We start from the raw sequence: 144,179 nt of genomic DNA on the forward strand, positions 1-144,179 counted from the left end.
TTCCTCCACCTATGTTAGTGTATTAGAGGCATGTTTAGACAAAGCAAATATGTAAATCCTTTTAGTCAGGCATAAGCTTCACCTTTATCAGTAGATTTTATTTTGAGACTTAACCATCACTTTACTTTCTATTTTTGGTTTACTTACCTTATGTATGCTTGATATGATAAGATGGCTTGGTTGGGGTTTCTTCAAGAATCCTAATCGCCTTGTCACGACTAGGTCCTAGTCCAAGTCATGATAACACTAGTATATTTGGATCGGGTACCATACTGGTATATTTGGATTGGGTACCATATTGGTACACTAACAATGAGAATGAGTAACACAAATGTATACTAACAATAGAAACAAATACCACACCTGCACATTAAAAATAGGAATAGGTACCATGCCGGTACACTAACAATGGGAATAGGTACCATGATAGTACACTAAATATGAGAATAAGTACCACATTGGTACAATAATAATGTTAAGTACACAAAAAATGGGAATGGGGAACACACTGATACAATAAAAGATTGAGTGTGGATTTCATGAGAGGACCAAGTATGTGTTTATATTTCCATGAAAGGACCATGTATGTGCATTTATGATCATACGAAACATGTTTCATGCATTGGTTGATTCCAAGTATTGATTTATTTAATTATATTGTGACTGGAGTTTATATATAAGTAGTAGTATTGATAGTTAGGATGGTTTTAGGATAATAATTTAGGCTTGTATAACCCTTAGACTTTGAATTGGCCATTTCCGGGTGATTTAGCTTAGTTTTTAGCCGATTAGGCTTAGCTTAAATTGATCCTTAGATTTGATTGACGTGTTTAGATCCTTAGAATTCTTTTAGGTGATACAAAACTTAATTTTATGCGCGTTTGAGTGCTTTGTAATGTTTGGATGCCTTTGTGCTTACTTCCCGCGTTTTACCCTGTTATTTTGTTTGGTTTGTCTTGAGGCTTGGACTTGGACATTCTGGAGTTACAGGTTAGTATTACTGCTCCCTGACGGGTGTTTACCCAGATGTTGTTAGTTTAACTTGGTTTCTTTGGGATTAGTTGACAGTGTTTTGGTGTGTATTCATGTGCATGATTTCAATAATCAGCATTTTATTATTGGAAGCAAGAGAAATGATGGTTTTGAATCATTTAAAAGGGTTTTGTCATTGTTTCTACTTATTTGGGTTCCGACGGAGCGAGTACTTGTTTTGAACTTGAATGAACTTATTTTTCAAGAAAAATCATTTAATACAGGTTAGTATTACTGCTCCCTGACGGGTGTTTACCCAGATGTTGTTAGTTTAACTTGGTTTCTTTGGGATTAGTTGACAGTGTTCTGGTGTGTATTCATGTGTATGATTTCAATAATCAGCATTTCATTATTGGAAGCAAGAGAAATGATGGTTTTGAATCATTTAAAAGGGTTTTGTCATTGTTTCTACTTATTTGGGTTCCGACGGAGCGAGTACTTGTTTTGAACTTGAATGAACTTATTTTTCAAGAAAAATATACCATATTTAAGTTTATGTGTCTTAAAAAGATATTTTTGCTTACTCCTATTGGTTTCATGTTCGAGGCCCAAGTTCGGGCACATCATTGAATTTATAAGATTATGGATAAAATAAAAATACTTTTCTAATTAACTCGTGGAGACACTATGGAATGACTACCTTCATTATAAGCTCGAGGAGTTACTTTGGGGCATCCCACATACTGAATTTTGGGTTATGTTTTCACTTGTATCTCATCTACCAATGAGTCTATCACGACCCAACCCCGTAGGCTATGACTGGTGTCCAATATGGACAGTCACGTGTACCCCTGTTAACTATAAGTAATCCACGCTTAATATATAACTTAAGAAGATAGAACGTTATCTCAAACGGTCACATGTTCACATACTGGCACAACCTACCTCCTAAGGGGTCACAACTTCTTATTAATAGGTAACATAGTACATAAGCCAATGAGGCTTTCATAGCATGTGGGGTCACCCTATTATATACATATAAGCGAGTCGACAAGGCTGCCACTACGAAAGGAAACGTCCCAAAACATGTCATATGGACACAACTGAACACATATACATACAACCTACACATATGTCTACAGACCTGTAAGAGTGACAATGGTATCATATGGCGGGACAGGGCCCCCGTCGTACCCTTGAATAAATGGATATATACATTAGAAGATCAGTACCAAAAAACTAGGCTCCGACACAATGGAGCTCTTCCCAAAATTGTTGAGTGGAAATCCTAAGCTGGCGTATCTCCAAAATGCGTGTTTGTACCTGCAGACATAAAACACAACCTCCCAAAAAGAGAGGGTTAGCACGGAATACGTACTGAGTATATAAAACATATAATACCATAAGGTGATTACAGCTGAAATAGGGATGCAGGAGACAAGTATGACAATTAACAAATCACTATACCTGCATCTTATGAAATGAAGTCATGTATATCATCATCACATACCGTACTCGGCTCATTGTGGGGATCGGTGTTACAAATATATCATTATATCATCATATACATATATATACCATACCCGGCCTATTATGGGACTTAATGAAGATGTAGTGTACACTTATACCATACCCGGCCCATTATGGGACTCGATGCCATAATCCTGCCGGTGCATTATCATATCATCATATACATATATCATACTGTACCCGACCCATTATGGAACTCGGTGAAGATATAGTTGTGCACGATAACATACCCGGCTCATTATAGGACTCGGTGAAAGATCTATTAACAGTATGAATGAGCAGAGTTGTGAGTAACCATATGCAAATTAAATCATCATCTGAGACTCAATAGAATAGTCAAGTGAACCATCACCTGAAGATCAGGATAGTAATCGTCTCAAGTACCATTTACATGTCATTAGGGATCATATCAAATGGAGCCTTAGGAATCATAGAGATATATCAAGACAATGCTAAACAACTAATGGAATCAGAGACATTTGTCATCTTAAAGTCCTTAGGAATAGGAGTTTATACATCCAATTACTATTCAACATATAGAAGGATCGAGGGCAATAGCTCAACTACTTAAGAGTTTTAACATTCAGAAGAGAATAAGAGTCATGAGTCATACTCGGAGCTTATGAATGGAGTTATCCCCAAAGCTCATAGCACATATCACTTATATCTAAGACATGCCAAAGAAAAGAAGGAATAGGCTTTACATACCTTTTATGGATCAACCGTAACCAAGCTTGCTTCATTACCCGTTGAACCTATTTAACACGAAAGTAATACTATTATTAATACACTACAACTTTCTAACTTATAAATCTACAACCAACTACCCATAGGAATCATTTCCTTGTTCATACTTCTCGACTAGTATATTGATTAGTTAAGAAGTTAACGGAAATTGGATAGCATTTCCCCTATAACTCGCCCTATCTGAATTTCTAATTACCCTCCGATTAGCAAAGCCATACCAAAAACAACAACCACCATCCATATACAATAAAACTACTTCAACATTATTCAATACAAGTTCCAAACAGCCCACCCAAAACCACAACATCAAAATATGGTTTTCAATCTTTATTTTATAAAATCACAACCACATAAAAAGGATCATAACGTGGCTACGAACAGCAGCACTTATACTCATTTATAACCACATTTCTATCCCTTCAACATATATAAATTACATTCAAATACAATACCATAGTAACGACAACACTAACCAAACTTTAATCCAACTAGAACAGCCTCAATTTTGTCCATTTACAATGTCAACAATAACTACATAATTTTCTTACATACAACCTTATTTAATACAAGTAATCTTTCCATTACAACATCATCAACTCCAATTTGAAAGAAAGGAATCCTACCTTACCAACTTGGCTCCGCAACTCGAGTAAAATTGATGGACATCTCATTGACCTTTCTTGCTGCCCCAATAATTAATTTACATTGTTAAACACCTTCACTTGATCAAAGAATACCTTAGATAATTAATTTATGGAGCAAAATTTGAGGCCTTACATTGTAGTAGCTTGGCCATAGCTCTCTCTCCCTTTCTCTTTATTTTTCTCTAAATTTTTCTAAGTGTAAAAGATGCAAATGAATTCCTTAGTCATCAAACTAGGTATATATACCCCTCCTTTGAGAGTGACACATGTCATCCCCTAAGGGTGACATGTGTCCATCCCCTAGGCGTCCATCTCACCCTATGCACCCACCTAGGTGCTGCCATGTGGCGTGGTGGGGTCCACCTTAGTAGGTGCATCATCTACTCACTCCAAGTAGGTACATCACCTCCTTACACCAAGTAGGTGCATCACCTACTTACTCCTTTTTTGTGAGTTCGTAATCTCATCTCACTTTAATAACCTATATAATCCTTGCTACTTAAGCTCGACATGTACTCAAGTAGCTTAATTATGTAAGACATCCAAGTCGGTAGCTTACACAAGTAGGTTGATTATCACGACTCATTATTTGTCCCCCAACTCCTTCCAAATCCCTCTAAACCTATTTCCAACCATCACTACTCACACCAAACTTCATGGATAACATGGATCACATGGCAACCTTTTATAAAAACAATGTGCCGATGTATGAGAATGTGGGGTATAACAGAGTATGAGGTATTATTTCAGGTGGCTCAATGGTCCTTTTGGGGCTTCTACTTTTAAACATTTAGCCACACTGCATTACAATATCTTGTCCTATTAAATAGTTGTGATTTTCATGTATTTGGGTGCTACTTTGTTAGTGTAATACCTCCTCTATCCTCGGTATTGTTTTCTATTCGTTGAATTATTATAGTTTAGTTGTAGCACTATCATATGCTTTTAACTACATATATGATTTTTTAAGCTCAGTCGGCCTATAATGCCTACTGAATACCCCGTGTTTAGGTTTTTTACATATTTTTATGATATAACTAGTATCATGAGCCACCCTTAGTGAGCGTTGAATTTCTTATGGCTGTCATATAATTACATCATAATGAGTGATGCACCATGGATTTATGACACTTTTAATACTTAAAGCTTGACAAATTGCATGTCTTTTAAGTAATTGTTAGTAGATTTGATGTTATTTGCATTTGTTTTACAAGAAACTAAGTAGGAGTATTAATTGAGGAAGCACAACATTGATTGCAGGAGTTTTTGGAGTTTACGAGGCAATCCTATGAGTCATAGTAATTTTTAATAGTCGTAGGCATCAGTTGTCAAAATGGCTGTGAAAAGTTGAAGTAGAGTTGAAGTTATGAGTCAAGTTTATGACTCATCCAAATGACTACGAGTCATAAAGTCTATCTGTAGAAAAGGCTTCTGTAGTTGAAAGTTAGGACCTGATCTACGAATGAATATTACAAGTCATAGAAGTTGTCCGTGAAGAAAAAGATTTCATCGATGTAAAGTGATGGGTTACGAGTTGGGTCTATGACTCATCAACCTAAAGACGATTCGTAGAAATGAGTCGTAGAACCCAACCAACATAAAGTTTTCTATTTCTTCCAAGTTCATATTTAGTTAGGATTTATTGTCTATAAATACATTCCTTAGGATTATTTTTACATTATGCACGTTTTTGGGTTAGAGAATTAAGCTAGAACTAGTTTTAGACTTTTATTCTTAAATTCCAGGTTTTGTTATCAATGATTACGTTTTGATTTTATTTGAAGATTTTAGATTCTCACATTCATCATTGTAAGTGCATGATTTATTTTAAACCAAAAATTATTGATTGTGATAATGTAGTTATGAGTAGCTAATTCTACAACTAGAATTGTGGAAACCATAAAGAATTAATGATGTATACTGAATAAAAAGTAATTCCTAGATAGTGTGCATGCATGTATTTTTTTCCCTTCGTGTTGATTTCTTTTTAACGGTGGCCAATATTAGAACACGCCTTATTCTTACTTGTTAGATCAAGGAGGTAATAGATGGGAAAAGCGATTAAAACAACGAGATTTGGGGCTAATCATCCTCATATATTTATCTTGAACGGATCAAGGGATAGATAAATCTGGGATCACTGGTAAGGGTTAGTAAAGCATACACTCGTAGATGAATCAAGTTGCATAGTGAAATTCACTTATTTGCTGGATCAAGGACTTAGGTGAACTTCACTTACTGATTCTACATGTAACACACTAGAAAAGCATTACTAATAAAAAAGGTTTACATAGTTAAGAATTCATGGGAAAGAAGTACACCCTAGTTTCGTTTCATATTGACTTAAAACCACATGAAAATGATGTTTTGTTACTTGATAATTACTAATTGATTTGTTAATTACTTTTACTTCAAAACCCCCCTTTTTTATTCGTAGAAATAATTTGATTTCCAATACAACTAATAAATGGTTAACCTAAGTCTAAACCATATTCCTCATGAGATCAACCCTAACCTCTGTTAGGTTCTATATTTGATCAACAACTGATTTGTACTTCTTTATAGAGATGTAATTTGGGTGTATCAAGTTTTGGCCTTGTTGTCGGGGAGTAAGGCTTTTAGATTAGATTAATTTTTATTATTTAATTTGTATTCATTATTTCTTTATTTTAATTTATTTTCTTTTTTTTATGCTAAAACAGATTTGGATTCCTACTGCATGCCAAAAATGAGAATTCAAGACATTCCCTTGAGCTCCTCTAATTCCGAAATTGAAAGAGAACTACATAGGATAGCAAACAACTACCTTAACAATGATGGAAACAAAATTGGTGATGACGCAGAATGTCTTTGAGGAAACAAGAGAATATTCTGCAATATCAATCATAGAATGTTCTCAACAATCAACTAGCAGTGGGAGCACGTCCTCCACCCAGAAAATAACCTAAATTTAGTGTATGGAATAATTGTGGAGTCAACCATAATGCCATCAGGACTACTGGTGCCATCGTGTTACCTCTATTGTTGTTGGAACTACGTTTAGCATTATAAGCGAACTGATTCAAATGCTTCATAGTCGAGGATTGTTTGCTGGACTTGCATCTGAGGATCCTCATACCCATCTTAATAATGTGGTGTACCTTTACAAAAGCAGTGTTGGCTACCCAGAGATAACCGTAGATGTCATTGAAATGCGTGTTTTTCCATTATCACTTACAGGCAAAGGTATAATTTGGTTGTCTGAGCTTTCATACAACTCCATCATAACTTGGGATGAATTACAAGAGGTGTTCGTCCAAAAGTATTTTCAATTGTCAAAGAAGCTAAAACGGAGAGATCGAATCAACAATTTCCTATGGATGCCTGGATAGTCAATTAATGGAGCATGGGAAAGATTTATAAGGTATCTATGAAGTGTGCCAAATCATAAAATTGCTAATGAATCACTTTTGAGATATTCTACCATGCAGTTGATGACAATCAAAAAGCTATTACAGAAACCATTACTAAAGGAGAATTCATGACCAACAGTTTTAATAGGCTGTGGAGAAACTCAATCGCATTGGAAAGACTAACCGAGCTTGGAGCACTAGGGATACCAAAACTTTAAAAAGCACTTTTATTGTTGGTACACATCAAGGCTCCAAGATACTAAATAAAGAGGTACTACAAGAGATCGCTCAATTAAGAACTGAATTCAAACTAGCATTCAAGAACTCTGGACTAGAAAATATTAATGCAATTGACAATCAAGGTAGGACGCCATGTCATGATGATTATGAATATAAGGAAGATGCATACTATGTGAATGATCAAGCGGGGGGTTTTCGGACAAGAGTGATTAATACATCCCACCTGGAAATCGAGATGGGGGATATGAACATGCAAGAATCAAATACATGATGACAAAGATAATAAAAAGTATGACACAACAAAGGATAACCTTAAGGAGATACGCAATGATGTTTCAGGAATGAACCAAGAAGTTGAGTCACATTCTACATCCATAAAGCTTATTGAGAAACAATTAGGGCATATTTCATCGTCTTTGAATCCACGCTAAAAAGGAACTCTCCCAAGTAATACAATTCAAAATTCAAATAATGACGGGCAATACATAGCTGTGACCACCCGAAGTGATGCTCAAATGGTGAATCCACCAATGCCTGAACTTTAGGATGTTAGTGAGTATGATACAGAAAGCAAAACTGAAAAAGAAGTAGTAGGTGAAAAGATAAGCACTAAACACCCTAAAAAATGACATGTAAATCATCATGAGAAAGCTAGCAAATAGAAAGGAGCAACTCCAATTCCAATGCCATGACCCCCTCCACCTTTTTCATAAAGATTGAGAAGAAGGCCGAAGACATGACGTTTCTAAAGTTTATTTTCATGTTGAAACAAATTTCTTTGAATGTTCCTTTTATGGAGGCGTTAGAGAAAATGACTCTATATGTGAAGTTTATGAAGGATCTTGTCACAAAGAAGAGAACAATGAGTTTTGAACTGGCTGATATCTTGCATCATCATAGTGCAATAGCCTCTCGCTCACTTGTGTAGAAAAAAGAGGACCCTCGAGCATTCACCATACCATGTACCATAGGGGCATTCAACTTTTCCAAGGCATTGTGCGACTTAGGTTCTAGCATAAATTTAATGTCCTTAGTAGTGTTTCAACAATTAGGCTTAAGAGACCCCAAATCGATGTCAATGCGGTGCTTGATGGTAGATTGTGTTGTGAAGAAGCCTATGGGCATTATTTATGATGTTCTAGTGAAGGTAGAATTATTCATATTCCCTGCAGACTTCATCATTTGTGACTGTGAGGTATAGTTTGATGTTCCTATTAGTCTACATAGACCATTCTTGGCAGTTGGACGTGCTTTAGTAGAAATGGAAACTGGTCAAATGATGTTTTAATTAAATAATAAACAAGTGGTTTTCGATGTATATGGAGTAATGAAGCACCACAATGAGCTATGAGTAGTGTCTGTGATTGATGTTATTGACATTATGTAACTAGAAATACCTATTAAGGAGAGACTGGTGTTGAAGCTCTAGTTGCGGTTATCATGAACTTTGATGGAGATCACATTAGGGAGTATGACGAGGTGTTTTGTGCACTCAATATCCTTGGGATTTTCAATCACGCACTAAAGAGACATCACTTAGACTTAAAGAATAGAGGAACCCCCTGCAAAATCATCCATCAAGGAACCTCTAACTTTGTAACTGAAAGCGTTGCCATCTCACTTGCAATATGCCTTCTTGGGGCCCATCAACACGCTGCCAGTCATAATAGCTGCCAATCTTCACTAAAAGTAATTGGAAGCTCTAACATCCCTTTTGAGGCATTTCAAACGAGCAATAAGATAGTCTATAGCTGACATTATAGGCATTCAATCGGGCATATGCACTCACAAAATCAAACTCATGCCAGACTTCAAATCAAGCATTTAAAACCAAAGGTGCCTCAACCCATATATGCAAGAGATAGTTAAAAAGGATATTATTAAGTGGTTAGATGTCGGAGTTATGTACCCGATCACCGATAGTAATTGGTAAGCCTTATCAATGTGTGTTGAAAAAGGGTGGTATTATTGTGGTACCAAATGCAAAGAATGGTCTCATTCCAATGAGGTTTGTCACTGGTTGGAGGGTGTTCATGGATTATCTCAAGTTAAACTCATGGACAGAAAAAAATCACTTTCCAATGTCTTTAATGGATCTGATGGTGGACTATCTCACTAGAAAAGAATGGTACTGTTGTCTTGATGTTTATTCGGTTTACAAGAAGATTTCTATAGCACCAGAAGACCAAGAAAAGATAACCTTCATATGTCTATATGAGCCATCAGCCTTCAAAAGAATATCATTCGAATTGTGTAATGCACCAGTAACCTTTCAACATAGTATGATGTCTATCTTTTCAGATATGTTTGAGGATATAATTGATGTTTTCATGGATGATTTTTCCATGGTTGGTGACTTATTCGGTGATTTCTTGATTCATCTCCAAAATGCACTCCAAAGGTGTGAAGAGTGCAAACTTATGCTCAATTGGGAGAAGTGTCACTTCATAATAAAAGAGGGCATATTATTGGGTCATAAGATCTCGATAAAAGGAATAGAAGTGAATCAAGAAAATATTGAGGTTATCAAAAAGTTTCCCCCTCCCAAACTTCAAAGGCTTTAGAATTTATTTGGGACATGCCAGATTTTATCACCGTTTCATCAAAGACTTATCCAAAATAGCACATCCATTATACAAACTACTTGAGAAGGAGATGAAATTTGTTTTCAATAAGGCATGTCTAAAAGCATTTGAGGAGTTCAAACAAAGTCTTGTATCAACTCCATCATCATTACACCAGATTGGGAGCAACCATTTGAGGTCATGTGTGATGTGAGTGGAGTAACACTTGGCGTAGTATTATTACAAAGGTGCGAGAAGATAATATCCAACATATTATGCTAGCTAAGCCTTTAATATTGCCCAAAGAAACTACATTGTGACTAAACAAGAGTTGCTTGTTGTAGTATTTCCTTTCAAAAAGTTTAGATCCTACTTTCTCAGCTGGAAAGTCATAGTACATGGAGATCATACAGCATTGAGATACCTCATAGCAAATAAGTACGCTAAGTTGAGACTGATTTGTTGGTTATTATTCTTGCTAAAGTTTGATTTTGAAGTTTAAGACCAAAAAAGGACTGAAAACCAGGTTGCTGATCATCTTTACAGACTTGAAGATGAGGTATAAGACCCAGGAAGTCGAAAGTTGGAAGGAGGAATTTCTAAAAATATTGACTGGGTTTAAGATTACGACTCAGTCTATGATTGGTAGAGGTTCCTATGACTCATAGAAATGAGTTGTAGATGGAGCCCTTGAACTTGTCTCAGAACAAATCTTAAATGACATACTATGACTCAACATCACCAGTTGTAGGAATGTTTATAATTCATCATACCCAGTCGTAACAAAATTTTAAAGGCCCTTAAACTTTTAGGTTTTCAGGAATGCTTGACGAGTCATGATGAAGCCTCATAATCATGATAATGAGTCATAATCATGACTCGTAGGTTCAACTTCAGAAGATCCCAAATCCCAGAAAATCAGGACCTGCAAGATGGATCGAGTCTATGATTCGTAGACTAGTTGAAGAGTTGTAACAATGACTTATAGAAGAAATATTTAAACACTCAAGTATCAAGGTTTTTCATACCCTACAAGATGAGGCAAGTCTACAACTCATATACTTGGAGATGAGTCATTGGGAAAACCTCATAGTACCAAAATCCAAAATTAGTTAAGTACAATCTTTTCTTTTTCCAAAGTTTGGCTTGATGTATCTAGACACAATTATGGCTACGTTCAAGCCTATAACTACCCATCCCTTTGAAATTCCCTCTATTCTAAATCATTTTTCAAAAATTCTATTAAAGCAAGATCACAAATCCTCTCAAGCTCTCCTTCAAATTTAAAGCTAGGATTTCAAGTTCATCGAGGTTCTTCTTTAATTTTGGATTGATTACTTCAAGGTGTGTGGGATTGATCCATGGATTCCTTTCACCCAAGGAGTCCCAAGGGTTTTTGAAAGTTTTCTTCAATTTTCAAATTGACTACTAACCTAGTTTGATAAATTGTATTGGGATGTTTCAATATCATTTTTAGTTATTATCAATACTTATTCTAAGCATGTTTCTATATTAATTGCATGATTTTAAGTTGAATTATAAAGTCCCATGCATAAAGTTATTTTCAATCATGATTATGAACTTCAAAGATAATTTTATATGAGATGATTATGAATTCAATGATTTCCAAAAGAAAGTTGAATGAATGAAGTTGAGATTATAATTTAATGATGAAAGAATTTTCTCACCCCATGCGACATAGAAGTTTTGTATACTTGTTCTTCTTCAATTTAGCTATGTATGATACGCAGCGTAGTTGAATAGGACTAGCGTAGGTTACTTTCTTTTTTCTCATGGAAGGGGAGAGTCTTCCTCATTTATGCTTTCTTAGTCGACTTGTACCGGGAGGAGTCCTCCCATAGGTTTATTGCTTTCTAGTTTCTAGATAGTCCTTTTTTGTATTATTTGGGGATAAGTCAGCTGACCTTAGTAGATTAGCCGACTTATGAACCAACCTAGGAACGGAGGTAAGGTTTATGTCCCACTCCTTGTATTTTTCTATTTGTTATTTATGATAAGGCTTGGGGGTGATGCTCAACCCCTGACTGTGCACGAGAGGTGGGAGCCTCGTGTAGGGTCTGTTCCCTTAAAAAAAATTAATGATGAAAGTTACAATGATGATGAATTATAGTACAAGATAGCTATTATGGTATGATAAGTACAATTCTCACACAATAATATTTAAGATGGTGATAAGGACAATCTTCACTGAAGTTATGAATTCCTACGAATCACTAAAGTTAATTTGGTACTATTATTATGCTTTATAAAAATGGATTGATAGGTAGTTACTATCTTCTCCTATAATATTGATGATTATGTTTTAATGAATTCTATTGGGATACTGACTTAGCACCGAGAGGACTTCTACTTGGGGTTCAATTCGGTAACGCAATTAGTTAACCAAGGGAATCCTAATAGCAACCTAAAGTCTCAAACTAGCCCACATAGGTTGCGTTTATGGTCTAGCTAGTGGATCCACATATAGCAGTTGAGTTAAAGTTATTTCTCAAGGAGTATGCTTTGGCAAGTAACCTCTGTCTTCTCGATGTGGAAGTTACATTGGATTTCATGTTATAGCTCGCATGGTCTTTAGATATCGGTTAATGGTCTTATCCCACACAAGTTGAATGCTAAGATATGAGATTTACTATAAAGTTTTATGATGCATTAACCATAAGTTTTCATATGCTTTCAAATTCTTTTAAGCCTTACTCATGTTCATTACAATTGGTCATGCATCCTATGTCATATTGCTCATGTCCTATTACTTTTTCATACATAACTCACATACTTATTACCTTCTATATACTAATGCATATTTTGCCAACATTATCTCATAATATAGGGACTGGCGATACATATTCGTGGCTAGAGTCGATTTAGCATTCAAGAGTTAGTGAGTCCTTATTCATCAAGGACTTGACTTTTTTTTCATGTTTTTTACTTGCCTTTTTCCCTTATGATTTGGGTGATCTAGGAGCTTGATGATATTGATTGAGTATTTCCATCTCTTAGACTTTCATTTGTGAGTTGTTTCTTCTGCTTACCTTGTCATATTTCTTTACCTTATTTATGCAATGTATGCTAAGATGGATTGGTTGGAATCCTTTGAGTTTCCTATCACTGTGTCATATCTAGGCCCTAGGCTTGGGCCCTGACAAAGTTCATATCAGAGCACAAGGTTTAGAAGTATCCTATGGAGTCTAACATGTCATGTTGAGTAGAATCTTGTTCATCAGTATGAAGCGTGCCACATCTATGAATAGGAGACTATGAAGCATCTTAGGAAAATCTCACTTCTTTCATAATCTATGTCATATGGTAGGGTGGTACTCTAAGTCTTTTCCTCTGACGCTTGTTCTTTGCAATTTTCAGAAAATGCCTCCACAAATATACCCCACTCAAAGGAATGTGGTTGAAGAGGAGAAACAAACTATGAATGATCCCTTGAATGACCAAGTCTCCAATGTCGAGTTTTGGGTGGCCTTTTAAGTACTTGCTCAAGCTATTATGGCTTAGGCCAATTGTCAGGTGGTTGATTCCTTAAACTCAAATATAGGTACGGTGGTGACAAGAGTTCGTGACTTTATGAGGATGAATCCTCCTGAGTTTTGGGGTCCAAGGTGGAAGCGGATCCACAAGAGTTTATTGATAGTATTCACAAGATTGTGGAGATTATGAGGGTGAGGGAGTATGATGTCCCCAAAATGGTATTTCAAACAAGGTATGGCTATTATGAGTTCTTAGTTATTTCATTTAGTTTGACCAATGCCCTCCGCCCCCCCGCCCTCCGACATTCATGGACTTGATGAATAGGGTGTTCAAGCAATATTTGGACCTGTTTTTAATTGTGTTCATTGATGACATTTTGGTTTACTCTTAGAATGAGGAGGAGCATAATAATCATTTGAGGATTGTTTTGCAAACTCAAAGGGATAAGAAATTATTTGCTAAGTTCAATAAATATGAGTTTTGGTTAAGGGAGGTTTCTTTCCTTGGCCACATTGTATCCGGTGAAGGTATTATGGTTGATCCTAAAAAACCGAGGTGGTTAAGAATTTGCCTAGACCATTGTCTCCTTCGGATATTAGAAGTTTCTTAGGCTTGGCTGGATATGATAGAAGATTTGTAGAAGGTTTTTCATCCATTTCATCACCTTTGACCAAGTTGACTCAAAACAAAGTGAAGTTCCAATGGTCGGAAGTTTGTGAGAAGGGTTTCCAAGAGTTGAAAGATCACCTTACTACCGCTCTTATTTTGACATCGCCGGAAGGGTCCGATGGTTTTGTTGTGTATTGAAATTCTTCAAAGGTTAGTCTTGGTTTTGTCTTGATGCAACATGGCAAGGTGATAGCCTATGCTTCTAGGAAACTTAAGGTGCATGAAAATAGTTATCCAACTCATGACTTCGAGCAAGTGAAGGTTGTCTTTGCCTTGAAGATTTGGAGACACTGTCTTTATTGTGTCTGTGTAGATTTGTTTATTAACCATAAGAGTTTACAACACGTGTTTATGCAAAAGTAATTGAACCTTCGGCAAAGGATATGGCTTGAGTAAAAAGTCCTATTCGTATGTTAGGAAAAGAGAGCTTGAATTTGAGTTGGATGATTGTCTCTATTTGAAGGTTTCACCCATGAAGGGTGTAATACATTTCGGTAAGAAGGGGAAATTGAGCCCAAGGTATGTTGACCTTATAAGATACCGAGATGTATTGGCAAGGTTGCTTATGAGTTAGATTTGCCATTCGAATTAGTTATGGTTCACCCGGTGTTTTATGTATCTATGTTAAGAAACTTTGTGGGTGATTTGCGTTCCATTTTACCATTGGAAGATGTGAGGGTCGAAGAGAATTTGACTTCTGAGGAGGTTTCGATGGAAATCTTAGACCGACAAGTAAAGAAGCTAAGAAACAAATAAGTTGTGTCCATCAAAGTGTTATGGAGGAATCAATGAGTAGAGAGTGCTACTTAGGAAGCAGAGGCAGATATGATGAAACGATATCTGTACCTCTTTCCCTCTACTCAAGCCTAATGTAGTAAGTTATTCTTATTCAAGTCAATTCAACTCCTACGTATTCAGTTTCTCCTATGTCATTCATATGCATGCATGTTCATGGAAGCTGATTTTAAGTCATGATTTATGTTAAATTTGAAATTTTCATGTTCTATGCATTTTACGGTGTCATTATATTTATGTAGGGTTGCTAGTTCTCTTTCTGTGTCTTTCCTATGTTAAGTTAATCTCATTCGAGGACGAATACCAAGGGGGAGATATTGTAAGACCCAAAAAGTCAAAAAGTTGGAACCAAGGAGGAATTCCTAAAAATGTTGACTGGATTCAAGATTATGACTTACTCTACGATTCGAAAAGGTTCTTATAACTCATAGAAATAAGTCGTCAAGGGATACCTTGAACTTATCTCAGAAAAAACCTTAGATGACACCCTACCACTCAATAGGACGAGTTAGGGAGTATCTACAATTCTTCATACCCAGTCATAACAAAACGTTAGAGTCCCTTAAACTTGCAGGTTTTCAGGGCTATAGGACGAGTCAAGTTGAAAAATTATAATCAAGATGACGAGTCGTAACCACGAATCATAAATTCAACTTCAGAAGCTCCCAAATCCTAAGAAATCAGGCCCTGTATGATCTCGAGTCTGCAACTCATAGACTAGTTGATGAGTCATAAGAATGACTCATAGAAGCAATCTTCAGAGACTCAAGTCTTAGGTTTTTTCATACCGTGCAAGACGAGTCAATACTATGACTCATAGATTTGAAGATGAGTCATAGTAACCAACTCGTAGGTCCAAAATCCAAAATTAATAAAGGGCAATCTTGTCTTTTCCCAAAGTTCGATTTGATTTATCTAGACACAATTATGCGTTAATGATAAAAGCTACAATATTGATAAATTATGATCTACAATTGTTATTATGGTGTGGTAAGTACAATTTTCATACAATCATGTTTAAGATGGTGATAAGGAAAATCCTCACCGAAGTTATGGATTCATATGAATCACTACAGTTAATGAGCTACCCTTATTATGCTTTATAAAGATGGATTGATATGTAGTTACTTTCTTTTCCTATAATGTTTATGATCATGTTTTAATAAATTCTGTTGGGATATTGACTTAGCACCGAGAAGGAATTTTAGGTGGGGTTTGATCCGGTAACGCAATTAGTTACCCAAGAGAATCCTAGTAGCAACCTAAATTCCAAAACTACATTGCCCACATAGGTTTCCTTTATGGCCTAGCTAGTGGATCCACATATAGCTATTGAGTTAAAGTTGTTTCTCATAGAGTCTACCTTGAAAGTAGCCTCTCTCTTCTCGTTGTGGAAGTCACATCAAATTCCCTATTATAGCTCGCATAGTCTTAAGATATCGATTAAAGGTCTTATCCTGTACAAGTTGAAAGCTAAGACATGAGATTTACTATGAAGTTTTATGATGCATTGACCATAAGTTTTCATATGCTTTCAAATAATTTTAATCCTCTTATGTTCATTATGATTGTTCATGCATCCTATGTCATATTTTTCATGTCCTATTACTTGTTCATGCGTAACTTATATAGTTAGAACCTTCTATGTACTAATGCACATTTTATCTACATTGTCTCATAATTTAGGGACTGACAATACTCACGCTCCTCATATTCATGGCTAGAGCCCGTGTAGTTTTCAAGAGTTGGTGATTCCTCATTCATCGAGGACATGACTTTTTTTATGTTGTTTATTGGACTTTTTCCCTTATGATTCGGGTGAGCTACATCTTTTCCTAAGCCCCCATTATGCATAGACTTAGAGGCATGTTTAGATGTTAAATTTAATGTAGTCTATTTTTTACATTAATTGAGTATTTCTATCTCTTAGACTTACACTTGTAAGTTGTTACTTCCTCTTACCTTATAATGTTTATTTACCTTACGTATGTGATGTATGATAAGATGGCTTGGCTGGGCTCCTTCGAGTTCCCGATCCCCGCATTATGTCTAGTACCTAGGCTTGGGTGGTAACAAAGTTGGTATTAGAGCGCAAGGTTTAGGAGTGTACTAGGGAGTCTAACATGCTGCGTTGAGTAGATTATTGTTCATCGGTGTGAAGTGCACCACATGTATGAATAGGAGGCTATGAAGCTTCTCAAGAAAATCTTGCTTCTTTTATAATCTATGTAGTGCGTTAGGGTGGTACTCTAAGTATTTCTCTCTAATGCTTGTTCTTTGCAATTTTTCAGAAAATGCCTCAATGAAGATACCCCGCTCAAAGGAATATGATTGAAAAGGAGTGTTTCTTGATTATTTTTTTCCATTAGAATTAAGGAAGGCTAAGGTACAAGAATTCATCAACCTTAAGCAAGTTGGTATGAAGGTGAGGGAGTATGCCCTCAAGTTCACTCAATTATCAAAATATACACCATTCATGGTTGTCGAACCAAGAGCTCGTAATGAGCAAGTTTATGTCAGATGTGTCGGATGTGGTTTCTAAGGAGTGTAAGACGGCTATGTTAATTTGGAAAATGGAAATCTCTAGACTTATGACCTGTGTGGAGAAAATAGAGGGTGAAAATCTTCAGGGGAGAAGTGCTAGGGAGTCTAAGAAGGCAAGGACTGAGTGGTGATTCTTTTCATGCTAGGTCCGGAAGTGTTAGGCATCCTTATTTTCGCAAAACGTATTCCGGATAAGGATCTTCAAATGCTACTAATCCAATGTTTGACAAGCATAAGTTACCCAACCCTAAACCTCAAGGAGGTGCCCCAATTTTCTAAGTGACCCCCACATGCAAAAAGTGTGGAAAGAGTCACAAGGGAGAGTGTCTAGCTAGTTTAAATGTGTGCTATCAATGTGGCAAGTAAGGTCATCATTCTAAGAAGTGTAAGGTTAAAGATGGTCATCCTCAAGAAAACATTTATATTGGACAAGGTGCTTAAGTACAACCAAAAAATTGTCAACACAACAATTGGTTTTATGCTCTTCATACTCGGTAAGGGGTGGAGGAGACTCTCGATTTTCTTCCCGTTATGTTATGGGTTTTTTACTATGATATTTATGCCTTACTTGATCCGGGTGCAAATTTGTCTTTTATTACTCCTTATGTGGCCATGAGATTTGATGTTAGCCCCAAAAAATTATTAGAGCCTTTTTTTATTTATACTCTCGTAGGTGAGTCAGTTGTGGATAAAAGAGTCTATAGAAGTTGTCCGGTTATGGTTTCCCATAAAATTACTCTGTATGATCTAGTTGAACTTGAGATGATAGATTTTGATGTTATCCTTGGTATGGATTAGTTGTATGCATGTTATGCTTCTATTGATTATAGAACCCAGTGGTTAAGTTCCAATTTTCTAATGAGTTGAGCCTAGAATGGAAGGGTAGTAATTTCATTTTTAAAGGTCAATTAACTTTGTGCCATGGAGATCAAAAATAATTTTCAAGGGTTGTATCAACCATCTTGTGGGGGTTAGGGATGCTAATTTCAAAGCCCCTACTCGATAGTTGGTCCCCATTATTAATAAGTTTCCTGATGATCTACCCAGCGTTCCTCCTGGAAGGGAAACTGACTTCGGTATAGACTTTCTTCCAGGTACTCAACCAATTTCTATTCCTCCTTTCCGAATGCCTCCAGAGGAACTAAAAAAGTTAAAGGATCAATTAAAAGACTTATTAGACAAAGGTTTTATTAGACCAAGTATATCCCCATGGGATGCTCCCATCTTGTTTGTTAGAAAGAAAGATGGTTCGCTATGTATGTGTATTGACTACCAGTAATTGAATAAAGTAACCATCAAGAATAAATATTCAATTCCGAGGATAGATGATTTGTTTAACCAATCGCAAGGGGTAAGTTATTTCTCTAAGATTGATCTCCATTCTGGTTAGCACCAAAATAACATTTCAAACAAGGTATGGCCATTATGAGTTCTTAGTTATGATATTTGGTTTGACCACTGCCCCCGTGGTATTCATGGACTTGATGAATAGGGTGTTCAAGCAATATTTGACATGTTTGTAATTGTGTTCATATATGATATTTTGGTTTACTCTAGGAATGAGGAGGAGCATGCTAATCATTTGAGGATTGTATTGCGAACTCAAAGGGTTAAGAAATTATTTGCTAAGTTCAATAAATATGAGTTTTGGTTAAGGTAGGTTTCTTTCCTTGGTCACATTGTGTCCGGTGAAGGTATTATGGTTGATCCTAAGGAAACTGAGGCTGTTAAGAATTGGCTTAGACCATTTTTTCTTTTGGATATTAGAAGTTTCTTGGACCTAGTTGGATATTATATAAGGTTTGTAGAAGTGTTTTCATTGATCTCATCACCTTTGACCAAGTTGACTAAAAATAAAGTGTATTGTACCACCCAAGCAAAGCTAATGTGGTTGCCTATGTACTAAGTAGAATAATCATGAATAGTGTAGCACATGATGAAGAACGTAAGAAAGAATTAATCAAGGATGTTCATGGATTGGCACATTTAGGTGTATGTTTGGTTGATTCTAATGATGGACGTATTCTTGTGCATAATGGCTCGGAATCATCTATGGTAGCATATGTTAATGCTAAGTAATATCATGAACCGATATTGGTAGAATTGAAGAAGTCAGTTGCCAAAAAGCGAGTGAGGATTTCTCCCAAGGGCGAGATGGTGTACTTCATTATCAAGGCCGGTTATGTGTGCCTAATGTTGATGGTTTAAGAGAGTTGATATTGAATGAGGCTCATAGATCTAGGTATTCAATTCACCTGGGATCCACATGGATGTATCGTGATTTGAAGTATATTGGTGGAATAGTATGAAGAAAGACATAGCGGAATTCATGGCTAAGTTCCAAATTGCCAATAAGTTAAAGTTGAGCATCAAAAATTAGGAGGTTTAGCTCAATATATTGAAATTCTTACTTGGAAGTGGGAAGATGTGAACATGGACTTTGTAACGAATTTTCCTCGTATAAGAAGAAATATGATTCCATTTGGGTTGTTGTAGATCAAATGACTAAGTCAGCTCATTTTCTACCAGTTAAGACTTCTTATTATGCCGAAAACTATTCTAAGTTGTATGTTCATGAGTTGGTAAGACTTCACGGTGTTTCCTTCTCCATTATATCAGATTGAGTTACTCAATTCACTTTGAACTTTTGGAAGTCATTTCAAAAGGGTCTTAGTACAAAGGTTAAGTTAAGTGTCGCTTTCCATCCTCAAATCGATGGTCAAGCTGAAAGAACAATCCAAACTTTAGAGGATATGTTGAGGGCATGTGTTATTGATTTTAAAGAAAGTTGGGATGACCATTTACCATTGATTGAGTTTGCCTACAGTAATAGTTATCACTCTAGCATCTTAATGGACCTTATAAGATATCGAGATGTATTGGTAAGGTGGCTTATGAGTTAGATTTTCTATTTGAATTAGATATGGTTCACCCGATGTTTCATATATCTATGTTGAGAAATTTTGTGGTGATCTGAATTCCATTTTACCATTGGAAGATGTGAGTTTCAAAGAGAATTTGACTTTTGAGAAAGTTTTAATGGAAATCTTAGACCGGCAAGTAAAGAAGGTAAGAAACAAAGAAGCTGTGTCCGTCAAAGTGTTGTGGAGGAATCAACGAGTAGAGAGTGCTACTTGGGAAAAGGAGGCAGATATGATGAAATGATACCCGTACCTCTTTCCCTCTACTCAATCCTAATGTAGTAAGTTATTCTTATTCAAGTCAATTCAACTCCTACGTATTCAGTTTCTCCTATGTCATTCATATGCATGCATGTTCATGGAAGTTGATTTTAAGTCATTATTTATGTTAAATTTGAAATTTTCATGTTTTATGCATTTTACGGTGTCATTATACTTATGTAGGGTTGCTAGTTTTATTTCTGTGTCTTTTGCTATGTTAAGTTAATCTCATTCGAGGACGAATACCAAGGGGGAGTTATTGTAATACCCAAAAGTTGAAAAGTTGGAACCAAGGAGGAATTTCTAAAAGTATTGATTAGATTCAAGATTATGACTCACTATACGATTCATAGAGGTTCCTATGACTCATAGATATAAGTCATAGAGGGATCCCTTGAACTTGTCTCAGAACAAACCTTAGATCACACTCTACAACTCAATCAGATGAGTCATAGGAGTGTCTACGATTGGTCATACCCAATCATAAAAAACTTCAGAGGCCCTTAAACTTGCAGGTTTTAAGAACTACAGGACTAGTCAATATTACGACTCATAATCATGATGACGAGTCATAACCACGACTCATAGGTGCAACTTCAGAAGCTCCCAAATCCCTGCAAAATTAGGACCTGCAGGATAGATTAAGTCTATAAATCGTATAATAGTTGACGAGTCATAATAACAGCTCATAGAAGCAATCTTTTGAGACTTAAGTCTCAAGGTTTTTCATACCCTGCAAGACATGTCAAGACTACAACTCATAGACATGGACATGAGACATAGGGACCAACTCGTAGTCCAAAATTTGGAATTAATGAAAGAAAATCTTATCTTTTCCTAAAGTTCAATTTGATGTATCTAGACACAATTATGACTAAGTTCAAGCCTATAACTACCCATCTCTTTAAAATTTCCTCTATTCTAATTCTTTCTTCAAAAATTCTCCTTAGGCAAGATCATAGATCCTCTCAAGCTCTCCTTCAAATTTCAAGCTAGGGATTCAAGTTCATCAAATTTCTTCTTCAATTTTGGGTTGATTTCTTCAAGGTTTGTGGGGATTGATCTATGGGTTCCTTTCACCCAAGGATTTCCAAGGTTTTTTCAAAGGTATTTTCGATTTTCAGATTGACTATTAACTCTAGTTTGATGAATTGTATTAGACTGTTTCAATTTCTTTTTTAGTTGTTATCAATGATTATTCTAAGAATGTTTCTACATGAATTACATTATTTCAAGTTGAATTATAAAGTTCCATGCATAAAGTTATTTTTAATCATGATTATGAAGTTCAAAGATGATTTTATATGAGTTTAATTATGAGTTCAATAATTTCCAAAATAAAGTTGTATGAATAAAGTTCAGATTATGATTTAATGATGAAAGATACAATTATGATCAATTATGATCCAAGATAGTTATTATGGTTTGATAAGTACAATTCTCATACAACCATGTTTAATATGGTGATAACCACAATCCTCACCGAAGTTATTAATTCCTACGAATCACTACAGTTAATGAGCTACTCTTATTATGCTTTATAAAGATGGATTGATATGTAGTTACTATCTTTTCATATAATGTTTGTGATCATGTTTTAATGAATTCAGTTGGGATATTGACTTAGCACCGAGAGGACTTCTAAGTGAGGTTCAATTTGGTAAGGCAGTTAGTTACCCAAGGGAATCCTAGTAGCAACCTAAAGTCCCAAACTACATTTCCCATGTAGGTTACCTTTAAGTCCTAGCTAGAGGATCCACTTATAGCTACTGAGTTATAGTTGTTTCGTATGGAGTCTACCTTGGAAACTATCCTCTTTCTTCGCAATGTGGGAGTTAAATCAAATTTTATGTTATAGCTCACATGGTTTAAGATATTGGTGAAAGGTCTTACCCCACACAAGTTGAACTCTAAGATATGAAATTTACTATGAAGTTTTATGATGCATTGACCATAAATTTTCATATGGTTTCAAATGTTTTTAAGCCTTACTCATGATAATTATGATTGTTCAAGCATCCTACATATTGATCATGTCCTATTACTTGTTCTTTAATAACTCCCAAACTTAATACATTCTATTTATTAACACATATTTTGCCTGCATTGTCTCATAATTTAGGGAAGGGTGATACTCACGCTTTTCATATTCGTGGCTGGAGCTGGTTTAGTTTACAAGAGTTGGTGAGTCCTCATTCATCGAGGACATAAATTTTTTCATGTTGTTTACCTGACTTTTTCCCTTATGATTCGGGTGAGCTAGGAGCTTGTCCTAAGCCCCTATCAAGCATAGAATTAGAGGCATGTTTAGATGTTAAAGTTGATGTAGTCCATTTTGGACATTCATTAAGCATTTCTATCTATTATACTTACACTTGGGAGTTATTTCTTCTTCTAACCTTATCATGTTTTTTTACCTTATGTATGTGATGTATGCTAAGATGGCTTAGTTGGAATCCTTTGGGTTCCCGATCGCTGTATCACATCTAGGCCTTATGCATGGGTCATGATAAGAGGCAATGTTAAAGTTGGAAGATGGAGTTGAGATAGATGACACCTTTATGGATGAAAAAGTATTGACATCATCATACAACTTAATTTCATAGTTTTTCGATGTTGCTAACTACTTAGTAAGTGACATGGTGCCATCTGAATTGAATGTTCACCAACGCCGTGGGTTCATGTTTGATGTAAAGAAGTTCTTTTAGGAAGAACCATAATTGTTCCATATTTGTGCTGATGGGATTTTTCATTGTTGCATACCCAAAGTCGTTATGATGAATATTTTGAAGTCATGTCATTTGCCGCTAGTTGGAGGTCATCATAGTGGTATTTGGATAACCTACAAAATTCTGCAATGTGGGTACTACTAGCCAACAATTAATCAAGACGTTCATGTTTTGGCCAAGTCTTGTGATCGTTGTCAAAGAGAAGGAGGAATTTTAAGGAAACATGAATTCCCACTCACTCCTATTCTAGTCATTGAATTGTTCGACGTATGGGAAATCAACTTCATAGGTCCTTTTGGGAGTTCAAGTGGAATAAAGTACATTCTTGTTGCGGTTGACTATGTATCTAAATAAGTAGAAGCCATCGTGCTTACCACAATTAAGCAAGGAGTGTCACCACCTTCCTCAAGTGGAATATCTTCTCTAGATTTGGTACACCAAGGGAAATAATCATCGATGGAGGTTACCATTTTTTCAATCGATTATTCAAAGCATTACTTGAGAAGTATGGGGTTCGACATAGTATAGAAACTCCTTATCATCCACAAACTAGTGGACAAGTCAAGGTCTTCAACAACAAAATAAAACAAATACTTGCAAAGACGGTAAATGCAAATAGAAAGGATTGGTCAAAGAAGCTTGATGATACTCTATGGGTTTCTCGCACTGCATTCAAGACTCTCATGGGTATGTCACCTTATCAACCTATCTTTGGGAAATCTTTTCATCTGCCAGTAGAGCTAGAACACAAATCCATGTGGACGTTGAAGAATTTGAATATGGATTGAGATGCCGAATCAAAGCAAAGGATAAATCAAATAAATGAGCTTGATGAGTTCCGCCTAAATGCGTATGAGAGCGCAACATTTTACAAAGAGTGAATGAATAAGTACCACAACCAAAAGATTGAAAAGTGAATAGTTGCACCAGGAGATATAGTCCTTCTTTTCAATTCAAGGATGCATTTATTTTCTGGAAAAATCAAGTCAAAGTGGTTAGGACCACTCCAAGTGAATCAAATTTTTCTGCATGGTGCAGTCGAGCTAGAAAAGAAGGATTGAACAAAGTTCAAAGTTAATAGTCAAAGGATCAAAGCATATATGGGCACAGAGGATGAGACCAAAACTGTGGAGGCTTGGAAGGTTGGTGAAGTCAGAGTAACTAGGCGAATCTACGTCGTGCAGCGACTTTAAATCTAGCCCTACTTGGGAGCAACCCGTGCTCTTTTTTTTGCTTGGTTTATTTTGTTTTGTCTATTTTTGTGTTCACTTGTTAGAATTTTGGATAGCATAGACTTAGTTAGGGTCCGTGTCAAATTAGAGTCAGAAAAACATGAGTACGTACCGATGTCAAAATGCAAATACTGGAAATTTAAAGGATCAGAGAAGTATACGAGTCATTTTTATGGGTCGTAGAAAAGTCTAAGGCTCATAAACCCAACTTGTCGAATTCAAAATATCATATATGTAGCAGCTTTAAGTCTACGAGTGTACTCTATGACTCGTATCCTACACTCGTAGACTCAGGTATGTTATCTTTCATTAGTCTTAGTGTTAAAATTGATTTATGGCGCCAGTTTTTGACTCATAATACCTATTACAATTATAACTGGCCATCTTACCAGACCCGACCCACGACAAAAATAAATAAAAGGATTGAAATTAAAATGTTCACTTCTATTCCTTCTCTCAAACGATGCTTTCTCCTCCAAACCCAAATGACCCCTGCTCTTCCTACAACACTTATCCTCTAAATAACATATTTATCTTGATCAAACGTCCTAAATCACCCAATTTATATGCAAAATTCATGAAGCACTCACAATGAAAGCTAGGGTTACCATAGTTCTCCCTCAAACTCACGCACTACGACAAGGTCTTTGTCCCTATTTTTCAATAGAAGTTATGATGTCTAAAGACCATTACTTGAATGTCTAAATGCTATCACTTGAACGACTTGGGAAATTAGGTAATTTGTTTTAAAAAATGAAATTTATGAACTTAGTTGTGAATTTGGGGAAACTGGAATATGCATAATTTAGGGTTAAAATCAATGAATTTATGTATTGGAGAGATATTGAGCTAAGTATATGTTAGATTTATGATGGAAATCAATGAACTTGAAGTTTTTCCAATCGGGGGCTTTCTACGAGTCATAGGTCATTATACGATTCATAGTTACCCCTCATAAACGCGACCTCAAGACCAATGATTAAACCCTCACAAGCAACAAACATTAAGAGTCTAATTATGAGTCGTAGAATATTATATGGCTCATCATTTGGACTCATCATAATCAAAGGTAGTTTCCAGTGACTACAGGTTTTGGGCACTTAACTTGTATGAGTACATACTATAAGTCATAGACCTTTCTATGGATTATAGGGTTTACTCGTACAAGTCAAGTACCCAAAATAGGGGTATAAAATCAAAGTCTACGAATGACCTTACGATCCATAAAAACTTCTACAAATTGTAAGGTGAACTCGTAGACTAGATTTAGAGACTAAAAATTGCAGGCCTGATTCTACGAGTTGGTTCTACAAGTCCTAGACTCTTTTACCACCCGTAGACACCTTCTTGTAGAATCAACAATATTAGAGTTCCAGTTAAATTTTTTCTCAGTTCTTTTTGCTATGTATTTGTGCTAACTCCTACTCTGCAGGTGCAATGCCTTTCAAATAAAACCTGAAGAAGAGTGATGGAAATAAAAAAGAGTTCAAAGAAGGAAGTCATGGAAATTTTGAAACAACTAATACAGGATGAACCAACAAACGCCAAGATCAATGGGTTCGAGGAGGAATACTCCATTTACTCTAAGACACCGCTTGTTCGATGGCCCAATCTAACCGCTTCAAACAAATCATCCCAGTTCTAGAACAAAGTGAAGGATCTTCTTCTCGTCATACAGCAGCACTATACCCATCCCCCAAGTATGACGAGGGGGATTCAGCTGAGGCAGAGGAGAGAGATGATGAGTCAGTAGCTCAATCCGCCACCAAGTCAGTGTTCGAAGGAAAATCAATGCTCGAGCAACCTTTCATACTATTTTATATTCGTAGGGAACCAAAAAGATGGTGTGTCGAAGGGATGTTCAATTTTTACTGGAGGCACAAAAGAAAAACGACCACCAAAACTTAAGACTGCCTATTACTGAGAAGTTGCGAGTCATCACAATCGACCTTGAAGTGGTCCCAGAGATTAGTGATCTATTTTGACGCCATAGATGTGAGTGGATGGCAGAGAATCTGGGCAGCTACAGTAATTCTATGGTATAAGAATTCTATGCATCTTATGCGGCAACCATCAAGAAGATGGATTTGTCAAAGGAAAAGGAGTTGGAGAAGTCTGTCCTTGACCACACTAGTCCAGGATGTCTCAGTTGATTTGTTCGAGGAGATGGTCCGATAGGTTATCTACGGCCCAAATTTGCCACAGGCAGCCTCAACGGCTGAGTTTGATCACAAGATGAAAGTAGTTCAGGAAAGAAATGGTACGAAGGATCTAGTGCAACATAGAGAACTACTGAGATGGGTTACCAGTTACATCGATAAGTAGGGTATAACTATGGATTGGGCATCTCACCCGACTCCAATCAAAAGAGTTTTTCTAAATTTTGCGTCCATATTTTGGTGGGCTATCATCCAACACCAACATTTCTCTACTAATATTGATAATCACTTGAATCCAGATTAAGCCATGATAGTTGCTAATTTGATGGCTGTATATGAGGTAGACTTCATCAAGATCATCATCGCTAAGATACATGAGCGGGCCATTCAGAGTAATACCATAATTCCCTTCCCTTGCCCTTTTTTTGCGTTGTTCCATAATGCCACAGTCCCATTGATTGCAAGGGTCGACCTACTAATCAGAGTAAATAGGACACAAGATATCGGGCTCATTTAGGATGATACAAATACTATCATCCAGCAATGTGCTCTACATCTAAAGGTGAGGTTACTCGACTTTGAGAATATCCAGCAGCCTGCCTAATCTGATCTAGCAATTTTTTTGGATAATGATGCACCCTTCATAGAGCCATCTGAGGTTTCCCCGACTACCTCTGAAGTCTCATCTACTATCACGTCGCGTGCACAGCCCACAGGTTTGGTCACCATCTTGTCCAAAGCATTACAGACCTTGATGCATCGATAAGCTCAGACAGAGGCCCAACTTGGACACTTGATTCAGCATCTCAATCCATGGGTCTATAAAGCTATCACTAAATTGGAGGAGTGCACAGTGGAAAAGTTAGAGGCTGCCTTGGCAGATCAAGAGCATCAAATTCATGCATGCATTGATGCCTTTAATCTTAGAATGACTGAGAGGCTATAGTCTTTGTCAAGTGGTAATATCATTTTCATTCGGACAAAGATTGGAATACTACATCAAGGTCACATCCCTTGCTACATCAGCTCCTATACCATTTACTATGCCGATTGTCCAGAAATTGAGCTTGTTTGATTTATTTGAGGATGATGATTCTGAGGTATCAATAGATAAAAGACCTTGCACTAATGATGACACTTCAAACATTACTGAGGTTCAGAGGCAGAGAAAGAAGGAGCGTCATTATCTAGAGGCAGCCACATTAGTATCTAGATAGCCTGAGGAGCTGTGATGAGAGGAGGAGAGGCAGTGTGCTATTGGAGCTTCGAGCTCGAGAGTTGCCACTTATGGTGGCTTGCAGACAGCTATAGAGCCATATGCTACCATATTGGGATCCACACTGATGGATCCGGATGCCACCAATAGACTTCAGCACTTATGCGCCACAGGTTCTTTTCCTCTCCCCTATATATTTTACTTATTATTGTATTTTCATTAAGCACAATGCAAGGTTTTTTGAGTAGGTGTGGGGTGGTTATTACTATACGAGTATATAGGCAAAGTTTGAATACCCTAGACACTCAATTAAATCCTTGGGGTATTTTTGTTGGTTTTTGTTTTACCCATAGGAACCTTTTTTATTTATGTTGAACCAGCATGTTTAGGATGTGAAATATGAGATAAGAGTAGGGATATATAGCATGATGGCTAGAAGGTTTAAAATGGAAAAATATACCCCTCCAAAATTTAATTAAAGTATTATGACTATTTCTTTGATATATTAGACTGAAACATGAATTAGAGATAGATGATTGATAATTGTCATAACCCAAGCCTAGGGCCTAGACGTGACACGGCGAATAAGACACCCAAGAGTACCTCACCCAAGCCTCTTATCATTCATTTAACTTTTCATAGGTAATGACATTCAAAAAAAGAGAAAATAAAAGGGATAATGGGATTAAGGAAAATGACATAGAATAAGAGTCATAAACAATATAAAACATCGTCTATTTGTCCAACAATACCTCTACATCTATAGACTTAGCGGGGGATAAGATATGCCCCTAGCTCACCCTTAAATAATACAAAATAAAAGTCATAGAAAAATATCTAGAATTCTCAACATGTAATAAGCTAGAAAAACAAAGGACTATTGGTCCCAAAACATAGTAACTCATCCAAAAGTAACCTTCAACGATCTTTACTATCCACATGGAGGAGAATGAGGAGGAATGTCGGTCCCTACATGGTGATATCATGTAGGCAAAAGAGTATGCATTAGTACTTTGAATGCACTAAGTATGTGTGAATACATTATAATGAAAAACATTTAAGCCATTTATAAGTAAAGTACATAAGTGAGTGTATGCAAGAATAATCAAGTAATGAGCATTTAAAACATTCATTTATGGAAAGATGACCATAACCGACATTTAAGACCATGCGAGCTATTACATAGAATTCAACATAACCCCATACATTGTCACGGAGAGACTACTAGCCGAGTAGAACTCCGTCAACTTCATTCATTTCTTTAACTTTAACGTTAAGGGATTTTTGTGGATCCACTAGTCTAAGCCTACAAGAGCTCCTATGTTGGCATATAGTTAACGAGATAAGGGGTTGCTACTAGGATTTCCTTGCCAAATCCCACCCCAATTCCCCATTCTGTGCTAAGACAATCCCACAGAATCATTCATATAACATAAGAACTTAATCATTTACATAGCTTTAGATCATCAAACCATCATTCGGCAGAATATCTCATTAAATTCTTTCATTTGATTCACACAAGTGAGAATTGGCCTTTCACAAATAGAATCCATCATCTCATCATTCATTCATTTTATACGACTCTCTTTGCTCATAAACATTTTCTTTCATAAACATTCATTTTGGATTCAAAGCTTTCAATTCAACTTCATTGTAACATATGAAACTGGGTAGGTTCTATTCAATCAACTTTTATATCATTCAAAATCATGATATCATGCATGAGAGTAATGTAATGCATTGATTAGAACATCTTTAAAGAAACCCACCAATATACTTTAAAACACATTTTCATGCTTGCATATAAGGACCTTTGATAAATCAATCATTTTATGAAATTAAAAGTCAATATAAGCAAATATAGGTAAATAAGATTCAAATAGAGAATAATCTATGCATTTAGAATCATGATATAAAAACCCTTAAGATTTCATTGTCACGACCCAACCCCGTAGGCTGCGACTGGGGTCCGACCTGGACCCTCTTATGTGTATTTATCAGCTACACTTAAGTTGAACCATGTGTGATGTGATACTATACACAAAAACTTCAATAGTTTAAAAGTTTTTCATGTACCTATAGCCTCTTTCATTCATATTGTATCATGAAAGGGCACGCACCGACAAGGCTGCCATAACATAAAAACATTTACAAGATGCCGTATAGGCACCATCGAAACAAACTTATAAACAACCCACATCCATATGTCTACAAACCTCTAGGAATAGTAACAGCAACATATGGCGGGATAGGGCCCCCGCCGTACCCCTAAATGTACAAATATATATACATTAAGTGACCAGTATCACAAATTTAGGCTCCAAAACAGTGAAGCACTTCCGACATAGCTGAGAGGAACTTCTAAGATGATGGATCTCCAGAATGAACATCTGTACCTGCGGGCATGAAATGCAACCCCTCGGGGAATGGGGGGTCAGTAAGATATATGTACTGAGTATATAAAGCATAACACATCATAACTGAGACCATAACTAAAATAGGGATTCAGGGGATAAGTATAACAACTTAACGAATTATTGTACCTACACCTTAGGACACGTAAATCATACACATCATCATATGTTGTGCCCGACCCTCTAGTGAACTTGGTGTCATAATCACTTTCTCATATTCATATGTCATCGTATCATCATGTATTTCATTTCATCATATCATCGTACACGGTATCATATCATCGTATATGGTATAATCTTATCATGTAAGTCATCATATTACATCTGGTTCACTACGGGGCTCGGGGTCGCAAATGTATCACTCTAATCTCATATGCTTGCGTACATAAAGTATCCATCCCCTTTAGTGAGGGACTCGGTGAATGGAGTGGTGTATGTCTATAGCGTACCATCATAATATACATACTGTATCCGGCCCTCTAAGGAGGGACTCGGTGTTCCTTCCTTATTTTGCCACATATACCATCATATTACAACCGGCTCAGGACTCGGTGAATAATCGTATTGTCATAACATATAACATATATCACACCTCACGTACGGAATCGTCTCCTCGTGCGTGGAACTATATAAATCCGTCCCGCGACGTGGTGAAAGAAATAGTAAAACTGTGCACGATAACTAATCCCAGCCCATCGTGGGATGCGGTGAAAGATGGGTTACAGTATGCATGAGTAGAGTAGTGGGAAACCATATGCAACTAAGTCATTATCTGAGACTCGATGAAATAGTCAAGTGAACCATCACCTGAAGACTAGGGGAGTAATTATCCGAGGTACCTCTTTAGATATCATTAGGGCTTACATCAGTTGGGGCTTCAGGGATCACAGACATGCATCAAGATAATGCCACACAATTTATGCAATCAGAAATATAGTCTATGCAATCAGAAACATAATTTATCTTGTTAAAGACTCAACTTATGCAATCAGACGCATTTATTATTTCAGAGTCTTTAAAAAGAAGAGTTGGTACCTCCATTTACTGTTCATTATATAGAAGGCTCGAGAATAGTAATTTGGTTACTTTTAGACTCTGAATGTTCAGAAGTGACTACAAGTCATGAGTTACACTCAGAGCTCATAACTGGAATTACCTCTAAACCCATATCATATATCATTTTACTTAAAATTAAGCCATTCCAAAGGAAAGAAGAGATAGGATTTACATGTACTTGTTTTCATCATATAGAAGACTTAAAGGCAATGACTCAATTATTGTAGGAGTTCTAATATCAAGAAGTAAACGAGAGTCTCGACTCATACTCAGGTCTTTACGAATGGATTGAATCCCAAATGTCATATACATATCATTTATAGCTTACATCTAAGACATGCCAAAAGAATAGAAGAATAGCTCTACATACTTATTCCAAAAATGGGCCAAAAGAAAGTTTCACATACCTTGTCTGAATTATTCCTTATCCTGCTTGCCTCACCGTCCTTTGAACCTATTCAATATGAAAGTAATATGAATATCAACTCCTTTTACTTTCCATCACCCTAGGTTACACCTTAGTATTAATGGAATCTATTTCCTTAGTCGTTTCCCTGACTAGTTCTGTTATTCGCTAAGGCGTCGACGAAAATTAGGCAGCACCTCCCCTATAATGTGCCCTATCCAAATTTTCAATTAGGTCCCTAATACTTGCAGCCAACCAACAACAACAATGTGCAGAAATTCACACCAACAATATCCAACATAAACTCCAAACGACTTATTCAAAAATGCGATATCACAATAGGACGTCTAGCCTTTATTTTGTAATGCCTTTCATTATACGCAACGAGGGCTCGTGTGGCTGAAACCAGCAGCATCCACATCCCTTTTAGAACGAATTTAGTCCCTGCAACAATACATTACACCCCTGCAGCAACAACTCACTCAAAACTTTCAAAATGTGAATTCTGGCCAGCTTACTGTTTTACCTTGTCGCTTCGTTTCGAAGGGGTAATAGAGGGAAACAGGATTTATGTCCTTCATGAAAGTTATATACATGTGTATTAGGGTCGCATACAATTTATAATCACCCCTACATCAATTTTGTACAAAATTATATGCCCAAAACACCAACAGCAATCCGTGTAAGATTTCCAAAACCAAAATCTGGGCAGTACCTCCTCTATACTTCATCACCCTTTTTTGAGAAGCTAAAAGTAAAAATGGATTTGAAAGTATAAATGAAAGTTATATACCTATGAAATACCTTTCCAAAACATATTGAATCACCCGAAACGAAGCTATACACAAGTCGTTATACCAATATTACTAACAACTATCCCCTCCAAAAATGGGTTTGTTAACTAGTTTTTAACATTTTCCCTCTTTGTTCTTTCAACTTCCTCTCAAGTTCCAAGCTTAAGAATTAATTTTGTAGACATCGTAAAATACATATATACACCTCCACATGCTTAGGGAACTCCATAGATAATTAATTCATGGAAGAAAAGTGAAGAACTTACCTTAATTCTTCTTGAACCATGGTTGCTGTAGTACTCTCTTCCTCTCACGTTTTCTCTCTATGTTTAGCTGATATTTTTGGACTCCAAATGACTTAAGAGTCATTAACACATATATATATGGTTCCTTAGGAAGTGACACGTGTCATCCCCTAAGGGTGACACATGTCAAGCCCTTATTGGGCCACGAATCCACCCTTAGCCTTTAAGGCTACCACGTGTCCTTGGTAGGGCCCACCCCCAAGTAGGTGGGTCACCTACTTGACCCCAAGAAGGTGGGTAACCTGCTTCCACATGGCACTTCCATAGGCTTCCATGTGGCACCTCCTTTTGCTGCCACGTGTCGCCTTTTCCTCTCCCCCATGGGTTCATAATCTCGTCTTGTCTTAAGAGCCGATGTAATCCGCACTACGTAATCTTGATATATCCTTAAGCAACTTAAGTGTATAAGACTCTTAACTTAGTGGCTTACGTAGGTAAATCTAGTTCTATGACTCATTACTTGGTCTCCAATTCCTTTCGGATTCTTATGACTCCATTTCCAACCTTCCTTCTCATGAGGTATCGCAATGTTCTTTCCTTAGAGTTGTTTGATAGTGTCGTAGCTTATCCGGCTTACATGATAGTGTCTAAGGAACTTAAAAAGACATTCCGAGCTCGAGAGTGCGGGGTGTAACATTCATCATTTGAAATTAAATTTTTAAGTTTAAAAAATACTTGGGCTTCATGGGTGGAAGAACACATGAATGAGACCCGCATACCTTGGGAAAGAAATCCCAATGCAATATTAAAAGTGGAGACTTGAAGTTGTAAGGAACCCTAGTTTTTCTTGGTGAAGAAAAAGACCTTGAGAGGAGCTTGAGAGGTTAGGGTTTTGATCCTTTGTGTTTGAATGAGAATAATGAGTTTGGGAGGGATTACGATCATTTAGATAGGGTGAATTCAGTCCCAAAAACAACTTCACTTTGTTATTAAAATACAGGGAAAGTCCAAAATACCCCTTTTAAAACTAGCCAAACTTGGTTTCACGAAGACCCATCTCGGTTCGTGGTGCTCATCACGGCCCATGGTGGTATCCCATGTTAATTTACTTAGGAGAATTGTTTAAGGGGTTTGCAGGGAAAGTCTTTGATCTTCCTCCATGAAGACCTTCACGATCTGTGGAGGGAATCACAGTCTGTAAACCGTAGTCATGGTATAGGCTCTACAAGAGGCCTGTAGGAGTGACCACCACGGAACACACAATAGTCTGTGAAGAGCTACATGGCCCGTGGTTTTCAATCGTGGTCCTTGCCTTGGAAAGATTTTTGAGGCCTTAAGGGAGGGGTCACTACGGAGGGCACTACGGTCCGTGGTGCTCACCATGATCCATGGTCCTTCATCATGGTCCCTTCCCTGGAGGGTTGGGTTTTTGAACCACCCTACAGAGGCTCACCACGAAGTGTGGTGTGGACCATGGCACCTAATAGCCTTTTGTGGTCATCAGATGGTGCCAGTTTTCTATATTTCTCTAGGATTTCATCCTTTTTTCCTCGTTCTAGGACCTTCCAACTTCTGAGGTCTTACAATATCTCCCCTTTGGGAACTTTTGTCCTAGAATGAGAAACATTAGCGTAGAAAAGGACACGACCTAAGGACTAGAAACCCTACATGAATACAATGACACCTGAAATGCATAGAACATGAGATCTTTAAACTTAACATAAAATATGACTTTAAAATTTCAACTTCATAAACATGCATGCATATAAAAACTCAGGAAAATCTGAAATGGAGGAGTCTTAAACATTTGAGAATGAATAACTTAGTACCTTAGGTTTGAGTAGAATGAAAGAGATGAGGGTATAGCTACATCATATCCACTTCTGTTTCGCATGTAGCGCTTTCAACTTATTGATTACTCCGAAGGACCTTGAAGGATGCAACTTCTTTGTTCCTCAATCTTTTAACTTGCCGGTCCAAAATTTCAATTGGGACCTCTTCATAGGCCATATTTTCTTAAATATTCACCACTTTCAATGGGACAATGGAACTAGGATCACCCACACGTTTTCTTAACATAGACACATGGAACACCGATTGAACCATGGCCATTTCCAATGACAACTCCAACTCATAAGCAACCTTGCCAACACGTCTCAAGATTATATAAGTCCCTACATACCTAGGGCTCAATTTCCCTTTTTTACCAAATCGAACTACACCCTTCATGGGAGAAATCTTCTAGTATACCCAATCATCCACATTAAACCTCAAGATCCCTTCTCCTAGTATCGGAAAAGGACTTTTGATGACGTTGAGCCATCATCAATATTTCTCTAATGACTCTCACCTTTTCAAAAGCATCAAGCAGTAAATTGGGACCCAATAAGGTCATCTCACCCACTTTGAACCAACCAATTATAGACCTACATCGTCTCCCATACAAGGCATTAAACAGTGCCATCTCAATACTTGAGTGGTAGCTATTATTATAGGAAAACTCATTAAGTGGTATATGATCATCCCAACTTCCCTTGAACTCCAACACACAATCCCTTTACATATCCTCTAGTATTTGAATTGTCCATTCAGCTTACCCATCGGTTTGAGGGTGGAATGCAGTGCTTAGCTTCACTTTGGTGCCCAGACCCCTTTGAAATGACCTCCAAAAGTGAGAAGTGAATTGGGTACCACCATCCGAAATAATTGACAAGAGTACACCATGCAACCTTACCAATTCCCAAATATACAACTTTGCATAATCCTCGGCACTATAAGAAGTCTTGCTTGTAGAAAGTGAGACGACTTTTTCATTCTATTAACAATCACCAAAATCGATTCATGATGTTTACAAGTACGAGGGAAATCCACTAAAACGTCCATGTTCACATTTTTCCACTTCCAACTGGGAATTTAAATGTCTTGTGCTAGGCCACCCGGCCTTTGGCATTTGGCCTTAACTTGTTGGCAATTTGGGAATTCGGCCACAAACCTTGGTATGTCCTTTTTATGACACCCCATAAATAAAGCTCTTTTAAGTCTCATTACATTTTAGTCGAACCGGGATGAATAGAATATGAAGAATTATGAGAATCCTTCAAGACCAAACCCCTTAGGCCATCCACATCCGGAACATATAGTCGACCTTGGTAGTGATATACCACATCTCCTCCTTGTGAAAAGACTTCTACTTTTTTATCGTTCACTAACTTCTTTAACTCGACAAATGTTGGGTTAAGGTCTTATTTTGACTTAACATCCACCATCAAAGATGATTCAGACCCGTTATGAATTAACATACCAGCATCATCGCAACCTCTCAACTCTACCCCTAATTTAGCCAACTGGTAAACATCCTTCACTAATTCCCTCTTTCCTTCATCTATATGAGCCACACTCCCCATAATACTCTACTAAGTTCATCAGCAATAACATTGGCCTTATCTGGATGGTAATGCACACTCATGTCATAGTCCTAGAGGAGTTCAACCCACCTCTTTTTGCCTTAGATTGATATCCTTTTGAGTAAATACATATTGGAGACTTTTGTGATCAGTGAACACATTCACCTGTACCCCATAGAGGTAATACCGCCAAATCTTTAGATCAAATACAATGGAAACTAACTCAAGCTCATGGGTAGGGTAGTTACGTTCATGCACATTCAATTGCCTAGAAGAATAGGCTATAACCTTGCCATTTTGCATCATGACACAACCCAAATCAATCTTTGAAGCATCACAATAAACCACAAACCCTTCTAATATTTTCGATAAAGTTAATATAGGACCGGAGGTAAGTCGATCTTTCAAAGTTTTGAAACTCTTCTCACACTTATCCGTCCATAGAAACTTTGCCATTTTTTGAGTCAATTTTGTCATAGGAGATAAGATATAAGAAAACTCTTCAACGAACCTTCTATAGTACCCAGCCAGCCCCAAAGGTTCCTAATGTTCGAAGGAGACAATGGTCTAGGCCAATTTCTCACCACCTTCATTTTCTTAGGATCAACCATGATTCCATCCCCAGACACTATGTAACCATGAAACTCTACCTCTTTCACCCAAAATTCACATTTGCTAAATTTGGAAAACAATTGTCCATTCCTCAAGGTTTAAAGCATAACTCTTAAGTGATCCTTATGTTCTTCCTCACTTCGAGAGTAAATCAAAATATCCTCAATGAAGACCACCACAAAAGTATCAAGGTAAGTTTTGAACACCCTATTCATTAGGTCCATAAACATCGCTAGCACATTCGTCAACCCAAATGACATTACTACAAACTCAAAGTGACCATACCTTATTCAAAATGACATCTTGGGAATGTCACACTCCCTCACCCTTAGTTAATGATAGTTGGACCGAAGATCGACCTTGGAGAAATGACTTGCACCTTGCAATTGGTCAAATAAATCATATATCCTAGGAATTGGATATTTGTTCTTAATTGTCACCTTGTTCAATTGACGGTAGTGTATGCACATCCAAAGTGACTATTTCTTCTTCCTTACAAACAACACGTGAGTACCCCATGGTGAAATACTTGGTCTTATAAACCTTTTTTCTAACAAGTCTTTTAATTTTTCCTTTAACTCCTTCAATACCACCGGGGTTATTTGGTAGGGAGGAATAAGGATAGGTTGGGTATAGGGAGGAGATCAATACCAAAATCAACTTTCCTTTCGGGAGGCATACCAAGAAAGTCATTGGGAAAGATATCGGAAAACTCATTAACCATAGGGACTGACTCAAGAGAATCTCTTTTGGAGTCGGCATCCCTAACCCTCATAATGTGCTAGATGCAACTCTTACAATCAACTTTCGTACCTTAAGATAAGAAATAAACATACCCTTTACTACTGAATCATAAACCTTCCATTAAAGAATAGGCTCATTTGGGAATTCAAACTTGACTCTACGAGTTTTATAATCTATAGAAGCATAAGATGCATGCAACCAATCCATCCCAAGAATGACATCAAAATCTTCCATGTCAAGTTCAATGAGATCACGAGGAATGACTTTATGCAAGATGAACAAAGAACAATCCATATAGACCTTTCTAGCAATAATCAACTCACCAATGGGGGTAGACACCAAATAAGGCTCTATTAACATTTCAGGTAACACATCAAACCTATTTGCAAGGAATAGAGTAACAAATGACAAATTGTCACTCGGACATAATAACGCATACACATCAAAAGCAAAGACCTTTAACATACCGGTAATAACATTTGGTGTTTCCTCAACCTCTTATCTCGCATGCAAGGCATAAAAGTGGTTGGTGCATTGGCCATTTCCTTAATCTTGTTGATCATGAGAAATTTAGATTTGAGGCCTACCACCACAACCCTTACAATCCCTAACATATCGACCCAGTTTACCATACTTGAAGTATGTATTGGAGCCGGCTAAGCATTCCCCTTTGTGACTTCTTCCACACTTCTTACAAGCAGGGAAAGTTTGAGTACCAACATTCTCTCTTGGAACCATTGGGTTAGCACCCTTGTCCTTGTTGAACCTTGGAGGAGGAGAATTAGTGGAGCCTTGCCCCATGAATCATTGCCCACCTTGGCCCTTTCCACTATCACTATAACTAGACCATTAAAGATTGAACCCTCCACCATAAACTATCCTTCTGAACCCTCTTGACCTCTCCCTCAACTTTTCTTCCTCAATTTGCTCTACATATCTCATGAGTCAGGAGATGTCCATCTCCTTAACCACCATGGGCATCTTGTACTCTTTGGATACAAAGCTAGAAATACTAGAGATAATCTTACTCATCCTTGCCCTTGGGATGGAGACCATGAAATGAGCATAATTAGACAATTTGGTGAATTTGAGGGCATACTACCTCATACTCATACTTCTTTGGCAAAGATTGATGAACTCTTAAATCTTTGCCTCCCTTAGCTCCAAGGAAAAGAAGTAGTCTAGGAAGGCACCTTTGAACTCTTCCTATCCTATGGGTTCCATATCTCCACCCCTCTCCACAACTAATTACTTATGCCAAACCCTTTCCATGCCTTTGAGTTGATAGGCCACTAGCTCGGACTTATCATTTTGAGGTACACCCATGATAGCCATAATTTGATACTTTGGAACCATCAAACTCGAGTGAATTCATCATTTTTAAGTTTTGAATCTTAGAAGCCAGAGTAAGCACTTAGTAGGAGGAGGAGGAACAATACCTTAGTTGGTCTGGTTGGATACGGCTTGGGCCAACAAGGAGATAATATTACAAAATTTTGCAGGTGTCACTCCTTTCTCATAATGTGGGGCTTTGGGAGCCAGAGGAGCTTGGTCCTCATCATGAACCCTGGCTCTAGGTGGAGGTGCTCTTCCTCGACACAGGATCTAGAAGGCATAAAAAGATTTGTTATTTAGAGGAAGTCTTAAGACACTCTAGGGCATGCCATAAATTTTGAAAGAAGTTAAAACTTTTCTAAACATCCCACAGTCTCCTATTCATAGTTGTGGTATGTTTCACAACCATGAACAAGACCCGATTCAATATGATATACTGGATTCCAAGAACCATTCAAAACCTCGAGCTCTAATACCATATCTTTCATGACTCAAGCCTAGGGCCGAGATATGACATGGCAAATGAGGCATCCATAGGTACCTCACCCAAGTCTCTTAGCATTCATTTAGCTTTTCATAGGTAATGACATTTAATAACAAGCGGAAATAGAAGGGATAATGGGACTAAGTGAAATGACATAGAATAAGAGTCATAAACAATATAAAACATCATCTATTTTTCCAACAATACCTCTGCATCTTTAGACTTGGTGGGGGCTAGGACATGTCCCTAGCTCACCCTCAACTAATACAAAATAAAAGTCATAGAAAAATGTCTAGAAGACTCAACATGTAATAAGATAGAATGACAAATGACTATTGTTCTCAAAACATAGGAACTCACCCAAAACTAGCCTTCAATGATCTCTACTAGCCATGTGGAGGACAATGAAGAGGAATGCCAGTCCCTACATAGTGATATCATATAGGCAATAGAGTATTCGTTATTACTTCGAATGTACTACATATGTGAGCAATACATTATAATGAAAATCATTAAGGCATTTATAAGCAAAGTAGAGAAGTGAGTGTATGCATGAGTAATCAAGTAATGAGCATTTGAAACATTCATTTGTGGGAAGATGATTGTAACCAATATTTAAGACCATGCGGGCTATTACATGGAATCCAATATAACCCCCTATATTGGCACGGGAGACTACTTGCCGGGTAGAACTCCATCAATTTTATTCATTTCTTTAACTATAACTTTAAGGGCTTTTGTGGATCCACTAGCCTAAGCTTACAATGGCTCCTATGTAAGCACAGAGTTAATTAGACAACAGGTTGCTACTAGGATTCCTTACTGAATCTCTTCTTAATGCCCGATTCGATGCTAAGTCAATCACACCAAATAGTTCATATACCATAAGAACATAATTATTTGCATATCTTTATATCATCAAAACATCATCTGATAGAATAGCTCATTAAAACCTCTCATTTGATTCACATAAGTGAGAATTGGTCTTTCACAAGTAGAATCCATCATTTCATCACTCTTTCATTTCGTAAGACTCCCTTTGATTATAAATATTTGCTTTTGTAAACTTTTATTTTATAGTCAAAGATTTTTAATACAACTTCATTGTAACTTAGTGAAACTAGGTGGGTTCTATTCAATCAACTTTCAAATCATTCAAAACCATGATAGCATACATGAGAGTAATGTAATGCATCAATTAAAACATCTTTAAAGCAACCCATCAATACACTTTAGAACTCACTTTCATGCCTGCCTATAAGGACCTTTGATAATCAACCATTACATGAAATTAAGAGTTAATATAAATCAATATGGGTAAATAAGCTTCAAATAGAAAATGATTTATGCATTTGGAATCATAAAAAATACCCATATGATTTCATCATTTTAAATTGAATTGCTAAGTTTATAAAATACTTGGGCTCCATGGGTGGAAAAACCCATGAATGAGACCTACATACCTTGGGGAATAAATTCTAATGCAAGCTTGAAAATGGAGATTTGAAGTTGTAAGGAACCTTAGTTTTTCTTGATATAGAAGAACTTGAGAAGAGCTTGAGAGGTTAGGGTTTTGAGTCTTTGAGTTTGAATGAGAATAATGAGTTTGGGAGGGCTTAATATCATTTAGATAGGGTGAATTGAGTCCCAAAAATGACCTCACTTTGCTATTAAAACACAGAGAAAGGCCAAAATACCCATTTTCAAACTGGCCGGATTGGGCTTCATGGAGGACCCATCACGGCCTGTGGTGATCATATGGCCCATGGTGGTGTCCTGTGATAATTGACTTAGAAACATTTTATGGGTGTTTGTAGGAAAAATCTCTGAACTTTCTCCGTGGAGACCTTCACAATCCGTGGAGGGCATCACAATTCGTGAACCGTAGTTGTGGTGCAGTCCCTACAATAGGCCTGCAGGATTGATCACCACGAAATACCCCACGGTCCGTCAAGAGCTACACGGCCCGTGGTGGTCAATCATGGTCCTTGCCTTGGAAAGTTTTCTAAGGTCTTAGGGGAGGGGTCACCATGGAGGGCACTACGGTCTGTGGTACTCACCACAGTCTATAGTCCATCATCATGGTCCCTTCCTTACAAGGTTAGGTTTTTGAACCATAACCATGGTAACTCACCACGAGGCGTAGTGCAGACCACAACCCGTGATGGCTTTTCGTGGTCATCACCTAGTGACAGTTTTCTGCATTTCTCTGGGATATCACCTTTGTTCCTCGTTTTAAGATCTTCCTACTTTTTGGGTATTACATGTCAAGTGTATGTGAGGTATTTATATGTTCTAACCATTTGTTTCAATCTATAACTTTTCCCGTTGGTAGTACTACTATAATTGAACTGTTTATTAAGAAAGGATCATAGGCCATTATTGAATTAGTTTATTATCCCTAAAATAACCAACCAAAGATTGTTTTACCCTTTTGAACCAAATTTGAACCTCTTAAAATACCTTTTTGATTCAATAACACATACTTCACATGTCCCTATCCCTAATTGTAATCCTTTGTTTTAGTCTTGGTCCCTCCTAAGATAATGTGCACCTCAACTCAAGTTAAAAGCCTAAGTTGAGGGTGGCTACCATGAGAGAAAAGCGAGAAGAGAAGGGGTATGAGAAAAGAGAAGCAAGAGAATAAAAGTTGTGAAAAGACATATGCGATAAAGAAGAGCGGAAAAGGGGTGAGTGGCCAAGATGAAAAAATAAATTACCAAGCATTAGCAATGAAAAGCATGAATCATAAGAAAAGTGCTGAGAAAGAAATAAACAAAAGTCGCACCCAAAGCGAAAGCAAAGAATAAGAGTGAAACAAGTTGTGGGTTGTAAGATCTTGAATCAAGGTTAAAGTAGTATTTGAGAAGGGTCAAAAGTCACTAAAATCCAAATACACCACACCTTTCCCCTACCCTACGTTACAAGCAAAAAATGTCCTATCCTAATTCAACTGTTAAAGAGACTAAGTATTGAAAGTAAGGGCAAGCCTATGGTATTGTGCATGAAGGTCTGAATTTCTTTTGTCGGTGTGAGTGTTTTCCACATCCCTGAGTTTTAAAGAAATATCTATAATATGTGTGAAAAAGAGACTCTTCTTCAGTGAGGGCACAAGTGACATTGTCGAAAAAAACATGAAAATATTAAATATTATTTTTGCATGTAAATTTGTCTATTAGTATTGAAATGTCTTATTTTGATCCATATGAGTTAGTTTGATTTAAAATATTTTTTGCAAGGATATCATGAATGAAAACTGGAAGGGGTCGATAGTAAATAGCCTTGTGATTGTTATAGATTCTTGGTCTTGTATTGCGTTGTATCGTTTTAGTATAATAGTGTCGCTTGAGGAAAAGTAAATGTTTTATGTTGAGGGTGTTGATGTACCATAGATTTATGGTACTTTAATACTTAAAGCTTGAGAAATTGCATGTATTTTAAGAAATTGTTAGTAGATTTGATGTTATTTGTGTTTGTTTTGCAGGAAACTAAGTCGGAGTATTAATTGAGGAAGCACAACACTGATTGCTGGAGTTTTTTGAGTTTACGAGACAATCCTACGAGTTGTAGTAACTTTTATGAGTCATAGGAATAAGTCATCAAAATGGCAGTGAAAAGTTAAAGCAGAGTTGAAGTTACGAGTCAAGTTTATGACTCGTCCAAATCACTACGAATCGTAAAGTCTATCCATAGAAGAGGCTACAGTAGTTGAAATCCAGGACTTGATCTATGAATGAAGATTATGAGTCGTAGAATTCATCCATGAAGAAGAAGAGTTCATCGGTGCAAGGTGTTGGGTTATGAGTTGGGTCTACGAATCGCCAACCTAAACATGATTCTTAAAAACGAGTCGCAGAACCCAACCGACTTAAAAATTTTCCTATTTCTTCCAAGTTCATATTTAATTAGAACTAGCTATCTATAAATACATTCCTTAGGATAACTTTTATATTATGCACGTTTTTGGGTTTGAGAATTATGTTTGAACTACTTTTGGGCTTTTATTCTTGAATTCTGGGTTTTGTTATCAATGATTACATTTGGATTTTATTTGTAGATTTGGATTGTCATATTCATCATTGTAAGTGTATGATTTCTTTTAAACCAAATATTATAAATTGTGATTATGAATAGCTAATTCCACAACTAGGATTGTGAGAACCATGAAGAATTAATGACGTAGACTAAATAAAAAGTAATTCTTGGATAGTGTGCATGCATGTATTGTCTTTCCCTTTGCTTTGATTGCTTTTCAACGGTGGCCAATGTTAGAACTCGCCTACATCCACTTGAATAAAAATTATTATGTGTGAGTGCCTGTGGATGATCCTTTTGTGATGAGGGGCACATGTTCAATAAGAGTGTCGTGACTTATATGATGTATTGAACTAGTAATATGCATGAGCTTTCTTATTTTGGGAGTCAGTTCTTGAAGTTAGAATGTTTTGAATAAATCATTTGTGTGGTACTAGTTGGATAACATGCTTGTAAGTGATTTGCCCCTTCATGCTATTTGTGGTAGCATAGCTTGTAATACCTTGCGTTGTACAGTTCGTGATGTGTCTTTTGGTATTGACTTGTTGATTTGTCTGAGGAAAAACAAGGCTTTAAGTGTGGGGTAGTGATCATGGGAGTATTTATACACCTATTTATCATTTTCAACCCATAATTTTAGTTATATTTGAGAGCAAAGTCCTTGTCATTGATTAATTTTTGATGTATTTATGTAATTTGGGCTAACAAATATGATTAGAGGTTTTGTAGGACGAAATCTGAGCAAAATGAGCTAAAAAGGAAAAGAACGGAAATCGGGCTCAAGAAAGACGCAAGAGACAAGCAAAAAAGCTAAAGCCAAGTGAAAGAGGGAATATAGAAGAAGGTCTGCAGCGTCATGGACCTGGGAAATTAAAATTGACTTTGAAAATTCCTTAAAGAGTGGAGTCTGTGTTAAGGTCGTATCGCGGAGAAGGTCAGAGTTTTTTAGACCTCAAGCGAGGAAGCAGGTCTGCATCGTGACCTGGCACTTTAAATTTGATCGCATTATTTTTTTAGACTCTATAAATAGCTCAGTTGTATTAATTAAATATTATTCAGTCTTTTATTTTGGGGAGAAAATGAATGAGAGAGAGAATAACAACTGATAGGGTTATTAATTCTCTACTCTTTCATTTCATTAATTGCTTGAATGTTTATAAATAAATTTGGCATGTTGACTTAATAATGAGTAGCTAATTTTCCCTTTTCTAGAGTTGTGGCTACAAGTAATGGTATAAGATTATATTGCTTTAGCTGAAGATGGGTTATTGTCTATGATTATTCTTACATTCTAGCTTTTACTATTGTAATGTCTGGCTAACGTTAGGATAAATTTGTTGTACACCTTGAACTCGGGAGATGAATAGGAGGATAGAACAAGGAATGTAGGAAATGTGTTTATTCTAGGGTAAAGAATAATTTGTATATAGGATACTTGTGACATATACCTGTATATCACGTGTGGTTGATAAACAAGATGATAGCTTAATGCTCCATGGTTGGTTCATATCAATCCCCACTCAATGATGTAGTTAGACTATCAACTATGGTAGGTGATTAGAGGTCGGGAGACCATGATTGTATAATTAACCTTGTAAATCAGTAACCTAATGGTTTGTTGGAAACCAAAGTGAAAAATCTTATGCCTGAACTTATTTTATGCTACAGCCCTGGAATCTTCCTCAATCTGAATATTTTCTAGTGAAATTTAATTGTCTTCTAGTATTTCGGAATAGTCTTAATTTTATAAGCATTACGTTTAACAGACCAATTTTTCAACTCTCTTGCACTAGTATATTTATTTAATTGTATTTAAAATTGATTAGTTGTCAAAGTAAGGTCCTTTGGGTTCAATAATCCGGCTCAAAAGAGTCACTGTAATTTGATTGACCATGTACACGTGCGTGTGTTGTAAGGAAAAACAAGTTTTGATTATGATGTTTAAATATTTTCAAGGTTTTACTCATGTTTTAAGATATTGGTCATGCATCTCATGTTCATATTGATTATGTCCTATTTTCATTGTTCATGCATACTTCTCACATACTTATTGCATTTCATGTACTAACGCATACTTTTTCCTATATTGTATCAAAATGTAAGTTCTGACAATCATGTTCATCCTCCCGTTCGTGGCTAGAGCTTATTACCATTTTCACTTGTGGTGAGTCCTCATGATTCGAGGACGTGACAGTTTACTTTTCTTTATGTTCTTATGACTTTTCATCGTTTATATTGGGTGAGCTAAGAGCTTGTCTTATGCCCCATTTAGTCTAGTAGAGACATGTTGGATGTCATTGAGTCTATGTTGTCTTTTCATTTTGAGTTGAGACTTATTCTCCTTTATTGAGACTTTTCATGCTCAGACTTTATTTCCGCATCTGTGTCTTAGTTTTATTGCTTTAAACACCTTATGTATGGTCATGTATGATATGTTAAGAGGCTTGGTTGGGGTCCTTCAAGATTCTAATCGTCGTGTCACACCTAGGGTCTAGCTTGGATAGTGACAAACATAAAACACATAAGCTGCATAATTTAAAATTTAAGACAACCTAAAATATCTCAACAACTCAAACAACCTAATTAAAATTCAAAATTCAAATTTATCTTAAACTAAATAACTTATTTTGCAAAAAACTACTGCAGTAACTAGAAGCAAATTCAATAAATCAAAATCGATTAGGTGCTCCTACGATAGCATAAATTGGGTCGTGACAATTTTGGGGTGGAAGCTACATTGAAAATACAACTCACATTGTTCTATTTGACAGGAATAAGAATTGATGTGAAGGTATTTGTTAGAAATGTGATAACCTTCAGAGGAACAAGTCCGACTTAGCAGCCTATCCAGATATGTTACAGACTCTTCCAATTCATGAGGTGGTGTAGTCTCAAATTAGTGTGGATTTCATTGATGGTTTTCCAAAAGCCAGTGTCTATGAAGTGATCTTGGTAGTGGTATATAGGTTGAGCAAGTATGCTCAATTTATACCTCTCAAAGATCCTTATGATGCCCAATCTAATCCTGGAATATTAATGGATAATGTTGTGAGGTTACATGAACTTTCTGATGTCATTACTAGTGACAAGGATGTTGTGTTCTTAAATATTTTTGGTAAGAATCGTTTCCTCTCCAAGGGGTCCAATTAAACACTTCATTAGCATAACTGAAGTGTTGAACAAGTACTTGGATACTTATAACTTGAGGTGTTTCTATAATGAGGATACTACCAATTGATTTTCTTGTTTAACCATGACTTAGTATTGGTACAACACTGTTTACTATTCTACTATTCAAACCACTCACTATGAAGCTCTGTATGAAAGACCACCCCCTTTACACTTGCCTTTTCTACCAGCGGATTCTGTTTCAGCTGAGGTAGCACTGCTAAACAGGAAAATGAAGTTGCAATTACTTAGATCTTATTTGTTTGCACTTAATGAAGCTCCGAGTCTTAATTATTTAAATTCAGCCCATTAAGTCCATTTGTTTCTTTTTAAAAAAAGCTTCTTAATGGATCTGAAAAGATCTGAATGAATCGGATATGTAGAAGAGTCTTAACAACATTCAAATTTATTTAAGCTATATTCTATGAAAAAAATATTGCGCAACTCTTGCCTCTCTCTCTATAGAAATCTCTCCCTCTCTTTACTCAATCAAATATCAATTTTTTTCTTTTGAACTGATAAATTTTCATAATATTTACAAGTATTTTTAATAGTATGTTTATTTATATATTAATTTGGGGGTGTATTGATTTGTCAAGAACTCTTCTTTCCATAATTTCTTTTGGGTGTATTTATGTTTATCAAAACCTTAAGGTTTTTGAGTGAAAAAATATTGGTCAAGATTAAAAACAACTATGCATATACTTGAGGTCTCTTATTAAAATTATATTTTAGGCCACTAATTTTATCGAGTCTCTTTGATCACAAACATCAATTGCGAGAATAAACTAGATATGTTGTTGTTGTTGAAAAAAAGTGATATCATGACATATTATTACTAGATTAGTTTTTACTTCTATAAATATAATCTCCCTTCTTTTTTGATTGTTCTTTCTTTTGATTGTCTTTGTTTAGTTACTTTTTGTTGCATTTGTTCATAAATTATATTTACTATATCTTATTATTTCACTATGGAATAATCTAGTGAAAATTCAAGAGTGATATGGAAAAATATGAAGGTAGATAAGACTTTCTTAGAAAAATTGTATTCAAGAAATATCCTTGATTAAGAGACTTGGAAGTAGTTTGAAGCTAGACTCATGGAATAAGTTTAAAATAGCTTTGAAAATATTGGCCAAGATTAAAACTAAGTAAATATACAATTATATATACACTTGAGGTCTGTTATTAATTTTTTTTGTTTTAGGCCACTAATTTATTGAGACTCTTCAATCATCAAACATTGTTTGTAAGATTATAATAGATATATTGTTGTTATTGTATTTTCATCTCCTGATACATGTGAGTAAAAGTGTCAAAGAAAGAAGTGATATAGAGCCCGTTTGGATTGGCTTTAAGTTGGTCAAAACCAACTTAAAGCCCCTTTTAACTTTTGGATGTGTTTGTCTAATGCTGACTTTAAGCCATAAAGTTCTTAAAGTCAGTCAAAAATGAAAAGTTAGGATTCCTAAAAAAAAATTCCAAAGTGCTTAAAGTTATTTTCTTTGACTATGGAAATTACTTTTATATCCTTTGTATTTTAACTAAATTCCAAACTACCTTTTTTATTCTTTTAACCCTAAAATTCACATCATAAGCACTTTTATCCAAACACTCAACTGTTTATTTATAAAAATAGCTTTCAGCACTTCAAAGTTCTAAAAACACTTCATACATAAAAGTTACTTTTTTTAAGCCAATCCAAACGTGTTCATAGTGTTTAATCAAATATAAACATTTAAAAAATTATTTTCTATCAAAAAATAATATTATTATTTTTAAAATGAGATTTTTGTAATATTTTATTGATAGAGTGTTTAATTTCTTATGCACATTCAAATATTGAAAAAAAAAATCTTAATCATTTAGTATTTAGATTACAGACCACATCTTAATATTCATATGTGTATTCAAATCTGAATCTTAATAAACAACTTAATATTCAGATGATTATTTAGATTCAGACGTTTTAATTTTAATAAAAACAAATGAGGCCTTAAGCACCATCTAATGAGGGCACAACTAAGAATGAAACAACATGTAGACTCTCATAGGAGTGACAAGGTATTTTAATGTTGGTGCATGGGCGGCTGTATGGCTTGGCTAATGAGGTCATTGCCTTAGGCCCCAAAAAATTTGGAGGCCCTAATTTATTTTAAATTTTATTATTATTATTATTATTATTATTATTAAATTTATTATGTATTAGAATATGTATATAAATAAAATTGTTACAATATAATTTTTATTATTTATTTGAGGTTATTTTGTATCAATAAGATCATAAATTATAATAATTTTTTTCTCTCATTAATTAGTATATTTTTTTCACCCTTCAAATTTTTTTATAGGAATTAAGCTATATACATTGATAATATAATGAATTTCTTTTTCAATCTTCTCTAAAATTGCATGAACACAAAAGCATTCATGCATCGGTCTCCTTTATGTTTAATTCAACATATTATATTAATTTTTTATAATTTATTTAAATATTTACTAATGAGTGCTACTTAATAGAATAAACTACAATCATCATTTAAACTGATTAAAAATTTGATCGAAGGTGTATATATTTTTGGCACTATCCATGGTCAAAACTTCAACTATTAAGTTGTGTACGCTCTTTTCTTTTTCTTGTTTGTGATGATAGTCAAATTAAAATTTTAATTTGAGTTTCGGCCCTCAACATCGATAATCCACCACCTTATTATTTATGCTCTTCTTCCAAGTCTCTTTTTTGTTTTTGGAAATTCCTTATTCTTTGTCTTAAATGATTAATCTATTGTTTAGACGATAATTTTTCTTTCTTAGTTTATAAATTTTATAAAAACTTAAAGGTCTCTTAATATGATTTTGCCTTAGGGCCACAAAATCCGTTGAGCCGCTCCTGTGTTGGTGATTAGGTCTATTTCAAAATGCAACCTTACAGGCATCACAATGTTTCTGCTCTACACTTCCACAAGCTTGCGGCAAGGTATTATTGTCCATTCCAAGTGACAAAGAGTTGGCCCAGTGGCTTATGCATTGTTGGGTCTATTTCAAAATTCAAACTTATCGGCATCACAATATTTCTGCTCAACACTTCCACAAGCTTGCTGCAAGGTATTATTGTCCATTCCAAGTGACAAAGAGTTGGCCCAGTAGCTTATGCATTGTTGTTTCCAGCATCAATGAAAATATATCTGTTGTCTATGTATCCTTACTGAAAAAGTGTTATGAAGTTCTTGATCACATCTCTTATCCTCTTCTCACTGATATTGCTCATCCTCATTGCCTTAGTCTTAAAGTTGTCTTACAAAAGAGAATTGTGTAAAGGGTCAACAAGGCAGTAGCACAAGTTTTGATCAGATGGAAGGGGTTGCCTGCCGATGATGCAACTTGGGAGTTTTACAATGCTCTGAAGATCAGGTTTCCACACTTCGATCATTGAGGTCAAGAATCTATTTGAGGAAGGAAGTATTGTTACACATATCAAAGCTAAGATCTAGTTCAGAAAATTAGTTAGTTCACATCAATATTCTGTTAGTTAATTGTAACTATAAATTAATTAGTTTGTTGGGATTTCAACATTTGTAGCAGTTTATAGATTTTCCATTTCAATTGATTCAATTGTTACCAGCAATACAGCATTTCTATATGTAATCTTTACATATCAATATACAAGGCATTACATTTTTTTTCCTCAATCTCTACTCGTCTTCCCTACTTTTATTCTTCTATTCTTGAGTTTTTGTTCAATAGTTCATCACCTCAATCCTGGAATCACTATTAATTCCTGAAATTGAGCTAACACAGAGGAGTTTGGGAGAGAAAAATAGAAAGGCTGAGGGTTCAAACCTTTAAAATTTGAAGTCAAAGAAGGATTTATTAGGTTCAAACCTTTACAAATTGAAAATCAAATATCAATTCATGGGGTTTAAATATATGCTGGAGTTTCAAACAAAGAAAAAATTAAGATTTTGAAACCCTTAATAAGTTTAAAACCAAAGAACGATTCATGGAGCTCAAACCTTTATAAGTTCTTGCGTGTTTTTATGTTGAGGTATTTTTGTTCAAATTTTATTTTTGCATTTAAGTGTGCCTATTTTCCTATTACTTTTTTATATGGGAGCTAAAAACTAATGGGAAAAGGCATAGATTTCTCCCTAGACTTATTCCGAAAAGTCAGCTACACGCTTAAATTATCACGGCGACCTATTACACACTTTTACTACTTAAAAATGGATTTATTTACCCCTTAAAACTGACGTGCCAAAAAAATATAAAATAAAATAAAATTACGGGCGTCTGATAAAAACTAAAGTAGAAAAAAAATCAAAATCACCCCACCACATGTCCTTCACACCCCACCCTCTTCTTCTTCACAACCCATCCATTATCCTCTTCTTCATTTTTTAATTTTCATCACAATTCTTTATTTTTCATCACATCCCCAAAATGTGAGACAACGAAACATCGAAAAACTTCCCTCCGGCCATCGCCAGTGAATCTTCAAGTGTCTTTGAAACATAAAGACGTGTATTTAAACCGAATGCAAGCTTTGATTTCCTCCATTTACTCCCCATTTTGCATCTTAATTTTTTTCAAAAACCATAAAAACGAATAAATCTAGCTAAAATTCATAAAGAATTGAACTCTAATTCAATGGGTTGATGAGAAAATCTAGATTCTTTTGTAAAAAATAAAATCTGATGCTTTAGATTTGAATTTTTGATAATGGTGGTGGTGAAATTTGATGGTGAGTGACAAAGAAGAAGAAGAAGAAGAAGAAGAAAAAAAAGAAGAAGAGGGGGGAGGAGGAGTTGGAGGAGGAGGAGGAGGAAGAGGGTGGGGGAGGTTATTCAATGAGAAAGAGGTAAAAAAAAATTAAAAAGAGGAGATATTATTAAAAATAAAGTTTTAATATTTATTTGTGGTGTTGTGAAATACACTCACTTTGCCACATAAGTTTTTATGGTGGAATTAATTACAATTTAAAATAGTTTAGGAGGATGATAGAACCCCCGTGTAATTGGAGTGTGTAGTTGAAATTTCGGATATAGATTAAAGGGGGTTTTAGACTATTTTCTCGCCTTGAAAACCATCCCACCAATATTTACGTTTTCTATCTGTCACAGTTGAAGAGAGGTTATGAGAATGAGTACTTACTATTCAGAATAGCTAAAGTGAATCGGAGCTGTATATCCTACCAAAAAAACCTCAATTATCCTCCTGTAACTCAATACTAACATTATAAATTAATAATTAAGAATATACAGACTTACAAGTTACAACAACAATAAAATTTAGAGAGGATATTCCAATCTCATCCCCTGGAGCAAAATCCTATTCTGTTGATCTCACGGAGGGCAATAACATCAGTCGTAGGGAACAACAAATGTAAAAGAGGGACTGAAGAGGATGTGTTAATTGCCTTGATTTTGTCCAAAGCTCTTTTAACTTGGAATGGTGATGGCACATTGTACCATTGTACATACCAAGAAAGAAGATTTGAGGCGCTTCTCCCATAATCTTCAGTTGGCCATCTTCCATATTTCATGTACTTAGAAAAATCCTTCTGAAATTCCAGAGATGAACTAAGAATCTCCTCCACACGCTTCTGGACTGAACCAAGAAAAGTCGATTGTATGATTCCCTCCTTTGAACTAGTTGATCTTTTACTTAGCAAACTATTATTGTAGGCCAGTGCTATCTGTATCCGAAGAATGGAATATAATAATCCATTAAAGATGGATATCAGGCACAGTAATTACAGGTAATATGCAGCTTAGCAGGAAAGGCATAGTGAGTAATTATTGTCAGCTTCAGAAAAGCACATGTGCAATCAGGAAACCAGTACTAGGGTCGACATCAACAAGCATTTATTTTTAAGGATGTTTTCAAATAGATTTGTGATCTATCAGAGTCCGGTGTTCGTTCTTTGAAGAAGGGAAAATTTAACAAGGCTAGTAACTATCACCAGATAATTAAGCAATATATTGATTGACCAAGGTATGCTAAGGGTACGATCTATACATGCCACAATAAAATCCTCTCTGATTGACTTGTGTTAGATAAGTTTTACAGTATTTCACAAGGACGGAATGATAAACTTGAAAAATGTATTAGGTTGTCATGACCAAGGGTGAATCTAAACTTGCCACAACATGATCATCCATCCTTTTAAGAAAGAACATAATCATCCACCGTCTTGACTTTTCTATGTTAGATAAATTATATTTCATAAAGAGGAAATAATAAAGTTAAAGACAGTACTAGGGCTTTATTTTTAATTTTATCTTTTGATGACCATGATGTTCGAGCCAGGTTCCGCGCACCACGACTAATTCCACGGAATACTTGTCACCTCCCACTAGCAACAGGCAACTTTATCCACCAACACTAGGACAGATGGAAAGAATCACCTTGTGTTTTTGTCTCCGTTGCGATTCGAACCTGAGACTTCATGGCTCACAACCACTCCATTGACCACTAGGCCACAGTGCAATGGTATTATGACTTTATGATGTTAGAAATGTTAATCATTCATCAATGGTAATCATGTTTTGGAACCAAATCTAAGCCCATAATCTGCAACTCCCAAATATATGAACTTCACACAACAAACAATTTGTCCTCCTAATCTATACAAAAGCATACAATTCCACACGTAACACTTGCATAGAAATCTCAACGATCTTCCATTATTATACTTTCATGTGCTTAGCAAATGGAAAAAGAATTGACTCATACAACATGTTGAACGTAAATAAAGGAATCTCTCTGATGCTGATCATATTAAATTTTCGATAAACCATAGTTAGCTCCCCTCCAGTTCAACAATATCAGACACACTAACCTCTAGTTTAAAAATTACAGTGACCTCCCTACTTGATTTGTGTTGTGGAGAGTGGTGACTTCTGATCGCTTGTTTCAAAGAGCATTTGGATGGTCTACAGCAGACGTGTATACAAAGAAAGCATGCACCAACGCACTACACAGACAGTCCAAACAATTCGAGTCTAAAACAAAAGCACAAGGAGAAGAAACCCTTCACTTAATTTTGAATGATCTAAACTCGGAAAAATATGAAGATAGCAAGCCCACACACTAAGCAGGTAGTTAAAAAGAAATTTTGAATCTAAAACAAGATGAATTTTTTTAAAATAAAATAAAATGATAGATTCAGCCAACAAGTTAGGTACAAAACAAAAAGATACCTTCAGACTTGAGATGAAGAGCGTGTCCTGTAAATTGCCGGAACTACTAGTAACCCGATCAACCATGGAACCAATAGTTGTGTACAATGACAGGTAAACCTGCAGATTTTTCAAATGTTAAATGACTACCTCCAAATACTAACACAAGCTTCTGAACAAGGAAAACAAGTAACACAACCTTCATAGGAAGCAACTATAAAAACTCGTAAGTTTTAAACGTCAATTACGACTAATCACGACCCTAACAGCTTGATTAAGGTATCCCCAAGGTGTAAACTGTAACAACCCTCATGACCGTTTTGTGTGTTCAGTTGGTTTCCCCTGTTTTGACCATTCCCGTAAGCTGGCTTCTTGATGTCTTTTGTGACTTGCGGGGATGGGTGACACGATTCCCGAGGTGATCGGATGAGTTCCGGAGAAGGTTTTCAGTTTTTGAAAGTTCGGTTTTCGGAAAGTTAGACCAACATCTATGTATCAGGTTACCTACGTCGAATTAGAATTCTAACAGTTTTGTTGGATCCGAAAGGGTGCTTTTTGAGTTCGCAGGTTGAATTACGCAGTTTTCGAGAACATTTTGGGTCCTTGGCTTGAAATTGAGCTTTTCAAAGCCTAGAATTGATCATAATCAACATCTGATCAAGACGACCTCAAAAAGGTGATTTGATGATTTCTATAGGTCCGAAATGTGTTTTATTATCGTTTGCATAATTGGTTTGTGTTCAAGGGGTTCCCAACTAGTTCGAGGGTCGATTTCAAGTTTGAGAGTGTTGTACCTACGGACTCCTTCAAAACCGGTGAAAGCGCTTTGGCGAAGGATTTTCAGCATCAATGATCTTGAGTGGAGTCAAAGGAGGTCACACTGCGGAGATCTTTTGCACCTACGAGGTTGTGTCCGCAAGTGTTCGCTCCTAAATGGCTGTGAAGCGGTGGTTCTCAGCATTTGCGGGGACTGAGGATCTTTAGTGATCCCGCTTCTATGATGGATTTTTCCGCAAAAGCGGCATCGCACCGGCGAAAAATTTGGTCGCACCTTCGAAGTCATCGGGCAGAATGCCTTTTGTATCCCCATTTCCGATTTTCAAGGTTTTACTTTCGCTTTTGGAGGCTAGTGAGATCGAATTGGGGAGAGCTTTTAAGCTATTTCGAGATTCCTTCACGGGTGTAAGATTCTAATCTCCCTTTTGGTATTTCCCCATTGATTTGTCGTTTATTTCGTCGATTTACCGCATATGAGAAATGAAATTTGGAAAATTTTCTCCTAATTAAAAAAGTGTATTTTGGTAATTGGAGGTCCGATTCAAACCCCATTTTCGACAAACTCTCATATCTGAGTTCCTTTTAGTTTTATGGGTGAGATGATTTCGAAGAAATGGAGTTGACTTTTTGACCCCATTTTGACCTGGATTTTGATAAGTATCAATGGACTCGTATTCACCTGTAGATCATGTTTTTGATAGTTTTGGAGCTTTCAGAGATGGTTCGAGAAGGGAAAGCGATCGTGTGGGGTTCCTAGCGCGTTTGCTTGGCCTTCGAGGTAGGTCATCCACTGCTAGTAACGTTAAAGGTCCTCTCAACTTTATTTCTTACAAAAACCAAATGAAAAGAAAAAATGTAGACCTATTGATTTAGATTCTACCAAGAAGATTTTAAGGGAGTGTGTTGTATCTGCTTTTGGGTGGATATATGATGTAAGGCTCCCTTTCAAGTGTGTCAATTACACCGCTAATTTTGGTGAATTCATGGAGATGGTAGACAAATATGGCCCAAGAATGAAGTCTCCCACATATCACTAAGTAAGAGTTCCTTTTCTAAAAAGGAGGTGGAGAAGACAAACAAGATTGTTGAGGATCATAAGGTTCAATGGAAAACTTATGGATGTTCTTCTATGATGGATAAAGGGACAACAAAAAGGAAAAATGTTCAGTAATGTTTTGGTGAATTCTCCAAAGAGTAGTGTATTTCTTGAATCTTATGATGGTAGTGACTCTTCTGTCGATTCTAATAAAATGTTTTACTTGTTTGAGAAGACTGCCTTGAAATTAGAAAGGAAAACATTGAACAAGTTGAGATTGATAACGCATCTAAGAATAAGAAAGCGAGTGACATGTTGAAAGGAGTGTGCCCCCACATTATCTGGACTCCTTGTGATGCTCACTGTATCAACTTATGTTTGGTGACATTTTTAGGAAAACGGATGTGGGGCATATTTACACTCCTTTTAGCCATTCTTTTCCATGTTTATGCCATGTTTTGAGGATAATCTAGCTTAGTACTCTTGATAGATACCTATATCCATGCTTTGAAACTTATGTAAGGTGTTTTGTGCATTGTAGGTGAAAAATAGCTAAAATTTGACTAGATATGGAACGAAATAGCAGGATTTTATCGAGGCAAAGCTCAAGGGCTCGCAACACAAGGTCCAAGGCGAAGAGGGAGTGATTTTCACCCCTTCTGAAGTTTCATACCCTATAATAGGTCCCCACAATGCAAGCAAAAAGAGTTTTCTGCGCGAGGTCCAAAGTGAAGACCATTGCCTAGCACCGCAAGGTGCCAAAGCCAACGGAAAATTCCCCTTTTCCAAGTCCGACTTAGAGGGCCCTTCTAAGTGTTTTTAAATATTATAAATATCTATCCCTAGTCGTTTTTAGAGGAGGACGGATATTTAGAAGCATAGAGGAAGAACAAAGTCACAATTCTCGTAGGGTTACTTTAACTCTTTACTTAACTTTATTTCTTGTTGCTACACAAATTATAGCTTTTGTAATCGTATTATGAGTGGCTAAAAGCGCTTTATCTAGGGTTATGGCCATAGTATGAACATCATAGTTTATATAGAAAGTAACCATAACGTTTTTTTAGAGACAATGGACTCTAGTCCCATAACCAAGCAAAACAGAAGTTGCGGGTAAACCCTCGGTTTGCCCTCAACTATATATGTTGATAGGGAGTAACTTCTTTGCTAGCTACCAGCTAAAGGTTATACTATCTACATATCCTGAAAGAAGGCCAAATAGTGTCTTATCTGACATTCCCTCTCTAAGGAATTTTGGAATTTTCTTCTTTATCTCTCTCTCCTTGTTGATTTTATACTTACTATTCTATGGTTACTTCGATATCTCCATCCACAATGCCACCACTCCTGACTTATTATCATTGCCTGCATCCAACATCAAGCCTGACCCTGCACCTACTTAGGACTTGACTCCTCCTAGCCAACCAATTGCTTCAAAAAGGTATACAATTCACACCTTTTTAAGTTATCATTGTTTTTCATCACCCCATTATCCTTTGTATCATCTTTGTCCTTTATTTCCATCCATAAGTCTACAGGTGAAGCACTTTCTCATCCCAGATGGCGACATACTACGATTGACGAGATGTCTTCTTTACATACGAGTGGTTCTTAAGAGCTTAAATCTAGTATTGGTTAGTGTTGGGATTATGCACTCAAAGTTGGTCCAGACGTTCAAGTTGATAGGCTTAAGGCTCACCTTGTTGCCAAAGGTACACTTAGATATTGAGCTTAATTATTATGATACGTTTTTTTCCTATGACTAAAATATCATTTGTTCGCATTTTTCTATCTTTGGGCTATGGTTGTTGTTCGCCATTGGCCTCTTCAACAGTTAGACATTAAGAATATATCTCCACGATGACCTTGAGGTCAAAGTCTATCTGAACCAACCGCTTAGCTTTGTTTTCTGGGGGGAGAGAGGATGGGGGAGTCTAGTAACCTTGTATGTCAATTTTTGTCGGTCACTATATGGTCTGAAGCAGTCTTGAGTCTCCTCGAGCCTGGTTTGGAAGTTCAGCACAGTAATTCAAGACTTTGGCATGTCTTGTAGTGAAGTTGATCACTCTTTGTTTAATTAGCATTCTACTCCAAATCTGTGTATTTATTTGGTGATTTATGTTGACGATATTGTTATCATCGATAATGATCAAAATGGTATCACTTATTTACGTAATATCTCTTTCGGCATTTCCAAACTAAAGCCTTCAACAAATTTTAGTATTTTCTAGGTATTGAGGTTGCTCAGTCCAGATCAAGTATTGTTTTACGAAAGTATGCCTCATACATTCTTGAAGAGATGGGAACGATGGTATGTAGACTCATTGACAATTCTACGGATCTGAATGCTAAACTCTTGCAAGAATGAGGGGATCCACTCAATGATCTTAGAAGATAAAAGAGATTAGATGGTAAGTTGAATTATCTCGCATTGACTGGAGCATACATTTTTTTTATAAAGGTAAAGTTGACTAGAGCAAACATCTCATTTTATGTGAATGTTGTAAGTTGTCATTGGGATGCAGTTGTCTGCATTTTGCGGTACATAAAATCAGCTCCAGGCAAAGAACTACTCTTTGAGGATGGAGGCAGGCCATGTACACATTGCGCAGATAGTTGGATATGTAAACACAAATTGTGGTTGCTTGCTCGAGTGTAGTAGCAAAATATTGAACAATGGTTGTAGAAACTTATGAACTAGTTTAGACCAAATAGTTGCCCAGAATGATATTTCATGAGAAGACTAAGCACATCACTTATGCATATTATGCCATCTATGACTTAAGCCTTTTATAATTATACAATAACTTATGCATGATTTTCCTTAAGCCTCATCCCAACCTTTTGATGTGAGCCAATGACAATGAATATGATTGTACTCACACTCGAGGGTGATTTCATTGTTTTCTATTAGATATAGTTGCACAAAAAGTTGGTGACACAAGCTCTAAGTTGCTCGGGTATGGGTGTGCGATACGGGTGTGGATCTAGAAGTCAAATCCTTCATGATTTAACTTTCAAGATTCTGGGGTACGAATCTAGGTATGAAAATAAAGGTGCGGATTCAGCTAAAAATAATTCAAATATCTAAAAATAGAATTTTATGTTTAAATTATGAGACAATATGTGGAAAACTTACGAGGTATCCCGAGGAGAAAATATTGATCAAGAAAAGAATCCAAGAAGGAGATAAACGGAAATAGGAATACTATAAACAAGTTATTCTATTTTCTTCAAATTTCACCGTAGCTTTTGTTTTGATTATAGAAAGTTAGAAACCATAGGCATTTGTCTCAAATTTCTCCATCAATTTTGGTCGAAGTACCGAAAATTTATTGACCAAATAAGGTACGGATCCCACATCAATGTCGTGTTGACACGGGTGCAGCACCAAAAGTGAAGAGTCTGAACAACTTAACACAAACTAGGCATCTCCATCCATCTCAGTTTTTGGTGAGGTCCATTACTCTTTAGTTTGGCTAGTGTTTCATGATCTTCCTTTGCATAGCTGGGATGTGCCCCATGCATAGTATTTTTTTTGTACATCATAGAGGTTCCATGACATTATTGTGATTTGTGAGTGGTCTAGACATGTTACGAGTCCCTTATGACATTTTCATTTTGTAAATTTTCAAATATTCTATGACTTGCGAGCCATATGTTAGGATTTTCAAGATTATGATGAGGCCAATGAGCCTTATGTTATAGTTCCAAATTTATTAAACTTTACATGTCGTGATGCATGCATTGCTATGAAAACGGTAATATGTCCAGATGGTTTTCTCCATGGAAAGTTTAAGGGATCAGGTGTCAATCACACACGCAGCTAGAACTGGGGTGTAACAACTACTTCAATATTCAGTAGATAACATTCTTTCTGAAAAGGATAGAACAAATGTTCAAAGTAACATTTTCCATGGTAACTACACAACTGCATGGCTCAAAGACGTAGCATTTAGTGTCCATCATTTAAGATTTTTTTTTATGAATTATCAAGGTAAAAAACATTTGCATGATGAATCATCACCTGCAATAGGGCTGGCCTGTCCTTGCTTACACACTCAAATAACACTTGTAAGCAAAATTCTTGGAAGTCAATGTCAGATCTGCAAAAGTGCCATAAAGGCTTTACTATCAACTCATCATTACAATCAGCAGACAAGGATTTCAACAGGACGATAGACAATCTTGTTACAATCACATTTTGGAGGCTAGTCTTTCATTATCTGTCAAGCAAGTTTGATAGGACTTCACATAATTTTGCTACATTCGCATCATCAAAAACTAATCTTTCACACAATCTTGCTATATCATTCAGTTAGTAACTTGCAAAATGAATTCGTAAGTACATGTAAATAGTCCCTGCTTTTCAAATAGAACGTTATGATCCGAAAGGGAAACATTAGCTTGTGATACCGAGTTTTGAGGTTAAGAAATCGATTGCTCTAAGAGAATAATATTATCGTAAGCTCTTCCACTTAACTTGGACATTAATTTGGCACAGTACAACCCAAAATCAAAGTCGTGTGAAATGGAATTTTGGAAAAAATGAACAATTTGTAGAAAGAAAATCAGATGGAAAAGTAGAAAACAGACAGTAGTAGCAATGAATAGCAACTTACATTTGAACAAAAGAAAATCATAATTCACTGAGATAAATAAAACAATTTACATGGAATATGCAGATGTATGAAGTTTAGACTACAGCTGTTCCTTTTCCACATCCACACTAACAGAAGGAAACCCAAACATCAGGAATAAGTGAGGATATAGGTCAGAACAAAATTACTCAGCTATATCATAACATTTTAGAAATGGTCATGGCGTATTTGCAACTAGCTAAAAACACATCCTCGTTTATCAAGTCACAGACGATTAGTACAAAAAAACAAATATGACAGTGAATTTGTTTTTAAAATGCCATATTACAGCTTCGGATATACATGCATTGTCTTCATTCATCCAAAAAAAGACAAAAAAGGACAACTAAAAGGACCATTATATCAGTAAATAAGGAAAACAAAAAGATGCAGTGCCTGAGAAACAATAACAAAAGCAAAATATCAATGTTGTTGGCCGATGACACAACCAGGTAATTAAAGCTCCCAGCTCAGCATTTCAGGAGTTAGAAGTAGGGGGTGTTCACGTGAAACTGAAAAATCTAACCGACAATCAAATCAAACTAAAAGAAAAAACCAATACATTCTTGGTTTGATTTGGATTTGATTTTACTTTTAATACTCGACAAATACTGGTTTGGTTTTGGTTTTAAACAAAAAATAACCGGAAAAAGCCGAACCAAACCGACTTTATAAATACCTATTTAAAAATTATAAATTACACATATATACATATATTTTTGTATAAAAATTATAAAATTTTATGCTAAGTCTTAGTCTTTTGCATTTTTGTTCTATAGTCTAGTTCTTTACCTTTACCATTTATGATAATTTGGTTTCTTTGCCTTTACATTCTAGTTTGATTTAGTCTTTATTTTGATAAATCCAAGAATTTGTTTCATCTTAAAAGTAAATTGTCTTTAATTGTTCATCATTGTTTAATTCTATTATCATCAAAATATCTAGGTTGTGACAGCTTTTCTTTAAGAATAATTGGCAAAGTAGTGTTATATTGGACTGTAGTAATTGGAATATTTTCTTTCAAACAAAGAATGAACAAAGAGAATGAAGGGTGTTCGTTAACGTATGTCACAAATTTATTAAAAAAGATTTTTAAAAAACAAAAAAAAAATGACAAAAACCAAACCTATGGAAAATAGACTTGGTTTCAGTACTTGAAAAGGAAGGGACGCGAGGCGAGGCGTAAGCCTAAAGACACGGAGCGTAAGTCCCATGGATGTATATCCCATGCATCTTCAAATTTATAATTTTATTACTATGAAAATAAGCCAAGGTAAAACTTTCAATAATTCTACAAATAAATTTAGATAAAACACCAATAATATAGAAAAAAAATTATAATCATCCATTTGCACATCTACTAGTCCTTCCCACACTTAACTATTATTTGCACTTATTACTGTTTATATATTTCAAATAAGGAGAAGGATAAAAAGTGTAAAAGTTATGACAAAAAAATGGATAAAGTTGTCTTAGGGACATAGTGCTGTGAAATCTCTATCCTATCAATTTCAGGCAAGATTATCTAAAAAACAATTATGGCAGTGTCATTTTTTGTATAAGAATTCCTTTATTTATATATATATTTTTTTAAAATCACTACAACCTCAAAAACATGATAACATAAAATATAAATATGATTACACCACTAATAAAAACTATGATTTATAGAAAAAATAAAAAACAAAATTAACATTCGGGCGTATGTTTTTGCGCAGGGACTTATGCTTCTTTGCCTAGAGCTTACGCCCCAAATTCTAGGCCATACACCCTAAGGATCTACGCCTATAATTTGCACCCCAAGCTTGGTACGCCTTTCCCCGAGACTGCCCCGTACACTCCTTTGAAAAGACTGGTTGGTTTTGGTTCTAATATATGAAAAATCGACTTATTTGGTTTGGTTTTTTTTTAGGAGAAAATCGACTCAAACCGAACCATGAACACCCTCAGTTAGAGATTAAGAAGCATCTTTTCCAGTATTCATGTTGTAAAGAAGAACCCATATTTCTGTCCCAAGTCCAGCCTCCAAAAATTAGCCTTTTCGCTCGTATCCTGCTTTACAACAGTCAAAATATACAAACTAGTTTGCTAGTTTAGACTAAATATCCAGCTGCAACACTTCAACAGCCAGACTGGATCAGGATTAATAACTGTTCATGGGAATGACACAGAACAACAATTACTTCAATCACAGGTTTCTAGATTTATTTTGAAACCAAGTCATCTTGGAAAAATTCTTTTTCCCCCCTACTTTAATTTTAAGTAGCTTTCTTGGTTTATTAAACATTACATTCTGTTAGATTCAGATCGATTTTTAATGTCATGCGTAATGATATTTATTCAGTTTCTTTTTGTGAGATCATCTGTATGACGAGGTCACACAAAAAGTGTCAGAATTAGGAACTAAGAAAAAGGAAATAAAGAACACAACGAGTACATACTGAGTCAGGAAAATAACTTCTAGAATATTGACTTGAGAATCAGTAATGAATATATGGGCACTTGCCTGCTATTCCAGTTAAGGTCACAGCAGAGCTGGGCAAACGAAATTAAGCTTGGGTTAGACGAGAAAGTACTGATCAACTGATCTACCATGTCACCATCTTGACAATCTCTACTCGCAGCTGAAGCTCTCAAACGTGTCAAACCAAACACCTATATAAAAGAAAACATAATTTGATGTAACAATTAGACTAGACAAAGAAGAGTAGATTTTTTGTAAATGAGAACTAACCTTGTGCATTGCTCGTGACAGCAGTGACTGACACCCTGCAGGATCATCCACATAGGAACATGCTCCAACCTTTCTCTTGACATAGAGAATACCAGAACTAAGCGCATCGCCCTTGTCCCCTGAGCTCCACGGTTTTTCTGTAAAAAAGTTGCAGATAATATTGAACAAAAAAAGATTTTAGCCTCAATGTCCAACTAGATGAAGCGAAAACCAATGTCAACTTTACCCTCAGGAATGTGATTGATGACTTGAGACCAGTATCGAGGGCCGCAGACTCGAACGTCCTTCAACTATAATGCCAAAAGGGAAAAACATGGCTTGACCTAATGTTTCATGTGTCCAATAATCTTAAAATTACTGCATAATTTGCTTGTACAGAGGACCAGAACTTACAACAGCACGTTCTGGAAGAATGCACGGGGAAACCTCATAAAAACTCGTTTCTGCATAGTGTTCTGTCTCTCGAACAGTAACTTCTAATGGACAATAGGCAGGTAAACCACTGTCCACATCAACTGTCTGAACCCAGCGAGCTTCTGTTGCAAGAACATACAAATGCCGAAAAGCCTGTACTATGCAAATTTAAATTACAAAAGTATTTGCTGATAAATCAACGAAAATGGAATGTAAAAAAAAACAAATACAAATTAAAATGATAGTATAAGATGTTTACACAGAATATTAACCAAAATTGAAGACATCTTATGAGATCATAGAAAGAAAAATTAATAAGTTGCAAAGAGAGATTCCACAAAAGGGGAAAAGGAAATAGTCAATAACCGGACAATTTGAAACAGGGAAACCAATATGTTGAATAATTTCAATTTCTGCATAATTAGTATCAATCAAATCCAGAAAGGTGAGTTTTGAGATGAGTGACTTCAAATCAGTGCCAATCCACTCAATACTATGTGCAAGTATTGCCAGTGTCTAGTTGTTCCATGGCATTTCTCGGATTTGAATCACCACCTCTCAACAGACCTTAAGTCACATCACACATGTCTTAGCGGGTAGCAACATATACCCTCTCCTTTGCATCACATGATAGCTGAATATGTCAAACAAGAAACAACTCCTTCCACAGAAGGTGCATTCATATGCACTCTTCAGAACAATGTTCACATAGCCTAGTAACTCATTTGTCCCCCTTAAATAAGTCCTTTTTATTTAAGGTGATATTCTCAGGCACTTGTCAAAAAGAGGAATTATCAGTTTGCCTTTCTTTTTTCCCTCATTTAAATAGCTCTGGTGAGGTCAATGATTGTCTCTCTCGTTTCGACTGTTCGTCCTCTGTAAAATTTACAACATTCCTAATAGTTACTCCTACATTTGGCAGATCTACAGAAATCTCATAAGAAAAGTTGTCTAGCAAGTGTCAAATACTGGACTACTTCCAGTGTTAAGTGACGTCCAGTATTCCAAGTATCTACTCAGTAACCATAATCCCCCTAAAAGTCCATACAGGAAAAAATAAAAGGAAAAGAGTGGCTTTGAAATCCTTGAGAACTCATCTTCTTTCCATAATTTCCAGTCAATCGTTCAAAACCCAGAGGCAGAGCAACTAAGAAGGTCCTTAAACTTCAAAAAACCAAGGACAAAAGGTCATCATAATTTGAAATTGGAGAACTATTGTTGCCCACATGCTCTCTTTGTTTTATGAGAATGAAATTAAAGAAAATTAAAACATAAACTCTACAGTATTCTTTTGGATTAATATCAGGTTTTTCACTTTCTTTCCTTATACTTGATTCATGTTTGTGGCAAGGAATAAATATTAACTGTACTTTTATTCTTCTTCTTCTTGCGAAATTTGAACTGATCTGTTCAGAACTTTCGGGCGTGCGGATCTCCAGTGAGGCCCAAGTCGCGCCTAGGCATAGGCTCAACAGGTTGGAGCATCCTCCCTATGGAACTATGCCCCCACATGCACGCAAGGGCGATTGTCCATTGCCTTGCCTCAGAACGCGCTTCGAAACACACATCCCCAACACCTTTAAAAACACCCCTCCAAACCTGAGTCATATTTTCCTCTACTAAAGTATTTCACTTCTGCATTCATTTACCTGAAGGTGGCACCGATTGTCATTAGGTCCAGTCGGCAATCGCGGATATAGTGTTATTAGTAAAGCAGCAATAGAACTTTTGCTAGTTGAAAAAGTCTGCATTCCACCCCCAATAAACAAGAAACCAATGGCTAAGCTTACCTGAAACAGTTTTCAGAACACTGCATTAGAAAAATGGTCATCGAAGAAACAAAAAGTTAAATCCACAATATCTTCTGCATCTTAATGCAAACAATTTGAACAAATAAGTACATACAGAAGATTCATCAATGTCCTATTATCAGATGCTTGCGAATCTATAATGAAAATGTCCAAACAATTATTTATTCTTGTTGAAAGCAAATGGTTTATGGTTAGAGCTGTCAATACGGGTTGATGGGCCTTAAAACAGCTAGCACAATCCATCTCTATGCGTGCTTCAGGCCAGGCCGGGCCAACGGTTCACTTTTTTAAAAATATTTTTCATGATTACTAGTGATTCTGGCTTCATACTGATAAAGGCGAGTTGTGGCCTGCAATCCGAACTGAGGACGGGTTTTTGGGCTGTCCACCCAACGCTTTGCAAGCAAATGGTTTTTGAAAAGCGTTAGCAATTGTGGTCATCTCATTGGAGCGGAAAACGAATCAACATCTCGATGTGATACAGCCCAATTTTTTTTAATTTAAATTCTAATCTAAAAATGCTAACATTATATATTTATCATACTCCCTCCGTTTCAAAAAGAATGGCCTCCTTTCCTTTTTAATTTGTTTCAAAAAGAATGACTCCTTTCCTTTTTTGGTAAAACTTTAATTTCAACTTTCCACGTGGCATGCTTAAGGCCACAAGATTAAAGGATATTTTGGTACATTTGACATAACTTTAATTTAGGACCATAAGATGGAAAAGTCTTTTTGGTTTTCTTAAACTCCATGTCAAGTCAAACTAGGTCATTCTTTTTTAAACGGAGGGAGTACAATATTACATGGTGTTGCTATCCAAGTCTCAAACTAAAAATTAAATTATCCTAATAATACTTATTAAGTTTGAATTATCCAATATTTTCAATTGTTAGTAATGTCCATTACATATGAATGAACTATCCAATATTTTCAATTGTTAATAATGTCCATTACATATGAAATTTCCGTATTGGCTTGTCGATTCAATAGAAATTTAGTTGTATATGATGTCTCTTATTGTTTTATAGGTCTTAGTACAAGCAATGTAGTCAAAGGTGTGCTTAAGCCCTGAAGCGAGGCTCAAAACGTGTTGAGCGCTTCGCCTCGCTTTATGCGCGCTTCAGTGCCATCATCAAGGTTCTAAGGCCAACTTTTCCTTGCCAATGAGCCTCTTCTTAAGAAGTGACACTAAACAATTGATATTTCACTTTATCATAATTTGTTTTCAATTTCTTTGGTCATATATTTGTCATTCATGTTTATAATTAGTCTTGGACAAAACATATATATTTGTATTTTTTCTCCCTTTGCGCCTTTTTTCATTAAAGCCCACGCTTTATTTGCGCTTTGTGCTTGAAGCCCTAATGGACCTTAAAGTTTTTTTGCGCTTTTCGCCTTTGATAATACTGAGTACAAGTTTGATGATTTATAATGGCTTCAAGTAAACATCTGATTGTAGCTTTAGATATGAAATATAATATAATTTTGTAGTTGCATTTTACTTCTTTGATCTTTACACTTTACAATATGAATATATGATGGGTTCTATAAACTATAAGTTTGACTCATTTTTGTGATTGTTAGTAGTCTACATCATTTTTATTTATCTATTTTAAATTAAATATTTTTTATTTGGCCCACGGGCTGGCCCAACCAAACCTTGCTCAAGCCTCATGGGCAGACGGACTTACTTGGCCTGGCTAAAAAGCCTCATTCTTAAATGGACTATAAAATTTGTAGCCAATCATGTCAAAAAAGGGGCTGGATTGGGCCGACCCAGTGGGCTAAGCCCATATTGACAGCTCCATTTATGATATCTCTCCTTTTCTTTTCAAGAAAAATTTGACGAGTAATCCACATTATTTTGTTGGTGGATCACAGACATTTCTCTGATCTACAGTGGAACTTAGTTAGCAACCAGTGGAATAAACAGGTGATGCAAGAACTCGTTGTAAAATGACAATACACTTACAGCCATCTGATTACCAAAGCTCAAGTGCCCATCTGCTGAATTTCGACCACGCAAATACTTTAACAACTTGAATGTTTGTAGGTGTCCAGACCCTGCCATGACCTGCACAAGTAGAATTTCTTAATGAAGCCTAACTATAAATTTAAGCAATTTGCACTTGTGCAGATATATACCTACCACACATAGAGAGAGAACAATTAGGTGAAGACATGTCTCCAATGAACCACGATCAATATATCTAGACAGTCCTTTTGGAAATGGCACACTTGAGACAGATACAGGTTTTATCTGCAGGATTAGAGGTAAACTTGTTACAGCATTATAAATATGAATTGGCACAATAACGTAAAGAACAGACCTCATTAAGGAAGTATAGTGCATATTTGTAGAGCAGCTCTTGTAAATTGCCATCTCTACTACCAGCATATCTTAACCCTGCCAAAATTATAGTTGGCAAATCAAGAATAACAAAAAATACAACATTCAACAGATCTGATGATAAATCAAATTCTATTCACCTTAGGCCTAGGAGTATATTAGTGTAATAAACATAAAAAGCTCTCTAAAAGACAAATGAGTCTGTAAGAATATGTCTGGAATCCGATGCATTTCATATAGCATGAATTAAGCATATTTTGATATCAAAACTGCCAACAGAAAATCATGATAAATGAGAAGATGGTGTAAAGCTCGAAACAATAATTGTCAGTGTACTGCCAGCATTTGGCATGTCCAAGCAGATCTAGCGCCAAAAAACCTCATACTTAGTAGGCATTTGGACATGTGATTTCATCTTGTGATTTCATCTTGTGATTTGAAAAAAGGATATGAAATCAGCGTTTGGACATGAGATGAAATCTCAAATTCTCCAAAAAGCTTGATTTGGGAATTTCATATCATGATTACACATTTTTCAAATACAAGAATTGACACACAAGTTTATATTTTGTAAAAGAAAACCACCATTTTATATCTACAATTTTTGTGAGAATACCAAAAGAGTGATGAAATATTCACGGAATACTTATCGATGCATCTGATTAACCAAAACTGCATGGTCAACGTGAGGAGATTGTCTGTACTATGTGGAAGGACTATATTAAAGAGTAGTACACTACAACCCATGTTCAATTTTACTTCTTAATCAATAAATGTTTTATTTTTTTAGAATAGTTTTGTGACAGTGTATGATACTTTTGTTATGAACTTTTGTTTATTTGGAAAGATTGTATAAAAAATTGAGCAATTTTGATAGTTTTCACAACTCATGGGGTTTTTATGTTTATGAGCAAAAAATACAACTTAAAAATCCAAATTGCATGTTCAAACAAAACTTCAACTTCATCTCATATGATTTCACATCATGATTTCACACCATGATTTCATCTCACATGGCCAAATGGGGCCTTAGTATCTCGTTCTCATCTCAATCTATTAAAGGACTTGTAGAATACTAATGAATCTTTCTGAGGATAGTGCTAAAGGCAACTCAAAAGGAAGACAATGACGGAGGTAAACCTTGCGAAGACTTCAAAAGCTAGATCATGAAGTGAAGATCGTTGAAAACCATTTAAGGAAGCAAACAATTGAATCCTATACCAATGTGAGCTCTAAAACACACACACACACTCCGCACTCTCACACCTAGCACTAGACATCTAGACAATGTTCTAATACCATTGGGCAAACCAAAAATTAGGATGGCTTTGACTCTAATACCATGTGAAGAAATGGACCTTGAACCTAACTCAAGAAAAAGAAACCACCCAACAAAATAAGTTGGTAGCACAAGAAGCTAGAACACAGAGGCAGAATCAAACAACTAAAGAAAAGAGTTTATGAATCGAAGTAGTGCAAGGAGAGAGAAGTAGCCTGAGGAAACTTATTAGGATAAAAAAAATCGAAAAAATGACTCTTATTCTTTCTCATTTTTTACAAAATCTTAGAGGATCCTCTCTATCTAATGAATTGGGAGTCTGTTTAAACTTGGCTACCCTGCCCTGCACGTACCCCCAAGTATATGCTTCAACAGGAATCACACAATGATAGATTAAAAATCTCTGGTAAAATATTTCAAGTCAGAATATTCATTTACTCAAAATTGATTGGCTTTTGTTTCTACTTTCCATAAGCAAGAACTAGCTTTTTTGAATTGTTCAATAGCCCAAGACCACGTAGTTCACTAAACGAACAACGCAACATTATTTAGTTTTATAGTTCAAAGTATTTCAGGAACGCAACACTTAACATATCTTCGTTTACTTTCAATTTCCATTAGCTGTCCAAGCTTCTATAGTTGGTGTGTATTGAAAAAATATTGTATTGCAAAAGAGCTTTTGACCATATCCACCAACTTCTGAAAGATCCATGCTACTATAAAAGTTATGTCTCCAACTTTCAAGAATATTCATCTCTGCCTGCTTTAGTTCATGGAGTTTAAGAGTTAAATTGTTTAAACAGATTATATTGAACTTGGTATAGAATCTCAAAAATAACAGTTATGAAAATTTAGAATGTCGGGCAAAAATATGTGTGGCAGGAAAGAGATAAAATAATAATCCCTCCATCCCATCTTCTTTCTTAATAATCAAGAAATCCTCAAAGACCAGTGGAGCACAACTCGATGGATAATGGACCCACCCCTCTCCACTTAAATATCAAAACTTTTATCTGTAACACAATTCGAACCTATGACATTCGCAAACCCACACATCACATGTTGCATGCCCTCTGTCCCATTTTAATTGACATCCTTTCTTTTTTAATTTGTCCCAACAAGAATGACACCTTCCCTTTTTTGGAAACTATTTAATTTTCATATCCCCATTTCATATTTAAGGACACGACTCATTGGAACCCTTACCACCAGTCAATTAAAATGGCATAACATGTGAGCTCTCATCACCACTTGTTTAAATGGATACTTTTGGTACTTTGCGTACATCAGGCTTACATGTCAAAAATCTTCTTTAATTTCTTAAGTTTGTGCCCGGACAAGCACCTTCACACAAAATGGGACAGAGGGAGTAACTTGAAACGTGAACAAGTGGTTTAGTTAAAATTTTGCATCAAATTATGTGATATTGAACTCCATCATATTATATATGCACATTATATTATTAGTCTAAATAGTTTGAATACGAAAATCAATCCTTTTTGGACGAATCAAAAAGGAAAGGGTTTAATCTCCAACCCTTGGATAAGTCATAAATATGGTCTGTTTTGCATGTCATAAAGAAAAAATGATAAATGAGTTGTGAGCAAGTTCAAAAGAAGGGAACTGCAGATCCAGTCACCACAGCGCGGTAAGATTAACACGCCATCGAAGAGGCTGCTTTGATGAAGAAAAAGAAGAGCTACCACGTTGCAAAAGCTCTAGAATTATGTGATAAGCTTCAGAATCAGAAGCAGAAAATTTAAGGTTTCCAAGAAACACAAGACTTGGAGTACTGATAGTTCTCTAAGTAGTTAAAAATAGTGCAGATCAGCCTACCCAAACAGTTTCTGTTAAAATCTAGTGCAGATGTTAAGCTGGAGGTCCATTTCTTAACACAATCCAAATTGGGACCAAGCTATTTTCCACTCATCAATTATTAACATTATTTTTGACATCTCTAAAACCTGATCTCCCCTCCCAAATCAAACTCAATGCAACCTTCCTTAGCAGTGATTTATATGAACTCTCACTCATATTACTCGACGCATGTTAATAGGAAAGGTGATGAAGAGCTATTTTTGGCTCGCATATTATGATTGCAATGGTAGAAGACAGTATTAAATCCATAATTGGTACTGCATTTGAATTTTCAGATACTACTGACTCCATTGTTGGTAATGCATTTAAATTCACAATTCAAAACCATTTAAAGCATATTGTTATGTATATAAGTTAGTGAAACTGTTAATATCAAAATTTCATTTCTGACATAAAATGGAAGAAAGTATTACATAGCAACTTAACTAGAAGCTAGAGTCAACAGACAAGAGGCAATAGCTGTCTTTTAGAACTTAGGCTTACCAAGAGAAATGCAGGCTCCAACAACTATGTGAACATACGCCTGAACAAATGCATCAGCATTTATCTCATCTGTGTCACTCATGGTATCACCAAGGCCTTTAACACCATTTTGAATTACCTTCGGAATTTGAGATTGAATCCATTCTTCAGATGCATGAACTCTAGAGGAAATTAAACCATAGTTAGACCTGAGAAGTAACTTAATAAATGTTATTGCTGATTGGAAAGTGTTGGGAGCATGTTTTACCTGCTCCACATTATCAAATTCCGAGCAATGACACGGAGCATTATAAAATCAGGTCGAACATAATGTAAATCAAAATGTGTCTGCGGGACAGATAACCTAGAATAGACCAACTCTGACTCTGTCTGCAATGGATTAAGAGCAAAATTAATGATTAGAAGAAACTTGTCTGGGAGGTTATCTCTAAAGAAAAAGTAATATTATGTCTAAAATTACCTTCAAAAACATAAGAGCAAGGGCAATGGTGGCTCCAGGTGCAGTAACATCAACATTGACTGCAGTGCCGTCCATTAGCTGCAAGAGAAATGGTACAGTTTCGTATGATTGATACCTATCTATAAGTCTGATTGATACCTATAGTCAGATAAGAAAAGCAGTAATATAATATCTGTGGAGCGACAAGACGGCCTGACCTGTCCTGCACTCCGATTAAGTTCATCAATAGATGGAACAAAAAGATGGAACATCTCCTGAAGATCAGTTTGAAGAATTTATTCAAAGAAAATGAGAACATCACTTTAGTCATAAACCATAAGTTTGGAATCTTATCGCATAAAACAGGAGACAGAATCTGCAAGCATATACCATTTGAGGCTCCTTGCCGCCAATATACAGGAATAACCGATCAACCAAAGCATCCACGAAGCCAGGAGCATCTTCTCCACGACCTTCAGTTTTTTAAAAAATAAATACTTGGAAACAGACATTAGCCATAATAATGCATGTGAACTTTCAATCATACCCAAGGCAACCAATCCCAGTGAAAACCCAGCTGCAACTGCATATCCCTCCCTTTCAAGTACATTATCTCCTCCACTTCTACGACCTATTTCACCCTGCAAACTGGTTATCAGTGATTGAATTCATGAAACCATGCATAAAACATGGATCAACACTAAATTACAATTTTGGTCAAACACGAAACCATCGGTTTTTTCATGCAAGCATGATCAGTATGGAGTACGTACTAGTTCTAGCAAATGGATGAGTCGGACCGGATATGGACAAGTTGAAAACGTGTTAGGCAAAAAAATGTATAAATCTTCCGACACACCCATATTTGGTAGGGTTCAAATTTGGGTTGAATAGACGGACAATATGGGAACTTCTATCCATGTTTTACAAGATCAAAATTTTGAGTGCATCACTTTCAAAAACAAATGCCGAATATAAAAATATTTGAGCGTAATAACATGGATAATTTTTCCAGAAGCAATAATCTAGAATTTACAACTATTTTCTCAGTCCAATGAAACAAAATCAACTTATTAAAGGTTATATCATGCACTTTTGGATTGATCTCAAAAATTGAAATGTTGATTTTTTTCATTTAAAAATTAAAAAAAAACATATGTTTAGAAGCTATTAAAAAATCTTAGAATGCACTTCTAAATTTAAAAAGATAAATGGTTTTCTAGAGTAGGACCTATCTGTTTCTCAGCCATTCCCTTTGGTTCTTCATGTAACCATTTCTCAGCTTCCCTTACACTTTAGAAAAGTAAAAAAAGACAAAAGAGGAAAGAACACATGAAGGCAGCATCTACAAGGGTGTACAGTGGACTATATGGATAACAAAATGCAGCTCACTCTAGCAGCTTGCCGGTATCTCTCACAGTCTTCTCCACATCTTTAGTCCTCGTGATCCATATTTGATCAGCCAGTTATCAATTTTATAGAGAAGGTAATATGATTGATCCATATTTGATCTGCGCTTTAAAAAATCAGTTACCCAACCCATTTTAACTGGTCATATTGCACGGAGACTCTTATCCATTTTGCTAGCAATAGTATGGACTATCTATAATCAGACGGAAACCCTTATCAATTTTTCTAGTGTTAATTATGTAGTGTATTTCACTTCATACTTCAAAATGACAGATTACACCTAAAATATCTACACAAAAGGTCAAGATCATATCTGCCTTTTTCCTACAATACCTACAATATTTGACTATATCTTACACATTTACCTACATACAATATTTGACTATTATCTTACACACAATCTAATAGTTGAAATACTCTTTGACAATATTTAAGACTCCCCCTCAAGCTGGAGGGTACATGTCATATGCTTCAAGGTTGCTGCAAAAGTATTCAATCTGAGTTCCTCTAAGGGACTTATTAAGAATATCTGCCAATTGGTCGTTTGAACCGACAAAGCTGGTGGTAATGCATCCAGATTCAATCTTCTGCCTAATAAAATGATAATCCACCTCTATATGTTTCGTTCTTTCATTAAAAACTGGATTTGAGGCAATAGGAGGGAAGCCTAATTGTCACATATAAGCTTCATCTGTTTGAATTCAACAAATTTCAACTCTTGAAGAAGCTGTATCAACCAAATAAGCTCACATGTAGCAAGAGCCAGAGCTCGATATTCTGCTTCTGCACTAGATCTGGCAACAACATCTTGCTTTTTACTTTTCCAAGAGATTAAATTGCCTCCAATCTTGACACAGTACCCGGAAGTAGAGCATCTATCTGTTGGAGAACCTGCCCAATCCGCATCAGAATATCCAACGATGTCAGCGTGACCTTTGTCTTCATATAACAATCCTTATCCTGGAGCTCATTTGAGGATGCGAATTACTACATCCCAATGATCTTTACATGGAGCTTGGAGAAACTGAATAACCACACTTACTGCAAATGAAATATCGGGGCGTGTAATAGTGAGATAATTCAATTTACCGACCAATCTTCAATATCTACCAAGATCCTCCAATGGCTCCCCCTGTCTAGGAACGAGTTTGATGTTTGGATCAATAGGAGTGTCAATAGGTTTGCAATTTAACATGCATGTCTCCTCTAAAATGTCCAACAAATATTTTCTTTGTGAGATAGCAAGAAGTTTCTTGGATTGTGTATCTCAATTCCTAAAAATACTTTAACTTCCCCAAATCTTTGGTTTGAAAGTGACTGAACAAATGCCCCTTTAGATTAGATATTCCTTCCGGATCATTTCCAATTATGACAATGTCATCAACATAAACAACCAGATAAATGTTCTTTCCCGTACCATTACGTGATAGAAAACAAATTGATCTGCTTTACTTCTAGACATCCCAAATTGTTGGACAACAGAGCTAAATCTGCAAAACAAGGATCTTGGAGATTGCTTGAGGACATATAGAGAACGTTTGAGACGGCATACTAAGTCTGACTTCCCCTGAGTAACAAATCCAGGAGGTTGATCCATAAAAACTTCTTCAGCAAGTTCGCCATACAAAAAGGCATTCTTAATATCTAGTTGATGAAGTGGCCAATGATGCATTGCTGCCAAGGAGATAAGAAGTCGGACAAATGCAATTTTGGCAACTGGAGAGAACGTGTCACCATAGTCAAGACTATAAATCTGGGTGTACCCTTTGGCAACAAGGCGAGCTTTCAGTCAATCAATTGTTCAATTTGAACCCACCTTTACTGTATAGATCCATCAACTTCCAACAGTAGATTTCCCCTTCGGTAACTGGACCAATTCCCAAGTGTTGTTGGTCTATAAGGCATTCATCTCTTTTATCATGGCATCTCTCCACCCTGGACGTTCCAATGCTTCACCAACAGTCTTTGGTATAGGTACATTAGATAAAGTTGATACAAAGGTATAATATAACGGGGACACCCGATGATAACTTAAGCAATTATATCTCTCTAGTTTTTGATTTTGAATAGTACGTATACCTTTGCGTATGGCAATTGGTGGGGTTGTACTGGAGCAGGTGACGAAGGAGCAAGAGATGAGTCATCAAGAGCTACCAATGTATCTGGACTAGGAGTAGTAGTATCATTGTTATTATTAAGAGGACGAGCACGTGGGGTGTATACAGAATTAGAGGATGAGTGATTTGAAGACGATCTGGAAGACTGGCAGAATTTGAGGAATTAAATTTCTGCTTGTAGTGCTTGGTGTAAAATAGAGAGATGTTTCAAAAAAAGTTACATCTGCAGTGATAAAATATTTATTTGTTTTTGGACCCTAGCACTTGTAACCTTTTTGGTGATGGGAGTATCCTAGAAAGACACACTTAATTGATTTTGGTTGGAGTTTGTCATTTCTAGTACTTTGATCATGGACAAAGCAAGTACATCCAAACACTCCCAAAGGGAGATGATAGGGATTTCAACTTGGAAGGAGAATTGAGTGAGGACTTTGATGTTTTAAAACAGTGAATGGCATTCTATTTATCAAATAACAAGCAGTAAGAACGGCATTCCCCCAAAAACGAAGAGGAACGTGATAGTGTATAAGTAAAGTACGAACAGTTTCGATGAGAAGCTTATTTTTACGTTCGGCAACTCCATTTTGTTGTGGAGTATATGCACAAGAAGTCTGATGAGTTATTCCTGAGACGACATGAAATTGGCAAAGGAAGATGATAAGTTCTCCTTGGCATTATCACTGTGTAATACCTTTATTGAAACACCAAATTGATTGTTTATCTCAGCACAAAATTTTTGAAAAATGGAGAATACTTCAGAATGATTTTTCATTAAAATACTCATGTGCAAAGGGGAAAAATCATCAATGAAGGTAACAAAATACTTAAATCCTAAACTTGAAACAACACGACTAGGGCCCCATACATCATAGTGAACAATGTCAAACATGTATGTGGCCCTGTTATTGACTCTTTTGGGAAATAAAGTGCGACTATGTTTCCCAAGTTGACAAGACTCACATTTAAAAGAAGACAAAGTGGAAAGACTAGGAATTAATTTCTGAAGCTTAGCAAGACTCGGGTGACCAAGACGGTTGTGGAGATATGAATATGCATGGTTACAGACAGAACTGTCCTTAATACACCAAACTAAAAAGTGGATAAGAAATAATCTCATTCTTATACACACTACCAAATGATCCCTTAACTTAATGTAAGAACAACTAAGTAGATACAAATAAATCTGCTATTTCCCTACACCAACTCCCAGAGGAACATTATTTTAGATGAATAGTCCCACTACTTCAGTTAGCTTTCAGTAGCCACCACTCCTAACTATGATTGAGAACAACAAAAGTAAAAAATATTCGAACAAGGGGAACACTTCTACATATCCTGACATATTGAAGCCAACTACCCGATAATACATAAGACACTACTCAACACTTGTCAACAGATGATCCAAGAAAACTGCAGAAGAGTATAAACCTCCAAGATTTAGAGAAAGTACCAGAAGAATTTGCATTGTTTGGGGATGTGCCGATCCCTCATATAGAAGCCCAACAGAAAGGAGAGCTGCTGACTGAAAAGTAATCCAATAGCAAGAACAATCATTTTTCAAGACAACGATACTTCATTAATGAGGCAGCTATTTACCAAAAGAAACAGTAAAGAAAACATCACTCTAACCCAAGTACATGGAGGAGGGAAACACGGACCTTTAATTCTTCTAACGGACAAATAGTTAAAAAAAAAATTACAACAGAAACATATCGGAGTAAAAATCATAGAAGATTTGAACATATCTTCAGCCCCAAATTTGCTAGCAGGCATGTTGATATTGCAAGAAAATTTACAGGGGTCAAAGAAGAAAGAATTCTAGATGAAAATGAAACAATTAAGCGGTAAGGATCAGTGCAGCACTTCGTCAAAAAAGTCTAGTATTGATTAGATTGGTTATAGGAGATTTTTATTCTAATTAATTTGTCGTAATTACTGTAATTGATTTCCTTTCATAGATTAGGTAAAGGATATTTTGTACAAATACCCTTGTTCATGGGATGTAAATACATCTTGAAATAGAAATAAATCTTTCTTTCTCAAATTCTACACCAGCATTGAAGTCTTAATAGAACGTAAAAAAATAAACAATATGAACTGATAAACCCATAGAGAAGACCAATTTTCTAGGAGAATTTTAACCTTTTTACAGTTTTACAATGTATATTGCAATTACCTGCAACAGGGTTGGCAATTCCAATTCCGGGAAGGAAGACGGATGACGGGATGGTATATGAACATAGAGAGACTGCACGGAGATCACAATAAATTATAGATTCATTAGAACGAAAAGGAAAAAAGCACATCTAGTTACAAATCAATAGTCTGCAACTAGAATAGATTACTAAGTCAATAATGCAGATAATGAACCCAACAAGAAAGTAAAACAATCTGGCAGCAGACAGTTATATGCTGTGAAGAACAAGAAATGAAGTGCAAGGAAGCTTGTTCAGAATATCTCACAAATAATAAGGCCAGGGAAAAGCAACCTGAAAGTTAATAGGGGCTTTAAGATCTGCTGATAAAATCAAGAACTTCATGCAGGACTTCTGTTAACTTCATTAGCATAGGTACTTCCATGAGACTTTTATCAGCTACAACCGTCCATTTATCCCCTCCCCCCACAAACCAAACCAAAATGATTAAAAAATAGCAAACAGAGATGCATACCTATGTTGACAATTCCCAAATAGTACTATGGTGCAGTTTACAAGAACACTACATTTAACTATATAATAAGTGGGAGTCTTTTGGACGACCAAGGGTAATATCGTCTTTTTGGTCCATTCATCAAGCCCACGATCACCACTGCTTCCACTTCATTTTTTGTTGCAGCCTTCTCATTGCTTCTTCATTCATTTACTCTGGTGTTCTCCGCTTATTCAATTTCTGTTCTCTATCCGCTTCTCTATACACTGGGTTTGTTTTTGCTTACTTCTGTATTTCCCTACATTGTTGCACGGAGGAAATTTTTTTACCTTTTAGTGAACTCTAGGGGTGGGCATTCGGTTCTTAAGTTCGATTCTTTAGAACTTTGGTTCGGTTCTTCACTTGTACATACCAAGCCCAAATTAGTTTTTTTTTTGGGTTAAAGTGATTAAATGATATTAGAAAAGCATCAAGAAGATGCAAAGTTACAAAAGAACAAAAGAAGCTGCTCCAAACAGAATTACATGAAGCATGCTTGGCAAAAGACCTGTAAAATCAGCCAAAAGAAATCCCTACATCTCGATCGTACTAGAGATAGGGAACTAACAAAATCCAAAAAGTTATCCACACTGTTTATGGGGGCAAGAAAGTGCCAACATTATAAACTAACTAAACATCTAGCCTTGAGAGTACAAATAGAGGCTGAGATTCCATCAAAACATCTGTTGTTTTTCTCCTTCCAGAGGCTCCAAAAATAACTGTAGGGATCATTCTCCAGATCCTTTTAATGGATTTGTCAACTCTCCACAATACCAATCTAGCAAAAGCATCTTTGATGTTAAAGGGAATTACCCATTGAAGGCCAAGCATAGAGTAGAAAAATGCCAAAGGTCAAGCTGCTGCAGGGCAATGCAGAAAAAGGTAATTTACACTTTGAGTAGTCTCCTTGCACATGACACATCTGTTGATGAGGATTACAACCCTTTTCTTGAGCTTGTCTTGTGTTAGGCATGCTTCTTTCAGGGCGGTCCAAGGGATGCACGAGACTTTGAGAGGCTGGCTTGTTCTCCAGACAAGTTTCCAAAGCCATACCTCCAGGATACCATTTTGAGAACTCCAGTAGTTGTAGCATTCTTTCACAGTATAGATCCTTTCTTTGGAATTTCCCCAAGGATTCTGTCTAAACTCTAGAGTCTCATCCATCAAGGTTCTTTGTCCCAATGTTTCTTTTCTTTTTTTTTTGAGAAGGCTTAGTCTCTATGTTTCTAAGAGAGAAAGGAAGTCATTAACTTGCCAATCCTGTAAATTCCTTCTGAAAGTTAGAGCCCAACAATTGTTGTCTCTATAATGAGCTATTGTTGCTTCTTTGATAGAGGCTATTTAGGACACTGAAGGGAATGAATCTTTTACAGAAGAGTCCCCCAGCCATTGAGCCCATTACTAGCCTTGAAGGAAACTTTCTGGAAGAAGTCATCTTGGAGACTGCTGATGTGTTTCTAAACCCAAACACCATGAAGCTCACTACTTTTCTTTGGACACCACTAACCTTGAATGTCATATTTAGCCTTGATAATGTCCCTCCAATACCCTGCCTTGATGTGTCCATACCCACTTCATAAGTAAACATTGTTGTGAAGCCTGAGGTTCCTAATTCCCAGCCCCCCTAGGCCTTGGGTCGCACAATTGACTGACATTTGACTAGAGAGAATTGTGAGTGAGATTGTTTCCCTCCCATAGGAACCTCCTTTTTAGCCTATCAATTTTCTTTAGAATTGAACTTGGCGCTGAAAATAGACATACAAGAGGTGGGAATACTGTCTAAGACACTATATGAGAGTAAGTCTGCCTCCCAAAGAGAGGTATTGCATCTGCAGGTCCAGCAAATGGAATATGCACTTTTAAATTACTTGCAGTTTGAAATAACACCTCCAACAGATGAGATTTTTCGAAGGTTATTGCTAAATCTTTTACCATTACTCAGTAATTCCTTTTAATTAATAATTTAGACATTCATACTTAAAAATATATTGCAGTAAGTATCATCATGAGCTCAATAACATAATGCAGTAGTTTTTTCACCACAAAAAGTTTGCTCGTTTACTATTTTTCTTGTACATATTCTGTGTAAAACAAGATAGTAACTAAAATGTTGAATAGACAAAAAGTAAAATTTAAATCTAGATAAACAGTGTATTCGAAGTCTCTGGCAACAGCGTCAAAATTGATCGGGTCCACTCTTTTTTTTAATTGTTTGTTGGAAAGGAGGCGAATTTCATTCAACACTAAATTTATGTAGTGGAAGGGAAATGGTGACTTTGTACTCATGTTACTTTCACAGTTCTATCTGTTCTAAGTTTATTGTTTATCTGTTTTGTATGAGTGAGGGTCACTGTTATATTTTAGCTTCACATTTCATGTACAAAATTTTCATATCACTTAGATTGTAGCTATATCTTTTTTGGGTTGACCGTAGCTATGTTAACTTGGAAAGAAGTTGATGGATACGTACTGGTTTCACAGGCATGCAAAGAAACGACTACAGGAAGGCAGCCTCAGCTTCAGGAGAAAACTTTATCAGCCAAATGAATTTAGTTTGATGCATTATGTATCCTATTTTCAAGCTCAAAATTTTAGTGTTCTACAATGGAAGTAATGTGTTACCTTTCAGATGCCATCCATTTTGTCTTGAAACTTATAGGGTTAAGTAAACTAAAAAGACTAAATATAAGCTTTTAGGATTAGGAGTGTATACATTTGAAGCTGTATGACTTGCAAAATTATAGTAGAAAAATTTGCAGTGGCTGATTTGCACTCTCATTGTACATTATTATAAATTTTTACAATGCTGCTTATGAAAAATTGCACAATGCATTCAATCTTTAACGTTTAAGTATTACACATATGATAAAGGATTAGTGATTAAGGAAACATTGTTTGATAAATCAAATAATAAGAGGCATGTTTTATAATATCACAATAAGGCATTACAAGTAATACAGTCATTGATACTAGATTCCAGTAGTAATAGTAATGACAAAAGGTATAAAATGATATTAGATGGTCAAATTAGAAATTGACTAAAAACATATAGAATTATCAATCATGTAGTATACTGTCTTCTTCATTTCATGGAAATGAACTAAATTGAACAATAAAATAGATAAGACTATTTTGAAAGATACTTGTGAGCTGATTGTGACTTTTTGTCTGGCACAGCTAATTAAGCCTTTCTTCAGCTAAAGCAACAAGCAGAGGATTGGAGAAAATTGCAGCATTTTCTTGTGTAAGTTAATCTTCACGACAATAGATTCTGGTGTCTTACTCCTAATTAAGCACATCTTAAAGTGCAACAAACGTGTATGTTAATGTGTGTTAAAATTAAAAAAGAGTACATTAGGCACCCGTGCATAGCACTGGCACGTCATCTAGTAATCAAAATATGCATAGGTAGCAAAGCGACTAGCTCCTAATTCGATGAACAGAGACCAGAAGGAGAATAAGTACTCTTCGTTACAGCAGTTGATATTCACAGAAGGTGGAGAAAACAAATACAAGAATGGAATAGACAATGGAGAAAATGAGAAAATATTCCTTACCTTTGAGATTGCTGGTTGCATAGTTCCCCTGTATGATGCTGCAAGGCCAAGCATCAATCCAACAGTTGTACTTTCATGTTCCTACAAGGTATGACATCAGCGGATGCAGAAAATAAGCAAGTGCCTCATAGATTATAATTTGTTAAACTGCACATTTTACTATATATGCTAACCCAAACTCTCAAACTTATAGTTGTATTACACTCGAAAGGATTTTGAAACCTGAGTATAGTCACTCAAACAAACATGACACAGGGTTGATGCCACAAAAAAATCTGTCATTTTACCAAGCGGACAACCTCAACTATGTAGGCTGTAATTATCCTTCCAACCTTCATGATCATCCAAATAAATTCTATTTCGCATAATTGCATAACATTCAAGCTTCAATGCAAGTCAACAGTATCTAACAATTACTTTAGTAACTTTAGAAACATTAATTTTTTCTCCTTTTCCCCATAGGGCAGGGAAAATCATATTTTACCAGACATGCAGTATAAATAGAAGAATGATGAATAAAATGCGTTGAATCAGAAAAAGAAAAGAAAATCATCGTGTTAGTAAGAAGGGGAAAGCACTTGCATAAAACAAGATCGGTACGGAAAGAAATAAACAACCTGAGAATAATATTGGTATATATCAGTTATAGTTAAGACGCGAAGATGTCCATGTAATCCTAAAGCAAGTAGTATTCCAGCATGAACAACACTGGGCTCTTCAGGTTTGTTATACAATATCCATGTTCGTGACATCTTTCCCTGCATAAGCACATGACAATGCATCAAAACATGAGGAAGTAGCACAAGTAAGAAAATGGAACTTAGAGAAGTATCTAAATAAAACACTGGATAACAACAGTGTGATGAAGCCACATGCAAATAGATAAAACTGAACCTGAGGTGGAGCAAGCCGTAATCCAGCAGCAACTGCATTGTGAAACTCCGGCCAAGATTTGAGTTCTTGAACATTCCTAACATTTGGATCTAAGTTAACCTAAACAAGAACAAGAGGCAAGACTTACACAAGTAAACTTCACAAACGCACAACTGTTGCAAGGCAATCATAGACCTGGGGAGAGGGGCATATGAGTGGTTAGGGTAATGTTCACAAGTGGCTAAAGAAAGCCAACAAATATAATAATGCTGAAATGTGGGCAATGCCAAAGAAACGCGTACCACATTAGTTTGGCAAAAGAAACTACTAAACAGAATAAAAAGGAACAACCTTCAAGGATAAAAAGTATTCACCAAAATCAAGCGTCCATCTACCTTTAATAAGTAAAACATCAACATGTCTCCAATCAATTATCTGAAGACCAAACTGCTAATTTAAAGAAATGCATGCATAGATGGAAATAGATGTACACTAGAATTTGTCTAGACATACCGTTGCATTTTGCTGTGCAGGCAGCCGACCTGCCAAGATAAGCTTGGGAACCGTGAGTGCCTGCAGATGTAAAAACAACTTCCTTAAAACACCACAAGGACTAACTTCTATATTGTCAATTAAAAAATACGCTGAACTATTCCAATTGTAGAAGAGAGTGAAGGATGGTACCTCCGTTAAGAGAGTGCAGGTTGTAGCAAGTGTAAATGCACCACGGCCAAAGGGAAGGGCCGTAGTCCTTTGAGCAAGCTGCCATAATTGAGCCTAAATAAAAGGAAAAAAAAAAGAGAATCAATGTGACAGAGAAACGCTGATTTTTAGAAGAGCTCTAAATGACTGGGAAATTGAGAGTTTTATCAGAATGTTGCAGTTACTGGGATCTTTTGGTGGTACATCTGATTGCCCTGATAGACTTACATGGAAAATGAATAACAAAGGGATTTTTTCCGTAAAATCTGTTTACTAGAATCTGAATCAGAGGCCCTATTAAGGTAAATTGGCCTTGGAAACAAGTTTGGAAAGTAAAAATTCCAATGAAGGTGTCTTGTTTTTGTTTGGTTGGTGATTAGGAAAGCATGCTTAACTCAAGTCAACTTACAAAGAGGAGGTTTTCAAATTTGTTCAAGATGTCTTTTATGTGACCAGGAGGTTGAGAGCAATTAACACCTCTTTTTACATTGCAAGACAACTATAAATCTGTGGCACATGTTCTTTTGTATTTTGGGGATAAAATGGGTAATACCTAGCTCTACTCTGGGGCTTCTGAGCAGCTGGTGGAGTGTAGGGTACAGAGGGGGGGAGGAGGATTGGTGGAAGATCATCCCTGCTTGCATCTGGTGGAGTGTGTGGAAAGAAAGGAATTCCAGATTTTTTGAAGGCACTAGCAGTTCTATCCATAAAATTAGGATAAATTGTCTTAGTTTGTTCTTTTTTTGGTGTAAACAAAGTATATTGGGGGAAGTAGGTAACTTAGTTGACTTAATTGGCAATGTATAAGAATATAGGTTTTTGAACAGGGGTCTTTTGTACCTTTTGGTTTGTTTTTGTAAAGATCTAAACTTAGCACTTTTTTGGGTGTCTAAGTTTTGTTTAATAGAAATACAATTGTTACCTTCCTCAAAAAAAAAAAAAGAGAAACGCTTGCAGATGTATGTGAGGTGTAAAGGACACAATGATGCACATGGTCATCAATGTTACAGTAACAATGTAATGTCTCTCTGGTTAATCTATTCAAGGTTTTTCTTTTATCTTTCTACATTTGTCTTTACTACAGGCAAGTCAGCTGCAGTTCAAAGGTTTTATTTCCTCCTTAAGATGCATTTAGAGCTGCAATAAAAGCAGATAACTGGAAAAAACAATTAGGGTGCAGTGTTCATGTTCTTTAAAAATGTCACCATCCCGAGGAGACAGTAATGCCTTTACTTGTTTGTTTTCTTTTTTCCCCAAATCAGTTGGCTGGCTTTCCAACACCTACCAAATCAATATGTGCCCTTATATAAATTCTGTTTACAAAGAACACATATAGTATCAGTAATTTAACAAGCAATGAACAGTGTATGGAAATGTAAGTTACAAAGTCAAGAGGTGAACTGTGGTTGAAAACCAACAAGAAGATGAGAACAAGAGGCACATGTTGACAACTTTAAGGAAAAACAATTATCATTACATAGCATTGGGGAAAACAGGTAGCGTTGTCTTTAGTTCTGGAATAACATGTAGCACATAACAAATTATTGAAACAGTATACCTGTTGGAGGTCCTGATCTGATGCAGTTGGATTAACAGGTGTTTGAATAACAACAGGCCTAGCAGAGCATAGAAGACGTCTAACCTATAAATCAAAACCATCGTTTAATGATTTTAAAGAAGATAAACAAACAACATAAGTGCAGGACTTGACTATGCTGGGAATTTTGTGATGAATGCAAAGATCAGGCATGCTCAAGAAATAAAATTAATGGCGTATTAAATTATTGACTGGACTGGATCATCATGTACATACTATGGTTTTCACCCCAGAATTGACAAGCTAGTGACTAATGAGGAGATCAGTGAAGATAAGGAAGAAATCAAAGCAGAAATTCTAAGGTTTTATCAAGTATTGTATATAGAGGATGAGCAGTGGAGGCCTAAAGCTAGCTTTAAAAATCTTAATAGCATTACTCAAGCAGCGAAAAGCTGTCTGGAGAGAATTTTTGAAGAGGTAAGAGCAGCCATCAACTCTTGCGCACGGGACAAGAGTCCAGGATATGACGGTTAAACAATGGCCTTTTACCAAACTGCATGGGATTTCATCAATGATGACATTATGGAAGCTCTCAACCATTTCCACCAGCAATACCACATGGTCAAGTCCAGCAATGCTTCTTTGATAACCCTTATCCCAAAGAAGGGAATTTTGCATCTCAGAGACTTCAGCCCTATAAGTTTCATAGGGAGTGTACTAAATTTTGGCCAAAGTCTAGCTGAGAGGCTTAAAACAGTAGTCTAGAAGCTGGTGTCAGGGGAACAAAATGTCGTTCTTAAAAATAGACAGATCATTGACCCTTCATTGATTACAAATGAAATGCTTGATGGTAGATTGAAACATAAAAGCCTGGGATTTTGTGCAAACTGGATGTCGAGTTAGCAGGTCCTATTCATTACATATGCTAAAGCAAATGGGATTTGGAGACAGGTGGATTAAATGGATCAAATACAGTCTATCAACTGTAAAGTACTCCATTCTAGTGAATAGGGGACCCTCTTGGCTTTTTCTCTCCATGGAAAGGAACAAGGAAAAGGGGACCCTCTTTCCCCTTTTTATTCATTTTAGCCATGGAGGGTTTAAGCAAGATCCTGGACAAAGCCAGAACTAACCACTGAATTGAACGTTTCAAGGTGGAAAGCAATCCAAATCACTCAATCTAAGTTTCTCACTTACTATAAGCAAATGACACCATAATATTTTGTGGGGCTGAGACACTTCAAGTCCTATATCTCAATCTGCCACTCATGCTATTTGAAGCCATTTCAGGGCTTCATATTAACATGATGAAGAGCAAGATATACAATGTCAATGAAGTTCCGAACTCGTCTGATCTGGCAAAGATTTTGGGGTGTGACACAGGTTCTTTCCCTTCCACTTACTTAGGTCTCCCCTTGGGTGCAAGTTACAAAGCAACTGAGGTATGGAGTGGAGTGATGGAAAAGGTGGAAAAAAAGGTTGGCAAACTGGCATGTGCAGCATTTGTCCATGGATGGTAGGTTCACTTTAATCAACAGTGTCTTGGACAGTATACCCACTTACATAATGTCCCTCATACCAATGCCATGTAAGGTTTGGGATCAGCTGGATGATCAGAGGAGGACATTTCTTCGGAAAAGAAACAGTGAAGGGCACAAATTTCATTTGTGATATGGGCAAAGACCTTATTGCCAAAGGAACAGGGAGGGTTATCAGAGATCTTAGCAAGCACAACAAAAGCCTACTTTTAAAGTAGTGGTGGAGATATGGAAACGGAGAATCAATCCTTTGGAAAGAAGTGGTTCATGCTATATATTACAACTTAGCTAATTGGTGTACCAAAAGAGTAGACCCCTCCATGGAGTTGGACAGTTGGTCCTTGGAAGCATATTAACAATTTGAAGGCTGATTTCTTTAAACAAGTATTCTTTAAGGTTGGAAATGGCTCTACTGCCAAGTTTTGGAAGGATAAATGGGTGATCAATCAGGCCCTCAAAATTTCTCACCCAAGACTGTACCAACAAGCCACAGAGAGAGGCTCCTCAGTAGCTGAAAACAAGGAAGGCAACATCTGGGATATTCAGTTCAGAATAAACTTACAAGATTGGGAGTTGGGGGAACTCATTGGTTTGTAAGAACTACTGGCATACTTCTCAATGAATCTTCAACTTCCGGACAGCTTAAGATGGGGGGACTCAAGCAAAGGGACTTGTCCTGTGAAAGCAGGTTACAGCCACATTAATGCAGCTGATGGAATGACTAATCTTGGGCCTTGGAAACTGGTTTGGAAGACAAAAACCCCCCAAAAGTTAAATGCTTCACTTGGACACCCCTTCATAATGCCATTGTAACTCATGATAATTTCAAGAAAAAAGGTCTTCAGGTGGTGAGCAGGTGCTTTATGTGTCACCACAATATAAAGACAGTAAACCACATGTTGTTGCACTGTCGTGTGGCAGCAGACCTTTGGCTTATGTTTCTATCAGTTTTTGCAATCAGCAGAACAACCCCTCTCAATTTAAACGAAGCAGTTGAAAGGTGGAGTTTGTGGAAAGTGGATAAATTCATCAAGAAGATCTGGCAAATAATCCCGGCTTGTATTTTTTGGTGTTTATGGACAGAGATGAATAGAAGATGTTTTCATGGGACCTCAACTCCTTACTGCTCTCTTAAATCCATGTTTGATGAATATTTTTAGTTGGAGCAATCTTTCCCATGTTAATGGCACTATTCCCCTTTTAGATTTTATCAGCTCCCTCTCGTGGCTTAGCAGCCTTGAGTTTTTGCTTCTCGTTTAACTCCCAGTTCATACTAGGTTTTTGCAGCACCTGGAGTTCTCACTATTTGATTATGGAATCTGTTTGCATCTTATTGATGCTTTTTAATACAAAACTTACTTCATCAAAAAAAGGGACAATACACAGAGGGTCAAGCTCATCATATATAAAACTGACATGACAGTCAGGTTTCCATAACGAAATGTATGTGGATCAACTCTAGACAAGAGTAATTGGATAGCTACCCAGTTCAGGGAAGTATGACTCTAACATCAGGTAAAACTCATGGATAGCTCTCCTAAAAGTGAGGCAGGGTTGTATTTACTGCAAAGCAGTGCCTGCAAACATCTATTTTCAGTCATGGACAATATCAATAAACTGACCTCATTCAATCGCAGATCACGACCATAACGCAACTGGATGCCAGAGTTAAAAATATGCTCCATACCATCAGCCACATATCCCTCAACAGAATCTACATCCTCTAGCTTGTTATCCTCTGACTGTATTGCGTCAGATATTGAGGAAGGAATTGTCACCGGATGCAGGTTCAACATGTAAGGAGCGGACATACATGTCATATTTACATTCATATGGGGCTCAAGCTCCACAGATTTTCTTGAATACGCTAAGCGTGAGAAAGCCAAATCCTCCCGACCCAGAAGAACATATGCAGCAGCAGGCCAATCCATTGGAGGAGAGTCACGGCACTTATCCAATGCCTGCATAAGAACAAAATCATCCCTTCTTTAATTAAAAAACAAGTCAAATAAAAAAGAAGATCTTGAGTGCATGGAAACATCTGATTATAACTTTATGATGTGAACTGCTGCAATTAAATGCAGAAGATTCTACATCCATTAAGGGTACAAAGATAACATTATGTAACACCCTTGCAGCCATATTTGTGTGTTCGGGTGAATAGATCAGAATATCCAAATTGCGCATTTCTTTATTTTGGATAGGAAATTGGATGTAAATTCTTTTAGCTCTTCACTTACATCTCGCAGAGGAAGAGACACTCCAGCAGGTAACAAATCTAACTGCTGCAGACCTACTCTTTCTCCAACCATTGACAAGACAGTTAGTTCCTCCGGAGTATTAAACGATCCAGATGCAATAGCACAAGAAACACCAGAAGATAACCTCTTCCCCGAAAGCTCAGCACCGCATAACAGGCTATAGAATGATACAATTTTCCGTCCCCAGTTGACAACAGAACTTCCATCTCTGAAGATCAAAGATGGGAGATGACTAATACTAGCAGAACTGCACCCATGCTTCAGGCAGGACTCAAGCCAGCTGAATAAACTAGGAGGAATTCTCTTGGAGGATGAGGTCAGAGATACTTCATGGGTTTTTGAGAGGCAAGGAAAGTCGCGTATATAATGATCCAAATAGCAATCTTCGCGCAGGAAAGCTGCAATATCACATAATAGAACCACCAGAAGACCCAAATCTCTGCATTAAGTTAACTATATTAAGTGGATCATATGAGATAATGGAACCACAGTATGCAAAAGAACTTTACTAACACGTCAAGAAACTTTAATCGGTCACATCAGGAAAACTGCAGAGGTCAACGTGTTAATTCAGTAAAAAATTGCTCAGCACAAAATACAAATAGTAGCAAGCAAAGGGTTGAGTTATTCATTTCTCAAGTAGAGCTAGCGAGGAGTAGTTCCTCAATAGAAGGTGCTTTACTTCTTCACTTCTAAGCGTTGAGCTCTACTACAAAGGTACCTTTTGTTTTCTTATTAGTTGCTTGGCTTATAGGTATGGGTAGGTGCCTTAGTGGGATTGTCGATAAGCTCTCTATGTTAAACTGTTAACACCAAGTCCTAAACACAGTGCCAATTCATTGGCAAGATATGCTTTACCCACTAGAAACTCAATGATTCAGAGCAGAGGCATTCAACCTCCCTACCCTGGCAAAGGGAGATGGCTTATAAAGGGAATCATATGACGTTAATAAAGTTTCCAACTGAAACAACCTGAGTTCTGATTCAAAATTACCCCAACAAATATCAACCTTAGAGTTGCAAACTGACAAGACCAAAAGATATAAATTCATGCACAACTTGCTCCTTTGTTTTCTTTTTCTTTTTCTTTTTCTTTTTCCTTTTGGATCCTCTGAAGTAACAATAGCTATCTGTAGGCAATATAGGTAGGGATCAGGGCCTCATGGAGGGTTCTCCTAAGTTCAGCCAAATACATCATATTACAGCAAATAGCTCATCTATAGAGAGATTCTTGCAATTTTACAATTTACAGAAACCTGGTTATTGGATAACAAGCAAATCCTTGGAAATAAATGAAAAAACAAAGGACTCCACAGAAATGCCAACAAACTATGTTATGTGACACCATCTTCTCTTTTTTTCTTTTTTCCTAATTATTTGCAAGAGCAATGCAGATCACTTCCTATGGCATCTGGTCAATCCGTATCTCCAGAACTATGATGACATTGTGAAAAAAAGATAAGCAGTTCCATAATTAAAATATTTCTACTCAGAGATAATAATTTACAAGTTTTTAGTATAACTCCAGTGGCAGATAGCTAAAATTCTAGCCACTGTGTCCTTCATTAGCCACTCAATTCATGGACCAACATTACAGAAAAAAAGTGGTTTAGAGATGCAAATATAGTTAAATCAGCAGAAGAGCTCAAAACTTTCTCAGTATTCATCCTGTCCACCTTCACTGATGATACAAATATCTTGACAATGGTCACAGTTGAATTATATTTCACAGACCTCAGTCTCATTCTATAAAGGCTCCACCAAATATTTACAATTTTGCCATCTTATGCATCCTAAGAAGGGCTCCAATTTTCAGTTAAATGTATAAAAATATATATCAAAGAGGGTTTTGGTAATATTTCTTATGGGATAAACAGAAGGATCTACGACATGTACAGTGAGAAAGGGCATCAAAGCTGAATTTGACAGTAGATGTGAACGGTAAGATATAGAAGACATTCTATACAAGGTCAAATGTGAGAAGATAAGCAGGAATTGATTCCTCTCTTTCCCTCTGCCTCTTTCAGGTACACAGATAGAAAAACATTGTTTTTTATAAACATAGGAGGACATGTAGTAGGCTTTAAATATGAAAAATTAACTTCCAGATTTGGTTTCCTTATACTTGAAATATGATTTCCCCTTCGATTGTGTTCCCTTTTTTTTATGAAGTGTTTTATAAATCACAAAAGCATCAAGGAGATGCTTAGTTACAAAAGAACGGGAGATATCAGCTCATAAAAATATAACAAAAACCTAACATAAGTCTAAAGAGCTGACAAATCCAAAGGTCTAACACAAAACTAAAGAGCTAATAAAATCCAAAAAGGAATCTGGTTATACAGGGGTAAGATTAACCCAGCTAGAATAACCCAGCTAGAAAGAGTAGTCAGGCATCTGGCCTTGAGATTAGGACTGCCAGTGGCAATACCGTCAACATCTTTGGTTTCTTTCCAACCATAAGCACCACAAAATACAAGCAGGAACCATAGACCAGATTCTTCTGATACTTTGCACAGAGAGAGCAAAATGTTACTCCGCAATAATATTTGTGAAGAGGCATAAAGAATTAGTCTTAACAACCCAGATGAAAAATGAACATAGAAGATGGTTTAACATGACCAATGAGCTGATGAAACAATAGATGTACAAATAGGAAAGTTACCGTTTACGGAGATTGTCTAGTTTCAAACTTTCGTATACAGTATGCAGTGTATCTAGGGTCTCAGTCACTAATTCAGCATACAACGAATTTCCAGCATTATCTGATGTACCCATGGATGATCCAGGTGAATACAATCCCTGCTGATCAATCGAAGTTTCTGAAAATCCAGATATAGGGTAACTTTTGCTGTATTGCTTGTGATATCTGCTGTTAATAAGAAACTCCCATGAAGAGCATGAAACAGAATCTGAAAGTTTTTCAGAATAAAGACCAGACTCTTTGCATATTCGTGTTATTACGCTTTGAAAGGATTCCCACTCAGAATCAGCAGTCATATCCGTCCCACTTAGATATGATTGATCTCCATTGCGCCAAAGGAGAACAAGAAAGTGATTATACAACGTAGAGTTCAGCCCCTCAGCCATTGCAGTGATACAATCATTTGCCAAGGACGATGATGGATTGCGTCGCCAAGTACATCGGTAAATCTGAAGTACCAAAAAGAAAGAAGGGAATCATAATTCCATCCTGGTCAGAAACTCCAGAGACCTATATCAGACTACATATGGTTGTCAAAAAAATAACAGATTTGAGGATAACAACTTAAAGCAGACTGTCTCCATCTCTACCGATGTAATATCGAAATGTGGAAATTGAAACACTAATTCTAAGAACAAGAAATAAAGATAAAGGATAGAAAGCAAGACGCAAGATGGGAATTAATGGGCAACTATAGTTATATTAAAGCTACAACCTCCGATCAATTGAATCCAACAAACACCCATACTATGAGATGAACCCTCACGAGGAAGGTTTCCTCTTGCAAACAATCTATAACAATTTCAAGCAACAAAGCCCTCGGACTCACACTCAACTCTCTCAACAGGCCTTGAAAAGAGAAGATAGGTTGGCATGCCAACAAGTGTCAATTATATTGAATTCACCCGATATAACAAATTTTGGGGATGTCCACTTGTCACCTCTCAGTGGGACTTGTTCCAACTCCAACTCACTGCTTTGTCGATAGGCATCTTCTACATTACTTTTTTGGTTTAGTGGACCTGTTAGTCATAAATGGTTCTTCATTCCTAACCCTACTCCACCTTGATTGTTGTTTGAACAAGTGGGATGATTAGGCCAAAGTGGTTGGTGAGGAAGTAATTTCTTCTAGCTACGCTGTGTCCTACAAGTGAAATTTCCCTGAAAGTGACATTTCCCTAAGTTTGCAGTGGAAAGCTACATCTCTTATTTTTATCCTATTCCATTCAAACAAACTGTAGTCCCTAATAAATGTTACTTCATTATGACAATTTGTAGCAAATAAAAATACACGTATCAATCTTCACCTAGATGATTGCAGAAACGTGAAAAGACATTCTTCATAGAAATGTTCATATCAAAAGCAACCACATAGTTGGTCATCAGAAAGGAAAATATACAACTCTACTCTTAGGGGTCATTTGGTAGTTGGTTACAGTTATGCAGGTATTAGTTATACATGTATTAGTTATGCAAGTATTAGTTATACATGTATTAGTTATACAACTATTAGTTATACATGTATTAGTTATACAACTATTAGTTATACAAGTATTAGTTATGCAGGTATTAGTTATGCAGGTATTAGTTATGAAGAGATTAATTATGCAGGGTTTAGTTATGCAGGATTTAGTTATGCAAGTATTAGAAAGGAAAATATACAACTCTACTCTTAGGGGTCATTTGGTAGTTGGTTACAGTTATGCAGGTATTAGTTATACATGTATTAGTTATGCAGGTATTAGTTATACATGTATTAGTTATACAAGTATTAGTTATGCAGATATTAGTTATGAAGAGATTAATTATGCAGGGTTTAGTTATGCAGGATTTAGTTATGCAAGTATTAGTTATGTAGGTATTAATTATGCATGATTTAGTTATGTAGAGATTATAATACATTAGTGAGCTAATTCTTATTTCTTAATTCCTAAAATGTTTAGTGAGCTAATATTTATTATACCCATTAAAATAAACAACTATCTAAATAACACATTAAAATTAAATAAATACCAATAGCTAAAAAAAAAAGTAAATAACAAATAACTAGCAATTAAAAGTAATTTGTATCGGATATGATTAAGCAATTAAGTAATTTCAATTAAAGTAGATAACAAATAACTAAAAATAAATTAATAGATGTATTGTCAAAATAATTAACAAGAAATTAAGCAAAAAAAATTATAAGCAATTAACAAGACAAAAACCCAAAAAATAATTGGTAGTGTTTTTTTACATGTATTGACTATTTAATTTGTTGTAAATTAATATACATTTAAAAGTAAATTGATAGGGGTAAATGTGTAATTTACTATTGCCTAAAATACAAAAGCCAAATAAAGTCAGCAATCATACCTGTCCACTGTTCACAATTACATTGATACGCTCCTCAACTGCATCTGCTAACCCAACAATTTTAGGATCATGCAAAACCTGATCTTTGCCAAGGTGAGACAACTTGAACTCACAAAGGCATTGCTTCCCGCACTGCAATTTTAAAAGGTGACTTCATACATCATGAGCAAATCAAACATCACCTAGTAAGTGAAAGTGATGCAAAAAGATGATGAGATCTTTCCACATAAACTTCCAAATATACATCAACATACCCAGTGAAATCCAACTAAGTGGGGTCTGGGGAGTGAAATCCAACTAGTGGTTCCTACAATGTTAGGTATCTTCATATCGCATAGTGTTCCCATCAGGGGTGGTCGGGCGGATCTATGTATAAGGGACGGGGTGACACGGCACTTGCAAACTTTTATCGAAACATTGCATACACATATGTATATATAGAAGAAATTGTATAAATAGCATAAGTGGAACCCGGAAAAACCAAAGTCCCTTCAAAGTGGCACTGTTGAAGTGTCCAGTTGCTCACCTTGGTGGCAAGAGTTTGAGTCCAGCTGGACATACTTCTTTTTCTTATAAATAAAAGCTTTAGTTTGTTGCATTTAGGACAACTATGATTAAGATTAAACATAAACATATAACGGTCAATTTCTCTTATTTTACTAACTTATTACTAATTTTTTTCCTATTTTCCCTTTGAGATTAAACACAAACATATGAAGGTCATTTTCTTTCCCACAAGCCTAGTCTCTCCTCTTCAAAAGGAAATCGTCTGTTGCGCCTCTCTACTCCTTCGATGATTTTTCCACTCCGTCAATGATTTATCAATAGATGATAGAAAACAAATTTTTATCTCCAATAGCACAACTCCAGTAAATCTATTTGTAGAAACCAAAAAATTAGAAATCGTTGAATAAGTTATTGTTTTAGTCAAGGATAAAAAATTATTTTTTGTTAGATCTTTTGGTAGAAGGATGATTGTATTTACTTTTGGGTGAGTCAATAAGTTATTGTTTTTGAGGATAAAAATTTATTTTTTTGTTAGATCTTTTGGTAGAAGGATGATTGTATTTACTTTTGAGTGAGTCAATTTTCATGGAAAATGGTAAGTTGAAAAGCGTCTCTAGACTTGCTTTTGTTTCAATGTTAAAGTGCTTATTAGCATAAGTTTTGGCCTTGAATCTCTAAATATACATCAATAACGGGCACCTTTTTCTTGTACAAAAAAACATACTCCAATTGAAATTGTATAATTTTCTCAATGTTACATAATTATAAGGTGAACTTTTTTGCTCTATCGATTGTCCATAGATACCGAAAAGACAAATGACCTGAATCAAAACCCAAATAGATCAAACTGACTAAATGCATACCCTATTTGGACCATGTCAATTGTAATATATCTACGTTACAAATTTGTGGCACCCAGAACCCCCAAATGCTGGATCAGCCTCTGGTTCCCGTTGTATTGCTTCATTCCAACCATCTTATTTTTATTACATGTGTTACATCATTCTCCTAAAAGATTAAACATATAGACACCAAATTTCATCAAATCTATCATGTCATTGACAGAAAAAACTGCGCGAAGAAATCTGAATTGTCTGCACCAGGATATTACACCTTCATTCTTCTTATAGTGGCTAAATTAATAGTGCATATGTTCTCTCTTACTTCTACTTATTCTAAAAATCTAACACAAGGCGTTTTCCATAATTCTAACTTTTGGTTTACTCCTTGGTGAGTTTCATAAATTAACACTATCATTTGCAAATAGCATACACCTATAATTAGTTAGCTCATTTGTAACTAGGGAAAAGAAGTAGCGCTCAAGGCAAATCCTTGGTGTAAACCTGCGGTTACCGAAAACTTTCCTATATCTATCTCCTCAATGTTCTCACGCATGTAATCGCTCCTTCATATGTATCCTTTATGCCGGCAACTTCAACTATTTCCGGCGATTTCCGGTGACCTCTGGTGACATCCAAATTTAGGTTTCTTGCTATCTTTAAACCTTGCAGCGCTACCAAGTTTGTCCCCATCTTGCTCTTGCTCTTGATATTGATCTTTGTAGAGATAGTAGTGATTCCGGCGACCTCTGGCGACATCCAAATTCAAGTTTCTTGCTATCTTTAAACCTTGCAGCGCTACCAGGTTTGTCCCCATCTTGCTCTTGCTCTTGCTCTTGATCTTGATCTTTGTAGAACATAGTAGTGATTCCTTTACTGTTAGTTCATCCTATCTTCACCTGCATCTTTTCCTGAATTTAGGTGCATTTTTATTGTTGACAGCCTGCGAATTTCAGTGTCTTTCCTTGATTTCTTTTGTAGTATCAGTACATATATTACTTGTGTATTAACGGGTTCTTTGTGTTTTTAGTCCAAATTTTTATATTACTGCCTGCTTGTAAATTTTTCTTGTTCGTTATCAAACCCTAGTGTATTTACCTGTAGTTTCATACTTACGCTTTTTATTCTAGCTTTAGGCCTGATTTGTTTCCATTAAGTTTTAGACGTCTGAATCTAAATACGTATCTGAATATTAAGATGTACATTAAGATTTAATTGTCTAGATTTGAATACACATCTGAATATTAAAACGTGGATTCTAGATCTGAACACTGAATGATTAAGATTGTTTGTTTCAATAACTGAATGTGCATATGAAATTAAACCTTTTTAACAACAAAATGAAGAAAAAATTTATTAAATAATATTAACATTTATGTACTCATCTCACTCACTATTAGACATCAGAATAGTATTGGTTGTTGGATCATATACATAAAGTTATTGGCAACCAAGCTTGTTATTTTTATTTTAGATAATCATAACGATTCTTCATCTGTTTTGGGTAACAATAGAGGTTTCCATAGCTATTTTAACCTTATTCCATGAATTTGGCTTCAAACTACTTCCAAGTCTCCCCTTTAAGGATATTTCTTAGAATACAATTTTCTAAAAAAGTCTTATCTACCTCCAAATTACTCTTTGAATTTTCATTAGATTATTGCATAGCTAAAATATAAAACATAACAAATATAACATATGAACAAATGCAACAACAAATAACTAAACAGAGGCAATCAAGATGATTAAAAAGATCAAAAACGAAGAAAAAAATCATCATATTTAGAATATAGAAGCAAAAACTAATCTAGTTGTAGTATGTTTTGATATTTATTCTTTTTACTATTTGATTCACATATATTGGGAGATCAATAAAATTAGTAGCCTAAAATAAAATTCTAATAAAAGGTGTCAAGTATATACATAGTTCAACAATAATAATATATCTACTAGTGTAATCTCACAAAGGGTGTGATCATTTAAAGTCTCCATAAAATTAGTGGCCTAAATCAAATTTTTAATAAAACACCTCAAGTATGTACATAGTTCAACAACAATAATATATCTAGCGTAATCTCACAAGTGAATTAGCTGATCAAAGAGTATCAATAAAATTAATGGCCTAAGATCAAATTCTAATAAAAAACCTCAAATATGTATATACATAGTTATTGTTTTTAATCATAGCTAATATTTTCACTCAGAAACTTGATAAACATCAATACACCAAAAATATTATTACAACAAGAGTTCTTGACAAATATCAATACACCCCATAAAAATTGTTAAGATCAAAAAAATATTTGTAAAGATTATGAAAACTTACCGGTTCAAGAGGAAAACTTGGTGTTTGATTGAGAAAAGAGAGGAAGAAAGTTTGTAGCAATGAGAGCAAAGTCATGTAAAGAGCAGATAAGTCTGAATGTTGTTAAGACTCTCCTACAGATCTGATTCATTCAGATCTTTTCAGATCCATTAAGAGGCTTTTTAAAAAAAGAAACAAATGGACTTAATGGGCTGAATCTGAATGGTTTAGATTCAGACCTAAAAAACAAACGCACTTAATGGGCTGAATCTGAATGATTTAGATTCAGACCTCCATTAAGTGCAAACAAATGAGGCCTTAGTGGCCCTAGTGAAAAATGGTCGACTAGGGTCTTGTCCTTGGGGTTGGAGGTGAGAGGTAAGGGTGGCTATGGGGTTAAGGGGGCTGTCATGCTGAGAGTAGGGTCATGAAACATAGAGACTTTGTCTGGAAAGTCCATTGAGTTGGTTAAGATTCTTAAGAAAAGGGAGATTAAAATAGCCTCCATTCAGGAGACCAGATGGGTAGGTTCTAAGGCTCGGAACGTGGACAGGTTCAAACTTTGGTACTCAGAAAGTCCGGGGAACAAGAATGGCGTAGGCATTCTAGTAGATTGAGACCTAAGGGAGCAAGTGATAGATGTTCGTAGGGTTAACAATAGGTTGTTGGGGATCACGCTAGTCATTGGAGGGTTAACTTTGAACGTCTTTAGTGCATATGCTCCGCATTCAAGCTTAGATGAGGAGGTCAAGAAGCATTTTTAAGAGGAATTTATGCGGTTTTGGGAGGTATTTCGAGCATCGAGAAGGTCTTCATTGGTTGATATTTTAATGGCCACAATAGGGCAACTTTTAGTGGTTTTGACGATGTGCATGGCGGCAGTGAATTTGGGGTTAGAAATAGTGGTGGATCATTGCTCTTGGATTTTGCTAGAGTTTTTGAGTTGGTGATAGCTAACTCGTGCTTTTCAAAGAAGGATGATCACTTGATTACCTTCCGGAATGTGATGGCTAAAACTCAAATAGATTACATATATTTGAGGAAAGGCGATAGAAGCCTTTGTAAAAATCGCAAGGTTATCCTGAATGAGAATCTTACTACTCAGCATAGGCGTTTGGTGATAGACTTGGAGATCAAGCGAGGGAGGAGGAAGAAGAATTTATATGTCTGGCGTAGGACAAAATGGGGTGGTTTGACACCTGCCCAATCTCGTGTGATCGGGGAGGTTGCGTATGAACAGTGGGTGGATTGCACGATCGAGGACGAGAAGCGAGGGAACAGGGAAATTTATAAGGCGGCAAGGACGGAGGCTAAGCTAGCGCTTACAGCAACTAAGATGGCAGCTTTTAGAAAGACTATATATTGAACTAGGGGACAAGGCCAGAGATAAGAAGTTGCACAGGCTCACGAAGGCGAGAGAGAGGAAGGCCCAAGACTTGAATCAAGTGAAATGCATCAAAGATGAAAAAGGCGAGGTGTTGGCTAAGGAGACCCTCATTAAGCAAAGACGGCAAGCGTATTTCCACAAACTATTGAACGAAGAAGAGGATAGAAACATTGTGTTAGGTGAGTCGGAACACTCGGAGAGACATCGGGATTTTGGGTATTGTAGGTGTATTAAGTTGAGGAGGTGAAGCGTTCTATTAGTAGGATGAGCAGAGGAAAAGCAACAGGACCAAATGAGATCTCGGTGGTGTTTTGGCAGAGCACGAATAGAGCAGGTGGAGTACAATTGTTCCGTTGTACAAGAACAAAAGTGATATCCAAAATTGCAACAACTATAGGGGTATTAAGTTGGTAAGCCACACTATGAAAGTTTTGGAGAGAGTGGTGGAGATGAAGGTGAGGAGGGGTGTGTCTATTTACGAGAATCAGTTTGGATTCATGTCAAGGCAATCAACCACAGAAGCCATCCCTCTTGTGAGGAGATTGATGGAGAAGTATCGGTTAAAAAAGACTTGCATATGTTGTTCATTGACTTTAAGAAGACCTACGACAAGGTCTCGAGGGAACTCTTGTGGCGATGCTTGGAAGCAAGAGGTGCATTGATGGCATATATTAGGGAGCTAAAGGACATGTATAAAGGAGCTAAAAAGTGAGTAAGAACTGTGGGAACAGACTTGGGGCACTTCCCGAAAGAGATGGGGTTACATCAGGGATCAACTCTTTGTCTGCTTCTACATGCCTTGGTGATGGATAAATTGACACAAGACATTCAAGATGATGTGCCTAAGTGTACATTATTTACGGATGGCATAGTATTGATTGATGAGATGCGCAATGGAGTTAATGTTAAGTTAGAGGTGTGGAGACAAACTTTGGAGACTTACGGGTTCAGGTTGAGTTGACCAAGATAGATTATGTGGAGTGTGAATTCAGTGATGTGATGCATGAGGTAGGCTTGGAAGTGAGGCTTGACAAACGAGACATCCCTAAGAGAGACAGATTCAAGTACATTGGGTCTATAATCTAGGGGAGTGAGGACATCGACGAAGATATCACACATCGTATTAGTGCGGCGTGGATGAAGTGGAGGCTTGCCTCTAGAGTCTTGTGTGATAAAATGATACCACCGAAACTCAAAGGTAAGTTCTATAGAGTAATGGTTAGATAGACATTGTTGTATGGGGCATAGTGTTGGAAAGTCAAAAACTCTCATGTTTAAAAAATGCATGTTGCGAAAATAAGGATGCTGAGGTGGATATGTGATCACACTAGGAGAGATAAGATTAGAAATGAGGATACTCGAAATAAGGTGGGAGTGGCCTCCGTGATGGACAAAATGAGAGAAGCGAGATTGAGATGGTTTGGACATGTGAAGAGGAGATGCGTGGATGCACCAGTGAGTAGGTGAGAAGGTTGGTTATAGAGAGTACGACGAGAGGTAGAGGTAGTTCGAGAAAGTATTGGAGAGATGTGATAAGACAAGATATGATGCAACTTCAGGCATGACCTTACATAGGAGGGTGTAGAGGACACATATTAAGATAGAAGGTTAGCAGGTAGTGTAGTGTCATCTTGCTTAGGGTAGTTGGTGTTTGCCATTGTACTAGTTGCATTACTATAGTTCTTGTTTTTGATATTCATCATTGTTTATTATTGTTTTCAATAATCTATCCTAATATGTTGTTTATTACATTTCGATTATCGCACTATTTTGTTGTTCTTGCTCCCTTCTAAAAGACTTTGCACTGTTTCTTTGTTATTTGCTATATTTTCTTAGTTGTCTCCTTCTTCTTTGTATCTGGATTTGCTGCACTTGAGCCAAGGGTGTTTCGAAAACAGTTTCTCTACCTACACGAGGCAATGGTAAGGTCGGCGTGCATTCTACCCTCTCAGACCCCACTTGTGGGATTTCACTAGGTATGTTGTTGTTGTTGTTGTTTTTACTTGTATGACCTCTTGTAGTGTATTTGACAACAGAGATTATTCACATATTCTCCTTCACTAATTTCTAGTTATCCATCTGTCCCATCTAATCTTAATTCTTTATCACAAGTGATGAACATTATTATTAATTTATACCAATTGTAAATAAGAAAGAAATCAAAAAAGCTACACAGTTCCTAACAACAATTCATACAAAAAAATTAAAAAGGAAAAAAGGAGTTTAGAGAGCAAAACATTGTTTGCTGCAAACATACCAAATCCCGTAAAAGATTAACCTTTTAGCCGAAGAACTTGTGTGGAGAAGATAACAGAACATTAGCATTTAGCACACAAAGAAATAACTTTTGCAAAGTAGAGTCACCAATATCTTCAGCCAGAAGCAAAGTGAACACAGAGGGTAGACATATTCCTGATGCAAATATTCTAGGATGCATCAAATGGAAGTCCTCCACCTTGACAGGGAAGACAAGAGGAATGCAAATCATTGCATAGAATTTGTCTTCTACTAGCAAGTCAAGTTATGCAAGTTAACCATAGAACTTACATATAGAAGAAGAGTGTTTTCTGATGTCAGCACAACAATATCCACAAATGGAAGTCCCCCCACTTTAACTCTGAAGATTAGAATTGGCAGTCAAGACACAAAAGTAGTAACATGGCTACAGAAAACCAAAATATATAGTAAAAACTAACCCTGGCCGAGTAACAACAACTGGTGCTGCAGCAACTGCTGGTATGCTCCAACTCATGTCAGGCTTAATGTCATAGATAACTTCAGTATTTATTTCTACAGTCTGAAGCCGCAGAGACAACAGTTTTTTTTGCTCTTGGAGTAGAAAGCAAATAATGGGTGATGCATCATCATCAGTTGCTAGAAACACCTGAGAGAATTACATGACGCTCTAAACGACAAGCACATCTATAAGGACAAAGATATATGAAATCATTCATGGAGATATGATTATAAACTTGGAAGGTAGACGCCTGAATACTGTAGTTCACCTATATTATTATGCTATGTACAACCAGAGTAAGGACACTAGGAAGAAAAATCTGAATGTGCTCATCTTGGAGAGTAATGCCCCATCAAGCAGAATAGTGAAAATTGAGATTGCACTAAGCTAAGGCTGGTTTGATGTCGCTAAGGGAAAAGTCCATTACATCGGTTTAGTGACAAACAGTACAGGCTATCGACTAGTTTTCAACAACTCCACTAAGAATTTTGAATACCAACATTTCACTTGTTTAGAAGTTTCCCTGGCCAGGACCAGGCCCCATGACATTTCTTAACAAACTAGGTTTTCATCAAACCTACAGTAATTTCTAATTAGACACCAATGACCTTTTTATAAGTTCAGAATGATATGCCAAACTACGACACTCGATAATCGTTTACAAAGCTTCCATCTGTTCAACGTAAAAATTTACCCTTATCAATATAAGTTTGATGCATAAGTCAAAAATTGTAGTAGTAGAAGTCGCCACTATCTAGTAGCTTTCTAATAATAATCATATAAAATCAGAATAGGTATCATAAGATTATAACACTAGATTGTGGCCACTTCTTGATAACCTGATGCTGAGGTTCTTAGCATTATAACTAGAACTCCAGATTAGATCACTATGATTCACTGTGGACCTTCAAAGTCCAGTATTCTGAAAACATATTATTTAGCACAAATTGGAACTATAAAATGAAGATGCATGGTTCACTAAATTCATTTCCCAAATATGATAGTATAGCAAGAAGCATGACGTTCTTTTCATCAAGCAACAAAAGAATCCATAATAATCAACACCTTACTAGCAGCTGTTTGTGAACCCTTTCCTTGCCATATCCTCCGGAATGAAAATTGCTTCGCTAGCACTCCAAGGGGAACATCAGGAAATCTAGAATTTCCCATTTCAATGTTAGAGTTGATCGTTTCAACAACCCATAAAGAATGCTGAATCTTGGCTGCATAGTAATTCAGTGACAACGAATGCACTCTATTATCTCTTTTGTCAACCAGCGAAGAAGGGACAATCTAACATTTGATTGAAAATAAATAGGAAAAACCTTTATTGTATGACGCCATCAGGGGGACACAATCTCCAGTCCAAATGGTCCTTTCATCAACTTCTTTGTTAAGGTTCAATTTCCCCCTCTCCTCAATATAGGTTGGCTATGATAATCACAAAAAAAGAAGTACACTATCAAATTCGAATCAAAAACTGGGAGGAAAATTCTACCTCTTCAGATGACAAATGGAAAATACAAGTGGATTACAGTTTAATATTACCAAAACCCAAGATCAGAAACAGACTAGAATAATAGACAATACAACAACAACAACAACAACCCAGTGGAATCCCACAAGTGGGAGGATAGACAATAAAACAATACAAATAAAAACAAATAGATACAGAGGGGGGCTAAAGAAAGCATCATGTATACCTGAGGTTCTTCCAGTGGATCCTTTAATATCAGATGTGAGGACATTGAAGACCCATCTCCCTTGATAGTAAAATCTAAACCATGTACAGCAGTGTAATTCTGCTGAGTACTAACATCCCTTTTTGAACGGATTGTATTACGAGCACATAAAAGTGGGCTCAAAGACGAAAACTGGATATGCGCTTGCGAGCTCCCTTCAGGTGCCTGTTGGAGGAGTAAACCATATGGAAGAGGCCATATGGAGGTGATGCTACGAGGAAGAGGAACGGATGTTACTTCACCTACAAGGCAAAGCACTCAACCATTGTAACATTTCCTCTAACAACCGATTGCAATGGTAAAACAACAGGAATGCAATTGGATAAAAAGAGGAAAAATTAAATACTAAAAAGGTTGCCATGGGTTTGGTAATGGAAAATTCTAAAAGAAGAAATATAGCCCATTTTGGCCTCCTTTGTACTCGGCTATTCTTTAACCTGCCAAGAAAACCTCATTCAGTGTCTCAGATTCTCCCCTTATATTCAATTAAAGCCAAAGCAGAAAGACGTATCTACACAACTTTAGAGAAGAAAACTAATTGCTTCGCCAACAAGGTCAAAATAGAGTTGTCAAAAGCGCAGTTAAGCCCTGAAGCGAGGCTCAAAACATGTTGAGCGCTTCACCTTGCTTAATGTGCGCTTCCATGTCGTCATCAAGGTATTAAGATATACTTTTTCCTTGCCAGTGAGCCTCTTCTGAAGAGGCAACAACAATTGATGCTTCACTTAATCATAATTTGTTTCAATTTCTTTGTTCATATATTTGTCATTCATGCTTATAATTATTAGTCTTGGACTAAACATATATATATATTTGTATTTTTTCCTCCCTCTGCGCCTTTTTTCATTGAAGCTCAAGCTTTATTTGCACTTTGCGCTTAAAGCCCCAACGGACCTTAGAACTGATTTCACTTTTTGCTTTTGATAACACTGGGTCAAATATCAACTATATACTAAATCTACTCCTCTGATGCAGTAAACTCCAGTTCCTGTTACAGTTCCAAACCAACTTTATGTATAATCCTGTAAACACATCCCAAAGAGATGGCTGTAAGGGAGCCACCACCAATTTATTTCACTATGTTTCAATTATGACCCATAATAAAAGGAGGCAGGCCTATCAACTCCTATCACAAAATCTCACACTGGTACAAATGTAAAAGCATATGGTATTTGAACATGATGAGGACTCCAAAAGGGAGCAAATCAATCAATTCCCTCACCGAAACACATCAATCCAGTCGCTTATTGACACTAGGTGTTCAATAAATTTCAAATGTTAATTTTTTTCAATGCCAAAGATCTATGGATTTCCTTAACTAAAGAGCAAAAAATAAAAAAATAAAAAAATCGGTAGGAAAATAAGGAAAAAAGTTGGTGTAAGGTTTTCCGGGGATAAGTAAATCAACTTTATTTTTATACAACAACAACAACAACAACAACCCAGCAAGGAAAATTTGTATACACAATGAGACTACTCAATATGTTGAAAGAAGCATCACTAAAATAAAATATGCAGCAGTAAAACTGGTTCAATCACCTGACGTGTCATAAATTGACAAACTATTACTCTGTAGAATGCACAGAACAGTGTCTGAAGTATCGCCCATCCGGCACCAGCATGCCTAAAATACCATTAAAAGTTTATTATACATTCGTCTAGAAAATTGGAAAGAATGCACATGAAAAATAATTAAAAAAAGGTAATTAAAAAACATCATCAAAAAATAAGTAAGTAATGAAAATCGTAAATCAAGTTCCATATATGTGAGATATGCCATAAGCTAAGCACAAAATGGAGGGTGGAGAGGACCTACCAGAGCAAGAAATGAACGAAAATAAAAATTGGAGAATACTACAAGGACATGCAAATTTATGTGAATCCACATATCAGCCATACAGAAGAGCTGCAAATGTTAATTATAACCCAAATCGCGCAGATTCATCTCAACAGTCTAAGCAAGTCAGTCATTCACATATTTATTGCACATTTGACAATGTATCTAAAGTAAGAATATTAATAGTTGCAGATGAGATGGATACATTTTCATTCACATGGCTCAAAATTGATTTTCAGTTAAGCCAGCCATGAATGAGCTAGTTTTGCTGATTCATCAAGCGATAAGTGTTCCTTACGCTCGGCTGAGACACAATTAACCACTAAGGTAAGGTGGGACCTAGGTTGGGTATTTCACTTTGCTTAGGAGGCGCTTTCACATAAAGGCATGGGCCTCATCACCCATAAACCTGTTTTAAAGAGGTGACAACTAAACAATAAAAGTAGTTGGGAAATGATATATTAATTGTTAACAAAACATTATGAATAAATTTTTTCCTTATTATTACAAACAAAAATTAGAAATTTTGTATAAAAACTAGTCACTGAAAAATTAAAACTGCATTTTTTTACATGTAGCCAGAAATCTGAATGGCTTTTGACATGATTGGCGTGGATTTAACTTGATTAAAGTTGTTTTTCCAATTTTTTTTGTTCAATTATTATTGTGTGCTAATTGTTATTTTTTCCAACCGTAAAAACCTATTTTATATTTTCATCATTAGCACATTTCTTAACTATGCCCATGGTTTGTTGTGCTTCGCGCCATCTAAACTTTTTTCCTTTGATAACCCAACAACCTACAAATCGAGGAAATTGGCTGTGAAACATAAGAGAAAATAAGAGAGAACTAAGCTTGATTATTCCCTCAAGCTATTGGTGTTTAAATAACTATGTTAACCAATTCCTAAGAAAGGAAATTAAAACCTAATTATAATAGGATTTAATCAAGTTACCTACTATAATTACACATATTGTAGAATATACAGTCAATCGTATGTTATTTGGAGATTGTTAGTACTAATTGATGAGACATACAGCGGAATAAATGCTAGGTTATAAGGTGTGAAGACTAAATCTATAGTCAAAAGAGTTCAGCTTGAGGAGGACCAGTACTGAATATTTTGGAGTGCAAATTTAGTGATGCAATGCATAAGACAGACATGGAAGTGAGGTTACACATCGGCTATTCCCAGAAGTGATAGTTTCAAGTATCTTGGGTCTTTAATCAAAGGGAATGAAGAGATTGACGATGATATCACACATCTATTGGTGCGGCATGGATGAAGTGGCGACTTGCCTCCGAAGTCTTGTGCGATAAAAAGATACCACCTAAACTTAAAGGTAAGTTCTACAGAGTGGTGACCGACTTTGTTGTATGGGATAGAGTTCTAGTCACTCAAGACCTCTCATGTTCAAAAGATGCAAGTTGCGGAAATGAGGATGCTGAGATGGATGTGTGGCATACTAAGAAAATGCAGATATCCGAAACAAGGTAGGAGTGGCCTTCGTGATGGACAAGATAAGAAAAGCGAGGCTTAGATGCTTTGGGCATGTGAAGAGGAGATGCGCAGATACCCTAGTGAGGAAGTGCGAGAGGTTGGATGTGAGTACGAGGAGAGGTAGAGGTTGGTTAAAAAAGTATTAGTGAGGGTTATTAGACAGGACATAGCACAACTTCAACTTACCAAGAACATGACCTTAGATGAAAAAGTGTGGAAGTTCGTGGATTAAGGTAGAATGTTAGTAGGTAATGGAATGTTGTCTTGCTTTTCGACGGATTTAGGCTTGGTGGTGATTATCATAGTATCAGCCTTATTCTTATAGTTTCTTGCTTTTATGTCTATTATCATATATTGTTTTTGCTTTCTGATTATCATATTATTGCGGTGTTGTTACTATTTCCTTATTAGTTTTTATGTTTTCTCCATAGTCATTTTTCCTTTTCATACCTATTTTGATTTGTTGTACTTGAGTCAAGGTTCCTTCGAAAATAGCCTCTCCACATCTCCGAGATAGGGATAAGTTCTACGTACACTCTACCCTCCTCAAACCCCACTTATGGGATTTCACTAGTTATATTGTTGTTGTAGAATATCCAATTCTACAAAAATTCCACACTCCCTTCAAGCTAGCACATATAAATTATATGTATTAAGCTTGCTCCCTATATTCATTTTTAGGGACTTGGTGAATATGCCTGCAAGTTGATCATTTGACCGCACGAACCTCATGACAATATCTCTTGAAAGTACCTTATGTCTGACAAAATGACAAGCAATCTCTATGTGTTTGGTCCTCTCATGAAACACTAGATTCGATGCAATATGAAGAGGAGCCTCATTATCACACACAACCCATTTCCTTAATTTCTCCAAATTTCAACTCCTTCAGTAATTGCTTAATCTATATTAGTTCACATGTTGCCACTGCCATAGCTCAAGATTCTACCTTTGCACCAGACCTATCAGCCACATGTTGTTTCATACTTTTCCAAGACACCAAACTTCCCCCAACCGTCTGTCGAAGAATGACCTTGCCCAGTTTGCATCTGAATATCCAACAATTTTCTCATCTCCTTGGTCTTCATAAAGTAGTCTTCCTTGGAGTAGATTTTATGTATCGAAAAATGTGAAAAATTGCATTCCAATGAATGTCACAAAGAGAATCCAAGGATTGACTTACAACACTCACCGAGAAGGCAATGTCAGGTCGAGTCAAAGTGAGGTAGTTCAACTTTCCTACTAGCCTCTTATTTCTTTCGGGATCACTGATGGGCTCCCCCTAACCAGGTAGGAGCTTAACATTTGGATCCATGCGAGTATCAATAGGCCTACAATTTGTCATCCATATTTCCTCAAAAATATTAGTTGCATACTTCCTTTGTGAAATGACAATTCCTGATTTGGAGTGAGCAGCAACCTCAATGCCCAAGAAGTACCTCAATCGACCAAGATTCTTTGTCTGAAAGTGTTGAACGAGGTGACATTTCAACCATTGTTATCAAAGGCAAAAAGTGCAAAAAAAACTCCAAGGTCCGTTAGGACATTAAGCGTAAAGTGCAAATAAAGTGTGGGCATTAATGGAAAATATATGTTTAGTCCAAGACTAATAATTATAAACATGGATGACAAATATATGAACAAAGAAATTGAAAAAAGATTAAAATAAAGTGAAATATCAATTGTTTAGTGTCACCTCTTCAGAAGAGGCTCATTGGCAAGGAAAAATATGTCTTAGAACCTTGAGATGATATTGAAGCGCACATAAAGCGAGGCGAAGTACTCAACCATTTTGAACCTCGCTTCAGGGCTTAAGCGCGCTTCAAGTGCGCCTTTGACAACACTGGTTTCAACTTGGTAATGATGACTATGTCATCCATGTAAACCACCAAGTACATGCACAAACCTAGAGCAGAGTGATGATAAAACACAAAAATGATCAACTTCATTCCCTACCATGCCAAATTATTGAATAACCATGCTATATTTGTCAAACCATGCTCGAGGACACTTCTTTAGGACATACAAATCTCATCGCAGTTTGCACTATGTTACTAAACTCTCCCTAATTAAAAAAACTACATGATTGCTCCATATATACCTCATCTTCACGATCCTCATAGAGAAAGACATTTTTAATATCAACTGGTAAAGTAAGGTTGACCTTTAAAGAAAGTTACATCGGCAGACATAAGGCCTCGTTGGAGGTTGGGCGAGAAGCACTGATATCTCTTTTGTAAGCTCGAATAATTGAGATACACTTAAGAGCATGAGGATCCAATTTTTCTTTTCCTAGAGTGAAGATATGGATAAAGCATGTTCTACCCAAAGACACATGGTGAAAGAGAAAACAAAATTGACTGAGAAAATAATAGAGAGTGGAACCTGATTTTGAATAGTGGAGGAAGGCATATGATTAATTAGATAAGAAGATGTGAGTAATGCATCCCCCAAAAATTCAATGGGACATTTGCTTGTAAGAGTAGGGTGCGTGCAGTCTCAACAATATGCTTATTTTCCTTTTTGCTACCACATTTGGTTGTGTAGTGTAAGGACAAGATGTCTAATGAAGAATTTCAGAAGATATAATTTTTTTAAATAGAGATAATAAATACTCATGTACATTATCACTATAGAAAGTGTGAATAGAAACACCAAACTGATTTTATATTTCCACACAAAAAGTTTGAAATATAGAAAATAATTTAGAACGGTCTTTCATTAAGAAAATCCAAGTACACCTTGAGTAATCATCAATGTGAAACTAACAAATTACTTAAAACCCACCATGGAACTAACTCTACTAGGACCCCAAATATGAGAATGAACTAAATGATAAAGAGACTCTACACGATTATTGAGGCTACGTGAAAATGTAGATCTGGTGTGTTTCTCATTTGACACGACTCATAATCTAAATTAGATAATTGTGACAAACCAATACCCTCTTTAAAGATTGGATAAACTAGGGTGTCCCAATGGTATGTGGATTAAATCAAGAGAGTCGGAAACAGGAAAAAAAACTAGGCACTAGCCAGAAAAAGAAGATTTGATTGCTGGAAAGTGATCGGAATGAGATGGAAATTGGATATGTAGTGTCGGAATCAACAAGCGAGTGTATCTAGAAAAAAAGAACTCGACGGAAGGTGGACAGAACAGTGCTCACGCGTCGACGCGTGGCAGATCTCGTCGAAACTGGAGGACTTTCTGGCAGCGCATGGTGGCACGTGAGTGGTGTGTTCAGGACAGCGCTCATTGGGGTTTGGTCACAAAGGTCTTCTGCTTCTCATGGTGGTGTTGGTTTGATCATAACACCTACGGAAGTAGAGATCTGTTTGGACAGACAAGAAAAATCGCCAGAAAAGTTTTTCCGAGTTCGAAATTCTCTCTTCCTATGTTGTTGGTATTATTCAATTTTAAATTACTACGTTTACATGTCTTAAAAAGGAAAGAAAATCAAAACTCCATTACAATAGGAGTAAATTAAGCTACCTACTATAAATCACACATTGTAAAATATACAATTCTACAAGGATTCTAATAGGATCAATCATAAAAGAGATGAGGATAATATATATTTTTAGATTAGGTATATCTATTTTAGTTCTAACTTTAAAAGCACATACCATTACCATGATTTATGGAAGGAAAAAAAGACGTCAAAGGAAGAAAGCATGTGAAAAAACCTGTGTAAACTCAAGATATCATAAGCAAAACCTTTTTCCTGGATGTTGATTCAATGTTTGAAAACCATTTTCTAAGCTAGGAAATGGTAGAGTGAGTTTTTATGATTGCAGAGTTACCTTTATCACTGTGGAGGGTGATGTGAACCTCTTATAGACTCGCGAACCTATGCTCCATATAATCCTATAACCATGTTACGGAATACAAGTAAGCCAAATTTTACATGTTGATATTCGCAGAACAAGATATTAGGAATTTTGACTATCTTGATTGCAATTTGGTAAACTTAAACAGCAATTAAAGAGGAAAGAATGAGATATTGGTTTTCTTTAGTCAAATCCTGTAAATATCTAATTGAGAGAGAAAAAAAGAAGCTCTTAACGGATAAATATACCTATTCCCTCTTATAAAAAGCTCGTGATCGCTCCGGTCACTTGGAGCTGACAAATCGAGCTCATCCGTTTCATCTCTTTGTTTGGTCACTTCTGGACTGAAGAGGAAGTAAAGATAATCATCCACACAGGTATCGGAGGGTTTGCCATCAAGAGCTTCCGCAAATAAGCCGAAAGGCTTGAAGTCACCCAGAATGGTAAGTTCACGAGCACCAATAGACATTTTCGGAGCCAAATGACCTTAGGAATGAATGACAGAAAACCTGATGAAAGAGTAAATGCTTGTGAGTGAAGGGTTCTTCAGGTCTGACAGATTTAGGTGGAGTATACCCAGCTAAGCCATTTGTAAGTACAGTGAAAACCCTAGAAGCCCAATCGAGGCGGGGTATTATAGAGGGGTTCAAAAAGGGCAACAAAAACAATGGATGAGTGAGTGAGTGAGTGGGTACAGTAGTGTGATTTATGAATCTGAAAAACCAGAAAAATACATTACGCGTTATAGAAGAAGAAGAAGAAGAAGAAGAAAAAAAAGGTGAGAAAGGAGAAAAAAGGCAAAATTTTGATTCTCCTTTTGGACACTCTCCCAACACTAAGACAAGAATATTAAGGAGTGATTTGATGAAGATGAAGACGAAATGAGATTTAAGTACAAAGTAAAGAGATGGCCGCGATTTCCTTAGAGGAAACAGAGTGCATGGGGTTGAGGGTTTTTCGTATAGAGTATTCACTAGTCCCCCGGACTCTCATCGCTGCTTTACCCAAAATGCCGCGAAAACGAAAAAAAGTTGACTTGATTTGGACTCAATTTACGTAATCCACCCCAAAAGTTGAGTAATGTTATATTCAAACATCATTTTTCTTCTTTATCATCTAAACCCCGGTGCTTAGGTTGTGTTTGGTATGAAAGGAAAATGTTTTTTTGAAAGAAAAAAGTAGGTTTCTTATTTATTTTTGGAAAAAAGGTCAAGAATATTTTTAAACTATTTGAAATGAATAAAAATATTCTCCGTTTATAATTTGGTCCAAAAATATTCTTGTCGTCAATATTTTGGTCCAGAACTGCCTTTATTGTTATTTAATAGGTCAAAAATGCCTTTTTTCAAATAAATATATTATTTATATATTTTTTGAACATATTTCTTTTCTAATAATATTTTTATTATTAGCAAATGTTTATTCTACTTCAATTACAAAAAAAATTGAAATTTAAAAATATTTCTTATTTTATTATAACTATTTTTATCATTATTTGAAAAAAAAAATGATGATTCATTTATTATGATCTTATATATATGACATATATTATCTGTTAAAACATAGAGTACATGAAATTATTATTTTTTAATTGATAAAATGAGATTACGAAGAATAAAATAATTTCTTGCATTTTTATTACTTAAAGTGGTTTAAAAAGAAAGAAAACAAGAACAAAATTATTTAATAGTAATATTTTTATAAGGAACAAGATTTGTTTTATATATATTCGGAAGAGGACATTTTTAACTCATTTTATAACAATATGGCATTTTTGACCTATTAAATAACAATAAGGGCATTTTTGACCCAAAGTATTGACAGCAAGGTCATTTTTGGACCAAATTATTAACGGATGACATTTTTGTTCAATTCAGATAGTTTAAGGGCATTTTTGACCTTTTTTCTTTATTTTTTAGTATTTTGGTAAGTCAACAAGAAAATAATTGGGTGAAAATTATTTTCACTTCTCTACCTTTGCTTTTAAAATCAAAATCCCCCCTCATTCTTGACCCTAATATACCCCTGCCGTTTATATTACTTAACCATCATTCTAAAAATAGTTGTTTTAATTTACTTGTCGAATTTATGAAATCAAAAGAATATTTTAATAATTTTTTAATTTCTACCCTTAGTATTAAATGACTGCATAAAGTAGTAGTCAAATTTAAAGTTTAAATGCATTATTAATAATGTTAGTTTAGTAAAATACATCTCTAATTAAAAAAAATTAAGGGGTGTCATATCAAGAATGTCCAAGTAATAGGAAACTTTGGAACCAATAATTGATTTTGGTAAGATTTTCGCCGTCGTTGGTCACCGAAACCTTATCGCCGCCACCCCTATTTGTTGACTATGGCCGCTGGTCAACCTAATATTGGGGTTGATCCGTCAAAACTCCTAGAAGATACATGTTTCCCCCCATTAAGCTCCAAAGCTTCGGCTGCAGATCCTAAGAATATTAGTCTTAATTTGCCTATCGCGTCTACTGTATTGCCTATGCCTTTGCCTACTCAAAATCACACTGTTAACAATAGACATGCTAACGTTCTCAAAGTCCAGAATCAAAAACCTTTATATGTGACTGGAGTGGAGCCTATTCCAGTGAAGAAAGTATCGTATATCAATGGAATTTCAAGAAAAATGTGGAAGTGGATTGGATGAACATTATAGAGGATCTCCAATATGCAGTGGTTGGGAAATTTTCATATGGATGGACGGAACTAAAAGAACTCACGATTTTAATCCCAAGACAATATAACATAAAAGGTGATTTCCAAATAGGGTTGTTGAGAAACAGACACATCCTGATACGTCTTGAGCAACAGGAGGACTTCATCAATTTGATGTCTAAAAGTATTTATTATATATTGGCTAAGGATGGATACTCATATTCTATGAGGTCTCTTATATATGATGCCAAGTTTAAGGCGGACGAAGAAACGACTCAGGCAATGGCATAGATCTCCTTTCCTGATCTTAAGCCAAACTATTTCGTGAAAGAAGCTTTATTCTCGCTTGCATCAGCAGTAGGCAAATCTCTTCACTTAGATAGGCAACCATCAACAAGATTAGGCCTAGCTGTGCTAAGGTGAAAGTGCAGGTTGATCTTTTGTTTGAATTCCCTAAGTATTTGGAGATGGAGATCATTAATGAGCATACTAAGGAGTCAAGGTTGGAATAGGTAAAAGTGCACTATGACATGTTGCCTAAGTACTGCAAGAACTGCAAAGTGCAATGCCATGTGGAGGAAGAATGCAGATTAATGCACCCCGAGTTAAAGAAACCTACTGAGAATAACGAGAAGGAGACACCCCAAGGAGAGATTACTAAAGATAAAAGCAAAGAAGCAGTAACAAGAAGGAAAAGGGTGGTTAGAAATTATTGGAATCCCACTAATAGGAGATTTACTAGAGAAAATAAGATTAATCAAGGTACTAATCATCAAATTTTATTTATTGATAATTCGTTTGCTGCTCTTACTGAGACAAATAGAGAGGAGGAATAAGAAGAAGGGGGCACTTAGAAAAAATTATCACTCAATAAAAAGGTGGAGGAGAAGAAGTAACCTATTGACACAATGAAGGACTCTATTACACTTTAGTCGAAGAAGGATGGAGGTCAGCACCACTCCTCCACAAAGGAGTGGATATCACAAGCATTTGCTAACTATCAAGGGAATGGTAATGGGTAATGCAGTAGCATCAATAATGAAGGAACAGTTAGTACAATACAAAATGATACAAGGGAAGGGATTTCTGATCAGGCTGAGACTAGTGAAGCCCCACAACAGGAGCAAGTTGATAATGAAAAGGAAATCCATATCAAGCCAGCATCTACACACAAGGTGGAAACAAAGAATTATGAAAATCTAAATGAAGAAACTAATGAAGATGCTATGGAGCCTGACGCAACACTTGTGATAGTTGAAACTAAGGATGCAGATCTTAACCTTTTATTAGCAGAAGCAAAGTATCAGATCCCACTTCAAATAGTTGATGGAGAGACACTTGTAGGGAAATACCCATTTGACAATGGGGCAAATCAAGATCAGTCAACTATTGCAAAATCAGAATCCTCAGAGATAGTGCAAAGCAGTAAAAGAGGGTGAAAATCACCTTCTTTGGAGAAATTACATGTCTTGGTTACACATAAAATAAATGAAGATATGTAGTTAACAAATTAGGATAGTATTGATGCACATGATATCCAAGAAGATAGAGAAGAAGTAGAAAGTGAAATAGATGCAACACAAGTTCTTAAGGAGGTTGGATTATCTCCTCAAGCAGTATCAAAGACCAAAAATGGTAAAGGAAAGAGGGACATGGAGTCTAAGACTACAAGGATACAAATCAAGAGGGTGGGGAACGCATCTTTTATATGACTATCAAAGCTTTATTTTGAAATATAAGATTTGTGAAAACTCAAAATGCTTTCCATAAAGTTCAAATATTAAACAGAAACCACAAGTTTTTCTTGATAGACCTATTGGAGCCTTTTTAAGACTCTATACAGATTCAGAACTTCAAAAGAAGATTGAGAATAAATTGTGTTAACTATAATGTTGATGGCCAAATATGAATCTTTGTGAAAGATCACATCCAAATGGGGGTGGTTTCAAACACTAATCAACAGATTACTCCAGTTGACTCTTGAAGATGGCAAACAGTTTCTAACAATTGTGGTTTATGCTAACAAGAGAGGCTCACAAATCTGGAAGATGATGTTGTGGTCCAGGAATAATATTGATCAGAAGATTTGGTAGGAACCTAGGTGTGGACAGGCTTGTATATGATTTGATAATTGGACCCAACTAGGTGCTTTATATTATATAGTTCCTATCAATTAGGGTATTGATCCTACCCTGGAAGAAGTGAATCAACTAACTCTTAATAGTAGGTGGAATAAAAATATGATGCTTGGATTGTTCAATGGTTAAGGTTTTGGGTGACTATTAAGTATTTGAAGAAAGAGACATGACATGGTGGAAGCCTAACTCTAAAGTAAGTTTACTCTAGGGTTTGCTTGGGATATCCTTAAAAAACTAAAAAGATCCTCAAGAAGGTATAATGAATATTTCGGAAAAAGGGATACCTTTCAAAGTTTCCTTTCTATTATGAAGAATCTGGTTACAAAGAATTCTTATAGGGGAAGTCCTGATAAGAAATAGAATATTTAATTCAGTGCTATGTTGTTGTTGTGGGAATATTGCTCAAGAATCTTTTAATCATTTATTCTTCTTTTGTCTTGATGCTAATTTCTGATAGAGGTGGTTTGCAGGAGCAGCTGGCTTACAAGGTCTTTTTTTCTAGCTAAGGCAAACCATCTATATGTAATGGAATGAGGAATGTACGGCTAAATTGACACCATTTTACAAAGCAGTCCTGACCTTCAGTATTTGGCAATTATGGAAGAGGAGGAATGTGGAAAAACATAGAGGAAATATATCTAAACATTCTATGGTGATGGAGGTTAATAGAAATATTTACTTGATGGCTAGATACAAGTACCCTTGGTTCATAGGAATGCCTAACACCTAGCCACTTATAATACAGTTTCTTGAAACTTATACACCTTTAATTAGCACTAATATTGTGAGATGGGCATGCCCAGGTCCTGGAATGTACAAATGCTACGTAGATGGCTCCTCTAAAGCTATTTTAAATACCAGCTCTATGATCTTTTGTGTGAGAGATGATAGAGGGATCTTATTGCAGCAGAAGCAAGGAGGTTTAATTTAGTTTCTACATTGGAGGCTGAGTTGAAGGAATTTAAAAATGGCTTAGTGTATTGTATAACCCACAACCATGTTCCTCTAATTATAGAGAACGATTCCCTCATAATTAAGAAGATATTAAATGTTTTATGGGAGATTCCATGAGTTATTTCAGGGGAGATCAGAGGTATTAAAATGGAGATGGAGAACAGACCAGTGACTATAGTACATACCTATAGAGAAGGGAATAAACTGGCTAATTTTTTAACTAACCTAGTTTCTAATTTTGCAAGTGCACATTCCATTCAGTATTCTAATTATATGGAGTTACCAAGGCACGCTAAAGCATGCCAAATTTCAGGATAACAATGAAGGTACAAAACAACAACTTCAACAACAATGTCATGAATCAAAGCTAATAGTAAGGACATGGACATAGAAAGGGAACACATATCTCTAATCTCGATAGGATAGATGTCAAAAAAGGCCATGCATTTTAAGATGCAAAGCTCAGATCATAGATATATCAAAAAAGGAGATATCACACTTTGATTGGCTAGGGATGGATCTGGATATGCTTGTACCTGGTCTGACCTTGATGATGGATGTTGTTCCAGATCCATGGGTTGAGGCAGTGGTATTAGTTTTTTGGAGCTTAACCTACACGAGACATGGAAAAGGGTTAATGTTCATCACAAGAAGTTGATTCAAGTGATTTAAAATTGGCTGAGGCCTTACTTTTCATCAGTGATCGATGTTCAACTAAAAACTGAAGATGTCACAATCCAAACCTAGGGGCTAGACATGACACGACGAATGAGGAATATGAAAGTACCTCAAACAAGCCTCTTAGCATTCATTTAGCCTTTCATAGGTAATGACAATAAATAAACAAGCAGAAACCATAATAATAAATCTTCAACTTACATATGTCCAACAATACCTCTAACTTTTAGATTTAGCGGGGGCTAAGACAAGTCCCTAACTCATCCTCAATCAAAATAGAATAAACTGCCATAGTAAGTATCTAAAGGTCTCAACATATCATAAGATGCAAATACAAAGGAGTATTGTTCCTAAAATATGGAAACTCACTAAAAGTAGCCTTTAAACGAAATCTCAACTATCCACGTGGAGAAAAACGAGGAGGAGCACCGGTTCCTTAATGGTGATATCATGTAGGAAAAAGTGTGTTAGTACTTTGAATGTACTAAGTATGTATTCATGCAATACAATGTAAAATATTTAGGACATTTATAAGGTAAAGTACATAAAAGAGTGCATGCATGAGAAATCAAGTAGATAGCATTTAAATCATACATATGTGGATATGTAAATAGCATTTGAAATATTTATTTGTGGGAACTTGATTATAACCAACATTAAGACCATGGAACTACTATATGGAATCCAATATAACCCTCTACGTTTGCCGAGGAGTGTACTTGCCTAGGGTAGAACTCCGTCAACTTTACTTTCATTGTTTAAATTTAACTTTAAGGGCTTTCGTGGATCCACTAGCCTAAGCCTACAAGGACTCCTATGTTGGCACTTAGTTGATGAAACAAGGGGTTTCTACTAGGATTCCCTTATCGAATACCACCTCAATTCTCCATTCTATGCTAAGTCAATTTCATAGAAATAATTTAATACTTCAATATAGTCATAGCATATAGCTTGAGTATTCAAAACATCACATTCGGTAGATTAACTCATTAAAATTTTTGGTGATTCAAATATGCAAGAATTGTCCTTATAAAGAATCCATTATTTATATCATTTCATCATTTTTTTTATTTTATAGGACTCTCTTTTAATCATAGACATTGCTTTCATAAATATTCATTTAGACTCAAAACTTTCAAGTCAAACTTTATTGAAAACATAATAAAACTAGGTGAGTTCTATTTACTTTAACTTTCAAACATGTATGTAAATAGACATGCATAAACACTATGAAATCCATCAGTTTAATCATGCTTTAAACAATCCACCATACCTTTAAAGAGCTAAGTAGAGAAAATACTTGCAAACCATCAATCCACACATATGAAATTATTTTGCATCAAAATAGACCAATAATCATTAGTGTAATCATGATTCATGCTATTAAGTAGAAATAAGAATTACCTATAAGAAAATTTTACTAGAAATCAAGAGATTTAGTTTAAAGAGTTTTGGACTCTATGGGTGGAAAAATTCATAGGTAAACACGCACATAACTTAGAGTAAAGCTTGAAGAGAATTGGGTAAATGAATATAATGTATCATATAATCAAAATTTAGGCATGAAAGTGGAAGGAATATGTCACGACCCAACCCTATAGGCCATCACTGGGGTCCGACCTGGACCCCCGTATACCTAACTATCAGTTTTGGTCAAATTAAACTATAAATAAAACAATATCATGTAATACAGCCCCATTGGGCGACAACATTTTCATAAACCTGTAGCCCTTTTCATTTGTTTCATAACATGAAAGGGCATACAAGCCGACAAGGCTGCCATAATATAATAACATATACCATACATCATGTAGACCCAGCTGAATCGAACTGATATACACAACCCACATATACAAGTCTGCAGACCTCTAAAAATATTAACGATAATATATGGTGGGACAAGGCCCCTGCCGTACCCCTGAATGGATAAAAAAAATTATACATCAGTGGACAGTATCAAAAACTAGGCTCCGATACAATAGAGCCTCTTCCAGCTGAGCTGTGCGGAATCCTAAGCTGACGGACTCCCAAAACCTGTATCTATGCCTGCGGGCATAAAATGCAGCCCCCCGAAAAAAGGGGGTCAGTACGATATATATACTGAGTATGTAAAATATAACATAATACAACTGGAAGCATATCTGAGATAGAGGAATAGAGGATAAGATATCAAATCAGAAACCTGTACCTGTATTTTGTGAATTACAAAAACATGCATGTTCAAATTATTTCATATAGCCGGCCCTTTCGGGGGTCTGATGAATCACCTCTATAAAACCATCATGGCCCCAGTACCATCACCACCTTATTACAACACATTATCATATATATATATATATACATACATATCCCGGCCCTCTAGTGAGGGGCTCAGTGGACAATACAGTAAATTATGCACGATTACTATTCCCGGCCTAGAACTCGATGAAAGAAGTGCTACAGTATACACTAGTAGAGTAGTGAGTAACTATATGCAATTTAAATCATTATCAGAGACTTGACAAAATAAAATAGTTAAGCTTTTGTTTGAGGACCCAAGTAACGGTGTAGTTAACTCGAATGTCCTCTAAATACCATTATGGGCTGCCTCAAAAGTAATCTCGGGTACCCTAGACATGTATCAACATAGGTCCAAATCATTTATGGAATCAAACACTTAGTCTCGTATAGTCTTTAAGACTTGGGGCCTGTATATTTGGTACCTCTTTAACATATAAAAGTTTCTAGGGAAATAGTTCACTACTATCAGAGTTCGATATTCAAAAGTAAATAGGAGATGTTAAGAATGGAGTTACTCTGGAGCTCACATCATATTTAACTTACCACTAAGACATGCCAGAAAAGAAAGAGAGTAAACTCTATATAGTCTGTACTTTCCTTCAGGTGGTCATTATGTACACATCTCGTACCCAGTCTATCCTGGGGATCGGTGAACAACTATGGCATCATAATCTCATTTTCATACCTAGTACATATCAAGAGAAAGGGAAGATAGTTTCCCATACACTACTCTTTAGCACGTAGAAGCCTTAACAGGTAATGCTCAATTCTTGTAGGGGTGTCAACACCTAACTGGGGTTAGGGATTATGAGGCGTACCTGGAGTTCTAGGAATGGAATTATCCCTACATTCCGTATACAATTCACTTAAGGCTAAGACTTTCCTTAAGGAAAGAAAGATAGTTGTACGTACTTATACCAAAACATGCAAGAGAAAGCTTTACATACCTTTTATGAGTTATTCTTTATCCCATTCGCCTCGTCATTCTTTGGACCTATTCAATATGGAAATAATGCGAATATCAACCACTCTGGACTTTCCAGCACCTTCAGTTGCACCTTAGTGTTCATGGAATCTATTTCCTTGTTCGTTTCTTCGACTAGTCCTTTAATTAGTTAAGACGTTAACGAAAATTGGGCAGCACCTCCCCTATAATGTGCCCTATCCAAATTTCCAATCACACCCCTAATAACTATAGCCAACCAACAACAACCTGCAAAATATATACAAGTAATTCACACCAACATTACACAATACAAACCCCAAACAACTCACTCAAAACTATCAAAACGTGAATTCTAGACAGCTTACTGTCTTGCATTGTCACTTCATTTCTAAGGGATAATTGAGGGAAACAGGATTTATGTCCTTCATTAAAGTTATATACATGTGTCTTAGAGTCGCATACAATTTTGAATCACCCCTACATAAATTCCGTATAAAAAGATATGCCCAAAATACCAACAGCAGTTCGTGTAAGATTTCCGAAACCAAAACCTGAGCAGTACCTCATCTATACTTCATCACCCTTTTTCAAGAGTATGAAGGCAAAATGGATTTTAAAGGCTAATGAAAGTTATAGAACTATGAAATACCTTTCTAAAACATATTGAATCACTCGAAACGAAGCTGTACACAAGAAGTTATATCAATATTACTAACAACAGTCCCTTCCAAAAATGGGTTTGTTAACTAGTTCTTAACATTTTCTCTCTTTGTTCTTTCAACTTCCTCTCAAGTTCCAAGATGAATAATTAATTTTGTAGACATCGTAAGATACATATATACATCTCCATATGGTTGATGAACATCATAGATAATTAATTCACGGAGAAAAATTGGAACTTACCTTGAAAAGGTGCCATCCATAGCTATGTTCCTTTGCTCTCAAACGTTTTCAGCTTTTGGCTAAGTTTTAAGGTAAGGAATGAATTACTTAGTCACTTAACATACATATATAGGGTGGCTTTAGAGGTGACACATGTCAGCCCTATAGGGCGACACATGTCTAGCCCTTATTGGGTTATGTATGCATGCTGCCAATAGGGTGCTGCCACGTGGCAGTGGGGTCCACCTCCCCTAAGCAGGTGGGTCACCTACTTGACCCCAAGTAGGTGGGTCACCTGCTTGCTTAAGGTTCTGCCACGTGTCTCCTTCCTAGACTACCACGTGTCATCTTTTTCTCTTCCTCGTAGGTTCGTAATCTTGTCTTATTTTAAGAACCCGTGTAATCCTTGCTACGTAAGCTTGATATGTCTTTAAGTAACTCAAGTGTATAAGACTTCTAAATTAGTAGCTTACGTAGGTAAATCGAGTCCTACGACTCATTTCTTGGCCTCCAATTCCTTTCGCATTTCTTATAACTCTATTTTCAACCTTCCCTCTGACGGGGTATCGCACTCTTCTTTCTTTGGAGTCATTTGATGGTGTCGTAGATTATCCGGCTCACATGCTCACTTCTAAGAAGCTTAAGAACTATTACGAGTTCAAGAGTGTGGGGTGTAACATCCTTCCCCCTTATAGAACATTCTTCCCTGAATGTTAAATAAAACTTCTCTCAAGACTTTATACCGATTGTAGGAAGATTATTTTCTATTGCGATCACACATATTTTCATCCAAGTAATTAATATACGAGTTTCAGGAGTTGGGGTTATTTGTAGACATCAGGAATAGGTACAAATACTTGTGTTTTATGTTCTCTTCAATTTCTTTGGTCATCCCCTTTTCTGATTTTGGTTTTGCCACAGTATCTTGACGGCAGGCACGTCTTTAGTCTACAATCTTCCAGTTTGCTGATCTAAGATGGCGATAGGTTGTTCCTCGCAGGATTCCATTTCCTAGACATCATCTATGGAACATACCCTAGGTGGCTCGTTGGTACCCTTATGAAGCATCCTTATCTGATGGATTAGGCGTATAGTTTCCAAATAAGGTGGTAAGCTCAACTCACTGGCCATTTTGCCCACCTTACGAGCAACCTGGTACCGTCTAATATATTTTGGGTTAAGTTTCCTTTTCTGGGTGACCCTGTTATGAACATCTAATCATCAATTTGAACTCTCTATGTCGATGTCGATTATCTGTATATCATTTCTGCCGACTCTAGGTTTCTAGTCAATAGCTTGCTTAATCATGTCGAGGCCTTTTTAGCTTAGTCTTTCTAACATCGACCCATCCAATAGGGGACTTACACGTCTTGCTCTACCAGTCTTGTACGGGGCCATTTGGATACTAGAGTAGTAATTATTATTGTAGGCAACTTGATAAGTGATAGATAATCATCCCAACTATTTTTGAAGTTAACAACACCAGCTTATGATATATATTCTAGCGTTTAAATTGTACGCTTTATCCTGGTCATCAGGTTCGAGGGTAAAGTAGTGTACGAAGACTTATCTGTCTTCCCAGTTTCTTTGCGGACTGATCCTCGGTAGTTAACTATAACTTGGGCTCCTTTGTCTGGGATCATAGCTATGGGAACTCTGTAAGGTCCTACCACTCTTTTACCCTATAATTTTACACCTTCTCGGCTGAGTAGGTAGCCTTTGATTGAAGGAACATGGGCTAATATCATTAATCCCTAGGTAATATTCCCTCCAGAGTCATCTATCGACGGAGTGCGAAGTGAGTCTTGTAGCCCTGGTCATATTGTGGAATTTCCGACCTCGTGTATTACTTCCTGTCTTCCGTAAATGACATCAACTGGTACCCTTACCTTTTGGGTTTGGCTGTTTCATCCTCAGAGCTGGCTGCCAAGTGGTGTCGAAATTCCCTCTCCCACTAGCCCATATAGTCATTCTGTGGTTTGCCTCTCATATTTTTTGCCTATATTGTATCATATTGTAGGGGCCGACGAATGCTATCATCCTCATCCAGCTTATGGCTAGAGTCTACTAGTAGCTTTTACTATTGGCGAGTCCTTATGTTATGAGGAAGAGATATTTTATTTTCTATTTGTATTGTGACTTAATTATATTTTATATTAGGTGAGCTGGGAGATTGTCTCACGCCCCATCTTGTAGTAGATGCATGCTAGACAAAAAAGAGTCTATGTTATCATTTATTCTCCTTTGCAACTTATTATCTAATTGAGATTTGCTTTTGTATTATCATTCATTCATTATTTCATTTACCTTATGTATGCTTATGAATGTTATGCTAAGAGGCTTGATTGGGGTCCTTCAGAATTCTAATCGCTGTGTTACGACTAAGCCCTAGGTCGGGTGGTGGTAATCGGTAAGTTATTTTACCTAAGTGGTTGGTCTCCTAAATAAGTGAATAGCACCACACAACTTGGTCCGTCTATGGGTGTGTGCTTTGCTAACCCTTACCCTTGACCCCAAATAGCTATCCCTTGGTCCATTCAAGATGTTAGAGGAGGGTTGATAGCCTCAAATCTTCATTGTATAATTTCTTTTTCCCATTCGTTACCTTCTTGGTTCGGAAAATAATAATAAAGCGAGTTCTAATATTTGAAACCGTTAAAAAGTGATCCAAGCAGAGAATAAAACAATACATGCATGCACACTATTCAAGATTTACTATTTATTAAGCCTACGTTGTTAATTCTTCATGGTTTCAACAATCCTAGTTGTGGAATTAGCTATTTATAGTTTGATCACAATTCATAATAATTTGGTTAAAATAAATCATGCACTTACAAGAATGAGTATGAAAATCTGTAATTTTCAATTGAATTGCAAAACCAAAATCAACAATTAAAAGTATGACTAAAATCCCACAAATTCAAAAATTAGAGCAAAAGTAGTTCATGATTCATTCTCAAACTCAAAAATGGACATGATAAAATAAGTAAGACCTAAAAAGCATATTTATAAACATCTAAACCAAAACAAAACAAATTTAGAAAAGGTAGGATTCGACAACATTCTACAACTCACGACCTATAGACTGTAGGTCTTTGCACGACTCGTGGAAAGTCGTCTTCAGATAACTTTCATGATCTCTTCTACGGACAGAAACTATGGTCGGTAGACCAACGTATGGTCCCTCCTGTTCAAACATATTTCAATTCTAAATCTTTTACTCTCTGAATGTTATCTACGACCATCCATCTACGACTTGTAGAAGTTTCTATGGCTTGTAACTTCTCTCATGACTCTGACTTGACTTTAATATCACAGACCTCACACCTAAAAGTTCCACCTATGGCTCGTGGAAAGGAACACGGCTCATAGGTTGGCTCATAGATTGCCAAAACTTTGTTACCAACACTGTATTCTTCTTCTCGGATGCCAAAACCTATTTTCCTGCAAATCAAAGATAAAACACAATCAAATGTACTAACAAATGCTTAAAGTCCTTACAAAATCCCAAGTTTTAATCATTACAAGTACCATAAATCCATGGTACATCAGTGACACTTACAACTACTCTATTTATTTACATCATCGATGACTATAATTTATCAACTATCACCATCCACCACCCACAATCATCATCGTAAGCCACTATCGCCATCACCAACTATCATTAAAATCAGTTGTCATCACTATTAGGCACCGTCTACTGATACATACAAAATACATCTCCTTAAAGAAGTATAACATAGTTTTTTTTCAAATATAGAATCCAATTAGGTTGTGGTCGAATCACACATAAAATAAGGAGAGAAATAAGTCGTATATGATTATTTACTATTAGTTACTTATTTCCAAAAAAAGGGGAAAAGTTTGAGAAAATTGGATTGCTTTTCAATATTAGTTTGTAACTTGTAATTTTCAACAATATTAATTTAAATTGAGAATTTATAGAGAGAAAATCAAGATTGTGTTTACTGAGACTGTTTGACTTATTTCGAATAAATACATAATTTCACCTTGTAATGTTAGTGTACCAGTTTATCAATCTCATGCTATATTTAACCATTTCTCAACCAGATTAAATACATGTCACTTTTATTCTTTCGAACTAAAAGTGTTTATTTCAAATCAATGACATTTTTTCTGAGTTGGTTAATCTTACAACAGCATCAACCATTAGACTAGTTCTGAATCTCGAATCCTCATCATTAACTTTTTATCTAGGTTTTACACCTTTTTACTCAAACAAGACAAATCTAAGGAAATTTCTAATGTTTGCAACCATTAGAAATCGATTAAGATGAAAGATTTAATAAGTTATACAACCACAATACAAATTTTATTCCGTAAACTATCATTTTTGGTCAAATCGTCATGAATTTCAGAACCCTTGATTGTGGTATTTAGTCACTTATGATATAAATTATGTAATTGCATTCATTGAATAAGAATTCCCTTACAAAAGTATGGCAATCACACAATCTTTTATTTCAAAAACCAAGGAAAACCCTTGATGAAAACTCGTTCAAGCGTACTGTTTTCTTGGCTAAAACCAAGATAATAAAATTAATCCTAAAATGTACTATTTATAGTCCCATGAAATTTAAAATTTAAAACAAGAAAGCTGACCCATCGAAGTTTGCCTGACGATTTGCTTGATGGCCTATCACAGATGTGACGGTCCATCACCTTCATAGTCGGATGATATTGGTAGCTCACCTAATCGACCCTTAGTGACGGTTTGCCTAACGGCATCGCAAGTGTGACGGTCTATAGGTGGAATGTTAGAAAACCCTCTATGACATCGCTTCTATTTGATTCTAACGCTGGCCTTGACAGCCCATCGGAGATGTGACGGTCCGTCAATTCTGCCATCAAGGCCCTCTTTTGCTAATAATTAGCTTCATTTTGCTCTCTTTCCTGTTTTGCATGATTTTCTCTTTGACATAATAGAAAAATTATTAAAAGGCACTATCATTGCTTAAAAGCTAACATTTATTTATAATTAAAAAGCATCAATTTTGGCATCTAATGCCGGCACGTGAACACCCTCAACTTAGAACATTTTATTATCATCAAGAAACACATAATATCGTGTGTACATACCCATGAACTATCAACACTCATAGCATTTTCAAAGCAATATTTCAACAAGGCATGCATATGCCTATCAGTTAACAAATCAACTCAAGAGGATCTAAGGATGACATATAGATATAAACAAGCAACTTAGCATACACCAATCACACTTTTGTCAACCCTTAGACATCAACAGTGCAATTCTAATTCCCTTAACCCACAAAGAATTCCCTATCACTCACGTATGAAGATTTATTTATGAGGGACAAGATAAAACACTCACTTTCAGAATGAAATTCAAATAATGCATACACAACTCATAGGCTTGCCATTATTATTTTCACACCAACTTTACATACAATTAGACTAGGATCACTATAGGACTTTATCATCTTGTAACGTAGGCTCGGGGTAAAGGTAGGATACATTTGGGATTAATAACTACACCCTCCTTGACACCATCTTCACCTTACTTGTTTTCCTTTTTATTATCTTAGCCAACCTTTTCTTTTCCATTTATTCCTTAATTTCTGATGTTTTGGATGCGACTCATTTTTTTATTTACTTGAACATAAATACATTCAACCCATGATGATACACCACATCCACATATTCTGATCATTGCTTCTCTATCTTTTTCATATGCCATTGTATCTTTACTATTTACTTGCAATAGTCACCCTCAACTTAGGCATTTTGGCTAAGCTAAGGTACATGATGTTCAAGGAGGGACCAAGGCCAAAAAATCAGTTTCAAAATAAATATGAAAGGTAAACAGGTTAACAACAAACAAGTTTTCATTTAGGCTCAAAATTAGGGATCAAAGGATTACTTCATCATTTGATTAGTCTTATAGGCTGAGTGGGTTAAATTCAAAAACGGGCTATGATAATTTCCTTTTCCATTATCTTTCAGTCAGTTCAAAATAAACTAGGTAAGTTCTGGATGCATATACAAGGCTATAATAATACAAAACGCTAACATTCACATATGGAATAGTATGTATCATCAATTTTCAATTGTCAAATTTTATAGGTATAGCATAAGCACAGTTGTTTCGTTCATACTCATCAGATGTCACACAAAGATCCTCAACGGTTAATACGACTATATTTCATGCCATACACTTTGCTTAGTAACTACTGCAAATATGTTTAGTATAAACTTCTTTATATAGACACATACTCGACTTTCACATCATATATTTACAAAGTGGCGCTCCTAAACTTGTCGGTCCTACTAGACAACACCTAAGGGAAAAGAAATACATAAATAAAAAACTCTAGGCGATATGACAGACACACAGTTGCACACCCCTTTAAAAGATATGCATTGTCCCTAATGCATCACAAAAAATACAATAAATCTCTAAGAGTAGGGTTTATGTAGCACCCTGACTTTTTGAAATGTCTAAATTAACTCGTACCTTTGTGGCACGTTAAAGAGAGTGATGATTAAATTAAGAATGATGTGGTATGTCATATTTTAAGTATTCAATTATTGTATCTCAAGTTTTGAAGTTAAGCGAGTTGGCGAAAGTTATCGCAAGTTCCGTTTTAAAGATTTCTCTAAAACTGGAGTCAAATGTCTCTAAGATTTTCTACCAATCTATAAAGTTATAGATTTAGGGGCCCCACAACCTATCAAATCGAAGGTCTACGAGCCTAGTGTCTAATGCATTAAACTGGTTGTCTATATGTCTTCATATAATAAAGAGATATTTGTATTTTTGTAAGATGACGCAAGCATACACATGGCTGGGTCCTATGTCGGTGGGAATTTATGTGTATTTTCTTCGACTTTTTCTTCATTTTCTTCGGTAAAGAACTAGAAAAACCATTTCTAGTATCACCCAAATTATACATTTTCTTGACTTAAGTCTTTGATGAATGTTGTTCTACGCATTTGTCACGATCCAAGCCTAGGTCCTAGACATGACATGGCGAATGAGGAACACGATAGTACCTCAAACAAGCCCCTTAGTATTCTTTTATCCTTTCATAGGTAATAAAAATAAATTAACAAGCGGAAATCATAATAGTAAATCTTCAACTTACATATGTCCAACAATACCTCTAACTTTTAGATTTAATTGGGCTAAGACAAGTACGTAGATCACCCTCAAAGAAATGCCATTGTAAGTGTCTAAAGATCTCAACATATCATAATCTAGAAAGATAAAGGAGCATTGTTCTCGAAACATAGGAACTCACTAAAAGTAGCCTTCAAACGAAATCTCAACTAGCTACGTAGAGGAGAACGACGAGGAGCATCGGTCCCTACATGATGATATCATGAAGGCAAAAGTGTATGCGTTATTACTTTGAATGTACTAAGTATGTAGGCATGCATTACAAAGTAAAAAATTTAGGACATTTATAAGGTAAAGTACATAAATGAGTGCATGCATGAGTAATCAAGTAGATATCATTTAAATCATACATATGTGGATATATATATGCATGAGTAATCATGTAAATAACATTTGAAATGTTTATTTATCAGAAGTTGACTATAATCGAAATTAAAACCATGTGAGCTATTACATGGAATCCAACATAACCTTCTATGTTGGACGAAGAGTCTACTTGCCTAGGGTAGAACTCTGTCAACTTTACATTCATTCTTAAACTTTAACTTCAAGGGCTTTCATGGATCCATTAGCCTAAGCCTACAATGGCTCCTATGTTGGCACATAGTTAATGAAACAAGGGGTTGCTACTAGAATTCCCTTACCGAATCCCACCTCATTGACCCATTCAGTGCTAAGTCAATCCCACGGAATAACTTAATAATTCAAAAGAATCATAGCATATAGCTTGAGAATTTAAAATATCGCATTCGGTGGAATAGCTCATTAAAACCTTTAATGATTCAAATATGCAAGAATTGTCCTTATAGTATAAAGAATCCATCATTCACAACGTTTCATCATTTTTTTATTTCATAAGAATCCCTTTTGATCATGTACATTGCTTTCATAAATATTTATTTAGAATCAAAGCTTTGAAGTCAAACTTCTTTAAAAATATAGTAAAAGTAGGTGGGTTTAAATCACTTCAACTTTCAAACATGTATGTAAATAAAATTATGCATAAATAATTTAAAATCCAATAATTGAAAATCATACTTTAAACAACCACCATGAATTTCAAGAACCTTTAAATAGATAAACAGAGAAAATACTTGCAAACCATCAATTCATACATATGAGATCATTTTGCATCAAAATAGACTAATAATCTTTAGTTTAACCATTATTCAAGATATTAAGTAGAAATAAAAATTACCCATAAGAAAATATTACTTGAAATCAAGAGATTTAGTTGAAAAAGTTTTGGATTACTACATGGGTGAAAGAACCCATGGATGAACACCACATACCATAGAGTAAATCTTAAAGAAAATAAATATAATGTATCATATAATCAAAATACTTTAGGCATGAGAGTAGAAGAAATATTCTCATTGAAGCCTTACATACCTGGAATCCGAAGCTTTACTCAGAATCGAAGGACTTAATGAAAACTCTTGATTCCTAGCCTTTCCTTCTTGCTGGAGAGTTTTGTGTACTATCCGGAGTATATGAATTATCGGAATAGTATTTATACACTACTAAGAACTAAAACTATATTTTGAGAATGAGTAAAGAAGTGTATAAATAGAAGGGTTGCTTGAGAAAGTTTGATGAACAAAATGATGAAATAAGGTGAGTATTTATAGGTGTGAAAGAGGGACCTAACAATAATTAAAATAATTATAAAAAAATTTGAAAATTTAATGGAGGATTGTGATATTATGGATGATTTAAAATGGAGGACTATTGATGTAATGGGTGATGTCAAATGGATCTAGATCTTCTATGGTTGGTGAGATGAATCTTCTTTTTACGGAATACCCTTTTTCATATCTATGTTTGAACAAGATAACTTCCTAATTTGGATTTGATGTCTGCATATGAATTGTATCTCTAGAAGTCTTCATTCATGTCATTCAGGAATTAACTAATTTGGAGAATCCTATAATGAGATATGAATTTTCTTCTACAAATACTCTATTTCATCACATCACCAGGTCTTGCAAAGTTTAATTTATTTCACCTTCATAGCCTCAGAATATTAAGCTATGGTCTTCACAGAAGTTGTAGGTAATGATGTTGGGGTTATTCAGAAATTTGAATCACCTAATTTAGATCACGTATGAAAAGTTATGCCAAAAATACAGAAGCAGTATTATTTTTAATTAACAATTGGAACACCATATACAATGTGTTTTTAAGGGGTGTTATAACATTGAGTTCGTCATCGTGGTATAATGTGTTTTATAGATTTCATAGCGTACCATACTTATGTATTGGGTAAGCATGGGTTTGGATATATTTTAAGGTTTCAAGGTGTATTTCTATCTTAAGATCAAGGTAAGACCCACTTTTTATTGATTCTAGATTTGATAAACCGCAAATAGTAATTTGTGATAGAAATCCATATCTTTTATCGAATTATCGTGGTATTTTCTATTTATGGATATTGATTATGATCCTGTTTTGTTATATTATCGAGGGGGGTTTGAGAAAAATTTGATAGGCCACTTGAATTCATCGAAAAGGGTATGATAAGGCTATTCCCTTCTTTCAGCATATTTCCTAAAGCTTAGGAGCAATATGATTGGGTTGATACCAACTTGTCATTACCCGAATCCTTGAGTTATGATGGTGCCTACTATGACTCACTAGTAGGCAAGCCAACCCATATCCCAAAATTGTAAGTAATGGGATGTAAGGGTAGAAGACCAACATTCAGCAAAAATAATAATAAAGTAACAGGAATCACAAATGGAAGAGCAGAAGCAAACTAAAACTATATAGAAATAAAAGATCCCTGCAGAACCTGAAAGTCACATGTACAGAACTACTAACAAAATGATTACAAGTCCTAAAAGTGGACCATAGAAACAAGACCGTCTCAAAAAGAAAAGACAAGTCAATATATATATATATATATATATATATATATATATATATATATATATATAGAGAGAGAGAGAGAGAGAGAGAGAGAGAATGAGATGGATAAATCCCGAACGTTATGTACTCACCCTCGCCTCCAAATAAGACTACAGTTGGCTTGAGATCAATGCTTATAGATGGTGCTTGAACCTACATCATGAAATAGGATACAAAGTGTAGTATGAGTACTAAAATAATAGGTGCCCAATAGGCATCATTGGCCGACTGAGCAAGAAAAACAAAAGTAATAAGACATGCGAGAATCTAAAACACCGCCGAGAAAAGAATAAGAGAATCAAATAGGTATGTACATGAGCGTACTCACACACAAACAGAAAGAGAGAAGATAAGCAAATTCACTAGTCTCCCATAAATTTGGCAGGTACGATCGTGCATAAGTTAAAAGTAAAACCCAAACAGACTCCCATAAGCCCGACAACTACAAAGATTATTGAAGTGAAATAAAAGAATCCAACGAAGTACCAACGGTTCCTAAATTCCCACGAACTTGAATCGAACCATTCCATGAGCCTATAGCTTTTAACTAAAAGCTGGAAAAAGTTAAGGACTTGAACCAAAATAATATACAAGGATTAGGTACTTGAATCGAGATTTAGAGTAACCAATGATTTGAACCAAGGGTAATGATAATTATGGACTTGAACCACATGTAAATATGACCAAGGACTTGAATTGAGGTGAAAGTAGCTATGGACTTGAACCAAGGCTAAAAGGTTGCTATGGACTTGAACCAAGGCTGTAAACAGTGGTGGACTTGAACCATAGCTAAGTAAGGCCAAGGACTTGAACCAAGTCTTTAATACCAAGGCAAGGACTTGAACCACTCTTGATGGAGTGAATTGGAGACTTGAAACACGAATGGAGGTCAATAGATCGAAGTATCAATGGTCAATTGATCATCACAGGGAGTACCCCTAATCCGAGTACCATTAATAAATTACTCTAGCTCGAATCAGATCTAGCCAGAATCGACGAGTAGACTTCCAAAACCAAGAATCAAGTAATCTAGGATCGACGAAATCAAGGAATTATTGATAAGAGGCCCCAAGAGTGTTGTTACTGCCTAGATAAGGCCTAGACAGTCAGACTTCAGTCTACTATATTTGTCTATAGGGAGCTAAGCCACTTGAAGTGACGTTGGAGGAGTTTCAAGGCCTAACAGCTCCAAAAGTATGCAGGTCTATGTCAATCGGTAGTCTAAGCCTAGACTTAGGCTAACGTGCTTCCAACGATACAAATAAGCCACACTAATACACACCACAAGGTATGGATAATCAACGATAGTAATAGAATGCTTCAATAACCCAAAATACCCCAAAATAGAGCCTATAGCATGGTTTTTAGGAAATTAGCATACATGACCACCACTCACCCCCAATCTCATACAAATCAGCATATAAAAGCTTAAAAATTCTTAGTCTAAAAAGCGGAAAGCCATAGACTACCTATAGGTTGAACGCACATACTCCAACTCAAGTAATTGGAGCTTTTTCCTTTCCTACGCCCTCAAATGTGGCCACGCTATGAAAAATAGAATCACAATGTCAATGCAGTCATTTAAAAACTAAAATTATTCAATTTAGAGATGGACTAATTTTGGAGTCAAAAGTGGGAATATGGGACGCGCTTTGATAATTCTGAAATTGACTCTTTAAAAAGGTCCTAAACACCACCCCAAACTTGTGTTCCAAAATAGGACATAATTTGGGGCTTGAAACAGTCCCAAATTGAACATGCAAGAAAATCACACTTTTAAGCTTGTAACTCAATAATGGCAGTAGGTATTTAGTGGAATTTACCTGAAATAAAGCCTCCCCAACAATCTTTGACTAGTCACCCACGTAACCAAAAAGTTTTATGAACCCACAAGACTTGGAATCACCAAATACATAGTTATATCGATATAGAAAACATTTTCTAAAATTTGAGAAATGGGTTGATCGCGTCTCTGGTCTTAATTAAAAAGATAAGAGAAATGTTCACCCTTATCTAAGAGTTCTAGTGTCGCAATCATGGGCCATTGAGAAAATACCCTTCAATATTGAGGTAGGGACCTCGCGATCGCGGAGAATCAATTAGTCAGACCCTCGCTATTGCGAAGGCTCCTCGCAAATGTTAAGGCTTGACAGGTCGAGGGTGGCAATCATGGACAAAAGGTATCACAAATGCGATGGACAAGGATGGCCTGCACCAGCAAAGTGCTGCAACAATATTTTTGCAATGTCTAAAATCTCCGATGGGGTACTCAAAATTCATTCGAAATCCCGTGCGTGCAAATGAGATTGCTACCTCACAAAATTCGACGATTTGGACTCAATGACACATTTGAAATTTTCTTATGAGGTCATTTAATGAAAAGTGGATCCCACACCCATGTGTCATTTTTAACCAATTTCTACAACGAGCCTCAAAATTAGATCATAAACCTCGAAAAGCAAAGAAAGGGTCCTTCTAGACCAAACTTGACATTCTAAAACTGACTACACTAACATAATTTTTATTTGAGCACATTTTCCAAGAATGTTGTCCAAAGACAACCTTAGTCCAAATTTCATAGGTTAAAGCGACAAATGGCTCCAAACTCGCATCGATTGCATTGATACTCAGGCCGACCATGCTACTAAACTAATTTCGCCATTCTAAAGATGATGGAATTGACAAAATTTTATTCTGAGGTCGTTTACTTGATATTATGACCGAAATCAACTTTTCAAGTTATAAAAGCTTCAAAATAGGGAAACGGGCTTAAAACCTAAATGAATGACCAAACGACTAAATAGTCTGTGCCAGCAAGTCATAAATGACTTGAGATCACTATAGAAACACTTTAAATGATGAAATGAATGCATTAACTCAAAAATGACCTAAAGGGTCATTATAATATTCACTACTAAAAGATCTTTCGTCCGTGAAAGAAAGAGTCAAGAAGTACCTGATAGATAAAATAAGCTGGGGAACTCCTCCTACATCTCCTGCTTGATCTCCCAGGTAGCCTCCTCAACTAGATGTTGTCTACAATAGACTTTAACTATAGTAATTCCTCCCTTATCGGGATTCTTATTCTGTTGGTAGAGGATCTATATTGGGCATGACTTAGGGACTATTTGTATAGGTCTCGTATAGCTAAATTGCTCACTTTTAGCTTATTGAATTGTTATTATTGCCCTTGGGGCTATTGTGGTTAGCTGTAGAAATGTGAACTTTGTCTAAAAGGGCTATATGGTGCCTACAAGGCTTTGTGTTGCCTACAAGGCTATGTTGTTGGCTAAATGGTTATGAGTTGCCCATGGGTCTATATTGATTCCTAAAGGGCTATGTGCTGCCTACAAGGCTAAGTTGCTGCCTAAGAGGGTTAGAGTTGCCTATGGGGCTCTATTAGTGCCTAAGAAGACTATGAGTTGCGTATGTGGTTATATTAATGCCTAAGAAGGCTATATGTTGCCTAGGGGGCTATAAGTTTACCTAAGAGAGCTATGCGTTGCCTATGGGGCTATACTATTAGCTAAGAGGTATATATGACTGCCTACGGGGCTAGGGGACTACCAATAAGGGTATATAAACTAAATAGGCACCTTCTGGACTTATAGAGGCCTAGACATGAGGTCTTGTCTACTATTTTGTACTTGCCGAGCTTATGGGATCTTGGTGATGTTATTGTTGTATTATTTTGGGAATACTTAGATTCAGGATCAAGTCAATACACTTATCTTATTCTTGACTCCCTTACCAGATTAATTTCAGTATATTTTGAAACCTCCTCATTTATTCTTTTGCCTTTTATACTCAGTACATATTTTCGTACTGACGGAGCTAGGATATTTTCAAACCTCCTCATTTATTCTATTGCCTTTCATACTCGATACATATTTTTGGGTGAGGTAGGAGCTTGTCCTAAGCCCCATCAAATAATAGAATAGAGGCAAGTCTAGATGATATTTTGATGTAGTCCATCCGGACATCGATTGAGTATTTCTATCCCTTATACCCATTCCCTTGAGTTTTTATTTCCGCTTATCTTTATCATGTTTCTTTACCTTATATATGCAATGTATGCTAAGATGGCTTGGTTGGGATCCCTCGTAATCCTGATCCCTGTATCACGTCTTGGACCTAGGCTCATGTCGTGATAATCAACATCTTTAAACACGATTGTGTGAGAATTGTACTTATCACACCATAATAACTATCTTAGATTATAATTGATTATCATTATAACTTTTATCATTAAATCATAATCTCAACTTTATTCATAAAAAATTTCCTTGAAATATCATTGAACTCATAGTCAACTCATGAAAATCATCTTTGAATTTCAAAATCATAATTGAGATAGCTTTATACATGAATATTCATATTTAAATTTAAAATCATGAAATTCATGTAGATACATGCTTAGAATAATCATTGATAACAATTTAAAATAAAATTAAAACAACCTAATGCAATTCATCAAAACTAGGGTTAATATACCATTGAAAAAATTAGGAAAAATTGGAGAAAACTTTGGGACCCTATGGGTGAAAGGAAACCATGGATCAATCTCCACATACTTTCATTGAAACCCCTTAGAATTGAAGAAGAAACCTCGATGAAAATATGAAACCCTAGCTTGGAGTTTTGAGAAGAACCTTGAGAGAAATTGTGTTCTTGCCTTAGGATAATTTAGGTGAGTGATTTAGAATGAGGGAAATTTCATCGATTTGGGTAGTTATAGGCTTGAATCTTAGACATAATTATGTCTAGATATATTGAAGCAAACTTTAGGGAAAGACAGAATTATCCTTCATTAAAAACCGAATTTGATTCCTATAGATTGACTTTATGAGTCGTAGGAAAGGAGACGAGTCGTCAAGATGACTTGTCCTGCACATTAGAGAAAAGGTCCTAAATTCGTGTCTCTTAAGTTTTTGTATGAGTTCTTATGTATGACTCATTTTCAAGTTTTCGACTCATAATCTCCTTTCGTCATGCAGGTCCTTAGAACCCGCATATTCGAGCCGCTGATGCTTTAAAACGAGTCATCCTTATGACTAGTCAACAGGACGAATCATCCTATTGAGTCATAGGACTCCTTTTGAGGATGGTACTGAACAATGCTGAAGAGGTCACTCTATGGCTTCTAGGGTCTTTCAATATCTCCCCCTTGGGAACATTCATCCTCGAATGAGATTAACATATCATAGGAAAGACACAAAAAAAGGACTAGAAACCCAACATGAATATAATGACACCTTAAATTGCATAGAACATGAAAATTTCAAACATAACATAAAACATAACTTAAAATTAACTCTTATGAACATGCATGCATGTGAATGACATAGGAGGAATTTAATACGTAAGAGTTTAATTAACTTTAAGAATAACTTACTATATTAGGCTTGAGTAGAGGGGAAAGAGATACTGGTATCGTTTCATCATATCCGCCTCCGTGTCCTAAGTAGCACTTTCTACTTGTAGATTCCTCCATAATACTTCGACGGACACAACTTCTTTGTTTATTAGATTCTTCACTTGCCGGTCTAAGATTTCCATCGAAAACTCCTTATAAGTCAAATTATCTTCAACACTTACAGAATTCAGTCTTAGTATTCTTCTTACTTTTGCCAACAGCCCACTGATCAAGGATCTCTTCAATGTCTGCATCAAATTACATTGGTACAGAAGGAGAACCTCTCTTTGATTGGTTTCTGTCCGGATCATTACCTGCAAAATAAGGCTTCAAAAGCTCACATGGAAAGTGGGATGAATCTTAAACCTTTCTTGCAACTTCAATCTATAAGCTCAGTTCCCACACGGTGCATAACTTCAAATGGATCATCATACTTAGGAATCAACCACCGATGTCTTATCTTACTCATAATCTATTTCCAGATTTGGGGAGTGAGTTTCAAAAACACTTGGTCACCCACGTTGAACTCTAGTGAGCAACGATGTTGGTCAGCATATTTCTTCATGCGCCGCTAAGCCTTGAGCAAACTATCTTGTGCCTCATAAATCATTTCCTGCCTGTCTCTTACAACCCGATATGCTGTAGGACACTTTTCTTGGGTTTTAGTCTTAGCAACTTCAAGTGGATTCATAGGCTGCTTGCCCAACATGATCTCAAAAGGACTCATTTTAGTCATCGATGACTTGTGCAGATTGTAGCAAAACTTCACAGTGTCAAGCAATTCCACCCAATTCCTTTTACTCTCCATCACATAGTGCCTCAAGTATTCCTCTAGCAAGTGGTTTATCCTTTCTGTCTGTACATCTGTTTGCGGGTGGTTTGTAGTAGAGAACTTCAAATCGGTTCCCATCATATTGAACAAAGATATCTAGAACCTTCCCGTGAACCTTGTATCTCTATCACTCACAATGTCGGCTTGCACACCAAAGTACTTAACCATATTTTTATAAAGTAATTCCGCAGCAACTTCCAACGAACATAAATTAGGTGCATCAATGAAAACAGAGTACTTTGAGAATCTGTCAACTACCACCATAATAGATGCCTTACCCTCAACCTTTGGAAAACTAGAAATGAAATCCATGCTTACCGACAACCATGGTCGTTCAGGAATAGGCAAAGGTTGCAGTAATCCTTCTTCCTTCTTTTGATCCGTCTTGTCCACTTGGCAGATATGACAAGTCTTCACATATGCCTCTACAACGTCTTCCATCTTTGGCCAAAAATATACCTGGAAAGTAGATCCGTCATTCTCTCAACAACTAGATGTCTTGCCCAAGTAGTGTCATGCGCCTCTTTTATTAATATTTTACACAGTCCACCACCTTGAGGTATAACGATCCTCCCTCTCTTTAAAATTGTTACACCCCACACTCTCAAGCTTGAAATGTCTCTTAAGTTCTTTAGACATTATTCTGTGAGCTGGATAAGCTACGACACTATCAAACGACTCAAAGGAAAGGAGAATGTGTTACCCCATAGTAGAGAAGGTTGAAAATAGAGTCATAAGAATCCAGAAGGAATTGGAGGCCAAATAATGAGTCGTAGGACTTGATTTACCTACGTAAGCTACCAACTTACATCTTACATACTTGAGCTACTTGAGGACATACTAAGCTTACATAGCATGGATTACATAGACTACTAAAATAAGATGAGATTATGAACCCACGAGGAAGGGGAAAAGATGACACATGGCAGCCAACAGAGGAGTGATACATGGTAGCACCTCAAGCAAGCAGGTGACCCACCTACTTAAGGTCAAGTAGGTGACCCACCTACTTGGGATGTGGGGCCCACAAGGACACGTGGCAACCTAGGGGTAAGGCATGGATCCATGGCCCAATAGGGGTTGGACACATGTCACCCTATGGGGATGGAACGTGTCACCTCCTAAGACCACATATATATGTATATAGGGACTTATACTTCAGTTCTATCCAAAAATCTCCAGCAAAAGCAAAGGAAAAGAAACCCTAAAAGCTGAAGGAAAAGGGTGACGGCTTAAGGAGAAAAAAAGAGGTACATCCCAATTTCTCTCCGTAAATTAATTTGATAAGGTATTATTCTATCAAGTGGAGGTGGTTAATAACATAAATTACCTATTTGGGGCAGCAAAAATGAGTAACAAGCAGCCACAACATTTCAGCCGCGTCAAGGAGGTTCTGAAGTTAATTTTTAGTAACTTTGGGAAGCCATATGATAAGCTATGGCTTAATTCTCTTATCCCACGTTTTTTAAGGATTTGGAAATGTTATGAGGGTGTGAATAATGTGAATTTAGGGTTTGGAGAATCACCAAATGGACAACAAACAGTCCACTCCATTTCAGCACATCAAGAGATTTTTGAGGCAGGTTTTGGCGAGTTTTGGCCAATTTCGGAAAAGGTAAGATCTCCCCTTATAATTTGAAGTTCATGGGGTTTTTATGTAGTGTGGTATATACCCTGTATACTGATGGAAGTATAAAAAAGGTTGTGGAAATGCTCGACAATAGAAATACTCATATTGCTTTTATGTTACTTAGGTTTAAAGGACGACGAGACAAACGGGATAAGAAGTAACCCATAACAGGTATGTAAAGCTAACGTTTCCTTTTTTTTGGCATATTTTGGCATACGTACGTAAGGCTTATACTTTCTTTTAGCATGTCTTTGGCATAATTATGTGAACCTTATTCCTTCTCTTAGCATAATTTGACATAAGTATATAAAGCTAATCTCCCTTTTTGGCATGGTTTTTATGAAACATGTATATGACTTTCATATGATTCCAAAGAAGTTCCTATTCTTAAAGCCACTAGGATGGCCAATTTCTTGACTTCCAAAAGATATTTTGTTATGCCTTGAAATGTGTATATGGTTCCCAGTAATTCTATTTTGATATAGTCCATAGTGACTTTCAAAAGGTATTTGATATGACTCTTGTCTTGATTTTGAACGAAAGTTCATTTTAATTATTCCATCGAGTCTCAAATATGATTTAAATTGCATATAGTTTCTCACTACTCCATTCGTGGATGCCTCAATGCTTCCTTCACTGAGCTCGGGCTAGGTTTTGTTATCATGCGTACTTCTCTACATTGTTCGCCGTGCCCCGACGTGAGGATGTAGGTACGACCTGTGCATGGGTTTGATTTATGGAGTTATGATGTGCCATGTACACCTATGATATGATATGATCTGATATGACCATCTGATATAATATGATTTATTATGGAGATATTCCCTACTCTAGAGTTATGATGTGCTGTGGCGCCAATGAAGGGGCAGCGACCACGTTTCGTATTTATTCACCGAGTCCCATAATGGGGCCGGATATGGCATATGTTTCTCTGCATACATTATCTGTGGTTATGAAAAACATTTTGATATTCTGGATATTTATATCACTTTTGCACCTTCTATTTTGGTAATGACTTTACTTGTTATAGTACGTGCTTTATATACTCAGTACATATATCGTACTGACCCCCCTTTTCTTCGTAGGGGCTACATTTCATGCCCGCAGGTACAAATGCTCATATTGGGGGTCCGTCAGCTTAAGGTTTCTACTTAGCGATGTTGGGAGCGCTCCACCATTCCAGAGCCTAACTTTTGATACTGGTCACATAATATGTATATATTTGTATATTCAGGGGTACGACGGGGGCCCTATCCTGCCATATGTTGCTGTTACTATTTTTAGAGGTCTGTAGACATATGTATGTGGGTTATTTATGAGTTTGTTTCGACTGTGTCTATACGGCATGTTGTAAATGTTTTAATGTTATGGCAGCCTCATTGGCTCGCGTGCCCTTTCATGATATGATACGAATGAAAAAGGCTACATGTATATGAAAAAAAGTTTTAAACTATTGAGGTTTTTATGTATAGTATCATATCACACACGGATCAACTTAAGTGTAGCTGATAGATACGCATAAGGGGGTCCAGGTTGGACCCCAGTCGCGGCCCATGGGGTTGGGTCGTGATAGATGAAGCAGATCGTCCTCGATCCAGTATCGTGTAAAAGTTCCCTCTTGCACTTTATTCATCCACTTGACATACAATGTATCATTCAAGGCACATAATCTGATCCTGTCTAAGAAATAAATCTCAAGCTTTGAAATTGAATATACAATAGCAAATACCTCTTTTCAGCTTAAGGCATTCGCAATCTGGTTGTGCTTTCCCGGCTTATGCTCCCACACAAAGTCATATTCAGCCAGAAACTCTTGCCACCTTGCCTAATTTGTACTCAACTACTTCTGTGTCTTGAAGAATGTGTTAGCAACATTATCAGTCCGCACCACATAGCGTGTACCAAGAAAATACACCCTCTAAGTTTGTAAGTAATGTGTAAAATCAACCATCTCTTTCTCATGAGTTGAATATATCTTCTCCGCATCATTCAATTTTATGCTTTCAAAGGCCATAAGATGACCTTCTTGCACCAACATGCCATGCAGGTGTGCGAGAAAAATAAATGATCCCGTATTAATTGGTATTTGAGCCATTCTACGAAAATGACGAAAAACGCTAAACTACATAAACTCATGCGAAAGATTGAGGCATTCATTGGCTTGATAGAGGAGTGATGGAATGATCCAGCGATGATAGATCTGCTTACACAGATCATTGGTTTCAAATAAGAATTTGAAAATTTCCATTCAGAGTTGGGTCTATATCGTGCTGATATAGAGGAACAACTTGTGGAAAATTTATATTTTAATGAAGAAACAAGACTGCAGTGCGAAGAACAGTCGAAGGAAAATGAAAACCTTCATGTAGAGGGGCTATGATGTGTCTAGCCGTCGCTGGCTCTGGTGGAACGACGAGAGTAGATCACTCTAAGGTTCGAATATCTAAACCTAAGAACTTTGGTGGTGCACACAGTGCTAAGGAACTGGATAATTTCATTTGGGACATGGAGTAATATATCACCATTGCCCAGATTGCTGTAAATGACAAGTTAAACATTACCACAATATACTTGTCCGGTGATGCCAAAGTTTGGTGGGAACTCAAAATGCAGATGATGAGAGTGCAAATCGTCCCAAAATTGATACTTGTACAATGTTGAAGAAAGAAATTGTTATATTCCGTATTTTTGCATCTTGGACTATTCGTGAGCTAACAGATATAAATTCAAGGACTTTTAATTTTGAATTTTAAAATGGCATAATTTGTTGTAAATGACAATTAATATGGATAATATATGTGAAGTAAAATACATCTCAAGAAGGACCCTTGAGCCAAATCAAAGTAGAAGCCATCAAATATTTTTTTTCTTAAAGTCACATTTTCGGGTAAGCTGACTTCGGGAGGCCATAACCCTTTAGAATTTGGTAATTTGGGAAAACTCTTAAAATAAAAGTTGTATAAAATTAAAATATATTTCCAACCATAGGTCGTGGATCTAGAGGCGACATCAGGATAAGGAGATATGGATGTTTTAAGGCTGAAGGGTCAAGCTAAATAGTGTATTCGGCCCAACCCGATTCCAACTCGAGTCAGGCCCAATACCCACATTATTTAAGGATATTTTCAGTTTCCTTCTTTATTATCAAATAATAAATATCGAGAAATTTCCATAGATAGAGAGAGATAGGAAGATCTTAGAGAGAAACTCCAAATCCGACCAAAATCCGAGTCCCGAAATCCAAAGCTCATGAAGAGAAAAGTGTTGTACATCGTGTTGCCTTCAAGTTGAGCTAAAAATCATCGAAGAGTTAATATGGTTGTGCATACTTGAGGTAATATTAAAGTTCATTTTTCATTGTTAACAAGTTTATTTAGAGTTCTAACGGATTAGAACAAAGAAAATAACGTTATAAACTCGTTTGGTGATTTGTTGAGATTTATGGGTTAAGAGGCTGTTTTAGGTGGATTAAATGAATGGAATTAGCTTAGTGATGATTTATAATAATGGTTGATATTGTTTTGATGTTGTTGATGAGTTGTTGTTCTTGAATTTCGAGGAATAAGGTGTATGGAGATTGTAAATGTTCAAATCCATTTTTGGAATTGCGTAGCTTGTAGTAATTCTTGAATATCTCATTGTGTAAACCTTTGATTTTAGAAAATAAATATTTTTTTGAAAGCTAATACACATACCTATAAATCTTATGTTTATGTTGGAGCCTACATCTGCTGTTGTTATGTCGAAACGAGAGAATGAATCATGAGACAAGTTCTGTCTAGATTCTTGATTAAAAAATCCCTCATGTATAACTGTTAGTGTTTTGTTGATATCTTATTGTACAAAATGAGTTTTGAATTGATTTCTTTTGGATTTAAAATGTAAGACATAGATATAAAAGGTTTAGGAAGGTCATCAAGTACAATTTTGCCATTTTTAATTTCAAAATTTAGATACAACTTGAGGTACTCGGCTTTCCAAACTTACTGTTTTGGTAACATAATTCGGGTGGCAACATTCTAGGCTTATTGTTAATAATAAATCTTATTTTATATTAAAATTTTGGATTGTTGATATTACTTGATGATTATATGGCTGATTTGGAAGTGGAGAAAGTGAGCGGTACAGGGGAGGTGCTGTCCAATATTTTTAGAAATAACCTACTAACGATAGAGTACGTTTTATTCCTATCCATAGCTTAACCATAGTGCTTAACGTCTTAATATAGGTTGACACAATATTGGGCAACATATATGCATAAACTCTAAAGGTATGTAAAGCCTATCCCTTCTTTCTTTTGGCATGATCCATATGAAATCAGCGGACGACGAATGCATAAATTCCAAAGAACCTCATATTCTTAGATACACTAGGATGGCTAATGTTCTTGATTTTCTAGAACTTATATCATTATGAATTGATAGATATGTATGACTCCAGCCATCCTAATTTGGTATAATTCATATTTTGGTATACATCATGATTCTTATTAACTCTTTAATGTTAGAACTCTTACAATAATTGAGCTATTGCTTCTCAAGTTTTTTTCTATACATTGGGAAGTAGTAAGCATGTAAAGCTACCCCTTTCTTCTCCTTGGAATGATATTTATGAAACAAATATATGATTTTTATATGATTCCAAGAAAGTTACTGTTCTTAGAGCCACTTGGATGGCCAATGATCTAGATTTCCAGAAGTTCTATTTTGATGCAAATCATAATGACATTCAAAAGGTACTTGATATGGATATTCTCTTAATTTTTGAATGATAGCTCATTTTGATTATTCCATCGAGTCTCAAATATGATTCAATTTGCATATGGTTTCTCACTACTCTGCTCGTTCATGCCTCAATATATCTTTCACCGAGTCTCGGACCGGGTATGTATTCGTGCATAGTTTCACTGCATTATTCACCGAGTCCCTCACTAAAGGGACGGGTACGGTATATATATATATATGATGATATGATATGATGACATAATGATGTGATGGTGGCGCCGGGCCCTATGATGCGCCAAATATAATAGATATATATGACAAATTCACCGAGTCCATAATGGTACGAATAAGATATATGATATAACATGCATGATTTTATTTTATAAGTCACAAGTACAGTGATTTCTTGAGTATCATACTTGTCTTCTGAATCTCTACTTCAGATGTTATCTTATTTATGATATGTTATATTATGCTTTATATAATCAGTACATATATCGTACTGACCCCCTTTTTTTTGGAGGGATTGCATTTCATATCCGCAGGTATAAATATTTATTTCGGGGATCCGCTAGCTTAGGATTTCCACTCAGCTATTTTGGAAGTGCTCCATTGTCCCGGAGCCTAGAATTTCCGTAGATATTTTGATGTATACATTTATTTATCCATGGGTATGGTGGATCCCTGTCCCAT

The 144,179-nt window shown here is 36.1% G+C and overlaps 1 protein-coding gene across 1 annotated transcript; it reads right to left on the minus strand.

Moving 5' to 3' along the window:
• Positions 1-51,970: 51,970 nt before the first annotated feature.
• LOC129901690 (anaphase-promoting complex subunit 1) lies at positions 51,971-111,301 on the minus strand. Its single transcript, XM_055976946.1, has 37 exons — positions 110,505-111,301; positions 110,230-110,293; positions 104,628-104,712; positions 103,050-103,330; positions 102,672-102,777; positions 102,412-102,569; positions 101,306-101,493; positions 101,157-101,226; positions 93,572-93,703; positions 91,178-91,665; positions 88,492-88,951; positions 87,874-88,212; positions 84,735-84,818; positions 83,159-83,251; positions 82,988-83,047; positions 82,496-82,594; positions 82,219-82,359; positions 81,602-81,682; positions 77,533-77,604; positions 76,807-76,878; positions 72,377-72,470; positions 72,220-72,302; positions 72,048-72,104; positions 71,851-71,928; positions 71,638-71,759; positions 71,391-71,551; positions 67,731-67,807; positions 67,550-67,660; positions 67,373-67,474; positions 65,239-65,379; positions 63,569-63,742; positions 63,402-63,465; positions 63,176-63,312; positions 62,948-63,096; positions 59,829-59,907; positions 54,010-54,108; positions 51,971-52,502 (listed from the first exon to the last, which is right to left on the minus strand). Exons 1-37 carry the CDS (start codon positions 110,723-110,725, stop codon positions 52,116-52,118), a joined length of 5,409 nt encoding a protein of 1,802 aa, XP_055832921.1. The 5' UTR covers positions 110,726-111,301; the 3' UTR covers positions 51,971-52,115.
• Between the last annotated feature and the right edge of the window lie 32,878 nt (positions 111,302-144,179).

Source organism: Solanum dulcamara, chromosome 8, assembly GCF_947179165.1.
Source record: "Solanum dulcamara chromosome 8, daSolDulc1.2, whole genome shotgun sequence".
In the NCBI taxonomy this organism is placed as follows: Eukaryota; Viridiplantae; Streptophyta; class Magnoliopsida; order Solanales; family Solanaceae; genus Solanum; species Solanum dulcamara.

Excerpts from the sequence above, each read along its gene's own strand:
- LOC129901690 (XM_055976946.1), bottom strand. The coding sequence starts at position 110,725 with ATGTCTATTGGTGCTCGTGAACTTACCATTCTGGGTGACTTCAAGCCT. Across the intron at positions 101,494-102,411 it reads CACAAACAGCTGCTAGTAAG|GTGTTTCTAGCAACTGATGA; the intron begins GTGTTGATTATT and ends TAATTCTCTCAG. Across the intron at positions 101,227-101,305 it reads GTTGTTGTTACTCGGCCAGG|AGTTAAAGTGGGGGGACTTC; the intron begins GTTAGTTTTTAC and ends TCTAATCTTCAG.